Genomic DNA, 144,179 nt, shown 5'->3' on the forward strand with positions numbered 1-144,179 from the left:
GCCATAAAGAAGAGAATACATTCGGAGTTTAATGAAGTTTACCTTGGGCCTCAGTGCATCTTGCACGTGCTTGTTGCACGAGCAATAAAAGAACTCCGTACTTGTAAAAGGTCAAGACGGATGATGCTAGGACTGCTAAGGCCTCCGAAGCAGTAATCAGGGAAACAGAACTCAAGAAAAGGCTTGTGGTACAGAAAGCATTTTCAGTAACAACACAGACCTCAGAGTTTCACGATGGTCTAAGTGTACCATCTTAAAATCAGTGTATACAATCATAACCAGGAACTAGTTTTACTTCTCTCTTGCTTCCTCCCTTCCCCCAAGATTAAAGTTGGCTGCAAATCTTTGTCTTAAAAGATAAAGATCTGATTTAAACTGTAACAGATCTAAACATTACACTGAAAAAGTAAACTGTTTATTTGCACCACCCAACTTCAAATATCAGTCAAAAACTTCCTTTGGTGTGACTTTTTTTCTTCCCAGGTTAAACCCCTCAAATAACCACACTGTGCTTATCACACGATGTGAAGACAGGAAGCAGACCACGCAGCATGTAAAAACACAAGTGAGACTCACAGAACCACAGAATGGTTAAGGTTGGAAATGACCTCTAGAGATCGCCTGGTCTACCCCCCCGCTCGAGCAGGGCCACCCCGAGCAGGTTGCCCAGGACCATGTCAAGTCAGCTCTTGAAGACCTCCAAAGAGGGAGACTCCACAGCCTCTCTGGGCAACCCGTGCCAGGGCTCCATCACCCGCACAGTGCAAAAGCATTTCCTGATGCTCAGACAGAGCCTCACGTTTCAGTTTGTGCCTGTTGCCTCTTGACCTGGCACTGGGCACCGCTGAAAACACAATGGCTCTCTATGCTCTTTGCACCATCCATTCAGGTATTTATATACACCAATAAGATCCCCCCCTGCACCTCCTCTCCTCCATGCTAAACAGGCCCAGCAGTCCCTGCCTCTCCTCAGAGGAGAGGTGCTCCCAGTCCCTTGATCTTCTTGGTGGCCCTTCGCTGGACTCTCTAGTACCTTGCTGTCATTCACAGCAAGCAGCAAGAAGCAAGCTACTCTCTCCTTTAAAAGCCTAGTATTTTGGTTCCTCTTTTTACCATAATGCAGTAAGATTGTAAAAAACAAAAATAGCCGACCAAAGAGGGTTCCCAGCTTTGCACCACAAGGTTTCAAGGTTTCCCGTAAGTGAGGTACTTGTACTGCCCTTTTTCCGTTGCACAAATGGACTGTCAGAACAGAGCCAGCAAACCCGCGTTTTCATTTTCTTCAAATTCCTTTTGATTTATCGATAAAAGTCACTTTCATTTAAATACATTCCTACCAAACCTGATTTGACTTTCCTTTTCGATTCAGCTCTAGCTAATCAGAGTTGTCAGCAGTTTTTATTTGCTATTTCCAAGAACTCTTGGGGGCAAATAACTCTCTCCAAGAACTATATGAATCGTTCAAAACAGAAAGCATGTTACTGCTTATCTTGGGACTGCATTTAGTCCTGCATGCCTCTGTGTAACAGAAGAACAAAGGATCAGCAAAGTTGATTTTAGATATTTTCAAAGACTGCAGGTTTATACAACATATCCATAGCATGAATGTAGGCATGCTTGGAAAAGAAGATCCACAGATAAATATTAGCCAGGTTTATCTACTGTAGCTTTTGCTACCATAAACACAAGTTTTCAAAGTTATGCTGTCATTGGCTTTTTTGCATCAAGTTATTTTAACGTAATGTAGTCAGAGGCAGACAATGGCACTTAAATGGAATTTTTTGAAAGACCTAACAACAGAGGAAACCCCAACTACCAACAACTAGCCCAAACTGTCATTCTTGTTCTTTCTGACAAGTATTACCTGTGGTAAAAACTGTCATTAAAGAATTTAAACAGAAATCAATCTCAGACGTCTATTTTTGTAGACCAAGAGGGCAGAAGAGCAACTGTTACCACATTTTCAGCTCCCTGCTCAAAGCTCCTTTGGCAGTGCTGCTTTTTTTATTTCCATCACTATTTCCCACTACACTACTTTTCTCATACCTGATAAGGTTCCGTCTTTGGCTGCCTTGATCTTACAGCTGCACCACCGGCATAGGCCGTCTTTCCGGGGTAAAATGGAGAAAACCCAAGCTGGTTTTGCTTAAAAACAGACGTGCTTCCACGTACCTACGGAAACACAGTATGAGAAGTGGATAGAAAAGCAGGTACACATTCAAACTGATTAAAAGAAATACTGTGCAGTACTTACAGGACACAGTCCTCCAAAAACAAATAAACTGAATGCAGGTTTCTTAGAGCTAGCTGCAGAATGCTGCGAGAGGGAATGAGTTCTTTCAGCTTCTGTGGGCCAGAGCAGTGACGATGAAGTATTTTTTAAAACTGCAACATCTGCCAAAATGACGTATGCTAGATGTAAATGCCTCTCGTACGTACAGAACTTTAACAATAAAGATCACACTAATTCAAGTTCTTCAATACAGAAAAATAAGCATGACTTCAGCTTCTTTAAATAGATCAACTTCACGTACAGACTGAAAACCAAGTATCACCTACAAACTTGAAAACTGTTCACAGAGCTGCAAGTAGTTTTCAGCAATCTTACCAAGTTAATACTGTGCTTCCAATGCAGATATTTTTTTCCTTCAGGCTAAGATAAAAGAGGACCGCATAAACATCAGTGCATTTGTACGGACAAAGCTTTTTTCTGTGTTGGTAAAAGGCTGGAGGCCAGCACAGATCATAATCGCACAGGTTTTAAACCTGGAAGATTCCCCAAAGGCTGCTCTAAGAGTTAACGATCTTCTGCCCATGTATGTTTTACGAAGACACACCAGAAAGTTCTAGTGCACTCAGGTTATATTGCTAAAGCCCAGCAACTCTACTCTCAGCTGTACAAAAGTTCTCTGGAAAACCTGCTGAGCACACGTCAGTCCCTGTCTATATGGGGGACTAGAAAAAGCTGCAAACCTGCTGTTCGCCCTTTCAGCGAGAAGACCTACGTACCAACCTACATCGACACGATGCTTATTTTTTATTTTAAAATGGTGTGCTTTCCTCAATGAATTTGGCAAAAGACATGAAAGTATTGACAGCTGAAGCCTTCTACCAAGAAAGGTCAAAAAACAGCCTATAGCTTATGACAGAGTAGTTTCTTTATCTTCTCTTGCTGAAACACAGGAAAACATCTCGTGTTCCTATTTGTCACCTGCACTTATTCACATTTAACCAGCTGTCTGTTAGATATTCTGAGTCACTCTTCCTTCTAGACAATCAGCCTAGTTGTCAAGCTACGGCAAGTCAGCCTGATTTCCTACCGTCCCAGTTCAAAATTTACATATAACCTAGCTGAATGTGTATATTTCAGCATTGACTCTTTCTAACATCAGGGTATCATAAACGTATTCCAAAGCACGCTTCTATTAAAAAGGTGATAGGATTATATACTTCTAAAACACTAAAAATTCAATTTAATTCTCGCATCCAAAGTTGACATTCACCTATTTTATTTACTAAGGTGATGTGGAATATTAAAGAACGCAAGGTACTTCACATTAAAAAAAAAGTCAATTAAACAGAGAACACAAAAATCACCTTCATCAGATGCTCTAGAGGAGGAATCACTGGTTGTTGAGATGTTATCATCGTCTTGTTGAGAGGTAGAATCTTCTATTTCTTTTATCAAGGACAGCCTAGGACTGCCAATGCCAAATATAGAAGATGTCGAGGGCTGACAAGGTGGGACAGGAGAATCCAGCATGGTATAATTCAGACGGCTCCGATGAAGAGAGGGCCTTGTTAACACAACTGGGAAGTTCAGTGCTGATCTACTTGTGGATGGTTCTAGACAAGAACAGGGAGATAATTAGCTTTGCTATAGACAAGCTCACAGAAGCCAAAACCTGTTTCCTATCGACAGCCATGCTATTGCCAAGTTCTAAGCGCAAAAAGAGAGAAGCCAAATTTAACTTCTTCCTCACCCAGATACGGTTGCATCTAACTGTCTGGCTACAACAACAACACTGCTTGCGATACACAGTATTAATGTTGCATCCAGAAGTAGTTAACTATGAGGATTTACAACACCACATTCTGACCCCGTGCTCAAATGCTCTAACGCTGACTTGGCCGTTCACTAAATCAAACATATATACTCCTTCTCCCATGTACAGCTTGCAATAAGCTTTACAAAATTTGAGATTACACGGTAAATTACAGATAACACTGCAGCTTCCATAATATTGGAACAAAGGTTACATTAATCTGAATACACAACATGAAAATGAACGTTTGCAGTACTTTTTTCCCAAGTTCTTCCATATCAGCTCACGTTAGAGGCAAAACATCATCTCCTACCCATTAACTATTGGGATTTTGACCCAAGGGACAAGGATGTTGACCCAAGTAACCAGACGAGCATTTTTCCCTCTTGAAGCAAAGGGTCTGCAAACAATGCTAGTGGCCTGGAATAGGTAGCCTTGAAGTCTATCTTGCTAAATGAATGGAACTATTCATGGGTATTTTGCCTGATGAAAGCCTACTGTCTCTCCCAGGAATCTGGGCAATTCAAATGACTTTGAGCCACTATCCTCTTGATACTTGAACTGAAGCTTAAACTAGTTAGTTCAATCTTCATAACCACTGCAGTACCACTAATTAGCTCTCCAAACCATGAGCAGATTTTTAGGACAGCACCGTTTGAGATACAGAAAGTTCTTCAGGCGGAAGGCCACCCAATATAGGCTCCAGCACACTGATACCTCAGAACTGAAGAAACACATTGGTTTCAAAATGTAGTAATAATTAAAAAAAAAAATCTTATTCTTAAGCATAGTAAGCGACACCCACGGACAGCAACATAAGCTGCAAAAGGTTCCAGGGTGTCCACCTGCTCCTGATCTCCTGGAGTTAGCAAGCTTGCAGTGCAGCTGTTCTTACTGAAAGCTCCTTTCACGCAGTTACATAGGAAAGCCAACATGTGTTCCTCAGTCACGAAGACCTTCTCTATTCTTTTCTCCAAACTCATTCCCAAGCTACAGCTACACAGAAAGCCATCAATCTCCTTGTTTACAATTAGATGAGATTGGAGGCAAAGATATTTCCTCCTTATTTTTTGATTCTGCCAACAACAGAAGCAACTGACTTTCCACATTATCTATGGTTACCTACGCACGCTCAGACAAAACTTCTTCACTTATTAAAAGCTGACTTCCCCAAAACAGCTAATTTAAGAGAAACTCAAATAAGAATAGATGCAAATTTATACAACAGGACTACAGGAACAGTGAGAGGCACTGGATATAAGACAAATTAATCTTTCATGAGGTAAAGGAGTTGCAAACCTCGTTGCCAACGGTCCAAATACCTTCTCAAAGACACCCCCTCCCCCCGCGTAGACCTTAAAGTTATTGAATATTTTAAGGATAATAATCTCATAAACCACATCCGTGCACAAGTTCCCCAGTTCACCATCAAGTTAACGAGGAACTTTACTAAATTGATCAAAGCCCAAAACAAAAAAAAAACAAAACAAAACAAACAAAGTCGGGACACGAGACGGAATTTTCCTCTGCCATTCTAGCATCTAGTCTTTTGTTTCGAAGACTGCAAAACAAATTAATTTTTTTAATTGCCTTAGGCAATTAGACAGATTTTCATTCCATATCTTTTAAAAGATGGAAAATGCAACCCAGCACACTTGCAAATGACTTATTTTCAGCATTTAGCACCTGGCTAATAGAGTACCTAAAGTTAACTGATGCCTTCCAAGAGCATAAGATGTATGCTTCGTAACTGTGTATACAGTTTAAAGCTAAGACGGTTTCACAAACAGTTGTTTTGACTTTTTTTGGGTTTTTTTCATTCTGTCAAAACCCTCATTCCAATTTCCTTTTGAAATTCAGATTCAAAACTAGAAATCTGTGAATAAATACAGATGGCCAGAATTCCAAATGATTTTTCACATACCTCGTCTACTAATTCCTGCTGGTTCAGGCGTGAATCTCTCATCGATTATGGTATCTTCATCTGAATAATCGTGATGATAGTTTACCGGAGTCTCCTCCTGGTTTGCAGATTCATTTCTGTCTACACACTCCTCCTCACGCTTATTGAAATACTTCTGCAGCCAGGCCGGTACAATATTTTTCACCGTTTCTGTCATTCTGCTAATTATTCCCTGCTTGAAAGAAAAAACACTTGTTTAATTACAGAAACACAGTCAACAGCATATGCTGCGATACCACCTTCCACGGACCTTGAAGACAGATATTATACAGCAAATATTCAGAAGACGACGACGAGGTTGATCCCTGGCATAGGATCGCTACACTTCTGGTAAACCTAAAATTCACCTAAGATTGATTTACAACTACCTATCACTTTCTGCACTTCCAAGTGACCTTGGCAAGGTTCAAAGTTTTGAAACCTCTGCCAAAATTCACCAGCAGGTCGTCAATCTGCAAGGCTATCAGGAAACTCTACGCCTGAACAGCTCCTGACCTACAGACTTGTTCCAGGACTCTTCCTCTTCGCACCCTCCCGTGAAAACCAACTAAACCAGAAGTTCAGCAATTATCTACTGCGACAGTCAGGACCATACTACCCATTAAAATCAGTGAATCTAAATATTTTCAATTTTAGTAATGCTGAATTGCAGTGACTATACGCACAAAAAACAGTTCTGCTCTCAACAGTCAGGCTAACCCAGAAGATGTCCTGCAAGAAACACAGCTATAGCTATAGCACCAGCACCTCCTCTTGCAAGAGCCTTCTAAAGCTGTTGCTGTATTTTGTAGAAGACTGACTCTGCGGCATACATCGGGTACGATCGGAGAATTCCCACCTGACCGAAAGCCCCAGGAACTACGGTTAAATAAAAGATACATTAATATAAATGAATATAATTAATAATAAAAATTAATAATAAAAATTAATATCCAGAAAGCTGACAATCATGAGCTAGGCATCCTGCTAATCATCCCTCCTGCAGGCAGGGGGAAAAAAAAAAGGTAAATTAGATCCAGGACTAGTTCCCAGGAACTTTGAAGCTGCTAACTATACTGCCTACAGTGCCCAGGCACCTTCAGAGCTTAATGGTAAGAGACAGAGGTTTTCGTGGGCTGTAATTACGATCACAAGCACACAAAACACATCTATTTAAGTATTTCTAAGAATCGACTTATCGACTAAAGTTGTAGGGGGAAGGATGAGAAAAACAGCGGGGTAGGGATCAGAACCAGAGGTATAACCTCACAAAATCGCATCGGTCGCTTTCGTGCCTCCCCAACTGCATCACTGAGAGACAATTAACATTAAGCCACAGAACCTTCTGCAGAGTGGACATGATATTGAAGATAAACTGAAATTAATTGACAAATGCTCTAAGCAAGCTATCTGCTCAAAGCTCGTCCTTTTACGTTATGAACATTTGCACGATTCGTCTGGTTACAAAGCTAACTGCTATAATAAATGCACACATGTAACATCTATCAGTTTGTCTATTTATCAAATCATTAAAATTCTTCCCCGATAAGTTACTGTTAATTTGATCTGCGCTGGATGTGCAGCAGCCATTCTCTGTGCAGAATCCCCCAGATATCCCCACGCACGTGTTTGCTCTGGCACACTCTTTAAATAAACCTACTGGAAAACACGCAGAGATAACAGACAATGGAAAAGTTAGAAAACCATCTCCACTGATTATTTTTAATCCACGTGTAAGGTTTATCAGTTAGCTACACAGTGTCGGCACACGCAAGCTATGGCACTTTCAACATTAATGCACTGTTCAAGCCAGAGGTTTCAATGGTTGCTCTGTAAGCGTGGGGAATGTTTGCATTGCCCTTCCAGGCCAGCTTTAGATGGACAAGATTGATTGTCAATATATGGTATAAGGGACTTGGCATTTCTGCAAGTGATAAAAACCTAAATGAGCAGCTATCCATGCGTAGCGCTCCCTTGGTTTTGCATATGATAATCAGTCCCCTCAGCTACGTTGCTCATTTAATAGCGGAGAGGTTTTGGCTGAACAAACATGTGCAGAGGGCATCTCCAGAGCATCTCTCTGGGCGTCCTGACATTTCTTAGCAAAGAGCTGCTGGGAGGGATCTCGGCGCGTCCCCCCTCCAGCACGGGGATTTTCACACCCCGAATTGACGGACCGCTTTCACCGTCAACCTGCTGTACCCTACAGCACAAACGAGAAGCAAAGCCTGGCAGGTAACGTTCAGAGAATTGATGATGGGCTGAGGAGGGGTGCAGGGAGCGGGGAAAGCCCTGGGGGTGGCACTGGGGGTCCTGAGGGCAGCGGGCTGGGGGTGAAGGGGAGGGGGAGGAGGGGGGTAATGGGCTGGGTAGAGGGGTAAGGGGGTAAGTAAGGGGCTGAGGGGGTAACTGAGGGGGTTAGGAAGGGGCTGAGGGGGTAACTGAGGGGGTTAGGAAGGGGCTGAGGGGGTAACTAAGGGGGTAACTAAGCCGTTGAGGGGGTAACTAAGGGGGTAACTAAGCGGTCGAGGGGGTAACTAAGGGGGTAAGGAGGTGGGTAGGGGGTAACTAAGGGGATAAAGGGGCGGGTAAGGTAAGGGGGTAAGTAAGGGGGTAACTGGCGGGCTGAGGGGGAAGGGCCCGCTGTGGGGGGGCCGCTCCTCACCCGCTTGCTCCTGGCACAGGGGGGCTTCGCGGCGCCCAAACGGTGGCGCCGCCTCTTCACCTTGCCGCCGGCCGCTCCTCCTCCTCCTCCTCCTCCTCCTGCTCCTCCTCCTCCTGATCGGGCTCCTGGGCTGCCGCCCGGCGCCCCGCCGCCACCGGCCCTGCCACCGCCGGCCATGCCGCTGCCGGTCGCGCCGCTACCGGTCGCGCCGCCCGAGGCCATACCGCCCCCCCCCCGCGTTCGGTGCCGTCACGGGGCCCCCCCGCCCCCCGCCGCCACGCGCCGCGGGGCCTGCCCTGCCCCTCGTGGGAATAAAAATGTTGTTTTTGCAGAGTTACGTTGTTTAAAGGTAAGGAATGGGGTATCGAGGTGTGCTTGCAGCGATAAGAACGCTTAGCAGGCGACCTTGTAAAATGCAGACAACCAGACTCCGTAGAACAATTCGGGGAAAATCACGGTGTTGAGTCAAGTCAGGTAAGTGAAGAACCATTACCGCTTCAACCAGTAAAAAAGTCGAAAGAAATTCGAAATTTAACAGGCCGGCAACTGAAGGCCATGCATTGTCTGGGAAGCATCAGACAGATTGTGAGCCTGGATCACCCCCTCAGTGGGGAAACAGGGGAGGGTCCCGTCATCAAAAAGTATATAAACTGGGTTTTGGAACCAGCAGGGGCGCTCCTGCTCGTGGGACGCCCGCCACTGCGATCGCGAATAAATTCCTGCTTCGCTGAGCTCCTCGCCTGAGCCCAAGTTATTGGCTACGGAGTGTTTCTCACAATTTGGGGGCTCGTCCGGGAGCCAGTCGCCTACTGGGGAGCCCCACCGCCGCAGCAGCAGGAAGGCATGCCCCGCTGATTTCAGCGGTCCTGTGCATCGACGGCGGCGGTTCTGCGGAGAGCTGACAGAGGGCCCGAGACTGATGAAAGAGGCAGGATCCGTGAAGGAGTGGGGAAGGGAAGAAGGCAGGCACTCCGGCTTTGAGAATTGATCCGGTAACTCTGTGCACAGACCAAGGTAAGAAATAGGAAGTATTGCCTTGGGGGTCGGGTGAGACTCTGTGTGCCGTGTGATTGAGACGTACTTTTGTACGGAGCGAGTGTGGAGTCCTGATCCGCGGTTCCGCAGCTCCGCGAGGGGCGCGGCCGGAGACGGACGAAGCGTGAGATAAGGGAGAGAAAGGAAGAGTCTCGGGAAATGTGGTGTATGGTAAGCCCTTGCACGGGGAAGTGCTTGGCAATACACCAGGGAAATTTGGTGTGCGGTAGTCCTCGCACGGACGGGACGCCCGCCACTGCGATCGCGAATAAATTCCTGCTTCGCCGAGCTCCTCGCCTGAGCCCAAGTTATTGGCTACGGAGTGTTTCTCACACCCTCCCCCTCCCTCCCTCGCGCGCCCCCTCCCCTCACGGGAACGCGCGCCCCCCCCTCCCGCTGCCGCTCCCGTTCCTCGCCCCGCCCCGGTCCCGTCCCGGTCCCGCCGCCCTCCCGCTCCCGCCCTCAGGACCCGGCCGCCATAATGAACCCCGGCCCGGCCACCGTAAGCACGGGGCTAGGAGTCACCTCCAGAGCCTCCCCGCGCCGTGGCGCCGACCGCTGGTGTGCCGCAGCACCGCGCCGGGCGTGGGACGGCGCCCCGAGCCCACAGTGCTCGTCAGAAAAGCCCCGCACCGACAACCGATACCCCCGCACCGACAACCAACAGCCCCCACGCCGACAACCAACGCACAAGCAGTGTTTTAGGCCGGATTCGTGGCCCCGTTGGTCCGGGAAGCAGTCGTCACGCTAAATTCTACCCCACGGCAGGGGAACGATGGGCATCGTGACAGATCGCCGCCCCAGAAAATAAACACATAAATAAAGAATAAAAACGATAACGGGACATGAATCGTGCCCTTAATAACAGACATTGGGCAGTGAAATCACCGACTTCTGCAACAATACGTGCTCAGGGAACTGACTAAAACCCCTCCTGCATCGGCCATGTAATAGCTAGGCAAACATCACATAATACTTCCCTCCCTCATGTACACCAAACCTATTAAGGCAACCATAGTAGTGTGATAACGTGATTTTTCTCCTCCAGATCAGCGTCAAAGGCAGCTACGCTAGGTTTGCTCATAAGTTCAAACGCTGCTTTATTTATTTATTTGAATTCCATTTTTCTTATTTAGAAGGATTTCCATAGGGTGACAGGCCTTTAATGACACTCACGACTCAGAAACATTTGCCGATGCAGTCAAACGGTGTCTATTAACGCGAGGCACTGAAGTTAATTGGTATTAAAAATGAGCCAAAACAAAAGGCAAGTATCTGCGTGTCCAGCAGAATGACAGCGATCATCACCATTTGATCAACCTTCCCTGTGAGGTCTATCTGCAAGTTACTTTGAGGTAGCGCTAGAAAGAAGCGGTTGGTCCAGAGCATCCCTGCAAAAAGAAACATCCACGGCTTAAGTACCGTTTACTCTTTTGGTATCCTTTTAAGTACTTTTTACCCGTTTCGGACTCCTGCCTTTTCCCGCCTCACTGATGACAGCATTAGTAGCCCCTCAAGCTACTGTCCTACAGCCTTTCCCATCAGTGAAGAGATAGGAAAAACCCCACTACTTCTTGGAAGAGAAAACCAGCAGGTTTTTGAATAAAAGCACTCTCTGTTGCAGCTAGGTACAACGAAAAGAGTTTATGAAATCATTACGGGACATTCTTGTAGAAAACTTCCTCAAGCTTGGAAGAAAAAAAAACATTTCAGCTAAGTAAAACAGAAAATAACTGGAAGAAGTGAAGTATGGCGGTGTTGGAAAAGTTGCTTCAAAGACTTGTTTAATTAAAAAGAAGGAAGAAAGCAAGTCCCTACTGCAATCCCATCTTTGTCAAACTGATGGCGGGCACCAGTACGATGTGTTCAGCTAACACAGGCTGGAAGTTGTAACTGCAGCTGTGAAGTTTACCCAGTAAAAAGACTCCGCAAAGCATTGTAGCAGTTCCGATGCAATCACTGCTTCCTGAATTTGTGACTCAGGGTTAACACGGCAGTACAGGAAGAAGTCTGGCATTCACTGTGCTCTTACGGTAAAGAATCTGCCCTGCGCACACCATCCCAAGCCAGGTATGCGCTCCTAACAGGAAAGGACGATAGGCTGATAAGTCTCAGCAGAGGGAAAAAGACATCAGAGAACTACTTTATAACAGCAGCACGCGGGCTGCAACCAACGTTCTCTTCCTCTCATCATTTTCATTTCTGTGGACTCCAAGAGAATACACTCCCAACATTTTTCAGCTCTGGAGAACAAACAGCCCAACCAATCTCATTCACTGAACTACAAAACTGGTATTTTCGCTATCTAGTCCGGAAAAGGAGGCGCACGTCTCTAACGTACAGTGTAGAGACCTTGTTAATAGGCAAAGTCTGCATAAAATAGGTGGCCACAGCCTGATTTTCTGACGTTCAGGGCCTTGGGTCACACACCACCACAGTATCAGACTTAATGAAGTCACCAATCTATGTGGGCCTCTCGTTACACAGGTCACATGTTATGGACCAACCTCTCAAAGGCCAAAAACCAGCACTGATACTGCCGGGCCAACACATATCTGTAGCATCCCATTTCTGGGTGACAACACAATGAATGTTTCCACAAAGTACTCGATGCAACCTAACTACTGTGTTTGGTGATGCAAAGCAAGCCGTGTCAAAGCAGCGTAGCACCCAGGCACATTCCTGGAAGATGTTTTGCTGCTCACGTTGAAGAAAATAGATAAAAAAATCCTGTGCAGTTTGCACTTCTGAGCTCAAGTACCACAGCTATGCACTGCAATTGAAGTGGCATCAAACCTTGTAAGGTTTTGAAGCTTCAGCACTGCCATCCAAATTCAAGGAGGCTGCATCTATTATCTTGAATTTGCCCCAGCTCAGTCCCCTGAAACAATTCCATAGACACGTACAGGCAACCCTTTTCCCACCCAGATTCTTTGCTTCATCTATTCCACCTCTACCTTGTGTCATATTCTTATTAATCTGCCCCTCAAAAGACTCCCTGGCTCACACAAAGAAGCAACCCAACAAATCCCTGTTCCCAGCCACGTTGCTTTCATGCTTTGGGAAGAGTTAACTGCAACAGCTCTAACTGTGATGCCACCTCACCCCCTCCACCTATGTGAGGTTCTTTGCCTTCTGTCTCCTCCTACGTGTACACCTGCACTAGAACCAGGAAGAATGTGCTTCCTACAATACTCCAAGAGCCTCTTCTGTTTCAGGATGTCATCATTTCAATTCAGGACTGAAAGTATTCCTAGCAAAAACCCAACAGCTAATAGCTAACAGAAGCAGTTGCTGGTGATCAGCTACAAGTAACCTGGAAGTACTGAGGAGTCACAAAAGAGAATTTGCATTACATTTAAGAACAGCATGCAGCTTAGGACCACTGCTTTCACTGACTACACTAAGCCATAAAAAAGAATTGGATTCTTACCTGCCATCACAGCAATTATGGTTTATGTTGCCCCCAACATGTCGCTTACCTAAGGAACCAGGAAAACAAGGGGAAGCTAGATTTTGCTTGTGTCCTAATGCCCATATAAAAATAAAGACAGATGAAATACCCTTACTACCTTGTTAAATTCCATAAGCCGGAAGAGAACGTGCTGCACACAGGTACAAGTAAAATCCCTTGCTGGCAGGTTTGCAGAAACAAATCTTTTATTTACACAGGCAAGTCTATCTTTAGACCCCATTTACCTCTTTACATTTCTTGAATATTTACATGACTTCATGATGCTCCAAGAAGGGAGTGATGAACAAAAAGATTACAGAAACTGTCAAAAGCATAGCAAAAAAAACCCAACCTATCATTGTGCTTTAAAACTTATGAGCTAGAATAATGTAGAAGAAATGTAGTTTTAGCACTTTGGCCATAACGGTCATGCTCTAGAAGACACTTAAATAGCAGAGGGGATTTCAGAAGTGACCGTATCCAGAGGTTGCCAGTGACAATTCATGAGTGAATCGTAGAGTTCTTCGCTTGTCTCCGTGAATTGTCTGTTCATTTCATCAACATCCAAGTAGAGCTGTGGATCTGAAAATAAAAGCCTGGTAAGTCCAAGTATCAAATCTGAGGCATGCGCACAAAAAAACTTCACGTGAAATGGCTAATAAAATGTATTTTAAGCTAAGTGTAATAAGCTATTAGATCTACTAATTTTAGTGAGGTATTTAGTCCTCTAAAATTTTGAGCCTCACAACTCCAACTTTTGGGAATTTGTATATTAGAAGGCTGGGACTAGAACTGTCTTTCAAGATAAAGACAAAGACAATGTTTAAGATAGTAAAGATAACGTTTACGGATAATCAGCCATGAAACCCTCCCAAGAGTCATTTAATTCACTTCTACGGCAATACACGTTACATAGGATAGTTTCTAAACACTAACACAAAATGCCTCCACGTGAGGAACTTTGCAAACCTTCCAGGACACAAATATGTTTTGTACCGTATTTGTAAGTGCAAGCTGAATCCTCCTTTTGGAATCTGCAACATAAGCTTTTACCTCAGGGTGGAGAACAAAGCTTTTGCATATTACTGAGTTTCTAATATAAAATCTGTTTAGCGGAACCAATACAAAGAACAAAATTCTGTATTAGACCATTTTCAAATGGGAATGAAGGCACAGGTACAAGAAACCTGCTGCGAAGCATTGACAGTGTCCCGTTTTACTTGATGCGGTCAGTGTATGCTGTATCAGCTTTAAAACCCCAGCTGATTGCAGATCAACCCCACAGAGGTTTGACCTCAGCTGAATTTTCAAGATGTTCTTCATCCAGTAGAGGTTGGCTTGTATTGTTAAAAGGCACAAGGATGGCTAAACTCAAGTGACAATGATAGAACCCTTATTACCGTCAGTAATTAGGTCATCACCGATTGCAGTCATAACTGAAGATTCCTGAAAGACAGAAAAGGCTAAGTTTAATCATAACTCATTTCAGAAAGCATCACAGATTCAAAGTGCTGCAGTCTCAACCCATTCCTTCTTCCTACAACTACAAGGATAGATGGCATTTTATCTACTTATTTTTAGAAGAAAGCCAATATTACAGTACAGGTTGGAAGGGACCTCCGGAGGTCACAACTAATACATTGACCACGATAAGACCACTTACAACAACTGTTTAATTTGCTTTAAGCAAAGCAAATCAGAAGAACAGGAACAGAAGAAGCGTACGCAATTATGCTGTCAAAACCATTCTTTGGTATGTGTGAACAAATAATGGTGTATAAATCACTAATTCTATGGATTTACTATTTAAGCACTTAAATACAAACACCTCTGAATGGAATCTGCTCTTTTAACTTCACACTAAGCAGAAAGCATGTTTTCAACTTCGGATTCTTTTTGCTGATTCACACAAATCTGTACAACGTATTATCTGTGAAATATTTTCTTTACAGCAAGCGTGCACTATCTTTACCTCAAAAACAGCTGGAGCCATTAAAGAATCTCCTAAAGAGCAGTCTCCAACAGCTTGCATGCTGTCATAGGGAGCATAGGAGCTGTAGTTGTAGTCAGCGTAAGCATCTTAACTCCTCTGCGAGTGGTAGTTCTGGTAATCTTGGCAATAATCATTATAGTTGTATGACTGGTACCGCTGCAATTCTGCTTTCAGTCTGAAACATGAGAAGTTGCATACAGTCAGAGAACAAGAGACTGTAAACCCAGTTCTGAACTTAAACAATTTGTCAGCTTACGTACTTCAAAGCTTAAAAGGAAGCTTTCCTAAACAGTCACCTAAGTGACAGCTTAAGTCACAGCTCAAAACCTCATTTCTATAGAAGCAAGCATCCTCACCTTTGCCAATACCAGAAGGAATTGTTGTCATGGATTAACTCCAGAGCCTTGACATGGTTACCTGTACACATCAAGTATTTTTAGCGTTGGCATAAGCAAGCTGCTGCTAAGTCTCTGTGCTTTGCTAAAGATTGATTTAAGACCAGAGACATTTATCAAGCACAGCTGCTTTAAAGATGCAGTCTTAACCCTTCTATCTTTTGTTTGGTTAATTACTAGATCTTATTTCCAGAAAGAAGTGAATGGAGTCAGATTATCCATTTCAAAGAAGCATCTGACGCCGCCTGTCAGTTTGCCATGTCTACCTCCACCTGCTCAGTTTTTTTGTTTGTTTAAAGTCCATTAAACATTCAACAGCTGCCAACTATACCGCTCAGGTGAAGTCAGTCTTGCTTAACAACACAATCGCGATTCTCCAGCGTGACGCCTTATTATTAGTGGGAGAATTACAAAATACACTGGTTCTTAAGAAGAAAGGGCCAGCTGATTAGCTTTCACTACTTTCCCTTTCAAGATTTTCTCAGGGGCAGCTTCAGACTAATGACAAGAACCAAGACAAGTGCTATCTGTACTAAAACTGAGGTACACTGCATAAAGAACATTCAGATAACCCAGCTGCATATTCAAAAAAATCCGCTGTTTAGACTTGTCTTCACTGATTCTGTACAGGCAGACCTCCTGTGGTTGCAGTGCCCAGTTTCTCTGACTTGAATTGGGGATGCAGAGAAGTGAGTTCTATGCTTTTGGGGAAGAATACAAGCTGAAGGCATTCTGAAATAGCTTCCAAACTCAGCAAACATGAGGGACAAACTAATCCAATGGCTGGGTATTTCAATGCTAAGAGAGCACGGTACTCAGCCATTCAGAAACGTATTACTGATGTGTATTTTAATACCTACATTTGTTTCAATACTGCAAAGCTACACAAGTTCTAATAAAGAGGTAATCCATTGTCTTGTTACTGTAGTAAACAAACAGAAGATACATCATCTTAGGTCTTCTGCTTCCAACTGCACTCTTCCTACATACAGTTGTGTAGGGAAGGAAAATCTGAAAATACTGTTGACGTTCTTCTGGATAGCCGAAGCAAGAAAACATGTTTGTGGCTTATTCTTGTTTTCAAAATAAAACAATATTAATTTAATCAAAAAATTTTGGCAAAGAATTTTGGACAGTGCTCTCTTGGAGAAGAGCATTTCCATTCTAAAGCAGAAGGAGGCAACATTTGCAGAATTATGCTAGGTAAACAGAAACAGAAGTGTCATTTTTTACTATTTAACAGAACACACAAGCTAACCTCATGAACATACTGAAATTGTTTATATGAAGTCCTGTTTTGTCAGTATCCTGGATCAGAGTTCATCAAATTTGGTATCAATTCTTTAACCGTTCAGAGACCTGAATTGCCTTAAATAAGTGATAGAACTGAGCCGGTAGAGTAAGAAACCCTCTCAGGAAGTGCTAAGCTTTAAACTCCCCATTGCCCTAAGCTCATGAAAAGCAAAGAATAGCATTCTAAACCTGTTCTAGTAATAACGCCTTTGGCTATCTCCCTGCGTTCCCATTTTTCCCCCCCACTTCTTTCCTGTCAACCCACTATAAAACTAGTTATGTGCTTCTCTCAAACTAGAGGGAAAGCTCTAAGAACAAGAACTCCCTAGCATATAAAACCACTTCTTGTCCCTTCTACCTTATGCAGGCCCAAACCTGAAAATATTTACCAATGCATTCAGCTTTGCTACTGTTGAGAAACAAGGCTGGTTACAATGGCAGCTAAGCCCAAGTTGCGCTGTCTGGCTAGACTTAACAGTTGGATTCCCCCAGCCATCCTGAAGCAGGTTGATGAATCCAGGGAGTCAAAACATAGGACTTCTGCATTTCTGGTTTTGTAGACTGCATCCTGTGTACAGCCACTACAGCAAGGGCCACAGACTTTCCAAAGGCAGAGCTACAAGAATCTGATTATTTAGAATAACTGTATCAATGCACAACTCCTTGGTTACCTTTTAGAAATTCCTATGCTCAGCCGGATTCCTTTTCCCCCCAGACCTGGTGCGTTCTGGCAGTCTTGCAGTGCCCTCATCTGATCACCTTGCTCACCAAATCTGACATAGGCATACCCTCTACTATTTTCAAAAGGGAGAAAACCAATTCTGGTATGCATAACAGTTACAAAGCTAACGAATTCAGTTTCTGTCTTCTACAAAAAACAGAAGATAGCAGCTACTATAGCTTCTATTACTTAAGCAACCTCTCTGGCATGTGCACGTGCACAGAAAAGGCTTTCACCAAATTAAAAAACTTGGGCCAGAAGCAAAAAGCTTATTCCTTGGTAGCATTAAGATGCAACTCACTGAGAGCCAGCAAAACAATACATTTTAAGTGCTCTCTGCGTAAGTAATCAGATTCCATATTTCTGCATATACAGCAGTTAATCAGTTAGCACTAACCCACTCCTTTTGGAGCCACAAACTTTATTGGTCACAAACACCAAGAGCTGGCTGTAATTATCTGAACCAGTATTAACCGGTACCTCTGAACTCTTCAAACAAAAATATCTTTCAGGTGCTCTTAGAAGAACAACATCAATTGCCTGCAACAATTTGATGGCTTTGCTAAACGGAGCACTGAAAAGCACAGTGGTACAGTTTCTTTTGTAGCCTGTTCAGAAATTATAGCCCCGTGCCTACAGCTTCAAATCAGGCCAAGCTTACCAGCCCAACTCTTACAGCTTAAGTTCACTGCACTCGAATGCCTTCAAGACGTGCTTTTAGGAGCCATGGAGAAGAACCCTCTGGTAAGACCACCATTATAAAGTACTGAGTGTTGTTTTACACTTAAAATAGAACTATCTGTTACAGTCATTCATCAGCTTTCCCTAGGCTGCTGCTCTCTCACTACTGAATGTGATCCTGCTTTCAGTTTCCCACTAAATTTTTCCCCAGGCTGCTGCTCTCTCACTACTGAATGTGATCCTGCTTTCAGTTTCCCACTAACTTTTTCCCCCAGCGTTTATGGCCTCTTTTCATCTACGACACTTTTAAGGGACTACACCGTGTTGAAAAATGCTGGTTAACATTTCCTTTTACACAAGGTGCCTCATCGAATTTTCCTGACTAAACCAAACCCCAGAACCTTAACTAGAAGAGGAAGCACACAAACACACACGCCTCCCTGGCCACCATATCTCCCCAAAACATATCTGTTCAGTAACAGACCAACTGTAAGAATACTGCGATTAAAATCAGTATAGCTCTATACACTGCTTTTGTTCGGGATTACTAGCTAATGTCCTTTCCCTTACCCCTTCTGGAATTAATACTGAATTCTGTACTCCAAAACGCGGTTCTTAAGTCATACTAATGACATTTAACAATCAGAATTTTTCCACACAGTGATCCTCAATAAAAACTTCAATCCTCTACTGCAGTCTTTCAACAAATTAAAGGAATACAAAACTGGCTAATAACTGTTCAGTGATTTTTGGACCTTTGTAGCACTAGAGTAACAGCAGTACACTCTGCAGCATAGTTGCAAGTACGTGGGAATAATCTCTTTTTTTCTCTGAAAGGTGTGAGGCCTCTATTTCACCCTACTAAAGATTTTACCACCAACTGTACTGCTAGCATTGAGACACTGCAACTTCTGTGCTTGTATGAGATGCAGGACAGGTTCCTTAAGGTGTCGCAATTTTTTGTCTAAACCTAGTGTTGAGATCAAAAAAGGGATTGCTACTAATTTCGTACGTATCAATAACCAGGACAGAAGACATGCTGCATATAGGAATTAAACTTTTTCTAAAGCTCTAGTACATGAACATATCAAATCCCGCAGATTTTTTCTAGTATGGTTTCAGAGGTCTTACTTGATGGACATAAGCGCACAAGTGAAGACAAAAGATACTCTGTTTACCTGAAGTACTGGTTTGCAAGTACTGCTTCTCTTCTGTCCTTCCCAAAATAAACTGTGAGGCAGCTGCAGACTCTGCACCTGAACACTCTGAGTGAACACCGAATGTAAATGATGGCAAGGCAGCATTTTGTGGACGCAGCCGCAGCACCAAAACCTGCAGAAATAAGTGAATGTCAAGTCCGTAACCCACGGTGTATCTGCAGTACGTGAAGGTTTGAACTACATTCTAGTCCTGATCTTTCCAGTCAAAACTGTTTAACAAACAACCCACCAAACAGTAAAACAAACAAGAAAACCCCATGCTTCCTCTCTACATAAAACTTTTCACAACTGTGTTTTCTGCCCACCACCTGGCTTTAAAAAGTATACGAACTTCTTTGACAGATCATGTTTTTAGTCTGAACTCCAAATGAACAACGTGTAGGGCATGTAAAGAACAAGCACGTCATTAATGAAAGCTTTTCTCTAAAAAGGATAAACTTATTCTTGGGGAAAAGTGTGGAAACAGATGTTATCTAGGCAATATTCCTACAGGAAAAACGAATAATTTTGCCACACCTCAAAGGAAAAAATAATTGTGCTTAACAGGTAAGAAAATAAAAAAAATCAGAGCAAACCAAAAAATAAATCACAGAATATGCATCCTCATTTTAATCATTAAGTATTACCTCTGAGCTCTGCTTTGGTGCTTGGCTTTGCACTTTCACAGGCTACACACTTCGTGGCCTCTGCTTTGTTTTGAACCAAGCAGGTCTCCCAATCCCAGCTTCCTTCGGGCTTCTTGAATTTGTCTAAATCCAGAAATTCTCCAGAAGGAGCAGAAAATGCAGATGCACTGCTACTGGTCACAGGTGTTGGACCCTCTGTGAGACAAACAAGACAGTTAACCATCCTGTTTGAACATGAACTATAAAATGAACATTAACTTTTAAATTTGATTTGTCAAATCCCACAGAAATGTTCAAAATTACTCCACAACTCCCCCCCCCCCGCCCCTGAAAAAAATAAAAGCCACCAAAAACCCACAAAGAAACAAACAAACAAACAAAAAAACCAGAGTGGAACTCAAAGCTTCCAAACAACACACAACTCTGTTCAGCACACAAGCTTCTGCTGCTGTTGACGACAGTGTAACCTCCATAAAGAGGCCTGACAGGTGCCTTTTAAAAAAAAGGTGCCTTTTAAGAGAGAAGCAGAAGATAACGCTTCAAATTCAAAACCGGAAAGACAAGAATGGCTCTTCCCTTCCACAGCACACGCAGAAAACTTTTATCCTAGTATTACTTGCATCGCTCTTCCTCCTGACAAGTGCAACGTAACCGTGCAATTCACTGCACCATGGTCACAGTAAACCCCTCATTTCCAAAATTCCTCCTTGCAATGGCAAGAGCCTCAGACAAAGATGCCGACTGACCGCTCAGAGGTTGGAAGTCCAAGAGAATCAACTCTGTCTGAAATCCATTATCTTACCTCATGAAATTTCAGTCTTACCGCACAGGATGATTACAAAAGCCCGGTCTAGTCCATCTTAATTTGTTTCTTCCAGGATATATTTGCACAGGTGTTTTTCGATGTAATGGCATGTTAAATGACATTTAGAGTCAAAGTTAGAATTAGAATCGTATTTTAAAAACAATACAACCACGCTCAAAATCAATTACGGTCACACACAATGGGAAACAACCCAGTACTGCCCTGAAGAAGTTACCCAGCGGGTCACTCGCTTTCTTGAAGCCTACCACTGACCTTCATAGGCATCTCTCTGCTTTAGCTTAAGACTAGTTAAGACTACACTGTCTTGAAATCTGGCTTCACATCTCCCCTCAATTACATACAAACGGTGAGTAGAGGCATTTTGGACACATTCTGTAATTTTTTTTACTTATTTTTTGAAAGAGAAAAACGCAGTCATTTTTAACTCTTTCTATGGAGTTCTCATTTTCGCCAGTGAAAAATCACTATGTTGTTTTTAAATTAAGTCACCCACTTCAGCCATCTTCCCTCACCAGCTGCAAAGCCGGGGGTATCTGCATTGATCCAGCTCCGTACTAATACATTTCACAATCAGTTCAATTTATGCGACAGGCTGGAACCTGGGCTGAGACCTCTGAAGTGCCTGTAAACCAATCCTGCAGACAGCCGCTAACCCATCAACCGTACCTGGGAATCGTGTTGCTTAAAATATTCCATATATGCAACGTACTTTTATTCTGTACAAGATTCACAGAGGCTAGGATGGAAACAACAGGAAAAAAAGGACCATACCTGGTTTCTCAGACTGACAGGCTACACATTTGTTATCTTCCGTCTTATTTGGTACAAGGCATATTCCACAGTCCCAAGAGCCTTTCGCCTTCTTAAATTTGTCTCCAAAGCCCAGAGTGGCTGTTGTGTCAGTGCTGCTCGAGGAGGATGTCACTGTCACCGAGCTGTCTGTGACCACTGGTCATGTCAGAGCAGGCATTACTCCCGTTCCAGGTTTTGGTGTCTCACATGCTATACATTTTGTAGCTTCCGGTTTGTTTTGGACAAGACATGTATCACAATCCCACGTTCCAGGTACTGTTTTGAATTTGTCTCCAAAGCCCAGCATCCCTGCTGGGGGCGCTGCTGGCTTTGAGGTGTCGCATTGACTTGAACTTACTGTCTGTTTCATACTCTCAACTGTTGACGCTTTAGTAGCTTGACAAGTTACACATTTGTCCTTTATGTCTTTGTTTTGCAGAAAAGGGTCACATGTATCAGATTGCCAGTGCGATGCTTGTTTAGAAGTCTCTTTACCTGCAGAAAAAGTTGTTATTGCAGGCCTAGTATAAACCACTGTGCTTGTTGTAGGTTGTGCAGACGTAGAAGAGCGTGTTTTCAACAATCCAAAGTCTAGGAAGCAAGAAAAAAAAGTCTTCCTGTTAGCGCAGCACCTCACTACATGTAACTAAGTGACTTTACTAGAGGGCAAAAATTTCAACTCAGGTGCCAATGGTTACAACTAGACATTCAGACCGAGCGCAACAGGAAGTCCCCAGAAATCTTATCTAAACGGATGAAATTTCATCTGCTGCACTGGGTCACAACAGAACATTTCGTTAAAGCTTCATTTAACTCTTTGTTTCCAAGCAAGCTTTAAATCAACATTTTCACTGGTCGATACAAGTACAAACAGACAGTAGCTGACTGAAATCTGACAGTCCAACGTGGAATGGAAATAATACAATTTGATTAAGACGCGATGCCCAATCGAATCAAATTTCTAAAGCTCCTCCTTCCGTAGCAGATGACTCAAATCTACTCCAGTAACTGTACAGAAGTTTGTACTCGGAGCAGCAATCCGTACGGTATTTTCCCACAGATGCTGAATATTAATTAAATAATAAAAACTCAAGACAATTGAACAACTGTCTAATTTTCTATAATCTTTTTCAAAATGCATCGGACACAGGACAACTCCTTATTTAAAAGGTGGCAATTTTAACAGAAAAGACAAGCTACTAATACAGAAAGACTAAAGGAAATGCATCTTAAACAGCAGCTCAAGTTGCTTGTAAATCTACCTTGAACATAGTTGTTTTGTGGTTTGTTTGTTGGTTTTTTTTTAGTCAAAAATGAAGTCTTTGAACAATGTGGATTTCGATTCTGCTTCTTTTAAACCGATAAAGAAAGTGAATGTCACTTCACTCAGAGGTCTTTCCTTAAACAAAATGCACAATGTATTTTCTCTCACTTAGCTCTTTCCAGTAGAGAAATGTGCTGCCTTCTTCACAAGTATGTAAGTTAGAAGAAGACTTTTGGGAAAAGATCAAATTCAATAAAGCCCTTTTTCTTAAAAGATATCTTTTCCACAGACACACTTTATGAAACTGTTGAAAACAATTGCAATTGCTTAAAAACAAAATTCAGAAAAGGGTTTTTAACGTAAAACACTCCACTTCTGTTTGCAGTTTAAATTTTAATCCACAGGAGCCATTGTAAGCTAAGGCCCAAAGATTCGCAGCTTTCGCCATGTATTTGGAACTGAAGCTCTTTCCTATTCTTTCTTCACCTGGGCTGAAGGTGGGACAGGAGTGTTGAGCTTTACAAACATTTCCTTTTCAATTCCACAAATTGTATTTACTTAAAATGAAACACCGATTATCTGGCTAATTCTCTTAGTACCTCATTTACAATTACATCCTAACACGTAAAGGAGATGCAACCCATCTGCTTTTCATCTTGCAGTTTTACTTCCAGCAACAAACACCACTTAGAATAGAAGGGGGCAGATGCACCCTAACAAACGCAGCGCTTAATGTAATGCTCTCCTACATTCATATTTATAGCAGATACTCTATTAACCATAAGTCGTGTGTTGGTTTTTTTTTTTAATAAAAAATGCTAGCGTATTTTTTGCAGCATCTTTTTAAAAGGAGTTCATTATCTCTCCAGGATTTTTTAGAACGTCTAAGACGCTTCCTTCCTTTAATACGTGGGCAGTGGTGAAGGGACCACCAGCAAAATCTTTGACCTCCTCTTTCTGTGTGTTGATGTTGGTTGAGGTGGTGGTGTCTTTTGAAACAAAAGAAAACAAAACCAGCTTTCACAATGTGACCTAGTTAGAGCAGATTATACTCACTTTTGTTAGAAACAAGAATTTCCAGCTTTCATGCTTCTCACATAAGAATCTTCACAAATTCTACTTACTTTGCAATGCTTTATGATTACAAGCAAAACAAAAAGCAACAAAACAAAAAAAAAATATAAAAGCAGATCTGTCACTGGAAAAATACTGCAGAAGTCCAACACTGCCTGGAATTGCTAGCATGCGCAGACAGGACAGATTGAAGATTTAATAAAGAAAAAAAGGAAAATCAGCACTTCAGATCTGAAGTGCTAAAGTTTCAGTTACCTAGGGTAAGAAAGGGCGTCACTGGAGTACCACTGGGTCCAGAAAGTTCTGCCGATTTTACAACGGGAACACTAAATGTAAACCCAATCTGCTATGAACAAGAGAGGTTTTTCAGATTCTCAAGCCACAGGAACTTCAATCGAATGCACACACAAAACCAAATCTGAAAGCTGCTCTTCACATTTGTAGCACGCATGCTGAATGACAAATTATAAGCCAGAAGCCTACATACTTTTCTCCATCAAGGCAGATTCTGCTTTAGTGTTCTGCAACAGCCTACTAAATGCCTAAGAAAAAAAGTCAAGCTCCTTTATTATTTTACTTACAGAAGACGTAGGTAGCACTTCTGCCTCAGTAGATTTCACAACTGGAGATGAAAATGCGAACTCAGGACTGCTAACAGTACTTGTTGGTTGTATCTGTATTTTCAAAAGAATTAAAGGTTTATATTGAAGAACAACAACTACCTGAATTCACTACCCAACAGAAGTCCCGCAGTGACGTCGAAAAACCTGATGTTTGAGTTATTTTGCAGATAAAAGTAATAATAAAACACAGGGAAGTTTCCAAGTGGGTATAGGACAATATCTTCAAAACCAAATTCCAAAAACTGAGAGGAAAAGCTGGAGATGCTACTTAGGTCTAAATGCACGGAAAAGCAAGCCAGGAAGCTGAAGAACGGCAAACTCAGCCCAATGATACTCCAAGAACTTCAGCAAACACCTCAACATGTTAAAGCAGCTGTCTACTTCAAACCGTACAAAAAATATTTCAAGTACTCTGGAACAGATTAATGTTTATTTTATTGCAATAATATGCCAATTATTGCACCCTAGGCTCATTCTATGTGAGGCTTATATGACCACGTTACCTCTAATTTAATAACTTAAATAAAGTTGTGGTTTAACCATTGCAGGCAACTAAGCACCACACAGCCACTCGCTCACTCCCTCCAAGTGGAACAGGGAAAAGAACTGGAAATAAAGAAGTAAAGTTGTTAAATTTGAGGTAGCATTAATGACTCATCGCATGTAATGGCTACCTGGAAAGACAAATGCCATAACCCTGTACATACTCCCCACTCCTTCCCCTTCTTTCCCCCAGCATTTATTGCTGAGCACGATGCTAAATGGTGTGGAATATCCCTTCGGTCCTCTGGGCTCCGCTGTCCTGGCTGAGTGCCCTCCCAGCCTCTTGTGCATCCCCGACCTCCTCGCTGGCAGGGCAGCGTGAGACACAGAAAAGGACTTGTCACTGTGTAAGCACTGCTCAGCAACAGCTAAAACACCAGTGCCTTACCAACACTGTTTTGCTCACAAATCTGCAACACAGCATCATCTACTACGAAGAAAATTAACTCTACCCCTGCCCAAACCACTATAAATAACTTGGCATAAAGTCCACACCCCCCTTCCCCCGCAGACTTCCACAGCATTTGAAGCAGTTATACAATCACGTTAAATGGGAGTTGGCAGGCTCTAAGACTGAGAGAAGCAGAATCAAAACATTTATGCCTTTTTCCCCAAACTGGCATACAACCCCAATTCATTCAGCTGCGTAGAAACTAATATTTGTTAGTTTCATGAGCACCACAGAAAAAGTCAACTCGCAATACAGCAGTATACTCATTGTAAACATTATTTATAGCATAAAGATTTACCTTGCCCGCCGCCGTCGCTGCTGCATCTGCCATGCCTGCCGCCTCCGTTGAATTTGCCACGCTTGTCGTTGCCGCTGTTGACTTTGCCTTGTCCTTTGTCATCAGCAGATATGGCATGCCCGCCGCCATTATTGGATATGTCAAGCCTGAGGGCACTGTTGAACACGTTATGCCCGACGTCGCCGTTGTATATATCATGTCCTCCACCTCCTCCTCTGATAGATCTGTCAAGTCCTCCACCTCCGATGGATCTGTCATGCCCTCCACCTCTGATGGATCTGTCATGCCCTCCACCTCTGATGGATTTGCCATGCCCGTCGCAGCTGCTGGAGTTGCCGTGCTCATTGCTGCTGTTGAAACAGCGCTCGGTGACGCTGAGACAGCGCTACTACCAACGAAACTAGAATTGAACTGAGGCAGCGATGCAGCACTGATGGGTAGGGGTATGTTCGGTAGCACTGGTTCCTCCACTTCCTAAAGTTGCAAATTTTAATTTTTCTTATACAAGACATACTACTTTCTCACCCCATCCCACCCAATTTATTAACAAAATTAAATAGAACAAAAATCCATACAAATTAAGAGAAAGCAAGTTTCCAGAAGAAATCCCGATCTCCCCACCTCTGTCTACCACGTCATTTTAATTTATGGCAGGCCTGCTTCCACATTATACTCTATTCAACAACTGTACAGCAAGAACACTGAAAGTTAACTCAAAACCTGTGCAGAACAGAGACGCACAGATCACATTTTTTTTCTTTCTTTTCTATACTTTAGTCATCAAAGCTCTGGAGAAGCATCATCCTTTCTAACTACCCTCGCATGGCTTCAATTAAGAGTACACTCTCAAGACAAGTGAGAAAGTGTTCCTCTTGCAAAATTAGGCGGGATAGCTGCCAAAGTTTCTAAAGTCATTACAGCAGGGAACGTGGAAAAAGGTAATGTTTAAAGAAGCAGGTAGGTTCAACAACCAAACTAAACACAAAAAGCACCAAAGAAAGTCAGACTAACAGCACTGAAGATTGTGTTCTGGCAAATACAGTCTATACCATGTATCAGGATGCAAATATAAAAATCAGAAGAGAGCCTCTTAACAACTTCAATTTTCATCCCTGCCACTTACTTTATTTGATTACTAAGATTGGATGAGTTATGTTTTAAATGGCATAGAAAATCTGACCAAAATTTGTACAGTACTATCATGATCTACTTAGAAATGACTAGGCAGGGATGTAAGTTGGTGCTACTGATATTCAGTGCATCCTGTAGCTTACATCTGTTTCACAGTTTTGATTTGAAAAGTTTATGGAACTTTTGATATTTGGACCATTATTTTATTTGCGTTACAGGAATAAACAACAGTGTTTACGATTTCTTTATATTGCATCATCCAGAAGTCCCATTTAATGATTTGAAACTTAAATTAACTTAAATACTTAATATTAACTTAATATTAATTAAATACTTAATGTTAACGTAAATACTTAAATTAACTTACAGGCAGCTTATATAACATCCAATAAAAGAAAAAATAATCTGAATATTCATGGTCATAGTTTTATGGAATAGATTTTTCCTATTAAAATGAGAAAAAAACTCTCTCACAATGAGTTTGGTGAGTATCAAAAACTGAGTCATCGTTAGCAGACATGCAGAATGCTGTCTTCTACTACTCTTTTTCACACTCTTGGCCTGTATCTTTCTGTACGACTTAAATATGAAACCAAAAATTAAGCTTTTTTTTTTCTTTTTATACTTGGCACTCGTTTCAAGTATCATTCCTGTAGAAAAACTATACAAACCTTCACCAAAACATTACTTCTCTTCTTAGGACTCATTCATTCAATTGCTAACGAGAAATGTTATAGTTTGAAGAATCTCCAAGGTAACAGAATTAAAAATTTCAAAATTACATAAGCAAAGGTATTCAAGGTATTCAAACACAGGAAATCAATTGGAGCCTGCTCTGAAACCCACAAGAAAACAAAAACAATGCAAAAATAAAGCGGTATTGTTATAATTTACTATGATGCAATAAAACTGACACACTTAGCTAGTTACTTCAGTAAGCTCAGTGACAGCAATTAATTTAAGAGTCACTTACCTTTTCTTGTACAGCTCTTGATAAATAGTGTATTCCTCTTTCCCTTCTCATTTTGCCACCTCCGCTACTCACTCCTGAAGACAGACCATTGGACGCAGCAGTACTGAATTTGTAGCTGGTCACATTGCTAGCACACGACAGTACAGAAGTTGGGGGAAACAAGAGAAAAAAAAATTACCAGCCAAATTTTTTTTTCAAGATATTAGAGCTGTTATTAGTCCTAGAATTGAAACCTGCTGATCAGAAAAAAACTAAAGCTGTCTCACAAGTTGCTAAACGCTGGTAAATACTTGATGTTCTAAATAGGAAAAACTTTATTAACAGCAGCAATGAAAAGGACATACATAAGTGCACCGTTCACACGGGAACAATGACTAAGCCAGAAGACCTGAAATAGAAGAGCTGATTTAGATTGTTATTTTCCAGTGCTTCCTTTAAATAGGACTGGTTCTCTGATTCTGCGATGCACGTGTATCTTTTGCAGGGATATAAAAGAACAGCTCACAAAAATACAGAAAGAGTGCACATATGCACACATACACATGGGAAACACTGCCAACAGCTCTGATAGAATAGGGACGCCTTAGACTTGTGTGGCAAGGTAATATGGCCTAAGCTTCAGAAGCAGCTCTGGCTTTCATGTGGCCATCAGCAGGAACAGCAGAGGTGTTTGGGTATGCCAACATTCCAGAAGTCTTTTCAGACATGAATACAGATCCCTTTTATAAGGCATACAAAGGCGTTTTTCTGGTACTTAAAAAAGCCTAGCTCAAAACCAGAAAGATATCCTAATCCAAGAGCAAATGGGGAAAAAATAACCCAAACCAGAAGTGGAATAGGGAATAACTCTAACAAAAGTACTATGGCAAGAAAATGAAGTATGCCTGGAAAAACCGTGACATCAAAGCTTATCTTGCAGCCAATCAGTCAGTCAGTACAGAAGTGCATTAGATCGCACTGGAAGACACCAGGTCAAACTCCCACAATACTGAGGAGGAGAACTGGTCTAAACTTGTCAAATACTTGACAACAGCCTGCTTAGCACTGTAACTGCATAGAGGAAGACAGATCCCTAAGGCATATGCTCAGACTTTTCTCTAATCCGAACTGTCAATCCATTAGAATTCTGAAAAAAGTCTTACATCAAAATAGATCTTCATTCAGACAACTATCGCTTGCCCATAACAGCCCATATTCCTCTTTCTGTTAACACCTGTGAGCTTCAAGGGGGCAAAGACAATTGTCAGCCTTCAAGCAAGTCTAATCTACAATTGGACTCAGGTTTAAAATATATACACACACACACACACACATAGATATATAGCATTGGTGGGCCAGAGATTTACTGAGTATTCCAACTCAACTGTCCAAAGGGACTCTTGCCAGCAGATCAGTGTGGTGCTCCTGCTCCAGAACATGGCACCCAACAGAGACCAGCATCACAAAAAACACTACCACCACTACCTACTCTACAAACAAAAGGTAGGGCACTGCAATAAACTTTGTGAACGAAATCAAAAGCAGTATGAGTTTGCTGTATCTCCTTCCTAAATGGAGAAGTAGAAAGGAGTTCTAACAGAGACAATTTAGAACAGTTTGAAAAAAACATAATTAAAACCCAGCACCTGATTGCACCTGTACCAGAACCTTAAAGCCAGTCGCTTCCACCCCTAAAAAGGTGGTTGTTGTGAAGTCCAACTTTTAGATGCCAAAACAAAGTGTTGAGTTCTTTCTGCAAGCCAAAGAATGCCCATGGTCACCTAAGAATTGCTTGGCAGATGAGCATAGAGTCAACAAAATTCCCTGCTACTGTTCTTTGAAAAGAGCGACCCCCTAAAAACCGAGTGCAAAGTCTCTTAACTCAAGCATTATTACCCAAAACACCATTTGCCCAGAAGGAAAAGCCATCAATATTATCTGGAGGATAACTCATTTGACCTAATCCAAGAAAGCAGTGTAACACAAAGCAGTCTCCTCAAGAAGAAATTCAATTAATTCTGCTGGATTTTTTTTATTTTAGAGATGAGTTAGCATTTGGCCTCAAATGATTCTAAAGAACACATGGTCTTCATGTGAACTCAAAGCAGACAATTAACTTCATCATGAAAGGAGTATTAAAAAAAAGAATAATAAATCATAAATCTTCCTCCATGTTTTTGCTTAAAAAATAAAGAAAAAAACACATCAATAAACATCCTCCTGAACTGTAACTCACTTCCCCTACTTCACCTTCTAAAGAATGCTTCAGAAAGAATCATCCCATTAGGACAGAGCTTTCAAACTGCAAGCAATTAAATAGCTAAAACTAATAGCTTTTCCCCTAGGGAACATTAGGAGGGACAAATTATTTTGTTATAAGTAAACTGAGTTATAAACCATGAAATATCTGTCAAAGCAAAATTTGTAACGCTACAGATTTAGTCAAACTACAAAATGAGCCATATTTCCTGTAGAAGGAAAAAATTAGGCCTCCAATAGCAAAGATCCTTTCTGTGGATACAGCATTATAACGTGCCTCGTTTCCCATCTTCGTATCCTACTCAGAAGATAAACTTGGGATAAAAAGTGGTGTATCAGTACTTTTATTCTTGCTCATCTTCCTTCCTTTCATAAAAACAACAATTTTCTCAAAGTTATATTGATCTTCAAACACAATCCAGACTTTGCAGCTGCCTCAAAATACAAAATTTTCATTGGATTTCCCATTCCTTTTACTGAGAACTGTCACCACCTTTCAGGTGCAGACCGTACTGAAAAAGGAGATTTCTTTCTTCCTTCAAGTAAGTTTTAAATTAATAGATGTCATACCTTTCAGATGGTTCTGCTCGCTGTTCTGCAGGCAAAGTCTTCTCTCTCATCCCCTGCAAGTTAAGTTTAGTTCAAGACTTAGCTGAATATGTACAGAATACACAAAGTACCAACAACCACTTCATGTGGTTTTTTGTGGTTTTTATTTTATTTATTTATTTTTAATTTTATAGCACTGAATACACCTCACCTACTTAACGTTGTTCCCTAATTCAGCATTGTGGGTACAGTTCAGTTAAATTTTGGGGCTAAAGTAAGCATCACTGCTTCACTCAGCATTGAGGACAAACTGATAGAACACTAAATCAAATTTGTCAAATCCTCTAACAAAGAAAGTAATTACTTTAAACAAAATGACAAAAATCGTGTGTGGGGGGGAGAGTTTTCATCAAAACTTGTGTTTGCCAACCCCGTAAAAGGGACATACTTTTCTGTTTTCTATCATTTATCAACAAACAAGAAAAAAAAAACCTCTACCCCCCTAAAAACTAAGCAGTTGCTGCTACATTCATTTTAGAACTTTACCAAATGGAGATTGTGCTGGCTAAACAATACAGAGATTGAAAGAGTTAAAAGCAATAAGCAACCAGTATTACTGACCACTTTGATTTCCAGCCTAAAAAGCCCATACACTTAACAAGTGGTCATTTGTACACTCAGACTGATACTGGAAACACAGATGTTTTCGCAGAAAGAGATGCCCATTTAATTTTATGGAAAATTTATCAGACTCCATCTACTCCAAAGCAATCAAAACCGATAACTCAGCACATTGTCAGAACTCTCACTTGGAGCACATAGCTCACCTGGAATAGTTTACACAGAACACGAGCATGTTTCATCAGTGACAGCTTTGTGTACATGAGAATATAAAAGGAAAACATTTCTGTCTTTTAATATTCTTTCACTGACAACAGGATGACTCAATAGCACATCATGACATCGTGAAAACAACCACAAGACACTGAGTGTTCCAAAAACAGAATTAAATCCATAAAAGCTCAATCTATTTCACAATGGTTCCCACTGCCTTAAAGCTCGCCTCAAACATACTATCAGTACTTTTTGCAAAGATAGGATAACAATTGGTTTGAGAAACATTCCAAGACTGGAAAAAAAAAACAGGCACATAAGGACTCAAAAATGTACTCACTTGGAACTTTGTGTCTCCTCTCTGGCAAATTTTGCTGGACTGAGTAGTTGAAGTCGGTGATGGTTCAGAATACCGCGTATAACGCATCGGCTGACGGTTTACTGTTGGTGTCACAAGTCTCTTAACAGGTGGAGGCTGGAATGCATTCTGGGATTCCAGCTTTGAAAGGGAAACAGCAATCAATTTATCCTTATGTCCACCCAAATTAATTCCAATATTTATTGATGAAAACAAATTACAGAACTATAAACCTCCCCCCATCGGTCTTGGCACTCAGTGAATACAATTTGAAAATTCTGAAGACCGTTCAACTTGTAGAGGGAAATCACCAGAAAACCAGTAACGAAATCCATAAAGCTATATATAAGTAGCCAAAGTCTGACTGAATTCCGTTTCAAAATTTGGCAGTTAGCTTCATAGACAAAATAATTCATGCTACCATAATTAAAATAATCCATGTTCCTAGAATATGCTCCTATCTTTTCCTCTGCCCACACTGTGATTTTTTTTTTTTAGTAGCTTAATTCATTAATTTAACATTTGAAGTGTTAAGCAACTAATTATACAGGCTTCTGGGCTTCACATCCCCTACATTTTCCCCCTTCAAAGTTACACAAACAATAGAACACACTCAAAAAAAACAACTTGTCAGTCTTACAATAATCTCATTCATTAAAATATGATCCAATGCTTTACATGTGCATTAGATGCACTTCAAGTAGTGGGTTTGACTTCCCTTTTCAAAGCATTTTCACAGACCAGAGTTAATTTTTAACACAGACCACTGCGTGTTCTGCAAAACTGACTTAACTGAACTGTCAGACAGAAAACAAACCCTAAAGGCTACAAGATTTACCGATGGCTCCGCCTGCGGTCTTAAGGATCAGAAAATACAGTCTTAGGAAGCATGCTATTGTTCAAATCAATACCAACAGGAAATCGTTTACACCGCAGCTTTAATTTCACAGTATCTCCCAGCTCTTAGTAATAGGATTCACACTCTCTCTAAAGTATACAAAAATACATCTTTCTAAAAAATATTACATTCAGTTTGAAACCTTGAATAAGACATGTTTTATGTAAGTTCACAAATCTACTTCGAGTGAACGACGGTTCATTGCTGGTTTTAAAGGTAAAAAAGAAAAATATTAATTCCCCCAGTTAGGCATTCAATACACCAAGAGCTATTCTGCCTGGTACAGTTCCTTGAAATAAGAAAAATACCACATCACTGCTACCCACTGCAGAAGTTTAGCCTGAGTGCACAAGTGTTCCGTCAACCGCATGTTCACTTTAGCAGGAAAACACACGATCGTCTCCTCAGCAAATAATTGCTTCTCATCACGGGCTACCCTTCTCCCGCCACCATTATGAATTCTAGTATTATGAATAGACAATCTATCTCCTTTCACCCACTGACAGCTGCGTGCAACATTCATTTAGTGGCTGACAATTTCAGGCTCTCTGTTGCAAATCTGGCAGATCTTTCTTAATGCCTTATCACAGGTATATTGCTATAATATAACTGAGAATTCACACCAGATTTGGTTTTAGTTATTTGGATAATATTTATGATATACTTCACTTCTCCATGCCCTTGTAATTTGGCAGATGGTGAAAAGATGGTCCAGGAAATCTGAGATGTTTGTAAACTCTGAAGTGATTGTAAACTTAATTATACATCCATCCAGTCAAGGAATTAGCACAGAAACTTCTTGAGACACTGTCCCTTTTCTCATTAGAACAGAAGATGAAAAGTTTGCACATCTTGTTATTTCCTTCAGTCACCTGATCTTCAAGTGGTCATTTAAGGGTTTTGCAATTTAATAAGCCCAAGAATACCCCTAACTAAAGTCATCAAAAAAAGATGACTAGTTTTCATTTTTTAAAGAAAATGAAAGGAAATCATGCTTTACCACAGCATTATCACCAGTTCTGTGCTACCTCCAAATAGGAATTTAGGAGCGTTAAGATTTATAGCGTCAGAAAAGAAAAAGAAAAAAAAAAACCTCTACCCCCCTAAAAACTAAGCAGTTGCTGCTACATTCATTTTAGAACTTTACCAAATGGAGATTGTGCTGGCTAAACAATACAGAGATTGAAAGAGTTAAAAGCAATAAGCAACCAGTATTACTGTCCACTTTGATTTCCAGCCTAAGAAGCCCATACACTTAACAAGTGGTCATTTGTACACTCAGACTGATACTGGAAACACAGATGTTTTCGCAGAAAGAGATGCCCATTTAATTTTATGGAAAATTTATCAGACTCCAACGATGGTTCATCGCTGGTTTTAAAGGTAAAAATGAAAAATATTAATTCCCCCAGTTAGGCATTTAATACACCAAGAGCTATTGTGCCTGGTACAGTTTTGCAATTTAATGATACCCCTAACTAAAGTCATCAAAAAAAGATGACTAGTTTTCATTTTTTAAACAAAATGAAAGGAAATCATGCTTTACCACAGCATTATCACCAGTTCTGTGCTACCTCCAAATAGGAATTTAGGAGCGTAAGATTTATAGCGTCGGAAATTAACAATTTTCCTCCTCTTTACTTTGAATGGTGATAAAAAGCAGAAAAATTAGTTTTCTGTGCCCGAATGAACACGGAAGTCTGTACAAAGTCTATATGACCACTCAAGCAGTATTTTTCTATTTGTGATCATTTCTTCAAGAGAAAACTTGCCTCAAGAGGAATTTTAATATGCAGCTTCACCCCAAGTTGGGGGACAAGATAAAACGACTTGGTGTGTTCTAGAGCTGTTGCTCTCAACTTACAAAGATAACATAATTCTTAACCTGAGTAATCTTCACAGCCCATCATCTATTGTGGATACATGCCAATATTAACTTGATTTGATGTCTATGTTGTCACTGAGGTTTGAGAAAATTTTTCTAATAGTGATAAAGCATTGAAAAAGTTATCTACCTCAGCTTAAGACATTATTGGTTCTTACCTTTCTTCGTTTGGACTGGAAGTCAGTAATATCCGGTTTATCTATGTCCGGAGGCTGAGGGAAAAAACAAAGCATAAATATTAGAGGGCAATTTTTTTCTCCTGAGAGAGAGGGTTCCCTGCAACAAAAATGTGGGGGTTCATGGTCAACTTACACAACACAGCGGCAAAAGAGATGTCATTCTTTTAGCATCCTGTTGAAAAAACAGCGCAATAAATTAAACCGGCCACAACGTAAGGAAGAATAGTTTTATCTTTATCCTTTGATGGCACATTTACTAAGTTTTATAAACACATGAAGCAAAAACAGATTAAAAGAAGTGCTATTTACCAACAAAGGGCTTGACAGCTTCTCCATTGCCTCCAAGATGCGCCGTGCTGAGGTACTTAACGTAGCGCGGGACCGCACAGTTTCTTGTCTAGCTTTCGCTCTCTTTTGTGCCTGAAAAATTAGCATTTTAAGTGTTACAATGGTCAATTCTCAGCTAAGGAGGCATGTTTTTTACGTCCCAAGGCTACACTGATGATACAATCAATATATTCTGATGACAGAGAAACATGCAGTCCCTGGGAGTTCAAGCCATAAAGAAGAGAATACGTTCGGAGTTTAATGAAGTTTACCTTGGGCCTCAGTGCATCTTGCACGTGCTTGTTGCACGAGCAATAAAAGAACTCCGTACTTGTAAAAGGTCAAGACGGATGATGCTAGGACTGCTAAGGCCTCCGAAGCAGTAATCAGGGAAACAGAACTCAAGAAAAGGCTTGTGGTACAGAAAGCATTTTCAGTAACAACACAGACCTCAGAGTTTCACGATGGTCTAAGTGTACCATCTTAAAATCAGTGTATACAATCATAACCAGGAACTAGTTTTACTTCTCTCTTGCTTCCTCCCTTCCCCCAAGATTAAAGTTGGCTGCAAATCTTTGTCTTAAAAGATAAAGATCTGATTTAAACTGTAACAGATCTAAACATTACACTGAAAAAGTAAACTGTTTATTTGCACCACCCAACTTCAAATATCAGTCAAAAACTTCCTTTGGTGTGACTTTTTTTCTTCCCAGGTTAAACCCCTCAAATAACCACACTGTGCTTATCACACGATGTGAAGACAGGAAGCAGACCACGCAGCATGTAAAAACACAAGTGAGACTCACAGAACCACAGAATGGTTAAGGTTGGAAGTGACCTCTAGAGATCGCCTGGTCTACCCCCCCGCTCAAGCAGGGCCACCCCGAGCAGGTTGCCCAGGACCATGTCAAGTCAGCTCTTGAAGACCTCCAAAGAGGGAGACTCCACAGCCTCTCCGGGCAACCTGTGCCAGGGCTCCATCACCCGCACAGTGCAAAAGCATTTCCTGATGCTCAGACAGAGCCTCACGTTTCAGTTTGTGCCTGTTGCCTCTTGACCTGGCACTGGGCACCGCTGAAAACACAATGGCTCTCTATGCTCTTTGCACCATCCATTCAGGTATTTATATACACCAATAAGATCCCCCCAAACCTCCTCTCCTCCATGCTAAACAGGCCCAGCAGTCCCTGCCTCTCCTCAGAGGAGAGGTGCTCCCAGTCCCTTGATCTTCTTGGTGGCCCTTCGCTGGACTCTCTAGTACCTTGCTGTCATTCACAGCAAGCAGCAAGAAGCAAGCTACTCTCTCCTTTAAAAGCCTAGTATTTTGGTTCCTCTTTTTACCATAATGCAGTAAGATTGTAAAAAACAAAAATAGCCGACCAAAGAGGGTTCCCAGCTTTGCACCACAAGGTTTCAAGGTTTCCCGTAAGTGAGGTACTTGTACTGCCCTTTTTCCGTTGCACAAATGGACTGTCAGAACAGAGCCAGCAAACCCGCGTTTTCATTTTCTTCAAATTCCTTTTGATTTATCGATAAAAGTCACTTTCATTTAAATACATTCCTACCAAACCTGATTTGACTTTCCTTTTCGATTCAGCTCTAGCTAATCAGAGTTGTCAGCAGTTTTTATTTGCTATTTCCAAGAACTCTTGGGGGCAAATAACTCTCTCCAAGAACTATATGAATCGTTCAAAACAGAAAGCATGTTACTGCTTATCTTGGGACTGCATTTAGTCCTGCATGCCTCTGTGTACCAGAAGAACAAAGGATCAGCAAAGTTGATTTTAGATATTTTCAAAGACTGCAGGTTTATACAACATATCCATAGCATGAATGTAGGCATGCTTGGAAAAGAAGATCCACAGATAAATATTAGCCAGGTTTGACTACTGTAGCTTTTGCTACCATAAACACAAGTTTTCAAAGTTATGCTGTCATTGGCTTTTTTGCATCAAGTTATTTTAACGTAATGTAGTCAGAGGCAGACAATGGCACTTAAATGGAATTTTTTGAAAGACCTAACAACAGAGGAAACCCCAACTACCAACAACTAGCCCAAACTGTCATTCTTGTTCTTTCTGACAAGTATTACCTGTGGTAAAAACTGTCATTAAAGAATTTAAACAGAAATCAATCTCGTCTATTTTTGTAGACCAAGAGGGCAGAAGAGCAACTGTTTGGCAAAACTTTTCCCCTTCGGCAGTGCTCCTTTTATTATTTCCATCACTATTTCCCACTACACTACTTTTCTCATACCTGATAAGGTTCCGTCTTTGGCTGCCTTGATCTTACAGCTGCACCACCGGCATAAGCCGTCTTTCCGGGGTATAATGGAGAAAACCCAAGCTGGTTTTGCTTAAAAACAGACGTACTTCCACGTACCTACGGAAACACAGTATGAGAAGTGGATAGAAAAACAGGTACACATTCAAACTGATTAAAAGAAATACTGTGCAGTACTTACAGGACACAGTCCTCCAAAAACAAATAAACTGAATGCAGGTTTCTTAGAGCTAGCTGCAGAATGCTGCGAGAGGGAATGAGTTCTTTCAGCTTCTGTGGGCCAGAGCAGTGACGATGAAGTATTTTTTAAAACTGCAACATCTGCCAAAATGACGTATGCTAGATGTAAATGCCTCTCGTACGTACAGAACTTTAACAATAAAGATCACACTAATTCAAGTTCTTCAATACAGAAAAATAAGCATGACTTCAGCTTCTTTAAATAGATCAACTTCACGTACAGACTGAAAACCAAGTATCACCTACAAACTTGAAAACTGTTCACAGAGCTGCAAGTAGTTTTCACCAATCTTACCAAGTTAATACTGTGCTTCCAATGCAGGTATTTTTTTCCTTCATGCTAAGATAAAAGAGGACCGCATAAACATCAGTGCATTTGTACGGACAAAGCTTTTTTCTGTGTTGGTAAAAGGCTGGAGGCCAGCACAGATCATAATCGCACAGGTTTTAAACCTGAAGATTCCCCAAAGGCTGCTCTAAGAGTTAACGATCTTCTGCCCATGTATGTTTTACGAAGACACACCAGAAAGTTCTAGTGCACTCAGGTTATATTGCTAAAGCCCAGCAACTCTACTCTCAGCTGTACAAAAGTTCTCTGCAAAACCTGCTGAGCACACGTCAGTCCCTGTCTATATGGGGGACTAGAAAAAGCTGCAAACCTGCTGTTCGCCCTTTCAGCGAGAAGACCTACGTACCAACCTACATCGACACGATGCTTATTTTTTATTTTAAAATGGTGTGCTTTCCTCAATGAATTTGGCAAAAGACATGAAAGTATTGACAGCTGAAGCCTTCTACCAAGAAAGGTCAAAAAACAGCCTATAGCTTATGTCAGAGTAGTTTCTTTATCTTCTCTTGCTGAAACACAGGAAAACATCTCGTGTTCCTATTTGTCACCTGCACTTATTCACATTTAACCAGCTGTCTGTTAGATATTCTGAGTCACTCTTCCTTCTAGACAATCAGCCTAGTTGTCAAGTTACGGCAAGTCAGCCTGATTTCCTACCGTCCCAGTTCAAAATTTACATATAACCTAGCTGAATGCGTATATTTCAGCATTGACTCTTTCTAACATCAGGGTATCATAAACGTATTCCAAAGCACGCTTCTATTAAAAAGGTGATAGGATTATATACTTCTAAAACACTAAAAATTCAATTTAATTCTCGCATCCAAAGTTGACATTCACCTATTTTATTTACTAAGGTGATGTGGAATATTAAAGAACGCAAGGTACTTCACATTAAAAAAAAAGTCAATTAAACAGAGAACACAAAAATCACCTTCATCAGATGCTCTAGAGGAGGAATCACTGGTTGTTGAGATGTTATCATCGTCTTGTTGAGAGGTAGAATCTTCTATTTCTTTTATGAAGGACAGCCTAGGACTGCCAATGCCAAATACAGAAGATGTCGAGGGCTGACAAGGTGGGACAGGAGAATCCAGCATGGTATAATTCAGACGGCTCCGATGAAGAGAGGGCCTTGTTAGCACAACTGGGAAGTTCAGTGCTGATCTACTTGTGGATGGTTCTAGACAAGAACAGGGAGATAATTAGCTTTGCTATAGACAAGCTCACAGAAGCCAAAACCTGTTTCCTATCGACAGCCATGCTATTGCCAAGTTCTAAGCGCAAAAAGAGAGAAGCCAAATTTAACTTCTTCCTCACCCAGATACGGTTGCATCTAACTGTCTGGCTACAACAACAACACTGCTTGCGATACACAGTATTAATGTTGCATCCAGAAGTAGTTAACTATGAGGTTTTACAACACCACATTCTGACCCCGTGCTCAAATGCTCTAACGCTGACTTGGCCGTTCACTAAATCAAACATATATACTCCTTCTCCCATGTACAGCTTGCAATAAGCTTTACAAAATTTGAGATTACACGGTAAATTACAGATAACACTGCAGCTTCCATAATATTGGAACAAAGGTTACATTAATCTGAATACACAACATGAAAATGAACGTTTGCAGTACTTTTTTCCCAAGTTCTTCCATATCAGCTCACGTTAGAGGCAAAACATCATCTCCTACCCATTAACTATTGGGATTTTGACCCAAGGGACAAGGATGTTGACCCAAGTAACCAGACGAGCATTTTTCCCTCTTGAAGCAAAGGGTCTGCAAACAATGCCAGTGGCCTGGAATAGGTGGCCTTGAAGTCTATCTTGCTAAATGAATGGAACTATTCATGGGTATTTTGCCTGATGAAAGCCTACTGTCTCTCCCAGGAATCTGGGCAATTCAAATGACTTTGAGCCACTATCCTCTTGATACTTGAACTGAAGCTTAAACTAGTTAGTTCAATCTTCATAACCACTGCAGTACCACTAATTAGCTCTCCAAACCATGAGCAGATTTTTAGGACAGCACCATTTGAGATACAGAAAGTTCTTCAGGCGGAAGGCCACCCAATATAGGCTCCAGCACACTGATACCTCAGAACTGAAGAAACACATTGGTTTCAAAATGTAGTAATAATTAAAAAAAAAAATCTTATTCTTAAGCATAGTAAGCAACACCCACGGACAGCAACATAAGCTGCAAAAGGTTCCAGGGTGTCCACCTGCTCCTGATCTCCTGGAGTTAGCAAGCTTGCAGTGCAGCTGTTCTTACTGAAAGCTCCTTTCACACAGTTACATAGGAAAGCCAACATGTGTTCCTCAGTCACGAAGACCTTCTCTATTCTTTTCTCCAAACTCATTCCCAAGCTACAGCTACACAGAAAGCCATCAATCTCCTTGTTTACAATTAGATGAGATTGGAGGCAAAGATATTTCCTCCTTATTTTTTGATTCTGCCAACAACAGAAGCAACTGACTTTCCACATTATCTATGGTTACCTACGCACGCTCAGACAAAACTTCTTCACTTATTAAAAGCTGACTTCCCCAAAACAGCTAATTTAAGAGAAACTCAAATAAGAATAGATGCAAATTTATACAACAGGACTACAGGAACAGTGAGAGGCACTGGATATAAGACAAATTAATCTTTCATGAGGTAAAGGAGTTGCAAACCTCGTTGCCAACGGTCAAATACCTTTTCAAAGACACCCCCTCCCCCCGCGTAGACCTTAAAGTTATTGAATATTTTAAGGATAATAATCTCATAAACCACATCCGTGCACAAGTTCCCCAGTTCACCATCAAGTTAACGAGGAACTTTACTAAATTGATCAAAGCCCAAAACAAAAAAAAAACAAAACAAAACAAACAAAGTCGGGACACGAGACGGAATTTTCCTCTGCCATTCTAGCATCTAGTCTTTTGTTTCGAAGACTGCAAAACAAATTAATTTTTTTAATTGCCTTAGGCAATTAGACAGATTTTCATTCCATATCTTTTAAAAGATGGAAAATGCAACCCAGCACACTTGCAAATGACTTATTTTCAGCATTTAGCACCTGGCTAATAGAGTACCTAAAGTTAACTGATGCCTTCCAAGAGCATAAGATGTATGCTTCGTAACTGTGTATACAGTTTAAAGCTAAGACGGTTTCACAAACAGTTGTTTCGACTTTTTTGATTGTTTGTTTTTTTTTTTCATTCTGTCAAAACCCTCATTCCAATTTCCTTTTGAAATTCAGATTCAAAACTAGAAATCTGTGAATAAATACAGATGGCCAGAATTCCAAATGATTTTTCACATACCTCGTCTACTAATTCCTGCTGGTTCAGGCGTGAATCTCTCATCGATTATGGTATCTTCATCTGAATAATCGTGGTGATAGTTTACCGGAGTCTCCTCCTGGTTTGCAGATTCATTTCTGTCTACACACTCCTCCTCACGCTTATTGAAATACTTCTGCAGCCAGGCCGGTACAATATTTTTCACAGTTTCTGTCATTCTGCTAATTAATCCCTGCTTGAAAGAAAAAACACTTGTTTAATTACAGAAACGCAGTCAACAGCATATGCTGGGATACCACCTTCCACGGACCTTGAAGACAGATATTATACAGCAAATATTCAGAAGACGACGACGAGGTTGATCCCTGGCATAGGATCGCTACACTTCTGGTAAACCTAAATTCACCTAAGATTGATTTACAACTACCTATCACTGTCTGCACTTCCAAGTGACCTTGGCAAGGTTCAAAGTTTTGAAACCTCTGCCAAAATTCACCAGCAGGTCGTCAATCTGCAAGGCTATCAGGAAACTCTACGCCTGAACAGCTCCTGACCTACAGACTTGTTCCAGGACTCTTCCTCTTCGCACCCTCCCGTGAAAACCAACTAAACCAGAAGTTCAGCAATTATCTACTGCGACAGTCAGGACCATACTACCCATTAAAATCAGTGAATCTAAATATTTTCAATTTTAGTAATGCTGAATTGCAGTGACTATACGCACAAAAAACAGTTCTGCTCTCAACAGTCAGGCTAACCCAGAAGATGTCCTGCAAGAAACACAGCTATAGCTATAGCACCAGCACCTCCTCTTGCAAGAGCCTTCTAAAGCTGTTGCTGTATTTTGTAGAAGACTGACTCTGCGGCATACATCGGGTACGATCGGAGAATTCCCACCTGACCGAAAGCCCCAGGAACTACGGTTAAATAAAAGATAAATTAATATAAATGAATATAATTAATAATAAAAATTAATAATAAAAATTAATATCCAGAAAGCTGACAATCATGAGCTAGGCATCCTGCTAATCATCCCTCCTGCAGGCAGGGGGAAAAAAAAAAGGTAAATTAGATCCAGGACTAGTTCCCAGGAACTTTGAAGCTGCTAACTATACTGCCTACAGTGCCCAGGCACCTTCAGAGCTTAATGGTAAGAGACAGAGGGTTTGGTGGGCTGTAATTATGATCACAAGCACACAAAACACATCTATTTAAGTATTTCTAAGAATCGACTTATCGACTAAAGTTGTAGGGGGAAGGATGAGAAAAACAGCGGGGTAGGGATCAGAACCAGAGGTATAACCTCACAAAATCGCATCGGTCGCTTTCGTGCCTCCCCAACTGCATCACTGAGAGACAATTAACATTAAGCCACAGAACCTTCTGCAGAGTGGACATGATATTGAAAATAAACTGAAATTAATTGACAAATGCTCTAAGCAAGCTATCTGCTCAAAGCTCGTCCTTTTACGTTATGAACATTTGCACGATTCGTCTGGTTACAAAGCTAACTGCTATAATAAATGCACACATGTAACACCTATCAGTTTGTCTATTTATCAAATCATTAAAACTCTTCCCCGATAAGTTACTGTTAATTTGATCTGCGCTGGATGTGCAGCAGCCATTCTCTGTGCAGAATCCCCCAGATATCCCCACGCACGTGTTTGCTCTGGCACACTCTTTAAATAAACCTACTGGAAAACACGCAGAGATAACAGACAATGGAAAAGTTAGAAAACCATCTCCACTGATTATTTTCAATCCACGTGTAAGGTTTATCAGTTAGCTACACAGTGTCGGCACACGCAAGCTATGGCACTTTCAACATTAATGCACTGTTCAAGCCAGAGGTTTCAACGGTTGCTCTGTAAGCGTGGGGAATGTTTGCATTGCCCTTCCAGGCCAGCTTTAGATGGACAAGATTGATTGTCAATATGTGGTATAAGGGACTTGGCATTTCTGCAAGTGATAAAAACCTAATTGAGCAGCTATCCATGCGTAGCGCTCCCTTGGTTTTGCATATGATAATCAATCCCCTCAGCTACGTTGCTCATTTAATAGCGGAGAGGTTTTGGCTGAACAAACATGTGCAGAGGGCATCTCCAGAGCATCTCTCTGGGCGTCCTGACATTTCTTAGCAAAGAGCTGCTGGGAGGGATCTCGGCGCGTCCCCCCTCCAGCACGGGGATTTTCACACCCCGAATTGACGGACCGCTTTCACCGTCAACCTGCTGTACCCTACAGCACAAACGAGAAGCAAAGCCTGGCAGGTAACGTTCAGAGAATTGATGATGGGCTGAGGAGGGGTGCAGGGAGCGGGGAAAGCCCTGGGGGTGGCACTGGGGGTCCTGAGGGCAGCGGGCTGGGGGTGAAGGGGAGGGGGAGGAGGGGGGTAATGGGCTGGGTAGAGGGGTAAGGGGGTAAGTAAGGGGCTGAGGGGGTAACTGAGGGGGTTAGGAAGGGGCTGAGGGGGTAACTAAGGGGGTAACTAAGCCGTTGAGGGGGTAACTAAGGGGGTAACTAAGCGGTCGAGGGGGTAACTAAGGGGGTAAGGAGGTGGGTAGGGGGTAACTAAGGGGATAAAGGGGCGGGTAAGGTAAGGGGGTAAGTAAGGGGGTAACTGGCGGGCTGAGGGGGAAGGGCCCGCTGTGGGGGGGCCGCTCCTCACCCGCTTGCTCCTGGCACAGGGGGGCTTCGCGGCGCCCAAACGGTGGCGCCGCCTCTTCACCTTGCCGCCGGCCGCTCCTCCTCCTCCTCCTCCTCCTCCTGCTCCTCCTCCTCCTGATCGGGCTCCTGGGCTGCCGCCCGGCGCCCCGCCGCCACCGGCCCTGCCACCGCCGGCCATGCCGCTGCCGGTCGCGCCGCTACCGGTCGCGCCGCCCGAGGCCATACCGCCCCCCCCCCGCGTTCGGTGCCGTCACGGGGCCCCCCCGCCCCCCGCCGCCACGCGCCGCGGGGCCTGCCCTGCCCCTCGTGGGAATAAAAATGTTGTTTTTGCAGAGTTACGTTGTTTAAAGGTAAGGAATGGGGTATCGAGGTGTGCTTGCAGCGATAAGAACGCTTAGCAGGCGACCTTGTAAAATGCAGACAACCAGACTCCGTAGAACAATTCGGGGAAAATCACGGTGTTGAGTCAAGTCAGGTAAGTGAAGAACCATTACCGCTTCAACCAGTAAAAAAGTCGAAAGAAATTCGAAATTTAACAGGCCGGCAACTGAAGGCCATGCATTGTCTGGGAAGCATCAGACAGATTGTGAGCCTGGATCACCCCCTCAGTGGGGAAACAGGGGAGGGTCCCGTCATCAAAAAGTATATAAACTGGGTTTTGGAACCAGCAGGGGCGCTCCTGCTCGTGGGACGCCCGCCACTGCGATCGCGAATAAATTCCTGCTTCGCTGAGCTCCTCGCCTGAGCCCAAGTTATTGGCTACGGAGTGTTTCTCACAATTTGGGGGCTCGTCCGGGAGCCAGTCGCCTACTGGGGAGCCCCACCGCCGCAGCAGCAGGAAGGCATGCCCCGCTGATTTCAGCGGTCCTGTGCATCGACGGCGGCGGTTCTGCGGAGAGCTGACAGAGGGCCCGAGACTGATGAAAGAGGCAGGATCCGTGAAGGAGTGGGGAAGGGAAGAAGGCAGGCACTCCGGCTTTGAGAATTGATCCGGTAACTCTGTGCACAGACCAAGGTAAGAAATAGGAAGTATTGCCTTGGGGGTCGGGTGAGACTCTGTGTGCCGTGTGATTGAGACGTACTTTTGTACGGAGCGAGTGTGGAGTCCTGATCCGCGGTTCCGCAGCTCCGCGAGGGGCGCGGCCGGAGACGGACGAAGCGTGAGATAAGGGAGAGAAAGGAAGAGTCTCGGGAAATGTGGTGTATGGTAAGCCCTTGCACGGGGAAGTGCTTGGCAATACACCAGGGAAATTTGGTGTGCGGTAGTCCTCGCACGGACGGGACGCCCGCCACTGCGATCGCGAATAAATTCCTGCTTCGCCGAGCTCCTCGCCTGAGCCCAAGTTATTGGCTACGGAGTGTTTCTCACACCCTCCCCCTCCCTCCCTCGCGCGCCCCCTCCCCTCACGGGAACGCGCGCCCCCCCCTCCCGCTGCCGCTCCCGTTCCTCGCCCCGCCCCGGTCCCGTCCCGGTCCCGCCGCCCTCCCGCTCCCGCCCTCAGGACCCGGCCGCCATAATGAACCCCGGCCCGGCCACCGTAAGCACGGGGCTAGGAGTCACCTCCAGAGCCTCCCCGCGCCGTGGCGCCGACCGCTGGTGTGCCGCAGCACCGCGCCGGGCGTGGGACGGCGCCCCGAGCCCACAGTGCTCGTCAGAAAAGCCCCGCACCGACAACCGATACCCCCGCACCGACAACCAACAGCCCCCACGCCGACAACCAACGCACAAGCAGTGTTTTAGGCCGGATTCGTGGCCCCGTTGGTCCGGGAAGCAGTCGTCACGCTAAATTCTACCCCACGGCAGGGGAACGATGGGCATCGTGACAGATCGCCGCCCCAGAAAATAAACACATAAATAAAGAATAAAAACGATAACGGGACATGAATCGTGCCCTTAATAACAGACATTGGGCAGTGAAATCACCGACTTCTGCAACAATACGTGCTCAGGGAACTGACTAAAACCCCTCCTGCATCGGCCATGTAATAGCTAGGCAAACATCACATAATACTTCCCTCCCTCATGTACACCAAACCTATTAAGGCAACCATAGTAGTGTGATAACGTGATTTTTCTCCTCCAGATCAGCGTCAAAGGCAGCTACGCTAGGTTTGCTCATAAGTTCAAACGCTGCTTTATTTATTTATTTGAATTCCATTTTTCTTATTTAGAAGGATTTCCATAGGGTGACAGGCCTTTAATGACACTCACGACTCAGAAACATTTGCCGATGCAGTCAAACGGTGTCTATTAACGCGAGGCACTGAAGTTAATTGGTATTAAAAATGAGCCAAAACAAAAGGCAAGTATCTGCGTGTCCAGCAGAATGACAGCGATCATCACCATTTGATCAATCTTCCCCCCACTCTCTGTTGCAGCTAGGTACAACGAAAAGAGTTTATGAAATCATTACGGGACATTCTTGTAGAAAACTTCCTCAAGCTTGGAAGAAAAAAAAACATTTCAGCTAAGTAAAACAGAAAATAACTGGAAGAAGTGAAGTATGGCGGTGTTGGAAAAGTTGCTTCAAAGACTTGTTTAATTAAAAAGAAGGAAGAAAGCAAGTTCCTAGTGCAATCCCATCTTTGTCAAACTGATGGCGGGCACCAGTACGATGTGTTCAGCTAACACAGGCTGGAAGTTGTAACTGCAGCTGTGAAGTTTACCCAGTAAAAAGACTCCGCAAAGCATTCTAGCAGTTCCGATGCAATCACTGCTTCCTGAATTTGTGACTCACGGTTAACACGGCAGTACAGGAAGAAGTCTGGCATTCACTGTGCTCTTACGGTAAAGAATCTGCCCTGCGCACACCATCCCAAGCCAGGTATGCGCTCCTAACAGGAAAGGACGATAGGCTGATAAGTCTCAGCAGAGGGAAAAAGACATCAGAGAACTACTTTATAACAGCAGCACGCGGGCTGCAACCAACGTTCTCTTCCTCTCATCATTTTCATTTCTGTGGACTCCAAGAGAATACACTCCCAACATTTTTCAGCTCTGGAGAACAAACAGCCCAACCAATCTCATTCACTGAACTACAAAACTGGTATTTTCGCTATCTAGTCCGGAAAAGGAGGCGCACGTCTCTAACGTACAGTGTAGAGACCTTGTTAATAGGCAAAGTCTGCATAAAATAGGTGGCCACAGCCTGATTTTCTGACGTTCAGGGCCTTGGGTCACACACCACCACAGCATCAGACTTAATGAAGTCACCAATCTATGTGGGCCTCTCGTTACACAGGTCACATGTTATGGACCAACCTCTCAAAGGCCAAAAACCAGCACTGATACTGCCGGGCCAACACACATCTGTAGCATCCCATTTCTGGGTGACAACACAATGAATGTTTCCACAAAGTACTCGATGCAACCTAACTACTGTGTTTGGTGATGCAAAGCAAGCCGTGTCAAAGCAGCGTAGCACCCAGGCACATTCCTGGAAGATGTTTTGCTGCTCACGTTGAAGAAAATAGATAAAAAAATCCTGTGCAGTTTGCACTTCTGAGCTCAAGTACCACAGCTATGCACTACAATTGAAGTGGCATCAAACCTTGTAAGGTTTTGAAGCTTCAGCACTGCCATCCAAATTCAAGGAGGCTGCATCTATTATCTTGAATTTGCCCCAGCTCAGTCCCCTGAAACAATTCCATAGACACGTACAAGCAACCCTTTTCACACCCAGATTCTTTGCTTCATCTATTCTACCTCTACCTTGTGTCATATTCTTATTAATCTGCCCCTCAAAAGACTCCCTGGCTCACACAAAGAAGCAACCCAACAAATCCCTGTTCCCAGCCACGTTGCTTTCATGCTTTGGGAAGAGTTAACTGCAACAGCTCTAACTGTGATGCCATCTCACCCCCTCCACCTATGTGAGGTTCTTTGCCTTCTGTCTCCTCCTACGTGTACACCTGCACTAGAACCAGGAAGAATGTGCTTCCTACAATACTCCAAGAGCCTCTTCTGTTTCAGGATGTCATCATTTCAATTCAGGACTGAAAGTATTCCTAGCAAAAACCCAACAGCTAATAGCTAACAGAAGCAGTTGCTGGTGATCAGCTACAAGTAACCTGGAAGTACTGAGGAGTCACAAAAGAGAATTTGCATTACATTTAAGAACAGCATGCAGCTTAGGACCACTGCTTTCACTGACTACACTAAGCCATAAAAAAGAATTGGATTCTTACCTGCCATCACAGCAATTATGGTTTATGTTGCCCCCAAAACACACACGGCAGTACCAGAACTGTGTCAACTAGCTTTAACAGCTTCCCCAGCTATTAAGTACAGTAATTTCTGCTTCCTTTTTTTTCTTGGAGGAATATTCTTTTGTTTCCAGCCTCACTTACTTATTATACACACTGTTAATTAGCAACTATTTCTCCATACTCATAGGGTTATGGAGTCCCTATGACTGGAAAAGACTCTGTACCCTTCAAGATAAGAACAGCATAAAGGCAGCAACTCGCAAGACTGCTCTAGCTTAAAGCAAAGCTTTCCTCATTGCTCTCATCTCCTTTGACTTGAGTACTGTCATCCTTCTACCAGAGCTTTAAAAACTTCATTACCACGAATGAAGGAAGACCAGAGCAATCAGAGAGGGTAGCAGAGGGTATAACTTAAGGAGCTGTTACTAGGATTTTTTTGTTGTTCCTGGTGGACTATTTTTCTCCTTGCCAGCAAGGAGGGAAAACCAGCAAGTTGTTTTCTCCAAGATTTTTTTTTTTTAGGTTTAAGAACACGGATTATGTTGTAGCAATTTCTTCGCTGTAAAGCGTCAGCTGAGAAGTCTAACAGTAAGAAGGGCAAGGGAAAACTGAATGCTGATGCAGAGAGTGCCAGCAGACATCATCCTCATTCCACGGGATGTTTGTAGCTATGGCAGTTGAAGTCTACACTTCCATATGCTTAACATACCCTATTTATAAGCCGATTTTAGCTGACCTAGCATGTATCAGTAGTACAGTTAGAGCCAGCAGCCTGCAGGAAAAAGTGGGCACAGGTGTTTCCATAGCAAGGCCTGTGAGTGTCTCCCATACATACTTCCAGTCTAAGCAAGCACATGAAAGGCTTGGCTTGTCGCTTACCTAAGGAACCAGGAAAACAAGGGGAAGCTAGATTTTGCTTGTGTCCTAATGCCCATATAAAAATAAAGACAGATGAAATACCCTTACTACCTTGTTAAATTCCATAAGCCGGAAGAGAACGTGCTGCACACAGGTACAAGTAAAATCCCTTGCTGGCAGGTTTGCAGAAACAAATTTTTTATTTACACAGGCAAGTCTATCTTTAGACCCCATTTACCTCTTTACATTTCTCGAATATTTACATGACTTCATGATGCTCCAAGAAGGGAGTGATGAACAAAAAGATTACAGAAACTGTCAAAAGCATAGCAAAAAAAACCCAACCTATCATTGTGCTTTAAAACTTATGAGCTAGAATAATGTAGAAGAAATGTAGTTTTAGCACTTTGGTCCTAACGGTCATGCTCTAGAAGACGCTTAAATAGCAGAGGGGATTTCAGAAGTGACCGTATCCAGAGGTTGCCAGTGACAATTCATGAGTGAATCGTAGAGTTCTTCGCTTGTCTCCGTGAATTGTCTGTTCATTTCATCAACATCCAAGTAGAGCTGTGGATCTGAAAATAAAAGCCTGGTAAGTCCAAGTATCAAATCTGAGGCATGCGCACAAAAAAACTTCACGTGAAATGGCTAATAAAATGTATTTTAAGCTAAGTGTAATAAGCTATTAGATCTACTAATTTTAGTGAGGTATTTAGTCCTCTAAAATTTTGAGCCTCACAGCTCCAACTTTTGGGAATTTGTATATTAGAAGGCTGGGACTAGAACTGTCTTTCAAGATAAAGACAAAGACAATGTTTAAGATAGTAAAGATAACGTTTACGGATAATCAGCCATGAAACCCTCCCAAGAGTCATTTAATTCACTTCTACGGCAATACACGTTACATAGGATAGTTTCTAAACACTAACACAAAATGCCTCCACGTGAGGAACTTTGCAAACCTTCCAGGACACAAATATGTTTTGTACCGTATTTGTAAGTGCAAGCTGAATCCTCCTTTTGGAATCTGCAACATAAGCTTTTACCTCAGGGTGGAGAACAAAGCTTTTGCATATTACTGAGTTTCTAATATAAAATCTGTTTAGCGGAACCAATACAAAGAACAAAATTCTGTCTTAGACCATTTTCAAATGGGAATGAAGGCACAGGTACAAGAAACCTGCTGCGAAGCATTGACAGTGTCCCGTTTTACTTGATGCGGTCAGTGTATGCTGTATCAGCTTTAAAACCCCAGCTGATTGCAGATCAACCCCACAGAGGTTTGACCTCAGCTGAATTTTCAAGATGTTCTTCATCCAGTAGAGGTTGGCTTGTATTGTTAAAAGGCACAAGGATGGCTAAACTCAAGTGACAATGATAGAACCCTTATTACCGTCAGTAATTAGGTCATCACCGATTGCAGTCATAACTGAAGATTCCTGAAAGACAGAAAAGGCTAAGTTTAATCATAACTCATTTCAGAAAGCATCACAGATTCAAAGTGCTGCAGTCTCAACCCATTCCTTCTTCCTACAACTACAAGGATAGATGGCATTTTATCTACTTATTTTTAGAAGAAAGCCAATATTACAGTACAGGTTGGAAGGGACCTCCGGAGGTCACAACTAATAAATTGACCACGATAAGACCACTTACAACAACTGTTTAATTTGCTTTAAGCAAAGCAAATCAGAAGAACAGGAACAGAAGAAGCGTACGCAATTATGCTGTCAAAACCATTCTTTGGTATGCGTGAACAAATAATGGTGTATAAATCACTAATTCTATGGATTTACTATTTAAGCACTTAAATACAAACACCTCTGAATGGAATCTGCTCTTTTAACTTCACACTAAGCAGAAAGCATGTTTTCAACTTCGGATTCTTTTTGCTGATTCACACAAATCTGTACAACGTATTATCTGTGAAATATTTTCTTTACAGCAAGCGTGCACTATCTTTACCTCAAAAACAGCTGGAGCCATTAAAGAATCTCCTAAAGAGCAGTCTCCAACAGCTTGCATGCTGTCATAGGGAGCATAGGAGCTGTAGTTGTAGTCAGCGTAAGCATCGTAACTCCTCTGCGAGTGGTAGTTCTGGTAATCTTGGCAATAAGCATTATAGTTGTATGACTGGTACCGCTGCAATTCTGCTTTCAGTCTGAAACATGAGAAGTTGCATACAGTCAGAGAACAGAAACTGTAAACCCAGTTCTGAACTTAAACAATTTGTCAGCTTACATACTTCAAAACTTAAAAGGAAGCTTTCCTAAACAGTCACCTAAGTGACAGCTTAAGTCACAGCTCAAAACCTCATTTCTATAGAAGCAAGCATCCTCACCTTTGCCAATACCAGAAGGAATTGTTCTCATGGATTAACTCCAGAGCCTTGACATGGTTACCTGTACACATCAAGTATTTTTAGCGTTGGCATAAGCAAGCTGCTGCTATGTCTCTGTGCTTTGCTAAAGATTGATTTAAGACCAGAGACATTTATCAAGCACAGCTGCTTTAAAGATGCAGTCTTAACCCTTCTATCTTTTGTTTGGTTAATTACTAGATCTTATTTCCAGAAAGAAGTGAATGGAGTCAGATTATCCATTTCAAAGAAGCATCTGACGCTGCCTGTCAGTTTGCCATGTCTACCTCCACCTGCTCAGTTTTTTTGTTTGTTTAAAGTCCATTAAACATTCAACAGCTGCCAACTATACCGCTCAGGTGAAGTCAGTCTTGCTAAACAACACAATTGCGATTCTCCAGCGTGACGCCTTATTATTAGTGGGAGAATTACAAAATACACTGGTTCTTAAGAAGAAAGGGCCAGCTGATTAGCTTTCACTACTTTCCCTTTCAAGATTTTCTCAGGGGCAGCTTCAGACTAATGACAAGAACCAAGACAAGTGCTATCTGTACTAAAACTGAGGTACACTGCATAAAGAACATTCAGATAACCCAGCTGCATATTCAAAAAAATCCGCTGTTTAGACTTGTCTTCACTGATTCTGTACAGGCAGACCTCCTGTGGTTGCAGTGCCCAGTTTCTCTGACTTGAATTGGGGATGCAGAGAAGTGAGTTCTATGCTTTTGGGGAAGAATACAAGCTGAAGGCATTCTGAAATAGCTTCCAAACTCAGCAAACATGAGGGACAAACTAATCCAATGGCTGGGTATTTCAATGCTAAGAGAGCACGGTACTCAGCCATTCAGAAACGTATTACTGATGTGTATTTTAATACCTACATTTGTTTCAATACTGCAAAGCTACACAAGTTCTAATAAAGAGGTAATCCATTGTCTTGTTACTGTAGTAAACAAACAGAAGATACATCATCTTAGGTCTTCTGCTTCCAACTGCACTCTTCCTACATACAGTTGTGTAGGGAAGGAAAATCTGAAAATACTGTTGACGTTCTTCTGGATAGCCGAAGCAAGAAAACATGTTTGTGGCTTATTCTTGTTTTCAAAATAAAACAATATTAATTTAATCAAAAAATTTTGGCAAAGAAGTTTGGACAGTGCTCTCTTGGAGAAGAGCATTTCCATTCTAAAGCAGAAGGAGGCAACATTTGCAGAATTATGCTAGGTAAACAGAAACAGAAGTGTCATTTTTTACTATTTAACAGAACGCACAAGCTAACCTCATGAACATACTGAAATTGTTTATATGAAGTCCTGTTTTGTCAGTATCCTGAATCAAAGTTCATCAAATTTGGTATCAATTCTTTAACCGTTCAGAGACCTGAATTGCCTTAAATAAGTGATAGAACTGAGCCGGTAGAGTAAGAAACCCTCTCAGGAAGTGCTAAGCTTTAAACTCCCCATTGCCCTAAGCTCATGAAAAGCAAAGAATAGCATTCTAAACCTGTTCTAGTAATAACGCCTTTGGCTTTCTCCCTGCGTTCCCATTTTTCCCCCCCACTTCTTTCCTGTCAACCCACTGTAAAACTAGTTATGTGCTTCTCTCAAACTAGAGGGAAAGCTCTAAGAACAAGAACTCCCTAGCATATAAAACCACTTGTTGTCCCTTCTACCTTATGCAGGCCCAAACCTGAAAATATTTACCAATGCATTCAGCTTTGCTACTGTTGAGAAACAAGGCTGGTTACAATGGCAGCTAAGCCCAAGTTGCGCTGTCTGGCTAGACTTAACAGTTGGATTCCCCCAGCCATCCTGAAGCAGGTTGATGAATCCAGGGAGTCAAAACATAGGACTTCTGCATTTCTGGTTTTGTAGACTGCATCCTGTGTGCAGCCACTACAGCAAGGGCCACAGACTTTCCAAAGGCAGAGCTACAAGAATCTGATTATTTAGAATAACTGTATCAATGCACAACTCCTTGGTTACCTTTTAGAAATTCCTATGCTCAGCCGGATTCCTTTTCCCCCCAGACCTGGTGCGTTCTGGCAGTCTTGCAGTGCCCTCATCTGATCACCTTGCTCACCAAATCTGACATAGGCATACCCTCTACTATTTTCAAAAGGGAGAAAACCAATTCTGGTATGCATAACAGTTACAAAGCTAACGAATTCAGTTTCTGTCTTCTACAAAAAACAGAAGATAGCAGCTACTATAGCTTCTATTACTTAAGCAACCTCTCTGGCATGTGCACGTGCACAGAAAAGGCTTTCACCAAATTAAAAAACTTGGGCCAGAAGCAAAAAGCTTATTCCTTGGTAGCATTAAGATGCAACTCACTGAGAGCCAGCAAAACAATACATTTTAAGTGCTCTCTGCGTAAGTAATCAGATTCCATATTTCTGCATATACAGCAGTTAATCAGTTAGCACTAACCCACTCCTTTTGGAGCCACAAACTTTATTGGTCACAAACACCAAGAGCTGGCTGTAATTATCTGAACCAGTATTAACCGGTACCTCTGAACTCTTCAAACAAAAATATCTTTCAGGTGCTCTTAGAAGAACAACATCAATTGCCTGCAACAATTTGATGGCTTTGCTAAACGGAGCACTGAAAAGCACAGTGGTACAGTTTCTTTTGTAGCCTGTTCAGAAATTATAGCCCCGTGCCTACAGCTTCAAATCAGGCCAAGCTTACCAGCCCAACTCTTACAGCTTAAGTTCACTGCACTCGAATGCCTTCAAGACGTGCTTTTAGGAGCCATGGAGAAGAACCCTCTGGTAAGACCACCATTATAAAGTACTGAGTGTTGTTTTACACTTAAAATAGAACTATCTGTTACAGTCATTCATCAGCTTTCCCTAGGCTGCTGCTCTCTCACTACTGAATGTGATCCTGCTCTCAGTTTCCCACTAACTTTTTCCCCCAGCGTTTATGGCCTCTTTTCATCTATGACACTTTTAAGGGACTACACCGTGTTGAAAAATGCTGGTTAACATTTCCTTTTACACAAGGTGCCTCATCGAATTTTCCTGACTAAACCAAACCCCAGAACCTTAACTAGAAGAGGAAGCACACAAACACACACGCCTCCCTGGCCACCATATCTCCCCAAAACATATCTGTTCAGTAACAGACCAACTGTAAGAATACTGCGATTAAAATCAGTATAGCTCTATACACTGCTTTTGTTCGGGATTACTAGCTAATGTCCTTCCCCTTACCCCTTCTGGAATTAATACTGAATTCTGTACTCCAAAACGCGGTTCTTAAGTCATACAAATGACATTTAACAATCAGAATTTTTCCACACAGTGATCCTCAATAAAAACTTCAATCCTCTACTGCAGTCTTTCAACAAATTAAAGGAATACAAAACTGGCTAATAACTGTTCAGTGATTTTTGGACCTTTGTAGCACTAGAGTAACAGCAGTACACTCTGCAGCATAGTTGCAAGTACGTGGGAATAAGATACTCTCTCTCATCTCTTTTTTTCTCTGAAAAGTGTGAGGCCTCTATTTCACCCTACTAAAGATTTTACCACCAACTGTACTGCTAGCATTGAGACACTGCAACTTCTGTGCTTGTATGAGATGCAGGACAGGTTCCTTAAGGTGTCGCAATTTTTTGTCTAAACCTAGTGTTGAGATCAAAAAAGGGATTGCTACTAATTGCGTACGTATCAATAACCAGGACAGAAGACATGCTGCATATAGGAATTAAACTTTTTCTAAAGCTCTAGTACATGAACATATCAAATCCCGCAGATTTTTTCTAGTATGGTTTCAGAGGTCTTACTTGATGGACATAAGCGCACAAGTGAAGACAAAAGATATTCTGTTTACCTGAAGTACTGGTTTGGACCCCAAATGAAAAAGCTGGCTTTGCTTGCTCAGGTTCCTTCTCTGATGGTTTAACGAAACTGAAGTTGAACATAGGTTTTGCTGTGCTCTCTTCTTTTGTACGCTCGGACTTCCCAACTGAAAAGATAGGCTGTGTCTTTGACTCTTCAGTGTCAGCTTTCTTTCCAAACACTAACGGAGCAGCAGTAGTGACAGAATCCTGCTTCTCTTCTGTCCTTCCCAAAATAAACTGTGAGGCAGCTGCAGACTCTGCACCTGAACACTCTGAGTGAACACCGAATGTAAATGATGGCAAGGCAGCATTTTGTGGACGCAGTCGCAGTACCAAAACCTGCAGAAATAAGTGAATGTCAAGTCCGTAACCCACGGTGTATCTGCAGTACATGAAGGTTTGAACTACATTCTAGTCCTGATCTTTCCAGTCAAAACTGTTTAACAAACAACCAACCAAACAGTAAAACAAACAAGAAAACCCCATGCTTCCTCTCTACATAAAACTTTTCACAATTGTGTTTTCTGCCCACCACCTGGCTTTAAAAAGTATACGAACTTCTTTGAAAGATCATGTTTTTAGTCTGAACTCCAAATGAACAACGTGTAGGGCATGTAAAGAACAAGCACGTCATTAATGAAAGCTTTTCTCTAAAAAGGATAAACTTATTCTTGGGGAAAAGTGTGGAAACAGAAGTTATCTAGGCAATATTCCTACAGGAAAAACGAATAATTTTGCCACACCTCAAAGGAAAAAATAATTGTGCTTAACAGGTAAGAAAATAAAAAAAATCAGAGCAAACCAAAAAATAAATCACAGAATATGCATCCTCGTTTTAATCATTAAGTATTACCTTTGAGCTCTGCTTTGGTGCTTGGCTTTGCACTTTCACAGGCTACACACTTCGTGGCCTCTGCTTTGTTTTGAACCAAGCAGGTCTCCCAATCCCAGCTTCCTTCAGGCTTCTTGAATTTGTCTAAATCCAGAAATTCTCCAGAAGGAGCAGAAAATGCAGATGCACTGCTACTGGTCACAGGTGTTGGACCCTCTGTGAGACAAACAAGACAGTTAACCATCCTGTTTGAACATGAACTATAAAATGAACATTAACTTTTAAATTTGATTTGTCAAATCCCACAGAAATGTTCAAAACTACTCCGCAGCTCCCCCCCCCCCCGCCCCTGAAGAAAATAAAAGCCACCAAAAAACCCACAAAGAAACAAAGAAACAAACAAAAAAACCAGAGTGGAACTCAAAGCTTCCAAACAACACACAACTCTGTTCAGCACACAAGCTTCTGCTGCTGTTGACCACAGTGTAACCTCCATAAAGAGGCCTGACAGGTGCCTTTTAAAAAAAAAGGTGCCTTTTAAGAGAGAAGCAGAAGATAACGCTTCAAATTCAAAACCGGAAAGACAAGAATGGCTCTTCCCTTCCACGGCACACGCAGAAAACTTTTATCCTAGTATTACTTGCATCGCTCTTCCTCCTGACAAGTGCAACGTAACCGTGCAATTCACTGCACCATGGTCACAGTAAACCCCTCATTTCCAAAATTCCTCCTTGCAATGGCAAGAGCCTCAGACAAAGATGCCGACTGACCGCTCAGAGGTTGGAAGTCCAAGAGAATCAACTCTGTCTGAAATCCATTATCTTACCTCATGAAATTTCAGTCTTACCGCACAGGATGATTACAAAAGCCTGGTCTAGTCCATCTTAATTTGTTTCTTCCACGATATATTCGCACAGGTGTTTTTCGATGTAATGGCATGTTAAATGACATTTAGAGTCAAAGTTAAAATTAGAATCGTATTTTAAAAACAATACAACCACGCTCAAAATCAATTACGGTCACACACAATGGGAAACAACCCAGTACTGCCCTGAAGAAGTTACCCAGCGGGTCACTCGCTTTCTTGAAGCCTACCACTGACCTTCATAGGCATCTCTCTGCTTTAGCTTAAGACTAGTTAAGACTACACTGTCTTGAAATCTGGCTTCACATCTCCCCTCAATTACATACAAACGGTGAGTAGAGGCATTTTGGACACATTCTGTAATTTTTTTTACTTATTTTTTGAAAGCGAAAAACACTAATTTTTAACTCTTTCTATGGAGTTCTCATTTTCGCCAGTGAAAAATCACTATGTTGTTTTTAAATTAAGTCACTCACTTCAGCCATCTTCCCTCACCAGCTGCAAAGCCGGGGGTATCTGCATTGATCCAGCTCCGTACTAATACATTTCACAATCAGTTCAATTTATGCGACAGGCTGGAACCTGGGCTGAGACCTCTGAAGTGCCTGTAAACCAATCCTGCAGACAGCCGCTAATCCATCAACCGTACCTGGGAATCGTGTTGCTTAAAATATTCCATATATGCAACGTACTTTTATTCTGTACAAGATTCACAGAGGCTAGGATGGAAACAACAGGAAAAAAAGGACCATACCTGGTTTCTCAGACTGACAGGCTACACATTTGTTATCTTCCGTCTTATTTGGTACAAGGCATATTCCACAGTCCCAAGAGCCTTTCGCCTTCTTAAATTTGTCTCCAAAGCCCAGAGTGGCTGTTGTGTCAGTGCTGCTCGAGGAGGATGTCACTGTCACCGAGCTGTCTGTGACCACTGGTCATGTCAGAGCAGGCATTACTCCCGTTCCAGGTTTTGGTGTCTCACATGCTATACATTTTGTAGCTTCCGGTTTGTTTTGGACAAGACATGTATCACAATCCCACGTTCCAGGTACTGTTTTGAATTTGTCTCCAAAGCCCAGCATCCCTGCTGGGGGCGCTGCTGGCTTTGAGGTGTCGCATTGACTTGAACTTACTGTCTGTTTCATACTCTCAACTGTTGACGCTTTAGTAGCTTGACAAGTTACACATTTGTCCTTTATGTCTTTGTTTTGCAGAAAAGGGTCACATGTATCAGATTGCCAGTGCGATGCTTGTTTAGAAGTCTCTTTACCTGCAGAAAAAGTTGTTATTGCAGGCCTAGTATAAACCACTGTGCTTGTTGTAGGTTGTGCAGACGTAGAAGAGCGTGTTTTCAACAATCCAAAGTCTAGGAAGCAAGAAAAAAAAGTCTTCCTGTTAGCGCAGCACCTCACTACATGTAACTAAGTGACTTTACTAGAGGGCAAAAATTTCAACTCAGGTGCCAATGGTTACAACTAGACATTCAGACCGAGCGCAACAGGAAGTCCCCAGAAATCTTATCTAAACGGATGAAATTTCATCTGCTGCACTGGGTCACAACAGAACATTTCGTTAAAGCTTCATTTAACTCTTTGTTTCCAAGCAAGCTTTAAATCAACATTTTCACTGGTCGATACAAGTACAAACAGACAGTAGCTGACTGAAATCTGACAGTCCAACGTGGAATGGAAATAATACAATTTGATTAAGACGCGATGCCCAATCGAATCAAATTTCTAAAGCTCCTCCTTCCGTAGCAGATGACTCAAATCTACTCCAGTAACTGTACAGAAGTTTGTACTCGGAGCAGCAATCCGTACGGTATTTTCCCACAGATGCTGAATATTAATTAAATAATAAAAACTCAAGACAATTGAACAACTGTCTAATTTTCTATAATCTTTTTCAAAATGCATCGGACACAGGACAACTCCTTATTTAAAAGGTGGCAATTTTAACAGAAAAGACAAGCTACTAATACAGAAAGACTAAAGGAAATGCATCTTAAACAGCAGCTCAAGTTGCTTGTAAATCTACCTTGAACATAGTTGTTTTGTGGTTTGTTGGGTTTTTTTTAGTCAAAAATGAAGTCTTTGAACAATGTGGATTTAGATTCTGCTTCTTTTAAACCGATAAAGAAAGTGAATGTCACTTCACTCAGAGGTCTTTCCTTAAACAAAATGCACAATGTATTTTCTCTCACTTAGCTCTTTCCAGTAGAGAAATGTGCTGCCTTCTTAACAAGTATGTAAGTTAGAAGAAGACTTTTGGGAAAAGATCAAACTCAATAAAGCCCTTTTTCTTAAAAGATATCTTTTCCACAGACACACTTTATGAAACTGTTGAAAACAATTGCAATTGCTTAAAAACAAAATTCAGAAAAGGGTTTTTAACGTAAAACACTCCACTTCTGTTTGCAGTTTAAATTTTAATCCACAGGAGCCATTGTAAGCTAAGGCCCAAAGATTCGCAGCTTTCGCCATGTATTTGGAACTGAAGCTCTTTCCTATTCTTTCTTCACCTGGGCTGAAGGTGGGACAGGAGTGTTGAGTTTTACAAACATTTCCTTTTCAATTCCACAAATTGTATTTACTTAAAATGAAACACCGATTATCTGGCTAATTCTCTTAGTACCTCATTTACAATTACATCCTAACACGTAAAGGAGATGCAACCCATCTGCTTTTCATCTTGCAGTTTTACTTCCAGCAACAAACACCACTTAGAATAGAAGGGGGCAGATGCACCCTAACAAACGCAGCGCTTAATGTAATGCTCTCCTACATTCATATTTATAGCAGATACTCTATTAACCATAAGTCGTGTGTTGGTTTTTTTTTAATAAAAAATGCTAGCGTATTTTTTGCAGCATCTTTTTAAAAGGAGTTCATTATCTCACCAGGATTTTTTAGAACGTCTAAGACGCTTCCTTCCTTTAAGACGTGGGCAGTGGTGAAGGGACCACCAGCAAAATCTTTGACCTCCTCTTTCTGTGTGTTGATGTTGGTTGAGGTGGTGGTGTCTTTTGAAACAAAAGAAAACAAAACCAGCTTTCACAATGTGACCTAGTTAGAGCAGATTATACTCACTTTTGTTAGAAACAAGAATTTCCAGCTTTCATGCTTCTCACATAAGAATCTTCACAAATTCTACTTACTTTGCAATGCTTTATGATTACAAGCAAAACAAAAAGCAACAAAACAAAACAAAAATTATAAAAGCAGATCTGTCACTGGAAAAATACTGCAGAAGTCCAACACTGCCTGGAATTGCTAGCATGCGCAGACAGGACAGATTGAAGATTTAATAAAGAAAAAAAGGAAAATCAGCACTTCAGATCTGAAGTGCTAAAGTTTCAGTTACCTAGGGTAAGAAAGGGCGTCACTGGAGTACCACTGGGTCCAGAAAGTTCTGCCGATTTTACAACGGGAACACTAAATGTAAACCCAATCTGCTATGAACAAGAGAGGTTTTTCAGATTCTCAAGCCACAGGAACTTCAATCGAATGCACACACAAAACCAAATCTGAAAGCTGCTCTTCACATTTGTAGCACGCATGCTGAATGACAAATTATAAGCCAGAAGCCTACATACTTTTCTCCATCAAGGCAGATTCTGCTTTAGTGTTCTGCAACAGCCTACTAAATGCCTAAGAAAAAAAGTCAAGCTCCTTTATTATTTTACTTACAGAAGACGTAGGTAGCACTTCTGCCTCAGTAGATTTCACAACTGGAGATGAAAACGCAAACTCAGGACTGCTAACAGTACTTGTTGGTTGTATCTGTATTTTCAAAAGAATTAAAGGTTTATATTTAAGAGCAACAACTACTTGAATTCACTACCCAACAGAAGTCCCGCAGTGACGTCGAAAAACCTGATGTTTGAGTTATTTTGCAGATAAAAGTAATAATAAAACACAGGGAAGTTTCCAAGTGGGTATAGGACAATATCTTCAAAACCAAATTCCAGAAACTGAGAGGAAAAGCTGGAGATGCTACTTAGGTCTAAATGCACGGAAAAGCAAGCCAGGAAGCTGAAGAACGGCAAACTCAGCCCAATGATACTCCAAGAACTTCAGCAAACACCTCAACATGTTAAAGCAGCTGTCTACTTCAAACCGTACAAAAAATATTTCAAGTACTCTGGAACAGATTAATGTTTATTTTATTGCAATAATATGCCAATTATTGCACCCTAGGCTCATTCTATGTGAGGCTTATATGACCACGTTACCTCTAATTTAATAACTTAAATAAAGTTGTGGTTTAACCATTGCAGGCAACTAAGCACCACACAGCCACTCGCTCACTCCCTCCAAGTGGAACAGGGAAAAGAACTGGAAATAAAGAAGTAAAGTTGTTAAATTTGAGGTAGCATTAATGACTCATCGCATGTAATGGCTACCTGGAAAGACAAATGCCATAACCCTGTACATACTCCCCACTCCTTCCCCTTCTTTCCCCCAGCATTTATTGCTGAGCACGATGCTAAATGGTGTGGAATATCCCTTCGGTCCTCTGGGCTCCGCTGTCCTGGCTGAGTGCCCTCCCAGCCTCTTGTGCATCCCCGACCTCCTCGCTGGCAGGGCAGCGTGAGACACAGAAAAGGACTTGTCACTGTGTAAGCACTGCTCAGCAACAGCTAAATCACCAGTGCCTTACCAACACTGTTTTGCTCACAAATCTGCAACACAGCATCATCTAGCATCATCTACTACGAAGAAAATTAACTCTACCCCTGCCAAAACCACTATAAATAACGTGGCATAAAGTCCACACCCCCCTTCCCCCGCAGACTTCCACAGCATTTGAAGCAGTTATACAATCACGTTAAATGGGAGTTGGCAGGCTCTAAGACTGAGAGAAGCAGAATCAAAACATTTATGCCTTTTTCCCCAAACTGGCATACAACCCCAATTCATTCAGCTGCGTAGAAACTAATATTTGTTAGTTTCATGAGCACCACAGAAAAAGTCAACTCGCAATAAAGCAGTATACTCATTGTAAACATTATTTATAGCATAAAGATTTACCTTGCCCGCCGCCGTCGCTGCTGCATCTGCCATGCCTGCCGCCTCCGTTGAATTTGCCACGCTTGTCGTTGCCGCTGTTGACTTTGCCTTGTCCTTTGTCATCAGCAGATATGGCATGCCCGCCGCCATTATTGGATATGTCAAGCCTGAGGGCACTGTTGAACACGTTATGCCCGACGTCGCCGTTGTATATATCATGTCCTCCACCTCCTCCTCTGATAGATCTGTCAAGTCCTCCACCTCCGATGGATCTATCATGCCCTCCACCTCTGATGGATCTGTCATGCCCTCCACCTCTGATAGATTTGCCATGCCCGTCGCAGCTGCTGGAGTTGCCGTGCTCATTGCTGCTGTTGAAACAGCGCTCGGTGACGCTGAGACAGCGCTACTACCAACGAAACTAGAATTGAACTGAGGCAGCGATGCAGCACTGATGGGTAGGGGTATGTTCGGTAGCACTGGTTCCTCCACTTCCTAAAGTTGCAAATTTTAATTTTTCTTATACAAGACATACTACTTTCTCACCCCATCGCACCCAATTTATTAACAAAATTAAATAGAACAAAAATCCATACAAATTAAGAGAAAGCAAGTTTCCAGAAGAAATCCCGATCTCCCCACCTCTGTCTACCACGTCATTTTAATTTATGGCAGGCCTGCTTCCACATTATACTCTATTCAACAACTGTACAGCAAGAACACTGAAAGTTAACTCAAAACCTGTGCAGAACAGAGACGCACAGATCACATTTTTTTTCTTTCTTTTCTATACTTTAGTCATCAAAGCTCTGGAGAAGCATCATCCTTTCTAACTACCCTCGCATGGCTTCAATTAAGAGTACACTCTCAAGACAAGTGAGAAAGTGTTCCTCTTGCAAAATTAGGCAGGATAGCTGCCAAAGTTTCTAAAGTCATTACAGCAGGGAACGTGGAAAAAGGTAATGTTTAAAGAAGCAGGTAGGTTCAACAACCAAACTAAACACAAAAAGCACCAAAGAAAGTCAGACTAACAGCACTGAAGATTGTGTTCTGGTAAATACAGTCTATACCATGTATCAGGATGCAAATATAAAAATCAGAAGAGAGCCTCTTAACAACTTCAATTTTCATCCCTGCCACTTACTTTATTTGATTACTAAGATTGGATGAGTTATGTTTTAAATGGCATAGAAAATCTGACCAAAATTTGTACAGTACTATCATGATCTACTTAGAAATGACTAGGCAGGGATGTAAGTTGGTGCTACTGATATTCAGTGCATCCTGTAGCTTACATCTGTTTCACAGTTTTGATTTGAAAAGTTTATGGAACTTTTGATATTTGGACCATTATTTTATTTGCGTTACAGGAATAAACAACAGTGTTTACGATTTCTTTATATTGCATCATCCAGAAGTCCCATTTAATGATTTGAAACTTAAATTAACTTAAATACTTAATATTAACTTAATATTAATTAAATACTTAATGTTAACATAAATACTTAAATTAACTTACAGGCAGCTTATATAACATCCAATAAAAGAAAAAATAATCTGAATATTCATGGTCATAGTTTTATGGAATAGATTTTTCCTATTAAAATGAGAAAAAAACTCTCTCACAATGAGTTGGGTGAGTATCAAAAACTGAGTCATCGTTAGCAGACATGCAGAATGCTCTCTTCTACTACTCTTTTTCACACTCTTGGCCTGTATCTTTCTGTACGACTTAAATATGAAACCAAAAATTAAGCTTTTTTTTTTCTTTTTATACTTGGCACTCGTTTCAAGTATCATTCCTGTAGAAAAACTATACAAACCTTCACCAAAACATTACTTCTCTTCTTAGGACTCATTCATTCAATTGCTAACGAGAAATGTTATAGTTTGAAGAATCTCCAAGGTAAGAGAATTAAAAATTTCAAAATTACATAAGCAAAGTTCAGGTATTCAAACACAGGAAATCAATTGGAGCCTGCTCTGAAACCCACAAGAAAACAAAAACAATGCAAAAATAAAGCGGTATTGTTATAATTTACTATGATGCAATAAAACTGACACACTTAGCTAGTTACTTCAGTAAGCTCAGTGACAGCAATTAATTTAAGAGTCACTTACCTGTTCTTGTACAGCTCTTGATAAATAGTGTATTCCTCTTTCCCTTCTCATTTTGCCACCTCCGCTACTCACTCCTGAAGACAGACCATTGGACGCAGCAGTACTGAATTTGTAGCTGGTCACATTGCTAGCACACGACAGTACAGAAGTTGGGGGAAACAAGAGAAAAAAAAATTACCAGCCAAATTTTTTTTTCAAGATATTAGAGCTGTTATTAGTCCTAGAATTGAAACCTGCTGATCAGAAAAAAACTAAAGCTGTCTCACAAGTTGCTAAACGCTGGTAAATACTTGATGTTCTAAATAGGAAAAACTTTATTAACAGCAGCAATGAAAAGGACATACATAAGTGCACCGTTCACACGGGAACAATGACTAAGCCAGAAGACCTGAAATAGAAGAGCTGATTTAGATTGTTATTTTCCAGTGCTTCCTTTAAATAGGACTGGTTCTCTGATTCTGCGATGCACGTGTATCTTTTGCAGGGATATAAAAGAACAGCTCACAAAAATACAGAAAGAGTGCACATATGCACACATACACATGGGAAACACTGCCAACAGCTCTGATAGAATAGGGACGCCTTAGACTTGTGTGGCAAGGTAATATGGCCTAAGCTTCAGAAGCAGCTCTGGCTTTCATGTGGCCATCAGCAGGAACAGCAGAGGTGTTTGGGTATGCCAACATTCCAGAAGTCTTTTCAGACATGAATACAGATCCCTTTTGTAAGGCATACAAAGGCGTTTTTCTGGTACTTAAAAAAGCCTAGCTCAAAACCAGAAAGATATCCTAATCCAAGAGCAAATGGGGAAAAAATAACCCAAACCAGAAGTGGAATAGGGAATAACTCTAACAAAAGTACTATGGCAAGAAAATGAAGTATGCCTGGAAAAACTGTGACCTCAAAGCTTATCTTGCAGCCAATCAGTCAGTCAGTACAAAAGTGCATTAGATCGCACTGGAAGACACCAGGTCAAACTCCCACAATACTGAGGAGGAGAACTGGTCTAAACTTGTCAAATACTTGACAACAGCCTGCTTAGCACTGTAACTGCATAGAGGAAGACAGATCCCTAAGGCAGATGCTCAGACTTTTCTCTAATCCAAACTGTCAATCCATTAGAATTCTGAAAAAAGTCTTACATCAAAATAGATCTTCATTCAGACAACTATCGCTTGCCCATAACAGCCCATATTCCTCTTTCTGTTAACACCTGTGAGCTTCAAGGGGGCAAAGACAGTTGTCAGCCTTCAAGCAAGTCTAATCTACAATTGGACTCAGGATATAAAATATATATATATATACACACACACGCATAAATATATAGCATTGGTGGGCCAGAGATTTACTGAGTATTCCAACTCAACTGTCCAAAGGGACTCTTGCCAGCAGATCAGTGTGGTGCTCCTGCTCCAGAACATGGCACCCAACAGAGACCAGCATCACAAAAAACACTACCACCACTACCTACTCTACAAACAAAAGGTAGGGCACTGCAATAAACTTTGTGAACGAAATCAAAAGCAGTGTGAGTTTTCTGTATCTCCTTCCTAAATGGAGAAGTAGAAAGGAGTTCTAACAAAGACAATTTAGAACAGTTTGAAAAAAACATAATTAAAACCCAGCACCTGATTGCACCTGTACCAGAACCTTAAAGCCAGTCGCTTCCACCCCTAAAAAGGTGGTTGTTGTGAAGTCCAACTTTTAGATGCCAAAACAAAGTGTTGAGTTCTTTCTGCAAGCCAAAGAATGCCCATGGTCACCTAAGAATTGCTTGGCAGATGAGCATAGAGTCAACAAAATTCCCTGCTACTGTTCTTTGAAAAGAGCGACTCCCTAAAAACCGAGTGCAAAGTCCCTTAACTCAAGCATTATTACCCAAAACACCATTTGCCCAGAAGGAAAAGCCATCAATATTATCTGGAGGATAACTCATTTGACCTAAACCAAGAAAGCAGTGTAACACAAAGCAGTCTCCTCAAGAAGAAATTCAATTAATTCTGCTGGATTTTTTTTATTTTAGAGATGAGTTAGCATTTGGCCTCAAATGATTCTAAAGAACACATGGTCTTCATGTGAACTCAAAGCAGACAATTAACTTCATCATGAAAGGAGTATTAAAAAAAAGAATAATAAATCATAAATCTTCCTCCATGTTTTTGCTTAAAAAATAAAGAAAAAAACACATCAATAAACATCCTCCTGAACTGTAACTCACTTCCCCTACTTCACCTTCTAAAGAATGCTTCAGAAAGAATCATCCCATTAGGACAGAGCTTTCAAACTGCAAGCAATTAAATAGCTAAAACTAATAGCTTTTCCCCTAGGGAACATTAAGAGGGACAAATTATTTTGTTATAAGTAAACTGAGTTATAAACCATGAAATATCTGTCAAAGCAAAATTTGTAACGCTACAGATTTAGTTAAACTACAAAATGAGCCATATTTCCTGTAGAAGGAAAAAATAAGGCCTCCAATAGCAAAGATCCTTTCTGTGGATACAGCATTATAACGTGCCTCGTTTCCCATCTTCGTATCCTTCTCAGAAGATAAACTTGGGATAAAAAGTGGTGTATCAGTACTTTTATTCTTGCTCGTCTTCCTTCCTTTCACAAAAACAACAATTTTCTCAAAGTTATATTGATCTTCAAACACAATCCAGACTTTGCAGCTGCCTCAAAATACAAAATTTTCATTGGATTTCCCATTCCTTTTACTGAGAACTGTCACCACCTTTCAGGTGCAGACCGTACTGAAAAAGGAGATTTCTTTCTTTCTTCAAGTAAGTTTTAAATTAATAGATGTCATACCTTTCAGATGGTTCTGCTCGCTGTTCTGCAGGCAAAGTCTTCTCTCTCATCCCCTGCAAGTTAAGTTTAGTTCAAGACTTAGCTGAATATGTACAGAATACACAAAGTACCAACAACCACTTCATGTGTTTTTTTGTGGTTTTTATTTTATTTATTTATTTTTAATTTTATAGCCCTGAATACACCTCACCTACTTAACGTTGTTCCCTAATTCAGCATTGTGGGTACAGTTCAGTTAAATTTTGGGGCTAAAGTAAGCATCACTGCTTCACTCAGCATTGAGGACAAACTGATAGAACACTAAATCAAATTTGTCAAATCCTCTAACAAAGAAAGTAATTATTTTAAACAAAATGACAAAAATTGTGTGTGTGGGGGGGAGAGTTTTCATCAAAACTTGTGTTTGCCAACCCCGTAAAAGGGACATACTTTTCTGTTTTCTATCATTTATCAACAAACAAGAAAAAAAAAAACTCTACCCCCCTAAAAACTAAGCAGTTGCTGCTACATTCATTTTAGAACTTTACCAAATGGAGATTGTGCTGGCTAAACAATACAGAGATTGAAAGAGTTAAAAGCAATAAGCAACCAGTATTACTGTCCACTTTGATTTCCAGCCTAAGAAGCCCATACACTTAACAAGTGGTCATTTGTACACTCAGACTGATACTGGAAACACAGACGTTTTCGCAGAAAGAGATGCCCATTTAATTTTATGGAAAATTTATCAGACTCCATCTACTCCAAAGCAATCAAAACCGATAACTCAGCACATTGTCAGAACTCTCACTTGGAGCACATAGCTCACCTGGAATAGTTTACACAGAACACGAGCATGTTTCATCAGTGACAGCTTTGTGTACATGAGAATATAAAAGGAAAACATTTCTGTCTTTTAGCACATCATGACATCGTGAAAACAACCACAAGACACTGAGTGTTCCAAAAACAGAATTAAATCCATAAAAGCTCAATCTATTTCACAATGGTTCCCACTGCCTTAAAGCTCGCCTCAAACATACTATCAGTACTTTTTGCAAAGATAGGATAACAATTGGTTTGAGAAACATTCCAAGACTGGAAAAAAAAAACAGGCACATAAGGACTCAAAAATGTACTCACTTGGAACTTTGTGTCTCCTCTCTGGCAAATTTTGCTGGACTGAGTAGTTGAAGTCGGTGATGGTTCAGAATACCGCGTATAACGCATCGGCTGACGGTTTACTGTTGGTGTCACAAGTCTCTTAACAGGTGGAGGCTGGAATGCATTCTGGGATTCCAGCTTTGAAAGGGAAACAGCAATCAATTTATCCTTATGTCCACCCAAATTAATTCCAATATTTATTGATGAAAACAAATTACAGAACTATAAACCTCCCCCCATCGGTCTTGGCACTCAGTGAATACAATTTGAAAATTCTGAAGACAGTTCAACTTGTAGAGGGAAATCACCAGAAAACCAGTAACGAAATCCATAATGCTATATATCAGTAGCCAAAGTCTGACTGAATTCCGTTTCAAAATTTGGCAGTTAGCTTCATAGACAAAATAATTCATGCTACCATAATTAAAATAATCCATGTTCCTAGAATATGCTCCTATCTTTTCCTCTGCCCACACTGTGATTTTTTTTTTTTAGTAGCTTAATTCATTAATTTAACATTTGAAGTGTTAAGCAACTAATTATACAGGCTTCTGGGCTTCACATCCCCTACATTTTCCCCCTTCAAAGTTACACAAACAATAGAACACACTCAAAAAAAACAACTTGTCAGTCTTACAATAATCTCATTCATTAAAATATGATCCAATGCTTTACATGTGCATTAGATGCACTTCAAGTAGTGGGTTTGACTTCCCTTTTCAAAGCATTTTCACAGACCAGAGTTAATTTTTAACACAGACCACTGCGTGTTCTGCAAAACTGACTTAACTGAACTGTCAGACAGAAAACAAACCCTAAAGGCTACAAGATTTACCGATGGCTCCGCCTGCGGTCTTAAGGATCAGAAAATACAGTCTTAGGAAGCATGCTATTGTTCAAATCAATACCAACAGGAAATCGTTTACACCGCAGCTTTAATTTCACAGTATCTCCCAGCTCTTAGTAATAGGATTCACACTCTCTCTAAAGTATACAAAAATACATCTTTCTAAAAAATATTACATTCAGTTTGAAACCTTGAATAAGACATGTTTTATGTAAGTTCACAAATCTACTTCGAGTGAACGACGGTTCATTGCTGGTTTTAAAGGTAAAAAAGAAAAATATTAATTCCCCCAGTTAGGCATTCAATACACCAAGAGCTATTCTGCCTGGTACAGTTCCTTGAAATAAGAAAAATACCACATCACTGCTACCCACTGCAGAAGTTTAGCCCGAGTGCACAAGTGTTCCGTCAACCGCATGTTCACTTTAGCAGGAAAACACACGATCGTCTCCTCAGCAAATAATTGCTTCTCATCACGGGCTACCCTTCTCCCGCCACCATTATGAATTCTAGTATTATGAATAGACAATCTATCTCCTTTCACCCACTGACAGCTGCGTGCAACATTCATTTAGTGGCTGACAATTTCAGGCTCTCTGTTGCAAATCTGGCAGATCTTTCTTAATGCCTTATCACAGGTGTATTGCTATAATATAACTGAGAATTCACACCAGATTTGGTTTTAGTTATTTGGATAATATTTATGATATACTTCACTTCTCCATGCCCTTGTAATTTGGCAGATGGTGAAAAGATGGTCCAGGAAATCTGAGATGTTTGTAAACTCTGAAGTGATTGTAAACTTAATTATACATCCATCCAGTCAAGGAATTAGCACAGAAACTTCTTGAGACACTGTCCCTTTTCTCATTAGAACAGAAGATGAAAAGTTTGCACATCTTGTTATTTCCTTCAGTCACCTGATCTTCAAGTGGTCATTTAAGGGTTTTGCAATTTAATAAGCCCAAGAATACCCCTAACTAAAGTCATCAAAAAAAGATGACTAGTTTTCATTTTTTAAAGAAAATGAAAGGAAATCATGCTTTACCACAGCATTATCACCAGTTCTGTGCTACCTCCAAATAGGAATTTAGGAGCGTTAAGATTTATAGCGTCAGAAAAGAAAAAGAAAAAAAAAAACCTCTACCCCCCTAAAAACTAAGCAGTTGCTGCTACATTCATTTTAGAACTTTACCAAATGGAGATTGTGCTGGCTAAACAATACAGAGATTGAAAGAGTTAAAAGCAATAAGCAACCAGTATTACTGTCCACTTTGATTTCCAGCCTAAGAAGCCCATACACTTAACAAGTGGTCATTTGTACACTCAGACTGATACTGGAAACACAGATGTTTTCGCAGAAAGAGATGCCCATTTAATTTTATGGAAAATTTATCAGACTCCAACGATGGTTCATCGCTGGTTTTAAAGGTAAAAATGAAAAATATTAATTCCCCCAGTTAGGCATTTAATACACCAAGAGCTATTGTGCCTGGTACAGTTTTGCAATTTAATGATACCCCTAACTAAAGTCATCAAAAAAAGATGACTAGTTTTCATTTTTTAAACAAAATGAAAGGAAATCATGCTTTACCACAGCATTCTCACCAGTTCTGTGCTACCTCCAAATAGGAATTTAGGAGCGTAAGATTTATAGCGTCGGAAATTAACAATTTTCCTCCTCTTTACTTTGAATGGTGATAAAAAGCAGAAAAATTAGTTTTCTGTGCCCGAATGAACACGGAAGTCTGTACAAAGTCTATATGACCACTCAAGCAGTATTTTTCTATTTGTGATCATTTCTTCAAGAGAAAACTTGCCTCAAGAGGAATTTTAATATGCAGCTTCACCCCAAGTTGGGGGACAAGATAAAACGACTTGGTGTGTTCTAGAGCTGTTGCTCTCAACTTACAAAGATAACATAATTCTTAACCTGAGTAATCTTCACAGCCCATCATCTACTGTGGATACATGCCAATATTAACTTGATTTGATGTCTATGTCGTCACTGAGGTTTGAGAAAATTTTTCTAATAGTGATAAAGCATTGAAAAAGTTATCTACCTCAGCTTAAGACATTATTGGTTCTTACCTTTCTTCGTTTGGACTGGAAGTCAGTAATATCCGGTTTATCTATGTCCGGAGGCTGAGGGAAAAAACAAAGCATAAATATTAGAGGGCAATTTTTTTCTCCTGAGAGAGAGGGTTCCCTGCAACAAAAATGTGGGGGTTCATGGTCAACTTACACAACACAGCGGCAAAAGAGATGTCATTCTTTTAGCATCCTGTTGAAAAAACAGCGCAATAAATTAAACCGGCCACAACGTAAGGAAGAATAGTTTTATCTTTATCCTTTGATGGCACATTTACTAAGTTTTATAAACACATGAAGCAAAAACAGATTAAAAGAAGTGCTATTTACCAACAAAGGGCTTGACAGCTTCTCCATTGCCTCCAAGATGCGCCGTGCTGAGGTACTTAAGGTAGCGTGGGACCACACAGTTTCTTGTCCAGCTTTCGCTCTCTTTTGTGCCTGAAAAATTAGCATTTTAAGTGTTACAATGGTCAATTCTGAGCTAAAGAGGCATGTATTTTACGTCCCAAGGCTACACTGATGATACAATCAATATATTCTGATGACAGAGAAAAATGCAGTCACTGGGAGCTTAAGCCATAAAGAAGAGAATACATTCGGAGTTTAATGAAGTTTACCTTGGGCCTCAGTGCATCTTGCACGTGCTTGTTGCACGAGCAATAAAAGAACTCCGTACTTGTAAAAGGTCAAGACGGATGATGCTAGGACTGCTAAGGCCTCCGAAGCAGTAATCAGGGAAACAGAACTCAAGAAAAGGCTTGTGGTACAGAAAGCATTTTCAGTAACAACACAGACCTCAGAGTTTCACGATGGTCTAAGTGTACCATCTTAAAATCAGTGTATACAATCATAACCAGGAACTAGTTTTACTTCTCTCTTGCTTCCTCCCTTCCCCCAAGATTAAAGTTGGCTGCAAATCTTTGTCTTAAAAGATAAAGATCTGATTTAAACTGTAACAGATCTAAACATTACACTGAAAAAGTAAACTGTTTATTTGCACCACCCAACTTCAAATATCAGTCAAAAACTTCCTTTGGTGTGACTTTTTTTCTTCCCAGGTTAAACCCCTCAAATAACCACACTGTGCTTATCACACGATGTGAAGACAGGAAGCAGACCACGCAGCGTGTAAAAACACAAGTGAGACTCACAGAACCACAGAATGGTTAAGGTTGGAAGTGACCTCTAGAGATCGCCTGGTCTACCCCCCCGCTCAAGCAGGGCCACCCCGAGCAGGCTGCCCAGGACCATGTCAAGTCAGCTCTTGAAGACCTCCAAAGAGGGAGACTCCACAGCCTCTCCGGGCAACCTGTGCCAGGGCTCCATCACCCGCACAGTGCAAAAGCATTTCCTGATGCTCAGACAGAGCCTCACGTTTCAGTTTGTGCCTGTTGCCTCTTGACCTGGCACTGGGCACCGCTGAAAACACAATGGCTCTCTATGCTCTTTGCACCATCCATTCAGGTATTTATATACACCAATAAGATCCCCCCAAACCTCCTCTCCTCCATGCTAAACAGGCCCAGCAGTCCCTGCCTCTCCTCAGAGGAGAGGTGCTCCCAGTCCCTTGATCTTCTTGGTGGCCCTTCGCTGGACTCTCTAGTACCTTGCTGTCATTCACAGCAAGCAGCAAGAAGCAAGCTACTCTCTCCTTTAAAAGCCTAGTATTTTGGTTCCTCTTTTTACCATAATGCAGTAAGATTGTAAAAAACAAAAATAGCCGACCAAAGAGGGTTCCCAGCTTTGCACCACAAGGTTTCAAGGTTTCCCGTAAGTGAGGTACTTGTACTGCCCTTTTTCCGTTGCACAAATGGACTGTCAGAACAGAGCCAGCAAACCCGCGTTTTCATTTTCTTCAAATTCCTTTTGATTTATCGATAAAAGTCACTTTCATTTAAATACATTCCTACCAAACCTGATTTGACTTTCCTTTTCGATTCAGCTCTAGCTAATCAGAGTTGTCAGCAGTTTTTATTTGCTATTTCCAAGAACTCTTGGGGGCAAATAACTCTCTCCAAGAACTATATGAATCGTTCAAAACAGAAAGCATGTTACTGCTTATCTTGGGACTGCATTTAGTCCTGCATGCCTCTGTGTACCAGAAGAACAAAGGATCAGCAAAGTTGATTTTAGATATTTTCAAAGACTGCAGGTTTATACAACATATCCATAGCATGAATGTAGGCATGCTTGGAAAAGAAGATCCACAGATAAATATTAGCCAGGTTTGACTACTGTAGCTTTTGCTACCATAAACACAAGTTTTCAAAGTTATGCTGTCATTGGCTTTTTTGCATCAAGTTATTTTAACGTAATGTAGTCAGAGGCAGACAATGGCACTTAAATGGAATTTTTTGAAAGACCTAAAAACAGAGGAAACCCCAACTACCAACAACTAGCCCAAACTGTCATTCTTGTTCTTTCTGACAAGTATTACCTGTGGTAAAAACTGTCATTAAAGAATTTAAACAGAAATCAATCTCAGACGTCTATTTTTGTAGACCAAGAGGGCAGAAGAGCAACTGTTACCACATATTCAGCTCCCTGCTCAAAGCTCCTTTGGCAGTGCTGCTTTTTTTATTTCCATCACTATTTCCCACTACACTACTTTTCTCATACCTGATAAGGTTCCGTCTTTGGCTGCCTTGATCTTACAGCTGCACCACCGGCATAGGCCGTCTTTCCGGGGTAAAATGGAGAAAACCCAAGCTGGTTTTGCTTAAAAACAGACGTGCTTCCACGTACCTACGGAAACACAGTATGAGAAGTGGATAGAAAAACAGGTACACATTCAAACTGATTAAAAGAAATACTGTGCAGTACTTACAGGACACAGTCCTCCAAAAACAAATAAACTGAAGGCAGGTTTCTTAGAGCTAGCTGCAGAATGCTGCGAGAGGGAATGAGTTCTTTCAGCTTCTGTGGGCCAGAGCAGTGACGATGAAGTATTTTTTAAAACTGCAACATCTGCCAAAATGACGTATGCTAGATGTAAATGCCTCTCGTACGTACAGAACTTTAACAATAAAGATCACACTAATTCAAGTTCTTCAATACAGAAAAATAAGCATGACTTCAGCTTCTTTAAATAGATCAACTTCACGTACAGACTGAAAACCAAGTATCACCTACAAACTTGAAAACTGTTCACAGAGCTGCAAGTAGTTTTCACCAATCTTACCAAGTTAATACTGTGCTTCCAATGCAGATATTTTTTTCCTTCAGGCTAAGATAAAAGAGGACCGCATAAACATCAGTGCATTTGTACGGACAAAGCTTTTTTCTGTGTTGGTAAAAGGCTGGAGGCCAGCACAGATCATAATCGCACAGGTTTTAAACCTGGAAGATTCCCCAAAGGCTGCTCTAAGAGTTAACGATCTTCTGCCCATGTATGTTTTACGAAGACACACCAGAAAGTTCTAGTGCACTCAGGTTATATTGCTAAAGCCCAGCAACTCTACTCTCAGCTGTACAAAAGTTCTCTGGAAAACCTGCTGAGCACACGTCAGTCCCTGTCTATATGGGGGACTAGAAAAAGCTGCAAACCTGCTGTTCGCCCTTTCAGCGAGAAGACCTACGTACCAACCTACATCGACACGATGCTTATTTTTTATTTTAAAATGGTGTGCTTTCCTCAATGAATTTGGCAAAAGACATGAAAGTATTGACAGCTGAAGCCTTCTACCAAGAAAGGTCAAAAAACAGCCTATAGCTTATGTCAGAGTAGTTTCTTTATCTTCTCTTGCTGAAACACAGGAAAACATCTCGTGTTCCTATTTGTCACCTGCACTTATTCACATTTAACCAGCTGTCTGTTAGATATTCTGAGTCACTCTTCCTTCTAGACAATCAGCCTAGTTGTCAAGTTACGGCAAGTCAGCCTGATTTCCTACCGTCCCAGTTCAAAATTTACATATAACCTAGCTGAATGCGTATATTTCAGCATTGACTCTTTCTAACATCAGGGTATCATAAACGTATTCCAAAGCACGCTTCTATTAAAAAGGTGATAGGATTATATACTTCTAAAACACTAAAAATTCAATTTAATTCTCGCATCCAAAGTTGACATTCACCTATTTTATTTACTAAGGTGATGTGGAATATTAAAGAATGCAAGGTACTTCACATTAAAAAAAAAGTCAATTAAACAGAGAACACAAAAATCACCTTCATCAGATGCTCTAGAGGAGGAATCACTGGTTGTTGAGATGTTATCATCGTCTTGTTGAGAGGTAGAATCTTCTATTTCTTTTATGAAGGACAGCCTAGGACTGCCAATGCCAAATATAGAAGATGTCGAGGGCTGACAAGGTGGGACAGGAGAATCCAGCATGGTATAATTCAGACGGCTCCGATGAAGAGAGGGCCTTGTTAACACAACTGGGAAGTTCAGTGCTGATCTACTTGTGGATGGTTCTAGACAAGAACAGGGAGATAATTAGCTTTGCTATAGACAAGCTCACAGAAGCCAAAACCTGTTTCCTATCGACAGCCATGCTATTGCCAAGTTCTAAGCGCAAAAAGAGAGAAGCCAAATTTAACTTCTTCCTCACCCAGATACGGTTGCATCTAACTGTCTGGCTACAACAACAACACTGCTTGCGATACACAGTATTAATGTTGCATCCAGAAGTAGTTAACTATGAGGTTTTACAACACCACATTCTGACCCCGTGCTCAAATGCTCTAACGCTGACTTGGCCGTTCACTAAATCAAACATATATACTCCTTCTCCCATGTACAGCTTGCAATAAGCTTTACAAAATTTGAGATTACACGGTAAATTACAGATAACACTGCAGCTTCCATAATATTGGAACAAAGGTTATATTAATCTGAATACACAACATGAAAATGAACGTTTGCAGTACTTTTTTCCCAAGTTCTTCCATATCAGCTCACGTTAGAGGCAAAACATCATCTCCTACCCATTAACTATTGGGATTTTGACCCAAGGGACAAGGATGTTGACCCAAGTAACCAGATGAGCATTTTTCCCTCTTGAAGCAAAGGGTCTGCAAACAATGCCAGTGGCCTGGAATAGGTGGCCTTGAAGTCTATCTTGCTAAAAAAAATCTTATTCTTAAGCATAGTAAGCGACACCCACGGACAGCAACATAAGCTGCAAAAGGTTCCAGGGTGTCCACCTGCTCCTGATCTCCTGGAGTTAGCAAGCTTGCAGTGCAGCTGTTCTTACTGAAAGCTCCTTTCACGCAGTTACATAGGAAAGCCAACATGTGTTCCTCAGTCACGAAGACCTTCTCTATTCTTTTCTCCAAACTCATTCCCAAGCTACAGCTACACAGAAAGCCATCAATCTCCTTGTTTACAATTAGATGAGATTGGAGGCAAAGATATTTCCTCCTTATTTTTTGATTCTGCCAACAACAGAAGCAACTGACTTTCCACATTATCTATGGTTACCTACGCACGCTCAGACAAAACTTCTTCACTTATTAAAAGCTGACTTCCCCAAAACAGCTAATTTAAGAGAAACTCAAATAAGAATAGATGCAAATTTATACAACAGGACTACAGGAACAGTGAGAGGCACTGGATATAAGACAAATTAATCTTTCATGAGGTAAAGGAGTTGCAAACCTCGTTGCCAACGGTCCAAATACCTTTTCAAAGACACCCCCTCCCCCCGCGTAGACCTTAAAGTTATTGAATATTTTAAGGATAATAATCTCATAAACCACATCCGTGCACAAGTTCCCCAGTTCACCATCAAGTTAACGAGGAACTTTACTAAATTGATCAAAGCCCAAAACAAAAAAAAAACAAAACAAAACAAACAAAGTCGGGACACGAGACGGAATTTTCCTCTGCCATTCTAGCATCTAGTCTTTTGTTTCGAAGACTGCAAAACAAATTAATTTTTTTAATTGCCTTAGGCAATTAGACAGATTTTCATTCCATATCTTTTAAAAGATGGAAAATGCAACCCAGCACACTTGCAAATGACTTATTTTCAGCATTTAGCACCTGGCTAATAGAGTACCTAAAGTTAACTGATGCCTTCCAAGAGCATAAGATGTATGCTTCGTAACTGTGTATACAGTTTAAAGCTAAGACGGTTTCACAAACAGTTGTTTTGACTTTTTTTGGGTTTTTTTCATTCTGTCAAAACCCTCATTCCAATTTCCTTTTGAAATTCAGATTCAAAACTAGAAATCTGTGAATAAATACAGATGGCCAGAATTCCAAATGATTTTTCACATACCTCGTCTACTAATTCCTGCTGGTTCAGGCGTGAATCTCTCATCGATTATGGTATCTTCATCTGAATAATCGTGGTGATAGTTTACCGGAGTCTCCTCCTGGTTTGCAGATTCATTTCTGTCTACACACTCCTCCTCACGCTTATTGAAATACTTCTGCAGCCAGGCCGGTACAATATTTTTCACCGTTTCTGTCATTCTGCTAATTATTCCCTGCTTGAAAGAAAAAACACTTGTTTAATTACAGAAACGCAGTCAACAGCATATGCTGCGATACCACCTTCCACGGACCTTGAAGACAGATATTATACAGCAAATATTCAGAAGACGACGACGAGGTTGATCCCTGGCATAGGATCGCTACACTTCTGGTAAACCTAAAATTCACCTAAGATTGATTTACAACTACCTATCACTTTCTGCACTTCCAAGTGACCTTGGCAAGGTTCAAAGTTTTGAAACCTCTGCCAAAATTCACCAGCAGGTCGTCAATCTGCAAGGCTATCAGGAAACTCTACGCCTGAACAGCTCCTGACCTACAGACTTGTTCCAGGACTCTTCCTCTTCGCACCCTCCCGTGAAAACCAACTAAACCAGAAGTTCAGCAATTATCTACTGCGACAGTCAGGACCATACTACCCATTAAAATCAGTGAATCTAAATATTTTCAATTTTAGTAATGCTGAATTGCAGTGACTATACGCACAAAAAACAGTTCTGCTCTCAACAGTCAGGCTAACCCAGAAGATGTCCTGCAAGAAACACAGCTATAGCTATAGCACCAGCACCTCCTCTTGCAAGAGCCTTCTAAAGCTGTTGCTGTATTTTGTAGAAGACTGACTCTGCGGCATACATCGGGTACGATCGGAGAATTCCCACCTGACCGAAAGCCCCAGGAACTACGGTTAAATAAAAGATAAATTAATATAAATGAATATAATTAATAATAAAAATTAATAATAAAAATTAATATCCAGAAAGCTGACAATCATGAGCTAGGCATCCTGCTAATCATCCCTCCTGCAGGCAGGGGGAAAAAAAAAAGGTAAATTAGATCCAGGACTAGTTCCCAGGAACTTTGAAGCTGCTAACTATACTGTCTACAGTGCCCAGGCACCTTCAGAGCTTAATGGTAAGAGACAGAGGGTTTGGTGGGCTGTAATTAGGATCACAAGCACACAAAACACATCTATTTAAGTATTTCTAAGAATCGACTTATCGACTAAAGTTGTAGGGGGAAGGATGAGAAAAACAGCGGGGTAGGGATCAGAACCAGAGGTATAACCTCACAAAATCGCATCGGTCGCTTTCGTGCCTCCCCAACTGCATCACTGAGAGACAATTAACATTAAGCCACAGAACCTTCTGCAGAGTGGACATGATATTGAAGATAAACTGAAATTAATTGACAAATGCTCTAAGCAAGCTATCTGCTCAAAGCTCGTCCTTTTACGTTATGAACATTTGCACGATTCGTCTGGTTACAAAGCTAACTGCTATAATAAATGCACACATGTAACACCTATCAGTTTGTCTATTTATCAAATCATTAAAATTCTTCCCCGATAAGTTACTGTTAATTTGATCTGCGCTGGATGTGCAGCAGCCATTCTCTGTGCAGAATCCCCCAGATATCCCCACGCACGTGTTTGCTCTGGCACACTCTTTAAATAAACCTACTGGAAAACACGCAGAGATAACAGACAATGGAAAAGTTAGAAAACCATCTCCACTGATTATTTTCAATCCACGTGTAAGGTTTATCAGTTAGCTACACAGTGTCGGCACACGCAAGCTATGGCACTTTCAACATTAATGCACTGTTCAAGCCAGAGGTTTCAACGGTTGCTCTGTAAGCGTGGGGAATGTTTGCATTGCCCTTCCAGGCCAGCTTTAGATGGACAAGATTGATTGTCAATATGTGGTATAAGGGACTTGGCATTTCTGCAAGTGATAAAAACCTAATTGAGCAGCTATCCATGCGTAGCGCTCCCTTGGTTTTGCATATGATAATCAATCCCCTCAGCTACGTTGCTCATTTAATAGCGGAGAGGTTTTGGCTGAACAAACATGTGCAGAGGGCATCTCCAGAGCATCTCTCTGGGCGTCCTGACATTTCTTAGCAAAGAGCTGCTGGGAGGGATCTCGGCGCGTCCCCCCTCCAGCACGGGGATTTTCACACCCCGAATTGACGGACCGCTTTCACCGTCAACCTGCTGTACCCTACAGCACAAACGAGAAGCAAAGCCTGGCAGGTAACGTTCAGAGAATTGATGATGGGCTGAGGAGGGGTGCAGGGAGCGGGGAAAGCCCTGGGGGTGGCACTGGGGGTCCTGAGGGCAGCGGGCTGGGGGTGAAGGGGAGGGGGAGGAGGGGGGTAATGGGCTGGGTAGAGGGGTAAGGGGGTAAGTAAGGGGCTGAGGGGGTAACTGAGGGGGTTAGGAAGGGGCTGAGGGGGTAACTAAGGGGGTAACTAAGCCGTTGAGGGGGTAACTAAGGGGGTAACTAAGCGGTCGAGGGGGTAACTAAGGGGGTAAGGAGGTGGGTAGGGGGTAACTAAGGGGATAAAGGGGCGGGTAAGGTAAGGGGGTAAGTAAGGGGGTAACTGGTGGGCTGAGGGGGAAGGGCCCGCTGTGGGGGGGCCGCTCCTCACCCGCTTGCTCCTGGCACAGGGGGGCTTCGCGGCGCCCAAACGGTGGCGCCGCCTCTTCACCTTGCCGCCGGCCGCTCCTCCTCCTCCTCCTCCTCCTCCTCCTCCTCCTCCTGCTCCTCCTCCTCCTGATCGGGCTCCTGGGCTGCCGCCCGGCGCCCCGCCGCCACCGGCCCTGCCACCGCCGGCCATGCCGCTGCCGGTCGCGCCGCTACCGGTCGCGCCGCCCGAGGCCATACCGCCCCCCCCCCGCGTTCGGTGCCGTCACGGGGCCCCCCCGCCCCCCGCCGCCACGCGCCGCGGGGCCTGCCCTGCCCCTCGTGGGAATAAAAATGTTGTTTTTGCAGAGTTACGTTGTTTAAAGGTAAGGAATGGGGTATCGAGGTGTGCTTGCAGCGATAAGAACGCTTAGCAGGCGACCTTGTAAAATGCAGACAACCAGACTCCGTAGAACAATTCGGGGAAAATCACGGTGTTGAGTCAAGTCAGGTAAGTGAAGAACCATTACCGCTTCAACCAGTAAAAAAGTCGAAAGAAATTCGAAATTTAACAGGCCGGCAACTGAAGGCCATGCATTGTCTGGGAAGCATCAGACAGATTGTGAGCCTGGATCACCCCCTCAGTGGGGAAACAGGGGAGGGTCCCGTCATCAAAAAGTATATAAACTGGGTTTTGGAACCAGCAGGGGCGCTCCTGCTCGTGGGACGCCCGCCACTGCGATCGCGAATAAATTCCTGCTTCGCTGAGCTCCTCGCCTGAGCCCAAGTTATTGGCTACGGAGTGTTTCTCACAATTTGGGGGCTCGTCCGGGAGCCAGTCGCCTACCGGGGAGCCCCACCGCCGCAGCAGCAGGAAGGCATGCCCCGCTGATTTCAGCGGTCCTGTGCATCGACGGCGGCGGTTCTGCGGAGAGCTGACAGAGGGCCCGAGACTGATGAAAGAGGCAGGATCCGTGAAGGAGTGGGGAAGGGAAGAAGGCAGGCACTCCGGCTTTGAGAATTGATCCGGTAACTCTGTGCACAGACCAAGGTAAGAAATAGGAAGTATTGCCTTGGGGGTCGGGTGAGACTCTGTGTGCCGTGTGATTGAGACGTACTTTTGTACGGAGCGAGTGTGGAGTCCTGATCCGCGGTTCCGCAGCTCCGCGAGGGGCGCGGCCGGAGACGGACGAAGCGTGAGATAAGGGAGAGAAAGGAAGAGTCTCGGGAAATGTGGTGTATGGTAAGCCCTTGCACGGGGAAGTGCTTGGCAATACACCAGGGAAATTTGGTGTGCGGTAGTCCTCGCACGGACGGGACGCCCGCCACTGCGATCGCGAATAAATTCCTGCTTCGCCGAGCTCCTCGCCTGAGCCCAAGTTATTGGCTACGGAGTGTTTCTCACACCCTCCCCCTCCCTCCCTCGCGCGCCCCCTCCCCTCACGGGAACGCGCGCCCCCCCCTCCCGCTGCCGCTCCCGTTCCTCGCCCCGCCCCGGTCCCGTCCCGGTCCCGCCGCCCTCCCGCTCCCGCCCTCAGGACCCGGCCGCCATAATGAACCCCGGCCCGGCCACCGTAAGCACGGGGCTAGGAGTCACCTCCAGAGCCTCCCCGCGCCGTGGCGCCGACCGCTGGTGTGCCGCAGCACCGCGCCGGGCGTGGGACGGCGCCCCGAGCCCACAGTGCTCGTCAGAAAAGCCCCGCACCGACAACCGATACCCCCGCACCGACAACCAACAGCCCCCACGCCGACAACCAACGCACAAGCAGTGTTTTAGGCCGGATTCGTGGCCCCGTTGGTCCGGGAAGCAGTCGTCACGCTAAATTCTACCCCACGGCAGGGGAACGATGGGCATCGTGACAGATCGCCGCCCCAGAAAATAAACACATAAATAAAGAATAAAAACGATAACGGGACATGAATCGTGCCCTTAATAACAGACATTGGGCAGTGAAATCACCGACTTCTGCAACAATACGTGCTCAGGGAACTGACTAAAACCCCTCCTGCATCGGCCATGTAATAGCTAGGCAAACATCACATAATACTTCCCTCCCTCATGTACACCAAACCTATTAAGGCAACCATAGTAGTGTGATAACGTGATTTTTCTCCTCCAGATCAGCGTCAAAGGCAGCTACGCTAGGTTTGCTCATAAGTTCAAACGCTGCTTTATTTATTTATTTGAATGCCATTTTTCTTATTTAGAAGGATTTCCATAGGGTGACAGGCCTTTAATGACACTCACGACTCAGAAACATTTGCCGATGCAGTCAAACGGTGTCTATTAACGCGAGGCACTGAAGTTAATTGGTATTAAAAATGAGCCAAAACGAAAGGCAAGTATCTGCGTGTCCAGCAGAATGACAGCGATCATCACCATTTGATCAACCTTCCCTGTGAGGTCTATCTGCAAGTTACTTTGAGGTAGTGCTAGAAAGAAGCGGTTAGTCCAGAGCATCCCTGCAAAAAGAAACATCCACGGCTTAAGTACCGTTTACTCTTTTGGTATCCTTTTAAGTACTTTTTACCCGTTTCGGACTCCTGCCTCTTCCCGGCTCACTGATGACAGCATTAGCAGCCCCTCAAGCTACTGTCCTACAGCCTTTCCCATCAGTGAAGAGATAGGAAAAACCCCACTACTTCTTGGAAGAGAAAACCAGCAGGTTTTTGAATAAAAGCACTCTCTGTTGCAGCTAGGTACAACGAAAAGAGTTTATGAAATCATTACGGGACATTCTTGTAGAAAACTTCCTCAAGCTTGGAAGAAAAAAAAACATTTCAGCTAAGTAAAACAGAAAATAACTGGAAGAAGTGAAGTATGGCGGTGTTGGAAAAGTTGCTTCAAAGACTTGTTTAATTAAAAAGAAGGAAAAAAGCAAGTTCCTACTGCAATCCCATCTTTGTCAAACTGATGGCGGGCACCAGTACGATGTGTTCAGCTAACACAGGCTGGAAGTTGTAACTGCAGCTGTGAAGTTTACCCAGTAAAAAGACTCCGCAAAGCATTCTAGCAGTTCCGATGCAATCACTGCTTCCTGAATTTGTGACTCACGGTTAACACGGCAGTACAGGAAGAAGTCTGGCATTCACTGTGCTCTTACGGTAAAGAATCTGCCCTGCGCACACCATCCCAAGCCAGGTATGCGCTCCTAACAGGAAAGGACGATAGGCTGATAAGTCTCAGCAGAGGGAAAAAGACATCAGAGAACTACTTTATAACAGCAGCACGCGGGCTGCAACCAACGTTCTCTTCCTCTCATCATTTTCATTTCTGTGGACTCCAAGAGAATACACTCCCAACATTTTTCAGCTCTGGAGGACAAACAGCCCAACCAATCTCATTCACTGAACTACAAAACTGGTATTTTCGCTATCTAGTCCGGAAAAGGAGGCACACGTCTCTAACGTACAGTGTAGAGACCTTGTTAATAGGCAAAGTCTGCATAAAATAGGTGGCCACAGCCTGATTTTCTGACGTTCAGGGCCTTGGGTCACACACCACCACAGCATCAGACTTAATGAAGTCACCAATCTATGTGGGCCTCTCGTTACACAGGTCACATGTTATGGACCAACCTCTCAAAGGCCAAAAACCAGCACTGATACTGCCGGGCCAACACACATCTGTAGCATCCCATTTCTGGGTGACAACACAATGAATGTTTCCACAAAGTACTCGATGCAACCTAACTACTGTGTTTGGTGATGCAAAGCAAGCCGTGTCAAAGCAGCGTAGCACCCAGGCACATTCCTGGAAGATGTTTTGCTGCTCACGTTGAAGAAAATAGATAAAAAAATCCTGTGCAGTTTGCACTTCTGAGCTCAAGTACCACAGCTATGCACTACAATTGAAGTGGCATCAAAGCTTGTAAGGTTTTGAAGCTTCAGCACTGCCATCCAAATTCAAGGAGGCTGCATCTATTATCTTGAATTTGCCCCAGCTCAGTCCCCTGAAACAATTCCATAGACACGTACGAGCAACCCTTTTCCCACCCAGATTCTTTGCTTCATCTATTGCACCTCTACCTTGTGTCATATTCTTATTAATCTGCCCCTCAAAAGACTCCCTGGCTCACACAAAGAAGCAACCCAACAAATCCCTGTTCCCAGCCACGTTGCTTTCATGCTTTGGGAAGAGTTAACTGCAACAGCTCTAACTGTGATGCCACCTCACCCCCTCCACCTATGTGAGGTTCTTTGCCTTCTGTCTCCTCCTACGTGTACACCTGCACTAGAACCAGGAAGAATGTGCTTCCTACAATACTCCAAGAGCCTCTTCTGTTTCAGGATGTCATCATTTCAATTCAGGACTGAAAGTATTCCTAGCAAAAACCCAACAGCTAATAGCTAACAGAAGCAGTTGCTGGTGATCAGCTACAAGCAACCTGGAAGTACTGAGGAGTCACAAAAGAGAATTTGCATTACATTTAAGAACAGCATGCAGCTTAGGACCACTGCTTTCACTGACTACACTAAGCCATAAAAAAGAATTGGATTCTTACCTGCCATCACAGCAATTATGGTTTATGTTGCCCCCAAAACACACACGGCAGTACCAGAACTGTGTCAACTAGCTTTAACAGCTTCCCCAGCTATTAAGTACAGTAATTTCTGCTTCCTTTTTTTTCTTGGAGGAATATTCTTTTGTTTCCAGCCTCACTTACTTATTATACACACTGTTAATTAGCAACTATTTCTCCATACTCATAGGGTTATGGAGTCCCTATGACTGGAAAAGACTCTGTACCCTTCAAGATAAGAACAGCATAAAGGCAGCAACTCGCAAGACTGCTCTAGCTTAAAGCAAAGCTTTCCTCATGGCTCTCATCTCCTTTGACTTGAGTACTGTCATCCTTCTACCAGAGCTTTAAAAACTTCATTACCACGAATGAAGGAAGACCAGAGCAATCAGAGAGGGTAGCAGAGGGTATAACTTAAGGAGCTGTTACTAGGATTTTTTTGTTGTTCCTGGTGGACTATTTTTCTCCTTGCCAGCAAGGAGGGAAAACCAGCAAGTTGTTTTCTCCAAGATTTTTTTTTTTTTAGGTTTAAGAACACGGATTATGTTGTAGCAATTTCTTCGCTGTAAAGCGTCAGCTGAGAAGTCTAACAGTAAGAAGGGCAAGGGAAAACTGAATGCTGATGCAGAGAGTGCCAGCAGACATCATCCTCATTCCACGGGATGTTTGTAGCTATGGCAGTTGAAGTCTACACTTCCATATGCTTAACATACCCTATTTATAAGCCAATTTTAGCTGACCTAGCATATATCAGTAGTACAGTTAGAGCCAGCAGCCTGCAGGAAAAAGTGGGCACAGGTGTTTCCATAGCAAGGCCTGTGAGTGTCTCCCATACATACTTCCAGTCTAAGCAAGCACATGAAAGGCTTGGCTTGTCGCTTACCTAAGGAACCAGGAAAACAAGGGAAAGCTAGATTTTGCTTGTGTCCTAATGCCCATATAAAAATAATGACAGATGAAATACCCTTACTACCTTGTTAAATTCCATAAGCCGGAAGAGAACGTGCTGCACACAGGTACAAGTAAAATCCCTTGCTGGCAGGTTTGCAGATACAAATTTTTTATTTACACAGGCAAGTCTTATCTTTAAGATAAGACCCCATTTACCTCTTTACATTTCTCGAATATTTACATGACTTCATGATGCTCCAAGAAGAGAGTGATGAACAAAAAGATTACAGAAACTGTCAAAAGCATAGCAAAAAAAACCCAACCTATCACTGTGCTTTAAAACTTATGAGCTAGAATAATGTAGAAGAAATGTAGTTTTAGCACTTTGGTCCTAACGGTCATGCTCTAGAAGACGCTTAAATAGCAGAGGGGATTTCAGAAGTGACCGTATCCAGAGGTTGCCAGTGACAATTCATGAGTGAATCGTAGAGTTCTTCGCTTGTCTCCGTGAATTGTCTGTTCATTTCATCAACATCCAAGTAGAGCTGTGGATCTGAAAATAAAAGCCTGGTAAGTCCAAGTATCAAATCTGAGGCATGCGCACAAAAAAACTTCACGTGAAATGGCTAATAAAATGTATTTTAAGCTAAGTGTAATAAGCTATTAGATCTACTAATTTTAGTGAGGTATTTAGTCCTCTAAAATTTTGAGCCTCACAGCTCCAACTTTTGGGAATTTTTATATTAGAAGGCTGGGACTAGAACTGTCTTTCAAGATAAAGACAAAGACAATGTTTAAGATAGTAAAGATAACGTTTAAGGATAATCAGCCATGAAACCCTCCCAAGAGTCATTTAATTCACTTCTACGGCAATACACGTTACATAGGATAGTTTCTAAACACTAACACAAAATGCCTCCACGTGAGGAACTTTGCAAACCTTCCAGGACACAAATATGTTTTGTACCGTATTTGTAAGTGCAAGCTGAATCCTCCTTTTGGAATCTGCAACATAAGCTTTTACCTCAGGGTGGAGAACAAAGCTTTTGCATATTACTGAGTTTCTAATATAAAATCTGTTTAGCGGAACCAATACAAAGAACAAAATTCTGTATTAGACCATTTTCAAATGGGAATGAAGGCACAGGTACAAGAAACCTGCTGCGAAGCATTGACAGTGTCCCGTTTTACTTGATGCGGTCAGTGTATGCTGTATCAGCTTTAAAACCCCAGCTGATTGCAGATCAACCCCACAGAGGTTTGACCTCAGCTGAATTTTCAAGATGTTCTTCATCCAGTAGAGGTTGGCTTGTATTGTTAAAAGGCACAAGGATGGCTAAACTCAAGTGACAATGATAGAACCCTTATTACCGTCAGTAATTAGGTCATCACCGATTGCAGTCATAACTGAAGATTCCTGAAAGACAGAAAAGGCTAAGTTTAATCATAACTCATTTCAGAAAGCATCACAGATTCAAAGTGCTGCAGTCTCAACCCATTCCTTCTTCCTACAACTACAAGGATAGATGGCATTTTATCTACTTATTTTTAGAAGAAAGCCAATATTACAGTACAGGTTGGAAGGGACCTCCGGAGGTCACAACTAATACATTGACCACGATAAGACCACTTACAACAACTGTTTAATTTGCTTTAAGCAAAGCAAATCAGAAGAACAGGAACAGAAGAAGCGTACGCAATTATGCTGTCAAAACCATTCTTTGGTATGCGTGAACAAATAATGGTGTATAAATCACTAATTCTATGGATTTACTATTTAAGCACTTAAATACAAACACCTCTGAATGGAATCTGCTCTTTTAACTTCACACTAAGCAGAAAGCATGTTTTCAACTTCGGATTCTTTTTGCTGATTCACACAAATCTGTACAACATATTATCTGTGAAATATTTTCTTTACAGCAAGCGTGCAGTATCTTTACCTCAAAAACAGCTGGAGCCATTAAAGAATCTCCTAAAGAGCAGTCTCCAACAGCTTGCATGCTGTCATAGGGAGCATAGGAGCTGTAGTTGTAGTCAGCGTGAGCATCTTAACTCCTCTGCAAGTGGTAGTTCTGGTAATCTTGGCAATAATCATTATAGTTGTATGACTGGTACCGCTGCAATTCTGCTTTCAGTCTGAAACATGAGAAGTTGCATACAGTCAGAGAACAGAAACTGTAAACCCAGTTCTGAACTTAAACAATTTGTCAGCTTACATACTTCAAAACTTAAAAGGAAGCTTTCCTAAACAGTCACCTAAGTGACAGCTTAAGTCACAGCTCAAAACCTCATTTCTATAGAAGCAAGCATCCTCACCTTTGCCAATACCAGAAGGAATTGTTCTCATGGATTAACTCCAGAGCCTTGACATGGTTACCTGTACACATCAAGTATTTTTAGCGTTGGCATAAGCAAGCTGCTGCTAAGTCTCTGTGCTTTGCTAAAGATTGATTTAAGACCAGAGACATTTATCAAGCACAGCTGCTTTAAAGATGCAGTCTTAACCCTTCTATCTTTTGTTTGGTTAATTACTAGATCTTATTTCCAGAAAGAAGTGAATGGAGTCAGATTATCCATTTCAAAGAAGCATCTGACGCCGCCTGTCAGTTTGCCATGTCTACCTCCACCTGCTCAGTTTTTTTGTTTGTTTAAAGTCCATTAAACATTCAACAGCTGCCAACTATACCGCTCAGGTGAAGTCAGTCTTGCTTAACAACACAATCGCGATTCTCCAGCGTGACGCCTTATTATTAGTGGGAGAATTACAAAATACACTGGTTCTTAAGAAGAAAGGGCCAGCTGATTAGCTTTCACTACTTTCCCTTTCAAGATTTTCTCAGGGGCAGCTTCAGACTAATGACAAGAACCAAGACAAGTGCTATCTGTACTAAAACTGAGGTACACTGCATAAAGAACATTCAGATAACCCAGCTGCATATTCAAAAAAATCCGCTGTTTAGACTTGTCTTCACTGATTCTGTACAGGCAGACCTCCTGTGGTTGCAGTGCCCAGTTTCTCTCACTTGAATTGGGGATGCAGAGAAGTGAGTTCTATGCTTTTGGGGAAGAATACAAGCTGAAGGCATTCTGAAATAGCTTCCAAACTAAGCAAACATGAGGGACAAACTAATCCAATGGCTGGGTATTTCAATGCTAAGAGAGCACGGTACTCAGCCATTCAGAAACGTATTACTGATGTGTATTTTAATACCTACATTTGTTTCAATACTGCAAAGCTACACAAGTTCTAATAAAGAGGTAATCCATTGTCTTGTTACTGTAGTAAACAAACAGAAGATACATCATCTTAGGTCTTCTGCTTCCAACTGCACTCTTCCTACATACAGTTGTGTAGGGAAGGAAAATCTGAAAATACTGTTGACGTTCTTCTGGATAGCCGAAGCAAGAAAACATGTTTGTGGCTTATTCTTGTTTTCAAAATAAAACAATATTAATTTAATCAAAAAATTTTGGCAAAGAAGTTTGGACAGTGCTCTCTTGGAGAAGAGCATTTCCATTCTAAAGCAGAAGGAGGCAACATTTGCAGAATTATGCTAGGTAAACAGAAACAGAAGTGTCATTTTTTACTATTTAACAGAACACACAAGCTAACCTCATGAACATACTGAAATTGTTTATATGAAGTCCTGTTTTGTCAGTATCCTGGATCAGAGTTCATCAAATTTGGTATCAATTCTTTAACCGTTCAGAGACCTGAATTGCCTTAAATAAGTGATAGAACTGAGCCGGTAGAGTAAGAAACCCTCTCAGGAAGTGCTAAGCTTTAAACTCCCCATTGCCCTAAGCTCATGAAAAGCAAAGAATAGCATTCTAAACCTGTTCTAGTAATAACGCCTTTGGCTTTCTCCCTGCGTTCCCATTTTTCCCCCCCACTTCTTTCCTGTCAACCCACTGTAAAACTAGTTATGTGCTTCTCTCAAACTAGAGGGAAAGCTCTAAGAACAAGAACTCCCTAGCATATAAAACCACTTCTTGTCCCTTCTACCTTATGCAGGCCCAAACCTGAAAATATTTACCAATGCATTCAGCTTTGCTACTGTTGAGAAACAAGGCTGGTTACAATGGCAGCTAAGCCCAAGTTGCGCTGTCTGGCTAGACTTAACAGTTGGATTCCCCCAGCCATCCTGAAGCAGGTTGATGAATCCAGGGAGTCAAAACATAGGACTTCTGCATTTCTGGTTTTGTAGACTGCATCGTGTGTACAGCCACTACAGCAAGGGCCACAGACTTTCCAAAGGCAGAGCTACAAGAATCTGATTATTTAGAATAACTGTATCAATGCACAACTCCTTGGTTACCTTTTAGAAATTCCTATGCTCAGCCGGATTCCTTTTCCCCCCAGACCTGGTGCGTTCTGGCAGTCTTGCAGTGCCCTCATCTGATCACCTTGCTCACCAAATCTGACATAGGCATACCCTCTACTATTTTCAAAAGGGCGAAAACCAATTCTGGTATGCATAACAGTTACAAAGCTAACGAATTCAGTTTCTGTCTTCTACAAAAAACAGAAGATAGCAGCTACTATAGCTTCTATTACTTAAGCAACCTCTCTGGCATGTGCACGTGCACAGAAAAGGCTTTCACCAAATTAAAAAACTTGGGCCAGAAGCAAAAAGCTTATTCCTTGGTAGCATTAAGATGCAACTCACTGAGAGCCAGCAAAACAATACATTTTAAGTGCTCTCTGCGTAAGTAATCAGATTCCATATTTCTGCATATACAGCAGTTAATCAGTTAGCACTAACCCACTCCTTTTGGAGCCACAAACTTTATTGGTCACAAACACCAAGAGCTGGCTGTAATTATCTGAACCAGTATTAACCGGTACCTCTGAACTCTTCAAACAAAAATATCTTTCAGGTGCTCTTAGAAGAACAACATCAATTGCCTGCAACAATTTGATGGCTTTGCTAAACGGAGCACTGAAAAGCACAGTGGTACAGTTTCTTTTGTAGCCTGTTCAGAAATTATAGCCCCGTGCCTACAGCTTCAAATCAGGCCAAGCTTACCAGCCCAACTCTTACAGCTTAAGTTCACTGCACTCGAATGCCTTCAAGACGTGCTTTTAGGAGCCATGGAGAAGAACCCTCTGGTAAGACCACCATTATAAAGTACTGAGTGTTGTTTTACACTTAAAATAGAACTATCTGTTACAGTCATTCATCAGCTTTCCCTAGGCTGCTGCTCTCTCACTACTGAATGTGATCCTGCTCTCAGTTTCCCACTAACTTTTTCCCCCAGCGGTTATGGCCTCTTTTCATCTATGACACTTTTAAGGGACTACACCGTGTTGAAAAATGCTGGTTAACATTTCCTTTTACACAAGGTGCCTCATCGAATTTTCCTGACAAAACCAAACCCCAGAACCTTAACTAGAAGAGGAAGCACACAAACACACACGCCTCCCTGGCCACCATATCTCCCCAAAACATATCTGTTCAGTAACAGACCAACTGTAAGAATACTGCGATTAAAATCAGTATAGCTCTATACACTGCTTTTGTTCGGGATTACTAGCTAATGTCCTTCCCCTTACCCCTTCTGGAATTAATACTGAATTCTGTACTCCAAAACGCGGTTCTTAAGTCATACAAATGACATTTAACAATCAGAATTTTTCCACACAGTGATCCTCAATAAAAACTTCAATCCTCTACTGCAGTCTTTCAACAAATTAAAGGAATACAAAACTGGCTAATAACTGTTCAGTGATTTTTGGACCTTTGTAGCACTAGAGTAACAGCAGTACACTCTGCAGCATAGTTGCAAGTACGTGGGAATAAGATACTCTCTCTCATCTCTTTTTTTCTCTGAAAAGTGTGAGGCCTCTATTTCACCCTACTAAAGATTTTACCACCAACTGTACTGCTAGCATTGAGACACTGCAACTTCTGTGCTTGTATGAGATGCAGGACAGGTTCCTTAAGGTGTCGCAATTTTTTGTCTAAACCTAGTGTTGAGATCAAAAAAGGGATTGCTACTAATTGCGTACGTATCAATAACCAGGACAGAAGACATGCTGCATATAGGAATTAAACTTTTTCTAAAGCTCTAGTACATGAACATATCAAATCCCGCAGATTTTTTCTAGTATGGTTTCAGAGGTCTTACTTGATGGACATAAGCGCACAAGTGAAGACAAAAGATATTCTGTTTACCTGAAGTACATGAAGGTTTGAACTACATTCTAGTCCTGATCTTTCCAGTCAAAACTGTTTAAAAAACAACCAACCAAACAGTAAAACAAACAAGAAAACCCCATGCTTCCTCTCTACATAAAACTTTTCACAATTGTGTTTTCTGCCCACCACCTGGCTTTAAAAAGTATACGAACTTCTTTGAAAGATCATGTTTTTAGTCTGAACTCCAAATGAACAACGTGTAGGGCATGTAAAGAACAAGCACGTCATTAATGAAAGCTTTTCTCTAAAAAGGATAAACTTATTCTTGGGGAAAAGTGTGGAAACAGATGTTATCTAGGCAATATTCCTACAGGAAAAACGAATAATTTTGCCACACCTCAAAGGAAAAAATAATTGTGCTTAACAGGTAAGAAAATAAAAAAAATCAGAGCAAACCAAAAAATAAATCACAGAATATGCATCCTCGTTTTAATCATTAAGGATTACCTTTGAGCTCTGCTTTGGTGCTTGGCTTTGCACTTTCACAGGCTACACACTTCGTGGCCTCTGCTTTGTTTTGAACCAAGCAGGTCTCCCAATCCCAGCTTCCTTCAGGCTTCTTGAATTTGTCTAAATCCAGAAATTCTCCAGAAGGAGCAGAAAATGCAGATGCACTGCTACTGGTCACAGGTGTTGGACCCTCTGTGAGACAAACAAGACAGTTAACCATCCTGTTTGAACATGAACTATAAAATGAACATTAACTTTTAAATTTGATTTGTCAAATCCCACAGAAATGTTCAAAACTACTCCGCAACTCCCCCCCCCCCCCGCCCCTGAAAAAAATAAAAGCCACCAAAAACCCACAAAGAAACAAACAAACAAACAAAAAAAACAGAGTGGAACTCAAAGCTTCCAAACAACACACAACTCTGTTCAGCACACAAGCTTCTGCTGCTGTTGACCACAGTGTAACCTCCATAAAGAGGCCTGACAGGTGCCTTTTAAAAAAAAGGTGCCTTTTAAGAGAGAAGCAGAAGATAACGCTTCAAATTCAAAACCGGAAAGACAAGAATGGCTCTTCCCTTCCACGGCACACGCAGAAAACTTTTATCCTAGTATTACTTGCATCGCTCTTCCTCTTGACAAGTGCAACGTAACCGTGCAATTCACTGCACCATGGTCACAGTAAACCCCTCATTTCCAAAATTCCTCCTTGCAATGGCAAGAGCCTCAGACAAAGATGCCGACTGACCGCTCAGAGGTTGGAAGTCCAAGAGAATCAACTCTGTCTGAAATCCATTATCTTACCTCAGGAAATTTCAGTCTTACCGCACAGGATGAATACAAAAGCCCGGTCTAGTCCATCTTAATTTGTTTCTTCCACGATATATTTGCACAGGTGTTTTTCGATGTAATGGCATGTTAAATGACATTTAGAGTCAAAGTTAGAATTAGAATCGTATTTTAAAAACAATACAACCACGCTCAAAATCAATTACGGTCACACACAATGGGAAACAACCCAGTACTGCCCTGAAGAAGTTACCCAGCGGGTCACTCGCTTTCTTGAAGCCTACCACTGACCTTCATAGGCATCTCTCTGCTTTAGCTTAAGACTAGTTAAGACTACACTGTCTTGAAATCTGGCTTCACATCTCCCCTCAATTACATACAAACGGTGAGTAGAGGCATTTTGGACACATTCTGTAATTTTTTTTACTTACTTTTTGAAAGAGAAAAACACTAATTTTTAACTCTTTCTATGGAGTTCTCATTTTTCGCCAGTGAAAAATCACTATGTTGTTTTTAAATTAAGTCACCCACTTCAGCCATCTTCCCTCACCAGCTGCAAAGCTGGGGGTATCTGCATTGATCCAGCTCCGTACTAATACATTTCACAATCAGTTCAATTTATGCGACAGGCTGGAACCTGGGCTGAGACCTCTGAAGTGCCTGTAAACCAATCCTGCAGACAGCCGCTAACCCATCAACCGTACCTGGGAATCGTGTTGCTTAAAATATTCCATATATGCAACGTACTTTTATTCTGTACAAGATTCACAGAGGCTAGGATGGAAACAACAGGAAAAAAAGGACCATACCTGGTTTCTCAGACTGACAGGCTACACATTTGTTATCTTCCGTCTTATTTGGTACAAGGCATATTCCACAGTCCCAAGAGCCTTTGTCCTTCTTAAATTTGTCTCCAAAGCCCAGAGTGGCTGTTGTGTCAGTGCTGCTCGAGGAGGATGTCACTGTCACCGAGCTGTCTGTGACCACTGGTCATGTCAGAGCAGGCATTACTCCCGTTCCAGGTTTTGGTGTCTCACATGCTATACATTTTGTAGCTTCCGGTTTGTTTTGGACAAGACATGTATCACAATCCCACGTTCCAGGTACTGTTTTGAATTTGTCTCCAAAGCCCAGCATCCCTGCTGGGGGCGCTGCTGGCTTTGAGGTGTCGCATTGACTTGAACTTACTGTCTGTTTCATACTCTCAACTGTTGACGCTTTAGTAGCTTGACAAGTTACACATTTGTCCTTTATGTCTTTGTTTTGCAGAAAAGGGTCACATGTATCAGATTGCCAGTACGATGCTTGTTTAGAAGTCTCTTTACCTGCAGAAAAAGTTGTTATTGCAGGCCTAGTATAAACCACTGTGCTTGTTGTAGGTTGCGCAGACGTAGAAGAGCGTGTTTTCAACAATCCAAAGTCTAGGAAGCAAGAAAAAAAAGTCTTCCTGTTAGCGCAGCACCTCACTACATGTAACTAAGTGACTTTACTAGAGGGCAAAAATTTCAACCCAGGTGCCAATGGTTACAACTAGACATTCAGACCGAGCGCAACAGGAAGTCCCCAGAAATCTTATCTAAACGGATGAAATTTCATCTGCTGCACTGGGTCACAACAGAACATTTCGTTAAAGCTTCATTTAACTCTTTGTTTCCAAGCAAGCTTTAAATCAACATTTTCACTGGTCGATACAAGTACAAACAGACAGTAGCTGACTGAAATCTGACAGTCCAACGTGGAATGGAAATAATACAATTTGATTAAGACGCGATGCCCAATCGAATCAGATTTCTAAAGCTCCTCCTTCCGTAGCAGATGACTCAAATCTACTCCAGTAACTGTACAGAAGTTTGTACTCGGAGCAGCAATCCATACGGTATTTTCCCACAGATGCTGAATATTAATTAAATAATAAAAACTCAAGACAATTGAACAACTGTCTAATTTTCTATAATTAGGACAACTCCTTATTTAAAAGGTGGCAATTTTAACAGAAAAGACAAGCTACTAATACAGAAAGACTAAAGGAAATGCATCTTAAACAGCAGCTCAAGTTGCTTGTAAATCTACCTTGAACATAGTTGTTTTGTGGTTTGTTTGTTGTTTTTTTTTAATCAAAAATGAAGTCTTTGAACAATGTGGATTTAGATTCTGCTTCTTTTAAACCGATAAAGAAAGTGAATGTCACTTCACTCAGAGGTCTTTCCTTAAACAAAATGCACAATGTATTTTCTCTCACTTAGCTCTTTCCAACAGAGAAATGTGCTGCCTTCTTAACAAGTATGTAAGTTAGAAGAAGACTTTTGGGAAAAGATCAAATTCAATAAAGCCCTTTTTCTTAAAAGATATCTTTTCCACAGACACACTTTATGAAACTGTTGAAAACAATTGCAATTGCTTAAAAACAAAATTCAGAAAAGGGTTTTTAACGTAAAACACTCCACTTCTGTTTGCAGTTTAAATTTTAATCCACAGGAGCCATTGTAAGCTAAGGCCCAAAGATTCGCAGCTTTCGCCATGTATTTGGAACTGAAGCTCTTTCCTATTCTTTCTTCACCTGGGCTGAAGGTGGGACAGGAGTGTTGAGCTTTACAAACATTTCCTTTTCAATTCCACAAATTGTATTTACTTAAAATGAAACACCGATTATCTGGCTAATTCTCTTAGTACCTCATTTACAATTACATCCTAACACGTAAAGGAGATGCAACCCATCTGCTTTTCATCTTGCAGTTTTACTTCCAGCAACAAACACCACTTAGAATAGAAGGGGGCAGATGCACCCTAACAAACGCAGCGCTTAATGTAATGCTCTCCTACATTCATATTTATAGCAGATACTCTATTAACCATAAGTCGTGTGTTGGTTTTTTTTAATAAAAAATGCTAGCGTATTTTTTGCAGCATCTTTTTAAAAGGAGTTCATTATCTCACCAGGATTTTTTAGAACGTCTAAGACGCTTCCTTCCTTTAAGACGTGGGCAGTGGTGAAGGGACCACCAGCAAAATCTTTGACCTCCTCTTTCTGTGTGTTGATGTTGGTTGAGGTGGTGGTGTCTTTTGAAACAAAAGAAAACAAAAACAGCTTTCACAATGTGACCTAGTTAGAGCAGATTATACTCACTTTTGTTAGAAACAAGAATTTCCAGCTTCATGCTTCTCACATAAGAATCTTCACAAATTCTACTTACTTTGCAATGCTTTATGATTACAAGCAAAACAAAAAGCAACAAAACAAAACAAAAATTATAAAAGCAGATCTGTCACTGGAAAAATACTGCAGAAGTCCAACACTGCCTGGAATTGCTAGCATGCGCAGACAGGACAGATTGAAGATTTAATAAAGAAAAAAAGGAAAATCAGCACTTCAGATCTGAAGTGCTAAAGTTTCAGTTACCTAGGGTAAGAAAGGGCGTCACTGGAGTACCACTGGGTCCAGAAAGTTCTGCCGATTTTACAACGGGAACACTAAATGTAAACCCAATCTGCTATGAACAAGAGAGGTTTTTCAGATTCTCAAGCCACAGGAACTCCAATCGAATGCACACACAAAACCAAATCTGAAAGCTGCTCTTCACATTTGTAGCACGCATGCTGAATGACAAATTATAAGCCAGAAGCCTACATACTTTTCTCCATCAAGGCAGATTCTGCTTTAGTGTTCTGCAACAGCCTACTAAATGCCTAAGAAAAAAAGTCAAGCTCCTTTATTATTTTACTTACAGAAGACGTAGGTAGCACTTCTGCCTCAGTAGATTTCACAACTGGAGATGAAAACGCGAACTCAGGACTGCTAACAGTACTTGCTGGTTGTATCTGTATTTTCAAAAGAATTAAAGGTTTATATTTAAGAGCAACAACTACCTGAATTCACTATCCAACAGAAGTCCCGCAGTGACGTCGAAAAACCTGATGTTTGAGTTATTTTGCAGATAAAAGTAATAATAAAACACAGGGAAGTTTCCAAGTGGGTATAGGACAATATCTTCAAAACCAAATTCCAGAAACTGAGAGGAAAAGCTGGAGATGCTACTTAGGTCTAAATGCACGGAAAAGCAAGCCAGGAAGCTGAAGAACGGCAAACTCAGCCCAATGATACTCCAAGAACTTCAGCAAACACCTCAACATGTTAAAGCAGCTGTCTACTTCAAACCGTACAAAAAATATTTCAAGTACTCTGGAACAGATTAATGTTTATTTTATTGCAATAATATGCCAATTATTGCACCCTAGGCTCATTCTATGTGAGGCTCATATGACCACGTTACCTCTAATTTAATAACTTAAATAAAGTTGTGGTTTAACCATTGCAGGCAACTAAGCACCACACAGCCACTCGCTCACTCCCTCCAAGTGGAACAGGGAAAAGAACCGGAAGTAAAGAAGTAAAGTTGTTAAATTTGAGGTAGCATTAATGACTCATCGCATGTAATGGCTACCTGGAAAGACAAATGCCATAACCCTGTACATACTCCCCACTCCTTCCCCTTCTTTCCCCCAGCATTTATTGCTGAGCATGATGCTAAATGGTGTGGAATATCCCTTCGGTCCTCTGGGCTCCGCTGTCCTGGCTGAGTGCCCTCCCAGCCTCTTGTGCATCCCCGACCTCCTCGCTGGCAGGGCAGCGTGAGAAACAGAAAAGGACTTGTCACTGTGTAAGCACTGCTCAGCAACAGCTAAAACACCAGTGCCTTACCAACACTGTTTTGCTCACAAATCTGCAACACAGCATCATCTACTACGAAGAAAATTAACTCTACCCCTGCCAAAACCACTATAAATAACTTGGCATAAAGTCCACACCCCCCTTCCCCCGCAGACTTCCACAGCATTTGAAGCAGTTATACAATCACGTTAAATGGGAGTTGGCAGGCTCTAAGACTGAGAGAAGCAGAATCAAAACATTTATGCCTTTTTCCCCAAACTGGCATACAACCCCAATTCATTCAGCTGCGTAGAAACTAATATTTGTTAGTTTCATGAGCACCACAGAAAAAGTCAACTCGCAATAAAGCAGTATACTCATTGTAAACATTATTTATAGCATAAAGATTTACCTTGCCCGCCGCCGTCGCTGCTGCATCTGCCATGCCTGCCGCCTCCGTTGAATTTGCCACGCTTGTCGTTGCCGCTGTTGACCTTGATATGTCCTTTGTCATCAGCAGGTATGGCATGCCCGCCGCCATTATTGGATATGTCAAGCCTGAGGGCACTGTTGAACACGTTATGCCTGACGTCGCCGTTGTATATATCATGTCCTCCACCTCCTCCTCTGATAGATCTGTCAAGTCCTCCACCTCCGATGGATCTGTCATGCCCTCCACCTCTGATGGATTTGCCATGCCCGTCGCAGCTGCTGGAGTTGCCGTGCTCATTGCTGCTGTTGAAACAGCGCTCGGTGACGCTGAGACAGCGCTACTACCAACGAAACTGGAATTGAACTGAGGCAGCGATGCAGCACTGATGGGTAGGGGTATTTTCGGTAGCACTGGTTCCTCCACTTCCTAAAGTTGCAAATTTTAATTTTTCTTATACAAGACATACTACTTTCTCACCCCATCCCACCCAATTTATTAACAAAATTAAATAGAACAAAAATCCATACAAATTAAGAGAAAGCAAGTTTCCAGAAGAAATCCCGATCTCCCCACCTCTGTCTACCACGTCATTTTAATTTATGGCAGGCCTGCTTCCACATTATACTCTATTCAACAACTGTACAGCAAGAACACTGAAAGTTAACTCAAAACCTGTGCGGAACAGAGATGCACAGATCACATTTTTTTTCTTTCTTCTCTGTACTTTAGTCATCAAAGCTCTAGAGAAGCATCATCCTTTCTAACTACCCTCGCATGGCTTCAATTAAGAGTACACTCTCAAGACAAGTGAGAAAGTGTTCCTCTTGCAAAATTAGGCAGGATAGCTGCCAAAGTTTCTAAAGTCACTACAGCAGTGAACGTGGAAAAAGGTAATGTTTAAAGAAGCAGGTAGGTTCAACAACCAAACTAAACACAAAAAGCACCAAAGAAAGTCAGACTAGCAGCACTGAAGATTGTGTTCTGGTAAATACAGTCTATACCATGTATCAGGATGCAAATATAAAAATCAGAAAACAGCCTCTTAACAACTTCAATTTTCATCCCTGCCACTTACTTTATTTGATTACTAAGATTGGATGAGTTATGTTTTAAATGGCATAGGAAATCTGACCAAAATTTGTACAGTACTATCATGATCTACTTAGAAATGACTAGGCAGGGATGTAAGTTGGTGCTACTGATATTCAGTGCATCCTGTAGCTTACATCTGTTTCACAGTTTTGATTTGAAAAGTTTATGGAACTTTTGATATTTGGACCATTATTTTATTTGCGTTACAGGAATAAACAACAGTGTTTACGATTTCTTTATATTGCATCATCCAGAAGTCCCATTTAATGATTTGAAACTTAAATTAACTTAAATACTTAATATTAACTTAATATTAATTAAATACTTAATGTTAACGTAAATACTTAAATTAACTTACAGGCAGCTTATATAACATCCAATAAAAGAAAAATTAATCTGAATATTCATGGTCATAGTTTTATGGAATAGATTTTTCCTATTAAAATGAGAAAAAAACTCTCTCACAATGAGTTTGGTGAGTATCAAAAACTGAGTCATCGTTAGCAGACATGCAGAATGCTCTCTTCTACTACTCTTTTTCACACTCTTGGCCTGTATCTTTCTGTACGACTTAAATATGAAACCAAAAATTAAGCTTTTTTTTTCTTTTTATACTTGGCACTCGTTTCAAGTATCATTCCTGTAGAAAAACTATACACACCTTCACCAAAACTTCTCTTCTTAGGACTCATTCATTCAATTGCTAACGAGAAATGTTATAGTTTGAAGAATCTCCAAGGTAAGAGAATTAAAAATTTCAAAATTACATAAGCAAAGTTCAGGTATTCAAAGACAGGAAATCAATTGGAGCCTGCTCTGAAACCCACAAGAAAACAAAAACAATGCAAAAATAAAGCGGTATTGTTATAATTTACTATGATGCAATAAAACTGACACACTTAGCTAGTTACTTCAGTAAGCTCAGTGACAGCAATTAATTTAAGAGTCACTTACCTGTTCTTGTACAGCTCTTGATAAATAGTGTATTCCTCTTTCCCTTCTCATTTTGCCGCCTCCGCTACTCACTCCTGAAGACAGACCATTGGACGCAGCAGTACTGAATTTGTAGCTGGTCACATTGCTAGCACACGACAGTACAGAAGTTGGGGGAAACAAGAGAAAAAAAAATTACCAGCCAAATTTTTTTTTCAAGATATTAGAGCTGTTATTAGTCCTAGAATTGAAACCTGCTGATCAGAAAAAAACTAAAGCTGTCTCACAAGTTGCTAAACGCTGGTAAATACTTGATGTTCTAAATAGGAAAAACTTTATTAACAGCAGCAATGAAAAGGACATACATAAGTGCACCGTTCACATGGGAACAATGACTAAGCCAGAAGACCTGAAATAGAAGAGCTGATTTAGATTGTTATTTTCCAGTGCTTCCTTTAAATAGGACTGGTTCTCTGATTCTGCGATGCACGTGTATCTTTTGCAGGGATATAAAAGAACAGCTCACAAAAATACAGAAAGAGTGCACATATGCACACATACACATGGGAAACACTGCCAACAGCTCTGATAGAATAGGGACGCCTTAGACTTGTGTGGCAAGGTAATATGGCCTAAGCTTCAGAAGCAGCTCTGGCTTTCGTGTGGCCATCAGCAGGAACAGCAGAGGTGTTTGGGTATGCCAACATTCCAGAAGTCTTTTCAGACATGAATACAGATCCCTTTTGTAAGGCATACAAAGGCGTTTTTCTGGTACTTAAAAAAGCCTAGCTCAAAACCAGAAAGATATCCTAATCCAAGAGCAAATGGGGAAAAAATAACCCAAACCAGAAGTGAAATAGGGAATAACTCTAACAAAAGTACTATGGCAAGAAAATGAAGTATGCCTGGAAAAACCGTGACATCAAAGCTTATCTTGCAGCCAATCAGTCAGTCAGTACAAAAGTGCATTAGATCGCACTGGAAGACACCAGGTCAAACTCCCACAATACTGAGGAGGAGAACTGGTCTAAACTTGTCAAATACTTGACAACAGCCTGCTTAGCACTGTAACTGCATAGAGGAAGACAGATCCCTAAGGCAGATGCTCAGACTTTTCTCTAATCCAAACTGTCAATCCATTAGAATTCTGAAAAAAGTCTTACATCAAAATAGATCTTCATTCAGACAACTATCGCTTGCCCATAACAGCCCATATTCCTCTTTCTGTTAACACCTGTGAGCTTCAAGGGGGCAAAGACAGTTGTCAGCCTTCAAGCAAGTCTAATCTACAATTGGACTCAGGATATAAAATATATATATATATACACACACACGCATAGATATATAGCATTGGTGGGCCAGAGATTTACTGAGTATTCCAACTCAACTGTCCAAAGGGACTCTTGCCAGCAGATCAGTGTGGTGCTCCTGCTCCAGAACATGGCACCCAACAGAGACCAGCATCACAAAAAACACTACCACCACTACCTACTCTACAAACAAAAGGTAGGGCACTGCAATAAACTTTGTGAACGAAATCAAAAGCAGTATGAGTTTGCTGTATCTCCTTCCTAAATGGAGAAGTAGAAAGGAGTTCTAGCAAAGACAATTTAGAACAGTTTGAAAAAAACATAATTAAAACCCAGCACCTGATTGCACCTGTACCAGAACCTTAAAGCCAGTCGCTTCCACCCCTAAAAAGGTGGTTGTTGTGAAGTCCAACTTTTAGATGCCAAAACAAAGTGTTGAGTTCTTTCTGCAAGCCAAAGAATGCCCATGGTCACATAAGAATTGCTTGGCAGATGAGCATAGAGTCGACAAAATTCCCTGCTACTGTTCTTTGAAAAGAGCGACCCCCTAAAAACCGAGTGCAAAGTCCCTTAACTCAAGCATTATTACCCAAAACACCATTTGCCCAGAAGGAAAAGCCATCAATATTATCTGGAGGATAACTCATTTGACCTAAACCAAGAAAGCAGTATAACACAAAGCAGTCTCCTCAAGAAGAAATTCAATTAATTCTGCTGGATTTTTTTTATTTTAGAGATGAGTTAGCATTTGGCCTCAAATGATTCTAAAGAACACATGGTCTTCATGTGAACTCAAAGCAGACAATTAACTTCATCATGAAAGGAGTATTAAAAAAAAGAATAATAAATCATAAATCTTCCTCCATGTTTTTGCTTAAAAAATAAAGAAAAAAACACATCAATAAACATCCTCCTGAACTGTAACTCACTTCCCCTACTTCACCTTCTAAAGAATGCTTCAGAAAGAATCATCCCATTAGGACAGAGCTTTCAAACTGCAAGCAATTAAATAGCTAAAACTAATAGCTTTTCCCCTAGGGAACATTAAGAGGGACAAATTATTTTGTTATAAGTAAACTGAGTTATAAACCATGAAATATCTGTCAAAGCAAAATTTGTAACGCTACAGATTTAGTTAAACTACAAAATGAGCCATATTTCCTGTAGAAGGAAAAAATAAGGCCTCCAATAGCAAAGATCCTTTCTGTGGATACAGCATTATAACGTGCTTCGTTTCCCATCTTCGTATCCTTCTCAGCAGATAAACTTGGGATAAAAAGTGGTGTATCAGTACTTTTATTCTTGCTCATCTTCCTTCCTTTCATAAAAACAACAATTTTCTCAAAGTTATATTGATCTTCAAACACAATCCAGACTTTGCAGCTGCCTCAAAATACAAAATTTTCATTGGATTTCCCATTCCTTTTACTGAGAACTGTCACCACCTTTCAGGTGCAGACCGTACTGAAAAAGGAGATTTCTTTCTTTCTTCAAGTAAGTTTTAAATTAATAGATGTCATACCTTTCAGATGGTTCTGCTCGCTGTTCTGCAGGCAAAGTCTTCTCTCTCATCCCCTGCAAGTTAAGTTTAGTTCAAGACTTAGCTGAATATGTACAGAATACACAAAGTACCAACAACCACTTCATGTGTTTTTTTGTGGTTTTTATTTTATTTATTTATTTTTAATTTTATAGCCCTGAATACACCTCACCTACTTAACGTTGTTCCCTAATTCAGCATTGTGGGTACAGTTCAGTTAAATTTTGGGGCTAAAGTAAGCATCACTGCTTCACTCAGCATTGAGGACAAACTGATAGAACACTAAATCAAATTTGTCAAATCCTCTAACAAAGAAAGTAATTATTTTAAACAAAATGACAAAAATTGTGTGTGTGGGGGGGAGAGTTTTCATCAAAACTTGTGTTTGCCAACCCCGTAAAAGGGACATACTTTTCTGTTTTCTATCATTTATCAACAAACAAGAAAAAAAAAAACTCTACCCCCCTAAAAACTAAGCAGTTGCTGCTACATTCATTTTAGAACTTTACCAAATGGAGATTGTGCTGGCTAAACAATACAGAGATTGAAAGAGTTAAAAGCAATAAGCAACCAGTATTACTGTCCACTTTGATTTCCAGCCTAAAAAGCCCATACACTTAACACGTGGTCATTTGTACACTCAGACTGATACTGGAAACACAGATGTTTTCGCAGAAAGAGATGCCCATTTAATTTTATGGAAAATTTATCAGACTCCATCTACTCCAAAGCAATCAAAACCGATAACTCAGCACATTGTCAGAACTCTCACTTGGAGCACATAGCTCACCTGGAATAGTTTACACAGAACACGAGCATGTTTCATCAGTGACAGCTTTGTGTACATGAGAATATAAAAGGAAAACATTTCTGTCTTTTAATATTCTTTCACTGACAACAGGATGACTCAATAGCACATCATGACATCGTGAAAACAACCACAAGACACTGAGTGTTCCAAAAACAGAATTAAATCCATAAAAGCTCAATCTATTTCACAATGGTTCCCACTGCCTTAAAGCTCGCCTCAAACATACTATCAGTACTTTTTGCAAAGATAGGATAACAATTGGTTTGAGAAACATTCCAAGACTGGAAAAAAAAAACAGGCACATAAGGACTCAAAAATGTACTCACTTGGTACTTTGTGTCTACTCTCTGGCAAATTTTGCTGGACTGAGTAGTTGAAGTCGGTGATGGTTCAGAATACCGCGTATAACGCATCGGTTGACGGTTTACCATTGGTGTCACAAGTCTCTTAACAGGTGGAGGCTGGAATGCATTCTGGGATTCCAGCTTTGAAAGGGAAACAGCAATCAATTTATCCTTACGTCCACCCAAATTAATTCCAATATTTATTGATGAAAACAAATTACAGAACTATAAACCTCCCCCCATCGGTCTTGGCACTCAATGAATACGATTTGAAAATTCTGAAGACCGTTCAACTTGTAGAGGGAAATCACCAGAAAACCAGTAACGAAATCCATAAAGCTATATATAAGTAGCCAAAGTCTGACTGAATTCCATTTCAAAATTTGGCAGTTAGCTTCATAGACAAAATAATTCATGCTACCATAATTAAAATAACCCATGTTCCTAGAATATGCTCCTATCTTTTCCTCTGCCCACACTGTGATTTTTTTTTTTCAGTAGCTTAATTCATTAATTTAACATTCGAAGTGTTAAGCAACTAATTATACAGGCTTCTGGGCTTCACATTCCCTACATTTTCCCTCTTCAAAGTTACACAAACAATAGAACACACTCAAAAAAAACAACTTGTCAGTCTTACAATAATCTCATTCATTAAAATATGATCCAATGCTTTACATGTGCATTAGATGCACTTCAAGTAGTGGGTTTGACTTCCCTTTTCAAAGCATTTTCACAGACCAGAGTTAATTTTTAACACAGACCACTGCGTGTTCTGCAAAACTGACTTAACTGAACTGTCAGACAGAAAACAAACCCTAAAGGCTACAAGATTTACCGATGGCTCCGCCTGCAGTCTTAAGGATCAGAAAATACAGTCTTAGGAAGCATGCTATTGTTCAAATCAATACCAACAGGAAATTTTTGTTTACGCTGCAGCTTTAATTTCACAGTATCTCCCAGCTCTTAGTAATAGGATTCACACTCTCTCTAAAGTATATAAAAATACATCTTTCTAAAAAATATTACATTCAGTTTGAAACCTTGAATAAGACATGTTTTATGTAAGTTCACAAATCTACTTCGAGTGAACGACGGTTCATTGCTGGTTTTAAAGGTAAAAAAGAAAAATATTAATTCCCCCAGTTAGGCATTTAATACACCAAGAGCTATTCTGCCTGGTACAGTTCCTTGAAATAAGAAAAATACCACATCACTGCTACCCACTGCAGAAGTTTAGCCCGAGTGCACAAGTGTTCCGTCAACCGCATGTTCACTTTAGCAGGAAAACACACGATCGTCTCCTCAGCAAATAATTGCTTCTCATCACGGGCTACCCTTCTCCCGCCACCATTATGAATTCTAGTATTATGAATAGACAATCTATCTCCTTTCACCCACTGACAGCTGCGTGCAACATTCATTTAGTGGCTGACAATTTCAGGCTCTCTGTTGCAAATCTGGCAGATCTTTCTTAATGCCTTATCACAGGTGTATTGCTATAATATAACTGAGAATTCACACCAGATTTGGTTTTAGTTATTTGGATAATATTTATGATATACTTCACTTCTCCATGCCCTTGTAATTTGGCAGATGGTGAAAAGATGGTCCAGGAAATCTGAGATGTTTGTAAACTCTGAAGTGATTGTAAACTTAATTATACATCCATCCAATCAAGGAATTGGCACAGAAACTTCTTGAGACACTGTCCCTTTTCTCATTAGAACAGAAGATGAAAAGTTTGCACATCTTGTTATTTCCTTCAGTCACCTGATCTTCAAGTGGTCATTTAAGGGTTTTGCAATTTAATAAGCCCAAGGATACCCCTAACTAAAGTCGTCAAAAAAAGATGACTAGTTTTCATTTTTTAAAGAAAATGAAAGGAAATCATGCTTTACCACAGCATTATCACCAGTTCTGTGCTACCTCCAAATAGGAATTTAGGAGTGTTAAGATTTATAGCGTCAGAAAAGAAAAAGAAAAAAAAAAACCTCTACCCCCCTAAAAACTAAGCAGTTGCTGCTACATTCATTTTAGAACTTTACCAAATGGAGATTGTGCTGGCTAAACAATACAGAGATTGAAAGAGTTAAAAGCAATAAGCAACCAGTATTACTGTCCACTTTGATTTCCAGCCTAAGAAGCCCATACACTTAACAAGTGGTCATTTGTACACTCAGACTGATACTGGAAACACAGATGTTTTCGCAGAAAGAGATGCCCATTTAATTTTATGGAAAATTTATCAGACTCCAACGATGGTTCATCGCTGGTTTTAAAGGTAAAAATGAAAAATATTAATTCCCCCAGTTAGGCATTTAATACACCAAGAGCTATTCTGCCTGGTACAGTTTTGCAATTTAATGATACCCCTAACTAAAGTCATCAAAAAAAGATGACTAGTTTTCATTTTTTAAACAAAATGAAAGGAAATCATGCTTTACCACAGCATTCTCACCAGTTCTGTGCTACCTCCAAATAGGAATTTAGGAGCGTAAGATTTATAGCGTCGGAAATTAACAATTTTCCTCCTCTTTACTTTGAATGGTGATAAAAAGCACAAAAACTAGTTTTCTGTGCCCGAATGAACACGGAAGTCTGTACAAAGTCTATATGACCACTCAATCAGTATTTTTCTATTTGTGATCATTTCTTCAAGAGAAAACTTGCCTCAACGGGAATTTTAATATGCAGCTTCACCCCAAGTTGGGGGACAAGATAAAACGACTTGGTGTGTTCTAGAGTTGTTGCTCTCAACTTACAAAGATAACATAATTCTTAACCTGAGTAATCTTCACAGCCCATCATCTACTGTGGATACATGCCAATATTAACTTGATTTGATGTCTATGTCGTCACTGAGGTTTGAGAAAATTTTTCTAATAGTGATAAAGCATTGAAAAAGTTATCTACCTCAGCTTAAGACATTATTGGTTCTTACCTTTCTTCGTTTGGACTGGAAGTCAGTAATATCCGGTTTATCTATGTCCGGAGGCTAAGGGAAAAAACAAAGCATAACTATTAGAGGGCAATTTTTTTTTCCTGAGAGAGAGGGTTCCCTGCAACAAAAATGTGGGGGTTCATGGTCAACTTACACAACACAGCGGCAAAAGAGATGTCATTCTTTTAGCATCCTGTTGAAAAAATAGCGCAATAAATTAAACCGGCCACAGCGTAAGGAAGAATAGTTTTATCTTTATCCTTTGATGGCACATTTACTAAGTTTTATAAACACATGAAGCAAAAACAGATTAAAAGAAGTGCTATTTACCAACAAAGCGGTTGACAGCTTCTCCACTGCCTCCAAGATGCACCACGCTGAGGTACTCAAGGTAGCGTGGGACCACACAGTTTCTTGTCTAGCTTTCGCTCTCTTTTGTGCCTGAAAAATTAGCATTTTAAGTGTTACAATGGTCAATTCTCAGCTAAGGAGGCATGTATTTTATGTCCCAAGGCTACACTGATGATACAATCAATATATTCTGATGACAGAGAAACATGCAGTCACTGGGAGTTCAAGCCATAAAGAAGAGAATACATTCGGAGTTTAATGAAGTTTACCTTGGGCCTCAGTGCATCTTGCACGTGCTTGTTGCACGAGCAATAAAAGAACTCCGTACTTGTAAAAGGTCAAGACGGATGATGCCAGGACTGCTAAGGCCTCCGAAGCAGTAATCAGGGAAACAGAACTCAAGAAAAGGCTTGTGGTACAGAAAGCATTTTCAGTAACAACACAGACCTCAGAGTTTCACGATGGTCTAAGTGTACCATCTTAAAATCAGTGTATACAATCATAACCAGGAACTAGTTTTACTTCTCTCTTGCTTCCTCCCTTCCCCCAAGATTAAAGTTGGCTGCAAATCTTTGTCTTAAAAGATAAAGATCTGATTTAAACTGTAACAGATCTAAACATTACACTGAAAAAGTAAACTGTTTATTTGCACCACCCAACTTCAAATATCAGTCAAAAACTTCCTTTGGTGTGACTTTTTTTCTTCCCAGGTTAAACCCCTCAAATAACCACACTGTGCTTATCACACGATGTGAAGACAGGAAGCAGACCACGCAGCATGTAAAAACACAAGTGAGACTCACAGAACCACAGAATGGTTAAGGTTGGAAGTGACCTCTAGAGATCGCCTGGTCTACCCCCCTGCTCAAGCAGGGCCACCCCGAGCAGGTTGCCCAGGACCATGTCAAGTCAGCTCTTGAAGACCTCCAAAGAGGGAGACTCCACAGCCTCTCCGGGCAACCCGTGCCAGGGCTCCATCAGCCGCACAGTGCAAAAGCATTTCCTGATGCTCAGACAGAGCCTCACGTTTCAGTTTGTGCCTGTTGCCTCTTGACCTGGCACTGGGCACCGCTGAAAACACAATGGCTCTCTATGCTCTTTGCACCATCCATTCAGGTATTTATATACACCAATAAGATCCCCCCTGAACCTCATCTCCTCCATGCTAAACAGGCCCAGCAGTCCCTGCCTCTCCTCAGAGGAGAGGTGCTCCCAGTCCCTTGATCTTCTTGGTGGCCCTTCGCTGGACTCTCTAGTACCTTGCTGTCATTCACAGCAAGCAGCAAGAAGCAAGCTACTCTCTCCTTTAAAAGCCTAGTATTTTGGTTCCTCTTTTTACCATAATGCAGTAATATTGTAAAAAACAAAAATAGCCGACCAAAGAGGGTTCCCAGCTTTGCACCACAAGGTTTCAAGGTTTCCCGTAAGTGAGGTACTTGTACTGCCCTTTTTCCGTTGCACAAATGGACTGTCAGAACAGAGCCAGCAAACCCGCGTTTTCATTTTCTTCAAATTCCTTTTGATTTATCGATAAAAGTCACTTTAATTTAAATACATTCCTACCAAACCTGATTTGACTTTCCTTTTCGATTCAGCTCTAGCTAATCAGAGTTGTCAGCAGTTTTTATTTGCTATTTCCAAGAACTCTTGGGGGCAAATAACTCTCTCCAAGAACTATATGAATCATTCAAAACAGAAAGCATGTTACTGCTTATCTTGGGACTGCATTTAGTCCTGCATGCCTCTGTGTACCAGAAGAACAAAGGATCAGCAAAGTTGATTTTAGATATTTTCAAAGACTGCAGGTTTATACAACATATCCATAGCATGAATGTAGGCATGCTTGGAAAAGAAGATCCACAGATAAATATTAGCCAGGTTTGACTACTGTAGCTTTTGCTACCATAAACACAAGTTTTCAAAGTTATGCTGTCATTGGTTTTTTTGCATCAAGTTATTTTAACGTAATGTAGTCAGAGGCAGACAATGGCACTTGAATGGAATTTTTTGAAAGACCTAACAACAGAGGAAACCCCAACTACCAACAACTAGCCCAAACTGTCATTCTTGTTCTTTCTGACAAGTATTACCTGTGGTAAAAACTGTCATTAAAGAATTTAAACAGAAATCAATCTCGTCTATTTTTGTAGACCAAGAGGGCAGAAGAGCAACTGTTACCACATATTCAGCTCCCTGCTCAAAGCTCCTTTGGCAGTGCTGCTTTTTTTATTTCCATCACTATTTCCCACTACACTACTTTTCTCATACCTGATAAGGTTCCGTCTTTGGCTGCCTTGATCTTACAGCTGCACCACCGGCATAGGCCGTCTTTCCGGGGTAAAATGGAGAAAACCCAAGCTGGTTTTGCTTAAAAACAGACGTGCTTCCACGTACCTACGGAAACACAGTATGAGAAGTGGATAGAAAAACAGGTACACATTCAAACTGATTAAAAGAAATACTGTGCAGTACTTACAGGACACAGTCCTCCAAAAACAAATAAACTGAATGCAGGTTTCTTAGAGCTAGCTGCAGAATGCTGCGAGAGGGAATGAGTTCTTTCAGCTTCTGTGGGCCAGAGCAGTGACGATGAAGTATTTTTTAAAACTGCAACATCTGCCAAAATGACGTATGCTAGATGTAAATGCCTCTCGTACGTACAGAACTTTAACAATAAAGATCACACTAATTCAAGTTCTTCAATACAGAAAAATAAGCATGACTTCAGCTTCTTTAAATAGATCAACTTCACGTACAGACTGAAAACCAAGTATCACCTACAAACTTGAAAACTGTTCACAGAGCTGCAGGTAGTTTTCAGCAATCTTACCAAGTTAATACTGTGCTTCCAATGCAGATATTTTTTTCCTTCAGGCTAAGATAAAAGAGGACCGCATAAACATCAGTGCATTTGTACGGACAAAGCTTTTTTCTGTGTTGGTAAAAGGCTGGAGGCCAGCACAGATCATAATCGCATAGGTTTTAAACCTGGAAGATTCCCCAAAGGCTGCTCTAAGAGTTAACGATCTTCTGCCCACGTATGTTTTACGAAGACACACCAGAAAGTTCTAGTGCACTCAGGTTATATTGCTAAAGCCCAGCAACTCTACTCTCAGCTGTACAAAAGTTCTCTGCAAAACCTGCTGAGCACATGTCAGTCCCTGTCTATATGGGGGACTAGAAAAAGCTGCAAACCTGCTGTTCGCCCTTTCAGCGAGAAGACCTACGTACCAACCTACATCGACACGATGCTTATTTTTTATTTTAAAATGGTGTGCTTTCCTCAATGAATTTGGCAAAAGACATGAAAGTATTGACAGCTGAAGCCTTCTACCAAGAAAGGTCAAAAAACAGCCTATAGCTTATGACAGAGTAGTTTCTTTATCTTCTCTTGCTGAAACACAGGAAAACATCTCGTGTTCCTATTTGTCACCTGCACTTATTCACATTTAACCAGCTGTCTGTTAGATATTCTGAGTCACTCTTCCTTCTAGACAATCAGCCTAGTTGTCAAGCTACGGCAAGTCAGCCTGATTTCCTACCGTCCCAGTTCAAAATTTACATATAACCTAGCTGAACGTGTATATTTCAGCATTGACTCTTTCTAACATCAGGGTATCATAAACGTATTCCAAAGCACGCTTCTATTAAAAAGGTGATAGGATTATATACTTCTAAAACACTAAAAATTCAATTTAATTCTCGCATCCAAAGTTGACATTCACCTATTTTATTTACTAAGGTGATGTGGAATATTAAAGAACGCAAGGTACTTCACATTAAAAAAAAAGTCAATTAAACAGAGAACACAAAAATCACCTTCATCAGATGCTCTAGAGGAGGAATCACTGGTTGTTGAGATGTTATCATCGTCTTGTTGAGAGGTAGAATCTTCTATTTCTTTTATGAAGGACAGCCTAGGACTGCCAATGCCAAATACAGAAGATGTCGAGGGCTGACAAGGTGGGACAGGAGAATCCAGCATGGTATAATTCAGACGGCTCCGATGAAGAGAGGGCCTTGTTAACACAACTGGGAAGTTCAGTGCTGATCTACTTGTGGATGGTTCTAGACAAGAACAGGGAGATAATTAGCTTTGCTATAGACAAGCTCACAGAAGCCAAAACCTGTTTCCTATCGACAGCCATGCTATTGCCAAGTTCTAAGCGCAAAAAGAGAGAAGCCAAATTTAACTTCTTCCTCACCCAGATACGGTTGCATCTAACTGTCTGGCTACAACAACACTGCTTGCGATACACAGTATTAATGTTGCATCCAGAAGTAGTTAACTATGAGGTTTTACAACACCACATTCTGACCCCGTGCTCAAATGCTCTAACGCTGACTTGGCCATTCACTAAATCAAACATATATACTCCTTCTCCCATGTACAGCTTGCAATAAGCTTTACAAAATTTGAGATTACACGGTAAATTACAGATAACACTGCAGCTTCCATAATATTGGAACAAAGGTTACATTAATCTGAATACACAACATGAAAATGAACGTTTGCAGTACTTTTTTCCCAAGTTCTTCCATATCAGCTCACGTTAGAGGCAAAACATCATCTCCTACCCATTAACTATTGGGATTTTGACCCAAGGGACAAGGATGTTGACCCAAGTAACCAGATGAGCATTTTTCCCTCCTGAAGCAAAGGGTCTGCAAACAATGCCAGTGGCCTGGAATAGGTGGCCTTGAAGTCTATCTTGCTAAATGAATGGAACTATTCATGGGTATTTTGCCTGATGAAAGCCTACTGTCTCTCCCAGGAATCTGGGCAATTCAAATGACTTTGAGCCACTATCCTCTTGATACTTGAACTGAAGCTTAAACTAGTTAGTTCAATCTTCATAACCACTGCAGTACCACTAATTAGCTCTCCAAACCATGAGCAGATTTTTAGGACAGCACCATTTGAGATACAGAAAGTTCTTCAGGCGGAAGGCCACCCAATATAGGCTCCAGCACACTGATACCTCAGAACTGAAGAAACACATTGGTTTCAAAATGTAGTAATAATTAAAAAAAATAATCTTATTCTTAAGCATAGTAAGCGACACCCACGGACAGCAACATAAGCTGCAAAAGGTTCCAGGGTGTCCACCTGCTCCTGATCTCCTGGAGTTAGCAAGCTTGCAGTGCAGCTGTTCTTACTGAAAGCTCCTTTCACGCAGTTACATAGGAAAGCCAACATGTGTTCCTCAGTCACGAAGACCTTCTCTATTCTTTTCTCCAAACTCATTCCCAAGCTACAGCTACACAGAAAGCCATCAATCTCCTTGTTTACAATTAGATGAGATTGGAGGCAAAGATATTTCCTCCTTATTTTTTGATTCTGCCAACAACAGAAGCAACTGACTTTCCACATTATCTATGGTTACCTACGCACGCTCAGACAAAACTTCTTTACTTATTAAAAGCTGACTTCCCCAAAACAGCTAATTTAAGAGAAACTCAAATAAGAATAGATGCAAATTTATACAACAGGACTACAGGAACAGTGAGAGGCACTGGATATAAGACAAATTAATCTTTCATGAGGTAAAGGAGTTGCAAACCTCGTTGCCAACGGTCCAAATACCTTTTCAAAGACACCCCCTCCCCCCGCGTAGACCTTAAAGTTATTGAATATTTTAAGGATAATAATCTCATAAACCACATCCGTGCACAAGTTCCCCAGTTCACCATCAAGTTAACGAGGAACTTTACTAAATTGATCAAAGCCCAAAACAAAAAAAAAAACAAAACAAAACAAACAAAGTCGGGACACGAGACGGAATTTTCCTCTGCCATTCTAGCATCTAGTCTTTTGTTTCGAAGACTGCAAAACAAATTAATTTTTTTAATTGCCTTAGGCAATTAGACAGATTTTCATTCCATATCTTTTAAAAGATGGAAAATGCAACCCAGCACACTTGCAAATGACTTATTTTCAGCATTTAGCACCTGGCTAATAGAGTACCTAAAGTTAACTGATGCCTTCCAAGAGCATAAGATGTATGCTTCGTAACTGTGTATACAGTTTAAAGCTAAGACGGTTTCACAAACAGTTGTTTTGACTTTTTTTGGTTTTTTTTCATTCTGTCAAAACCCTCATTCCAATTTCCTTTTGAAATTCAGATTCAAAACTAGAAATCTGTGAATAAATACAGATGGCCAGAATTCCAAATGATTTTTCACATACCTCGTCTACTAATTCCTGCTGGTTCAGGCGTGAATCTCTCATCGATTATGGTATCTTCATCTGAATAATCGTGGTGATAGTTTACCGGAGTCTCCTCCTGGTTTGCAGATTCATTTCTGTCTACACACTCCTCCTCACGCTTATTGAAATACTTCTGCAGCCAGGCCGGTACAATATTTTTCACCGTTTCTGTCATTCTGCTAATTATTCCCTGCTTGAAAGAAAAAACACTTGTTTAATTACAGAAACGCAGTCAACAGCATATGCTGCGATACCACCTTCCACGGACCTTGAAGACAGATATTATACAGCAAATATTCAGAAGACGACGACGAGGTTGATCCCTGGCATAGGATCGCTACACTTCTGGTAAACCTAAAATTCACCTAAGATTGATTTACAACTACCTATCACTTTCTGCACTTCCAAGTGACCTTGGCAAGGTTCAAAGTTTTGAAACCTCTGCCAAAATTCACCAGCAGGTCGTCAATCTGCAAGGCTATCAGGAAACTCTACGCCTGAACAGCTCCTGACCTACAGACTTGTTCCAGGACTCTTCCTCTTCGCACCCTCCCGTGAAAACCAACTAAACCAGAAGTTCAGCAATTATCTACTGCGACAGTCAGGACCATACTACCCATTAAAATCAGTGAATCTAAATATTTTCAATTTTAGTAATGCTGAATTGCAGTGACTATACGCACAAAAAACAGTTCTGCTCTCAACAGTCAGGCTAACCCAGAAGATGTCCTGCAAGAAACACAGCTATAGCTATAGCACCAGCACCTCCTCTTGCAAGAGCCTTCTAAAGCTGTTGCTGTATTTTGTAGAAGACTGACTCTGCGGCATACATCGGGTACGATCGGAGAATTCCCACCTGACCGAAAGCCCCAGGAACTACGGTTAAATAAAAGATAAATTAATATAAATGAATATAATTAATAATAAAAATTAATAATAAAAATTAATATCCAGAAAGCTGACAATCATGAGCTAGGCATCCTGCTAATCATCCCTCCTGCAGGCAGGGGGAAAAAAAAAAGGTAAATTAGATCCAGGACTAGTTCCCAGGAACTTTGAAGCTGCTAACTATACTGTCTACAGTGCCCAGGCACCTTCAGAGCTTAATGGTAAGAGACAGAGGGTTTCGTGGGCTGTAATTACGATCACAAGCACACAAAACACATCTATTTAAGTATTTCTAAGAATCGACTTATCGACTAAAGTTGTAGGGGGAAGGATGAGAAAAACAGCGGGGTAGGGATCAGAACCAGAGGTATAACCTCACAAAATCGCATCGGTCGCTTTCGTGCCTCCCCAACTGCATCACTGAGAGACAATTAACATTAAGCCACAGAACCTTCTGCAGAGTGGACATGATATTGAAAATAAACTGAAATTAATTGACAAATGCTCTAAGCAAGCTATCTGCTCAAAGCTCGTCCTTTTACGTTATGAACATTTGCACGATTCGTCTGGTTACAAAGCTAACTGCTATAATAAATGCACACATGTAACACCTATCAGTTTGTCTATTTATCAAATCATTAAAATTCTTCCCCGATAAGTTACTGTTAATTTGATCTGCGCTGGATGTGCAGCAGCCATTCTCTGTGCAGAATCCCCCAGATATCCCCACGCACGTGTTTGCTCTGGCACACTCTTTAAATAAACCTACTGGAAAACACGCAGAGATAACAGACAATGGAAAAGTTAGAAAACCATCTCCACTGATTATTTTTAATCCACGTGTAAGGTTTATCAGTTAGCTACACAGTGTCGGCACACGCAAGCTATGGCACTTTCAACATTAATGCACTGTTCAAGCCAGAGGTTTCAACGGTTGCTCTGTAAGCGTGGGGAATGTTTGCATTGCCCTTCCAGGCCAGCTTTAGATGGACAAGATTGATTGTCAATATGTGGTATAAGGGACTTGGCATTTCTGCAAGTGATAAAAACCTAATTGAGCAGCTATCCATGCGTAGCGCTCCCTTGGTTTTGCATATGATAATCAATCCCCTCAGCTACGTTGCTCATTTAATAGCGGAGAGGTTTTGGCTGAACAAACGTGCAGAGGGCATCTCCAGAGCATCTCTCTGGGCGTCCTGACATTTCTTAGCAAAGAGCTGCTGGGAGGGATCTCGGCGCGTCCCCCCTCCAGCACGGGGATTTTCACACCCCGAATTGACGGACCGCTTTCACCGTCAACCTGCTGTACCCTACAGCACAAACGAGAAGCAAAGCCTGGCAGGTAACGTTCAGAGAATTGATGATGGGCTGAGGAGGGGTGCAGGGAGCGGGGAAAGCCCTGGGGGTGGCACTGGGGGTCCTGAGGGCAGCGGGCTGGGGGTGAAGGGGAGGGGGAGGAGGGGGGTAATGGGCTGGGTAGAGGGGTAAGGGGGTAAGTAAGGGGCTGAGGGGGTAACTGAGGGGGTTAGGAAGGGGCTGAGGGGGTAACTGAGGGGGTTAGGAAGGGGCTGAGGGGGTAACTAAGGGGGTAACTAAGCCGTTGAGGGGGTAACTAAGGGGGTAACTAAGCGGTCGAGGGGGTAACTAAGGGGGTAAGGAGGTGGGTAGGGGGTAACTAAGGGGATAAAGGGGCGGGTAAGGTAAGGGGGTAAGTAAGGGGGTAACTGGTGGGCTGAGGGGGAAGGGCCCGCTGTGGGGGGGCCGCTCCTCACCCGCTTGCTCCTGGCACAGGGGGGCTTCGCGGCGCCCAAACGGTGGCGCCGCCTCTTCACCTTGCCGCCGGCCGCTCCTCCTCCTCCTCCTCCTCCTCCTCCTCCTCCTCCTGCTCCTCCTCCTCCTGATCGGGCTCCTGGGCTGCCGCCCGGCGCCCCGCCGCCACCGGCCCTGCCACCGCCGGCCATGCCGCTGCCGGTCGCGCCGCTACCGGTCGCGCCGCCCGAGGCCATACCGCCCCCCCCCCGCGTTCGGTGCCGTCACGGGGCCCCCCCGCCCCCCGCCGCCACGCGCCGCGGGGCCTGCCCTGCCCCTCGTGGGAATAAAAATGTTGTTTTTGCAGAGTTACGTTGTTTAAAGGTAAGGAATGGGGTATCGAGGTGTGCTTGCAGCGATAAGAACGCTTAGCAGGCGACCTTGTAAAATGCAGACAACCAGACTCCGTAGAACAATTCGGGGAAAATCACGGTGTTGAGTCAAGTCAGGTAAGTGAAGAACCATTACCGCTTCAACCAGTAAAAAAGTCGAAAGAAATTCGAAATTTAACAGGCCGGCAACTGAAGGCCATGCATTGTCTGGGAAGCATCAGACAGATTGTGAGCCTGGATCACCCCCTCAGTGGGGAAACAGGGGAGGGTCCCGTCATCAAAAAGTATATAAACTGGGTTTTGGAACCAGCAGGGGCGCTCCTGCTCGTGGGACGCCCGCCACTGCGATCGCGAATAAATTCCTGCTTCGCTGAGCTCCTCGCCTGAGCCCAAGTTATTGGCTACGGAGTGTTTCTCACAATTTGGGGGCTCGTCCGGGAGCCAGTCGCCTACCGGGGAGCCCCACCGCCGCAGCAGCAGGAAGGCATGCCCCGCTGATTTCAGCGGTCCTGTGCATCGACGGCGGCGGTTCTGCGGAGAGCTGACAGAGGGCCCGAGACTGATGAAAGAGGCAGGATCCGTGAAGGAGTGGGGAAGGGAAGAAGGCAGGCACTCCGGCTTTGAGAATTGATCCGGTAACTCTGTGCACAGACCAAGGTAAGAAATAGGAAGTATTGCCTTGGGGGTCGGGTGAGACTCTGTGTGCCGTGTGATTGAGACGTACTTTTGTACGGAGCGAGTGTGGAGTCCTGATCCGCGGTTCCGCAGCTCCGCGAGGGGCGCGGCCGGAGACGGACGAAGCGTGAGATAAGGGAGAGAAAGGAAGAGTCTCGGGAAATGTGGTGTATGGTAAGCCCTTGCACGGGGAAGTGCTTGGCAATACACCAGGGAAATTTGGTGTGCGGTAGTCCTCGCACGGACGGGACGCCCGCCACTGCGATCGCGAATAAATTCCTGCTTCGCCGAGCTCCTCGCCTGAGCCCAAGTTATTGGCTACGGAGTGTTTCTCACACCCTCCCCCTCCCTCCCTCGCGCGCCCCCTCCCCTCACGGGAACGCGCGCCCCCCCCTCCCGCTGCCGCTCCCGTTCCTCGCCCCGCCCCGGTCCCGTCCCGGTCCCGCCGCCCTCCCGCTCCCGCCCTCAGGACCCGGCCGCCATAATGAACCCCGGCCCGGCCACCGTAAGCACGGGGCTAGGAGTCACCTCCAGAGCCTCCCCGCGCCGTGGCGCCGACCGCTGGTGTGCCGCAGCACCGCGCCGGGCGTGGGACGGCGCCCCGAGCCCACAGTGCTCGTCAGAAAAGCCCCGCACCGACAACCGATACCCCCGCACCGACAACCAACAGCCCCCACGCCGACAACCAACGCACAAGCAGTGTTTTAGGCCGGATTCGTGGCCCCGTTGGTCCGGGAAGCAGTCGTCACGCTAAATTCTACCCCACGGCAGGGGAACGATGGGCATCGTGACAGATCGCCGCCCCAGAAAATAAACACATAAATAAAGAATAAAAACGATAACGGGACATGAATCGTGCCCTTAATAACAGACATTGGGCAGTGAAATCACCGACTTCTGCAACAATACGTGCTCAGGGAACTGACTAAAACCCCTCCTGCATCGGCCATGTAATAGCTAGGCAAACATCACATAATACTTCCCTCCCTCATGTACACCAAACCTATTAAGGCAACCATAGTAGTGTGATAACGTGATTTTTCTCCTCCAGATCAGCGTCAAAGGCAGCTACGCTAGGTTTGCTCATAAGTTCAAACGCTGCTTTATTTATTTATTTGAATTCCATTTTTCTTATTTAGAAGGATTTCCATAGGGTGACAGGCCTTTAATGACACTCACGACTCAGAAACATTTGCCGATGCAGTCAAACGGTGTCTATTAACGCGAGGCACTGAAGTTAATTGGTATTAGAAATGAGCCAAAACGAAAGGCAAGTATCTGCGTGTCCAGCAGAATGACAGCGATCATCACCATTTGATCAATCTTCCCCCCACTCTCTGTTGCAGCTAGGTACAACGAAAAGAGTTTATGAAATCATTACGGGACATTCTTGTAGAAAACTTCCTCAAGCTTGGAAGAAAAAAAAACATTTCAGCTAAGTAAAACAGAAAATAACTGGAAGAAGTGAAGTATGGCGGTGTTGGAAAAGTTGCTTCAAAGACTTGTTTAATTAAAAAGAAGGAAAAAAGCAAGTTCCTACTGCAATCCCATCTTTGTCAAACTGATGGCGGGCACCAGTACGATGTGTTCAGCTAACACAGGCTGGAAGTTGTAACTGCAGCTGTGAAGTTTACCCAGTAAAAAGACTCCGCAAAGCATTCTAGCAGTTCCGATGCAATCACTGCTTCCTGAATTTGTGACTCAGGGTTAACACGGCAGTACAGGAAGAAGTCTGGCATTCACTGTGCTCTTACGGTAAAGAATCTGCCCTGCGCACACCATCCCAAGCCAGGTATGCGCTCCTAACAGGAAAGGACGATAGGCTGATAAGTCTCAGCAGAGGGAAAAAGACATCAGAGAACTACTTTATAACAGCAGCACGCGGGCTGCAACCAACGTTCTCTTCCTCTCATCATTTTCATTTCTGTGGACTCCAAGAGAATACACTCCCAACATTTTTCAGCTCTGGAGAACAAACAGCCCAACCAATCTCATTCACTGAACTACAAAACTGGTATTTTCGCTATCTAGTCCGGAAAAGGAGGCGCACGTCTCTAACGTACAGTGTAGAGACCTTGTTAATAGGCAAAGTCTGCATAAAATAGGTGGCCACAGCCTGATTTTCTGACGTTCAGGGCCTTGGGTCACACACCACCACAGCATCAGACTTAATGAAGTCACCAATCTATGTGGGCCTCTCGTTACACAGGTCACATGTTATGGACCAACCTCTCAAAGGCCAAAAACCAGCACTGATACTGCCGGGCCAACACATATCTGTAGCATCCCATTTCTGGGTGACAACACAATGAATGTTTCCACAAAGTACTCGATGCAACCTAACTACTGTGTTTGGTGATGCAAAGCAAGCCGTGTCAAAGCAGCGTAGCACCCAGGCACATTCCTGGAAGATGTTTTGCTGCTCACGTTGAAGAAAATAGATAAAAAAATCCTGTGCAGTTTGCACTTCTGAGCTCAAGTACCACAGCTATGCACTACAATTGAAGTGGCATCAAACCTTGTAAGGTTTTGAAGCTTCAGCACTGCCATCCAAATTCAAGGAGGCTGCATCTATTATCTTGAATTTGCCCCAGCTCAGTCCCCTGAAACAATTCCATAGACACGTACAAGCAACCCTTTTCCCACCCAAATTCTTTGCTTCATCTATTCCACCTCTACCTTGTGTCATATTCTTATTAATCTGCCCCTCAAAAGACTCCCTGGCTCACACAAAGAAGCAACCCAACAAATCCCTGTTCCCAGCCACGTTGCTTTCATGCTTTGGGAAGAGTTAACTGCAACAGCTCTAACTGTGATGCCACCTCACCCCCTCCACCTATGTGAGGTTCTTTGCCTTCTGTCTCCTCCTACGTGTACACCTGCACTAGAACCAGGAAGAATGTGCTTCCTACAATACTCCAAGAGCCTCTTCTGTTTCAGGATGTCATCATTTCAATTCAGGACTGAAAGTATTCCTAGCAAAAACCCAACAGCTAATAGCTAACAGAAGCAGTTGCTGGTGATCAGCTACAAGTAACCTGGAAGTACTGAGGAGTCACAAAAGAGAATTTGCATTACATTTAAGAACAGCATGCAGCTTAGGACCACTGCTTTCACTGACTACACTAAGCCATAAAAAAGAATTGGATTCTTACCTGCCATCACAGCAATTATGGTTTATGTTGCCCCCAAAACACACACGGCAGTACCAGAACTGTGTCAACTAGCTTTAACAGCTTCCCCAGCTATTAAGTACAGTAATTTCTGCTTCCTTTTTTTTCTTGGAGGAATATTCTTTTGTTTCCAGCCTCACTTACTTATTATACACACTGTTAATTAGCAACTATTTCTCCATACTCATAGGGTTATGGAGTCCCTATGACTGGAAAAGACTCTGTACCCTTCAAGATAAGAACAGCATAAAGGCAGCAACTCGCAAGACTGCTCTAGCTTAAAGCAAAGCTTTCCTCATTGCTCTCATCTCCTTTGACTTGAGTACTGTCATCCTTCTACCAGAGCTTTAAAACTTCATTACCGTGAATGAAGGAAGACCAGAGCAATTAGAGAGGGTAGCAGAGGGTATAACTTAAGGAGCTGTTACTAGGATTTTTTTGTTGTTCCTGGTGGACTATTTTTCTCCTTGCCAGCAAGGAGGGAAAACCAGCAAGTTGTTTTCTCCAAGATTTTTTTTTTTTTAGGTTTAAGAACACGGATTATGTTGTAGCAATTTCTTCGCTGTAAAGCGTCAGCTGAGAAGTCTAACAGTAAGAAGGGCAAGGGAAAACTGAATGCTGATGCAGAGAGTGCCAGCAGACATCATCCTCATTCCACGGGATGTTTGTAGCTATGGCAGTTGAAGTCTACACTTCCATATGCTTAACATACCCTATTTATAAGCCGATTTTAGCTGACCTAGCATGTATCAGTAGTACAGTTAGAGCCAGCAGCCTGCAGGAAAAAGTGGGCACAGGTGTTTCCATAGCAAGGCCTGTGAGTGTCTCCCATACATACTTCCAGTCTAAGCAAGCACATGAAAGGCTTGGCTTGTCGCTTACCTAAGGAACCAGGAAAACAAGGGGAAGCTAGATTTTGCTTGTGTCCTAATGCCCATATAAAAATAAAGACAGATGAAATACCCTTACTACCTTGTTAAATTCCATAAGCCGGAAGAGAACGTGCTGCACACAGGTACAAGTAAAATCCCTTGCTGGCAGGTTTGCAGATACAAATTTTTTATTTACACAGGCAAGTCTTATCTTTAAGATAAGACCCCATTTACCTCTTTACATTTCTCGAATATTTACATGACTTCATGATGCTCCAAGAAGAGAGTGATGAACAAAAAGATTACAGAAACTGTCAAAAGCATAGCAAAAAAAACCCAACCTATCACTGTGCTTTAAAACTTATGAGCTAGAATAATGTAGAAGAAATGTAGTTTTAGCACTTTGGTCCTAACGGTCATGCTCTAGAAGACGCTTAAATAGCAGAGGGGATTTCAGAAGTGACCGTATCCAGAGGTTGCCAGTGACAATTCATGAGTGAATCGTAGAGTTCTTCGCTTGTCTCCGTGAATTGTCTGTTCATTTCATCAACATCCAAGTAGAGCTGTGGATCTGAAAATAAAAGCCTGGTAAGTCCAAGTATCAAATCTGAGGCATGCGCACAAAAAAACTTCACGTGAAATGGCTAATAAAATGTATTTTAAGCTAAGTGTAATAAGCTATTAGATCTACTAATTTTAGTGAGGTATTTAGTCCTCTAAAATTTTGAGCCTCACAGCTCCAACTTTTGGGAATTTTTATATTAGAAGGCTGGGACTAGAACTGTCTTTCAAGATAAAGACAAAGACAATGTTTAAGATAGTAAAGATAACGTTTAAGGATAATCAGCCATGAAACCCTCCCAAGAGTCATTTAATTCACTTCTACGGCAATACACGTTACATAGGATAGTTTCTAAACACTAACACAAAATGCCTCCACGTGAGGACCTTTGCAAACCTTCCAGGACACAAATATGTTTTGTACCGTATTTGTAAGTGCAAGCTGAATCCTCCTTTTGGAATCTGCAACATAAGCTTTTACCTCAGGGTGGAGAACAAAGCTTTTGCATATTACTGAGTTTCTAATATAAAATCTGTTTAGCGGAACCAATACAAAGAACAAAATTCTGTCTTAGACCATTTTCAAATGGGAATGAAGGCACAGGTACAAGAAACCTGCTGCGAAGCATTGACAGTGTCCCGTTTTACTTGATGCGGTCAGTGTATGCTGTATCAGCTTTAAAACCCCAGCTGATTGCAGATCAACCCCACAGAGGTTTGACCTCAGCTGAATTTTCAAGATGTTCTTCATCCAGTAGAGGTTGGCTTGTATTGTTAAAAGGCACAAGGATGGCTAAACTCAAGTGACAATGATAGAACCCTTATTACCGTCAGTAATTAGGTCATCACCGATTGCAGTCATAACTGAAGATTCCTGAAAGACAGAAAAGGCTAAGTTTAATCATAACTCATTTCAGAAAGCATCACAGATTCAAAGTGCTGCAGTCTCAACCCATTCCTTCTTCCTACAACTACAAGGATAGATGGCATTTTATCTACTTATTTTTAGAAGAAAGCCAATATTACAGTACAGGTTGGAAGGGACCTCCGGAGGCCACAACTAATACATTGACCACGATAAGACCACTTACAACAACTGTTTAATTTGCTTTAAGCAAAGCAAATCAGAAGAACAGGAACAGAAGAAGCGTACGCAATTATGCTGTCAAAACCATTCTTTGGTATGCGTGAACAAATAATGGTGTATAAATCACTAATTCTATGGATTTACTATTTAAGCACTTAAATACAAACACCTCTGAATGGAATCTGCTCTTTTAACTTCACACTAAGCAGAAAGCATGTTTTCAACTTCGGATTCTTTTTGCTGATTCACACAAATCTGTACAACATATTATCTGTGAAATATTTTCTTTACAGCAAGCGTGCAGTATCTTTACCTCAAAAACAGCTGGAGCCATTAAAGAATCTCCTAAAGAGCAGTCTCCAACAGCTTGCATGCTGTCATAGGGAGCATAGGAGCTGTAGTTGTAGTCAGCGTGAGCATCTTAACTCCTCTGCGAGTGGTAGTTCTGGTAATCTTGGCAATAATCATTATAGTTGTATGACTGGTACCGCTGCAATTCTGCTTTCAGTCTGAAACATGAGAAGTTGCATACAGTCAGAGAACAGAAACTGTAAACCCAGTTCTGAACTTAAACAATTTGTCAGCTTACATACTTCAAAACTTAAAAGGAAGCTTTCCTAAACAGTCACCTAAGTGACAGCTTAAGTCACAGCTCAAAACCTCATTTCTATAGAAGCAAGCATCCTCACCTTTGCCAATACCAGAAGGAATTGTTCTCATGGATTAACTCCAGAGCCTTGACATGGTTACCTGTACACATCAAGTATTTTTAGCGTTGGCATAAGCAAGCTGCTGCTAAGTCTCTGTGCTTTGCTAAAGATTGATTTAAGACCAGAGACATTTATCAAGCACAGCTGCTTTAAAGATGCAGTCTTAACCCTTCTATCTTTTGTTTGGTTAATTACTAGATCTTATTTCCAGAAAGAAGTGAATGGAGTCAGATTATCCATTTCAAAGAAGCATCTGACGCTGCCTGTCAGTTTGCCATGTCTACCTCCACCTGCTCAGTTTTTTTGTTTGTTTAAAGTCCATTAAACATTCAACAGCTGCCAACTATACCGCTCAGGTGAAGTCAGTCTTGCTTAACAACACAATCGCGATTCTCCAGCGTGACGCCTTATTATTAGTGGGAGAATTACAAAATACACTGGTTCTTAAGAAGAAAGGGCCAGCTGATTAGCTTTCACTACTTTCCCTTTCAAGATTTTCTCGGGGGCAGCTTCAGACTAATGACAAGAACCAAGACAAGTGCTATCTGTACTAAAACTGAGGTACACTGCATAAAGAACATTCAGATAACCCAGCTGCATATTCAAAAAAATCCGCTGTTTAGACTTGTCTTCACTGATTCTGTACAGGCAGACCTCCTGTGGTTGCAGTGCCCAGTTTCTCTGACTTGAATTGGGGATGCAGAGAAGTGAGTTCTATGCTTTTGGGGAAGAATACAAGCTGAAGGCATTCTGAAATAGCTTCCAAACTAAGCAAACATGAGGGACAAACTAATCCAATGGCTGGGTATTTCAATGCTAAGAGAGCACGGTACTCAGCCATTCAGAAACGTATTACTGATGTGTATTTTAATACCTACATTTGTTTCAATACTGCAAAGCTACACAAGTTCTAATAAAGAGGTAATCCATTGTCTTGTTACTGTAGTAAACAAACAGAAGATACATCATCTTAGGTCTTCTGCTTCCAACTGCACTCTTCCTACATACAGTTGTGTAGGGAAGGAAAATCTGAAAATACTGTTGACGTTCTTCTGGATAGCCGAAGCAAGAAAACATGTTTGTGGCTTATTCTTGTTTTCAAAATAAAACAATATTAATTTAATCAAAAAATTTTGGCAAAGAAGTTTGGACAGTGCTCTCTTGGAGAAGAGCATTTCCATTCTAAAGCAGAAGGAGGCAACATTTGCAGAATTATGCTAGGTAAACAGAAACAGAAGTGTCATTTTTTACTATTTAACAGAACACACAAGCTAACCTCATGAACATACTGAAATTGTTTATATGAAGTCCTGTTTTGTCAGTATCCTGGATCAGAGTTCATCAAATTTGGTATCAATTCTTTAACCGTTCAGAGACCTGAATTGCCTTAAATAAGTGATAGAACTGAGCCGGTAGAGTAAGAAACCCTCTCAGGAAGTGCTAAGCTTTAAACTCCCCATTGCCCTAAGCTCATGAAAAGCAAAGAATAGCATTCTAAACCTGTTCTAGTAATAACGCCTTTGGCTATCTCCCTGCGTTCCCATTTTTCCCCCCCACTTCTTTCCTGTCAACCCACTGTAAAACTAGTTATGTGCTTCTCTCAAACTAGAGGGAAAGCTCTAAGAACAAGAACTCCCTAGCATATAAAACCACTTCTTGTCCCTTCTACCTTATGCAGGCCCAAACCTGAAAATATTTACCAATGCATTCAGCTTTGCTACTGTTGAGAAACAAGGCTGGTTACAATGGCAGCTAAGCCCAAGTTGCGCTGTCTGGCTAGACTTAACAGTTGGATTCCCCCAGCCATCCTGAAGCAGGTTGATGAATCCAGGGAGTCAAAACATAGGACTTCTGCATTTCTGGTTTTGTAGACTGCATCGTGTGTACAGCCACTACAGCAAGGGCCACAGACTTTCCAAAGGCAGAGCTACAAGAATCTGATTATTTAGAATAACTGTATCAATGCACAACTCCTTGGTTACCTTTTAGAAATTCCTATGCTCAGCCGGATTCCTTTTCCCCCCAGACCTGGTGCGTTCTGGCAGTCTTGCAGTGCCCTCATCTGATCACCTTGCTCACCAAATCTGACATAGGCATACCCTCTACTATTTTCAAAAGGGCGAAAACCAATTCTGGTATGCATAACAGTTACAAAGCTAACGAATTCAGTTTCTGTCTTCTACAAAAAACAGAAGATAGCAGCTACTATAGCTTCTATTACTTAAGCAACCTCTCTGGCATGTGCACGTGCACAGAAAAGGCTTTCACCAAATTAAAAAACTTGGGCCAGAAGCAAAAAGCTTATTCCTTGGTAGCATTAAGATGCAACTCACTGAGAGCCAGCAAAACAATACATTTTAAGTGCTCTCTGCGTAAGTAATCAGATTCCATATTTCTGCATATACAGCAGTTAATCAGTTAGCACTAACCCACTCCTTTTGGAGCCACAAACTTTATTGGTCACAAACACCAAGAGCTGGCTGTAATTATCTGAACCAGTATTAACCGGTACCTCTGAACTCTTCAAACAAAAATATCTTTCAGGTGCTCTTAGAAGAACAACATCAATTGCCTGCAACAATTTGATGGCTTTGCTAAACGGAGCACTGAAAAGCACAGTGGTACAGTTTCTTTTGTAGCCTGTTCAGAAATTATAGCCCCGTGCCTACAGCTTCAAATCAGGCCAAGCTTACCAGCCCAACTCTTACAGCTTAAGTTCACTGCACTCGAATGCCTTCAAGACGTGCTTTTAGGAGCCATGGAGAAGAACCCTCTGGTAAGACCACCATTATAAAGTACTGAGTGTTGTTTTACACTTAAAATAGAACTATCTGTTACAGTCATTCATCAGCTTTCCCTAGGCTGCTGCTCTCTCACTACTGAATGTGATCCTGCTCTCAGTTTCCCACTAACTTTTTCCCCCAGCGGTTATGGCCTCTTTTCATCTATGACACTTTTAAGGGACTACACCGTGTTGAAAAATGCTGGTTAACATTTCCTTTTACACAAGGTGCCTCATCGAATTTTCCTGACAAAACCAAACCCCAGAACCTTAACTAGAAGAGGAAGCACACAAACACACACGCCTCCCTGGCCACCATATCTCCCCAAAACATATCTGTTCAGTAACAGACCAACTGTAAGAATACTGCGATTAAAATCAGTATAGCTCTATACACTGCTTTTGTTCGGGATTACTAGCTAATGTCCTTCCCCTTACCCCTTCTGGAATTAATACTGAATTCTGTACTCCAAAACGCGGTTCTTAAGTCATACAAATGACATTTAACAATCAGAATTTTTCCACACAGTGATCCTCAATAAAAACTTCAATCCTCTACTGCAGTCTTTCAACAAATTAAAGGAATACAAAACTGGCTAATAACTGTTCAGTGATTTTTGGACCTTTGTAGCACTAGAGTAACAGCAGTACACTCTGCAGCATAGTTGCAAGTACGTGGGAATAAGATACTCTCTCTCATCTCTTTTTTTCTCTGAAAAGTGTGAGGCCTCTATTTCACCCTACTAAAGATTTTACCACCAACTGTACTGCTAGCATTGAGACACTGCAACTTCTGTGCTTGTATGAGATGCAGGACAGGTTCCTTAAGGTGTCGCAATTTTTTGTCTAAACCTAGTGTTGAGATCAAAAAAGGGATTGCTACTAATTGCGTACGTATCAATAACCAGGACAGAAGACATGCTGCATATAGGAATTAAACTTTTTCTAAAGCTCTAGTACATGAACATATCAAATCCCGCAGATTTTTTCTAGTATGGTTTCAGAGGTCTTACTTGATGGACATAAGCGCACAAGTGAAGACAAAAGATATTCTGTTTACCTGAAGTACATGAAGGTTTGAACTACATTCTAGTCCTGATCTTTCCAGTCAAAACTGTTTAAAAAACAACCCACCAAACAGTAAAACAAACAAGAAAACCCCATGCTTCCTCTCTACATAAAACTTTTCACAATTGTGTTTTCTGCCCACCACCTGGCTTTAAAAAGTATACGAACTTCTTTGAAAGATCATGTTTTTAGTCTGAACTCCAAATGAACAACGTGTAGGGCATGTAAAGAACAAGCACGTCATTAATGAAAGCTTTTCTCTAAAAAGGATAAACTTATTCTTGGGGAAAAGTGTGGAAACAGATGTTATCTAGGCAATATTCCTACAGGAAAAACGAATAATTTTGCCACACCTCAAAGGAAAAAATAATTGTGCTTAACAGGTAAGAAAATAAAAAAAATCAGAGCAAACCAAAAAATAAATCACAGAATATGCATCCTCGTTTTAATCATTAAGGATTACCTTTGAGCTCTGCTTTGGTGCTTGGCTTTGCACTTTCACAGGCTACACACTTCGTGGCCTCTGCTTTGTTTTGAACCAAGCAGGTCTCCCAATCCCAGCTTCCTTCAGGCTTCTTGAATTTGTCTAAATCCAGAAATTCTCCAGAAGGAGCAGAAAATGCAGATGCACTGCTACTGGTCACAGGTGTTGGACCCTCTGTGAGACAAACAAGACAGTTAACCATCCTGTTTGAACATGAACTATAAAATGAACATTAACTTTTAAATTTGATTTGTCAAATCCCACAGAAATGTTCAAAACTACTCCGCAACTCCCCCCCCCCCCCGCCCCTGAAAAAAATAAAAGCCACCAAAATCCCACAAAGAAACAAACAAACAAACAAAAAAAACAGAGTGGAACTCAAAGCTTCCAAACAACACACAACTCTGTTCAGCACACAAGCTTCTGCTGCTGTTGACCACAGTGTAACCTCCATAAAGAGGCCTGACAGGTGCCTTTTAAAAAAAAGGTGCCTTTTAAGAGAGAAGCAGAAGATAACGCTTCAAATTCAAAACCGGAAAGACAAGAATGGCTCTTCCCTTCCACAGCACACGCAGAAAACTTTTATCCTAGTATTACTTGCATCGCTCTTCCTCTTGACAAGTGCAACGTAACCGTGCAATTCACTGCACCATGGTCACAGTAAACCCCTCATTTCCAAAATTCCTCCTTGCAATGGCAAGAGCCTCAGACAAAGATGCCGACTGACCGCTCAGAGGTTGGAAGTCCAAGAGAATCAACTCTGTCTGAAATCCATTATCTTACCTCAGGAAATTTCAGTCTTACCGCACAGGATGAATACAAAAGCCCGGTCTAGTCCATCTTAATTTGTTTCTTCCACGATATATTTGCACAGGTGTTTTTCGATGTAATGGCATGTTAAATGACATTTAGAGTCAAAGTTAGAATTAGAATCGTATTTTAAAAACAATACAACCACGCTCAAAATCAATTACGGTCACACACAATGGGAAACAACCCAGTACTGCCCTGAAGAAGTTACCCAGCGGGTCACTCGCTTTCTTGAAGCCTACCACTGACCTTCATAGGCATCTCTCTGCTTTAGCTTAAGACTAGTTAAGACTACACTGTCTTGAAATCTGGCTTCACATCTCCCCTCAATTACATACAAACGGTGAGTAGAGGCATTTTGGACACATTCTGTAATTTTTTTTACTTATTTTTTGAAAGAGAAAAACGCAGTCATTTTTAACTCTTTCTATGGAGTTCTCTTTTTCGCCAGTGAAAAATCACTATGTTGTTTTTAAATTAAGTCACCCACTTCAGCCATCTTCCCTCACCAGCTGCAAAGCCGGGGGTATCTGCATTGATCCAGCTCCGTACTAATACATTTCACAATCAGTTCAATTTATGCGACAGGCTGGAACCTGGGCTGAGACCTCTGAAGTGCCTGTAAACCAATCCTGCAGACAGCCGCTAATCCATCAACCGTACCTGGGAATCGTGTTGCTTAAAATATTCCATATATGCAACGTACTTTTATTCTGTACAAGATTCACAGAGGCTAGGATGGAAACAACAGGAAAAAAAGGACCATACCTGGTTTCTCAGACTGACAGGCTACACATTTGTTATCTTCCGTCTTATTTGGTACAAGGCATATTCCACAGTCCCAAGAGCCTTTCGCCTTCTTAAATTTGTCTTCAAAGCCCAGAGTGGCTGTTGTGTCAGTGCTGCTCGAGGAGGATGTCACTGTCACCGAGCTGTCTGTGACCACTGGTCATGTCAGAGCAGGCATTACTCCCGTTCCAGGTTTTGGTGTCTCACATGCTATACATTTTGTAGCTTCCGGTTTGTTTTGGACAAGACATGTATCACAATCCCACGTTCCAGGTACTGTTTTGAATTTGTCTCCAAAGCCCAGCATCCCTGCTGGGGGCGCTGCTGGCTTTGAGGTGTCGCATTGACTTGAACTTACTGTCTGTTTCATACTCTCAACTGTTGACGCTTTAGTAGCTTGACAAGTTACACATTTGTCCTTCATGTCTTTGTTTTGCAGAAAAGGGTCACATGTATCAGATTGCCAGTACGATGCTTGTTTAGAAGTCTCTTTACCTGCAGAAAAAGTTGTTATTGCAGGCCTAGTATAAACCACTGTGCTTGTTGTAGGTTGCGCAGACGTAGAAGAGCGTGTTTTCAACAATCCAAAGTCTAGGAAGCAAGAAAAAAAAGTCTTCCTGTTAGCGCAGCACCTCACTACATGTAACTAAGTGACTTTACTAGAGGGCAAAAATTTCAACCCAGGTGCCAATGGTTACAACTAGACATTCAGACCGAGCGCAACAGGAAGTCCCCAGAAATCTTATCTAAACGGATGAAATTTCATCTGCTGCACTGGGTCACAACAGAACATTTCGTTAAAGCTTCATTTAACTCTTTGTTTCCAAGCAAGCTTTAAATCAACATTTTCACTGGTCGATACAAGTACAAACAGACAGTAGCTGACTGAAATCTGACAGTCCAACGTGGAATGGAAATAATACAATTTGATTAAGACGCGATGCCCAATCGAATCAGATTTCTAAAGCTCCTCCTTCCGTAGCAGATGACTCAAATCTACTCCAGTAACTGTACAGAAGTTTGTACTCGGAGCAGCAATCCATACGGTATTTTCCCACAGATGCTGAATATTAATTAAATAATAAAAACTCAAGACAATTGAACAACTGTCTAATTTTCTATAATTAGGACAACTCCTTATTTAAAAGGTGGCAATTTTAACAGAAAAGACAAGCTACTAATACAGAAAGACTAAAGGAAATGCATCTTAAACAGCAGCTCAAGTTGCTTGTAAATCTACCTTGAACATAGTTGTTTTGTGGTTTGTTTGTTGGTTTTTTTTAATCAAAAATGAAGTCTTTGAACAATGTGGATTTAGATTCTGCTTCTTTTAAACCGATAAAGAAAGTGAATGTCACTTCACTCAGAGGTCTTTCCTTAAACAAAATGCACAATGTATTTTCTCTCACTTAGCTCTTTCCAACAGAGAAATGTGCTGCCTTCTTAACAAGTATGTAAGTTAGAAGAAGACTTTTGGGAAAAGATCAAATTCAATAAAGCCCTTTTTCTTAAAAGATATCTTTTCCACAGACACACTTTATGAAACTGTTGAAAACAATTGCAATTGCTTAAAAACAAAATTCAGAAAAGGGTTTTTAACGTAAAACACTCCACTTCCGTTTGCAGTTTAAATTTTAATCCACAGGAGCCATTGTAAGCTAAGGCCCAAAGATTCGCAGCTTTCGCCATGTATTTGGAACTGAAGCTCTTTCCTATTCTTTCTTCACCTGGGCTGAAGGTGGGACAGGAGTGTTGAGCTTTACAAACATTTCCTTTTCAATTCCACAAATTGTATTTACTTAAAATGAAACACCGATTATCTGGCTAATTCTCTTAGTACCTCATTTACAATTACATCCTAACACGTAAAGGAGATGCAACCCATCTGCTTTTCATCTTGCAGTTTTACTTCCAGCAACAAACACCACTTAGAATAGAAGGGGGCAGATGCACCCTAACAAACGCAGCGCTTAATGTAATGCTCTCCTACATTCATATTTATAGCAGATACTCTATTAACCATAAGTCGTGTGTTGGTTTTTTTTTAATAAAAAATGCTAGCGTATTTTTTGCAGCATCTTTTTAAAAGGAGTTCATTATCTCTCCAGGATTTTTTAGAACGTCTAAGACGCTTCCTTCCTTTAAGACGTGGGCAGTGGTGAAGGGACCACCAGCAAAATCTTTGACCTCCTCTTTCTGTGTGTTGATGTTGGTTGAGGTGGTGGTGTCTTTTGAAACAAAAGAAAACAAAAACAGCTTTCACAATGTGACCTAGTTAGAGCAGATTATACTCACTTTTGTTAGAAACAAGAATTTCCAGCTTCATGCTTCTCACATAAGAATCTTCACAAATTCTACTTACTTTGCAATGCTTTATGATTACAAGCAAAACAAAAAGCAACAAAACAAAACAAAAATTATAAAAGCAGATCTGTCACTGGAAAAATACTGCAGAAGTCCAACACTGCCTGGAATTGCTAGCATGCGCAGACAGGACAGATTGAAGATTTAATAAAGAAAAAAAGGAAAATCAGCACTTCAGATCTGAAGTGCTAAAGTTTCAGTTACCTAGGGTAAGAAAGGGCGTCACTGGAGTACCACTGGGTCCAGAAAGTTCTGCCGATTTTACAACGGGAACACTAAATGTAAACCCAATCTGCTATGAACAAGAGAGGTTTTTCAGATTCTCAAGCCACAGGAACTCCAATCGAATGCACACACAAAACCAAATCTGAAAGCTGCTCTTCACATTTGTAGCACGCATGCTGAATGACAAATTATAAGCCAGAAGCCTACATACTTTTCTCCATCAAGGCAGATTCTGCTTTAGTGTTCTGCAACAGCCTACTAAATGCCTAAGAAAAAAAGTCAAGCTCCTTTATTATTTTACTTACAGAAGACGTAGGTAGCACTTCTGCCTCAGTAGATTTCACAACTGGAGATGAAAACGCAAACTCAGGACTGCTAACAGTACTTGTTGGTTGTATCTGTATTTTCAAAAGAATTAAAGGTTTATATTTAAGAGCAACAACTACCTGAATTCACTATCCAACAGAAGTCCCGCAGTGACGTCGAAAAACCTGATGTTTGAGTTATTTTGCAGATAAAAGTAATAATAAAACACAGGGAAGTTTCCAAGTGGGTATAGGACAATATCTTCAAAACCAAATTCCAGAAACTGAGAGGAAAAGCTGGAGATGCTACTTAGGTCTAAATGCACGGAAAAGCAAGCCAGGAAGCTGAAGAACGGCAAACTCAGCCCAATGATACTCCAAGAACTTCAGCAAACACCTCAACATGTTAAAGCAGCTGTCTACTTCAAACCGTACAAAAAATATTTCAAGTACTCTGGAACAGATTAATGTTTATTTTATTGCAATAATATGCCAATTATTGCACCCTAGGCTCATTCTATGTGAGGCTCATATGACCACGTTACCTCTAATTTAATAACTTAAATAAAGTTGTGGTTTAACCATTGCAGGCAACTAAGCACCACACAGCCACTCGCTCACTCCCTCCAAGTGGAACAGGGAAAAGAACCGGAAGTAAAGAAGTAAAGTTGTTAAATTTGAGGTAGCATTAATGACTCATTGCATGTAATGGCTACCTGGAAAGACAAATGCCATAACCCTGTACATACTCCCCACTCCTTCCCCTTCTTTCCCCCAGCATTTATTGCTGAGCACGATGCTAAATGGTGTGGAATATCCCTTCGGTCCTCTGGGCTCCGCTGTCCTGGCTGAGTGCCCTCCCAGCCTCTTGTGCATCCCCGACCTCCTCGCTGGCAGGGCAGCGTGAGAAACAGAAAAGGACTTGTCACTGTGTAAGCACTGCTCAGCAACAGCTAAAACACCAGTGCCTTACCAACACTGTTTTGCTCACAAATCTGCAACACAGCATCATCTACTACGAAGAAAATTAACTCTACCCCTGCCAAAACCACTATAAATAACTTGGCATAAAGTCCACACCCCCCTTCCCCCGCAGACTTCCACAGCATTTGAAGCAGTTATACAATCACGTTAAATGGGAGTTGGCAGGCTCTAAGACTGAGAGAAGCAGAATCAAAACATTTATGCCTTTTTCCCCAAACTGGCATACAACCCCAATTCATTCAGCTGCGTAGAAACTAATATTTGTTAGTTTCATGAGCACCACAGAAAAAGTCAACTCGCAATAAAGCAGTATACTCATTGTAAACATTATTTATAGCATAAAGATTTACCTTGCCCGCCGCCGTCGCTGCTGCATCTGCCATGCCTGCCGCCTCCGTTGAATTTGCCACGCTTGTCGTTGCCGCTGTTGACCTTGATATGTCCTTTGTCATCAGCAGGTATGGCATGCCCGCCGCCATTATTGGATATGTCAAGCCTGAGGGCACTGTTGAACACGTTATGCCTGACGTCGCCGTTGTATATATCATGTCCTCCACCTCCTCCTCTGATAGATCTGTCAAGTCCTCCACCTCCGATGGATCTGTCATGCCCTCCACCTCTGATGGATTTGCCATGCCCGTCGCAGCTGCTGGAGTTGCCGTGCTCATTGCTGCTGTTGAAACAGCGCTCGGTGACGCTGAGACAGCGCTACTACCAACGAAACTGGAATTGAACTGAGGCAGCGATGCAGCACTGATGGGTAGGGGTATTTTCGGTAGCACTGGTTCCTCCACTTCCTAAAGTTGCAAATTTTAATTTTTCTTATACAAGACATACTACTTTCTCACCCCATCCCACCCAATTTATTAACAAAATTAAATAGAACAAAAATCCATACAAATTAAGAGAAAGCAAGTTTCCAGAAGAAATCCCGATCTCCCCACCTCTGTCTACCACGTCATTTTAATTTATGGCAGGCCTGCTTCCACATTATACTCTATTCAACAACTGTACAGCAAGAACACTGAAAGTTAACTCAAAACCTGTGCGGAACAGAGATGCACAGATCACATTTTTTTTCTTTCTTCTCTGTACTTTAGTCATCAAAGCTCTAGAGAAGCATCATCCTTTCTAACTACCCTCGCATGGCTTCAATTAAGAGTACACTCTCAAGACAAGTGAGAAAGTGTTCCTCTTGCAAAATTAGGCAGGATAGCTGCCAAAGTTTCTAAAGTCACTACAGCAGTGAACGTGGAAAAAGGTAATGTTTAAAGAAGCAGGTAGGTTCAAAAACCAAACTAAACACAAAAAGCACCAAAGAAAGTGAGACTAGCAGCACTGAAGATTGTGTTCTGGTAAATACAGTCTATACCATGTATCAGGATGCAAATATAAAAATCAGAAAACAGCCTCTTAACAACTTCAATTTTCATCCCTGCCACTTACTTTATTTGATTACTAAGATTGGATGAGTTATGTTTTAAATGGCATAGGAAATCTGACCAAAATTTGTACAGTACTATCATGATCTACTTAGAAATGACTAGGCAGGGATGTAAGTTGGTACTACTGATATTCAGTGCATCCTGTAGCTTACATCTGTTTCACAGTTTTGATTTGAAAAGTTTATGGAACTTTTGATATTTGGACCATTATTTTATTTGTGTTACAGGAATAAACAACAGTGTTTACGATTTCTTTATATTGCATCATCCTGAAGTCCCATTTAATGATTTGAAACTTAAATTAACTTAAATACTTAATATTAACTTAATATTAATTAAATACTTAATATTAACGTAAATACTTAAATTAACTTACAGGCAGCTTATATAACATCCAATAAAAGAAAAATTAATCTGAATATTCATGGTCATAGTTTTATGGAATAGATTTTTCCTATTAAAATGAGAAAAAAACTCTCTCACAATGAGTTTGGTGAGTATCAAAAACTGAGTCATCGTTAGCAGACATGCAGAATGCTGTCTTCTACTACTCTTTCAAACTCTTGGCCTGTATCTTTCTGTATGACTTAAATATGAAACCAAAAATTAAGCTTTTTTTTTTCTTTTTATACTTGGCACTCGTTTCAAGTATCATTCCTGTAGAAAAACTATACAAACCTTCACCAAAACATTACTTCTCTTCTTAGGACTCATTCATTCAATTGCTAACGAGAAATGTTATAGTTTGAAGAATCTCCAAGGTAAGAGAATTAAAAATTTCAAAATTACATAAGCAAAGTTCAGGTATTCAAAGACAGGAAATCAATTGGAGCCTGCTCTGAAACCCACAAGAAAACAAAAACAATGCAAAAATAAAGCGGTATTGTTATAATTTACTATGATGCAATAAAACTGACACACTTAGCTAGTTACTTCAGTAAGCTCAGTGACAGCAATTAATTTAAGAGTCACTTACCTGTTCTTGTACAGCTCTTGATAAATAGTGTATTCCTCTTTCCCTTCTCATTTTGCCGCCTCCGCTACTCACTCCTGAAGACAGACCATTGGACGCAGCAGTACTGAATTTGTAGCTGGTCACATTGCTAGCACACGACAGTACAGAAGTTGGGGGAAACAAGAGAAAAAAAAATCACCAGCCAAATTTTTTTTCAAGATATTAGAGCTGTTATTAGTCCTAGAATTGAAACCTGCTGATCAGAAAAAAACTAAAGCTGTCTCACAAGTTGCTAAACGCTGGTAAATACTTGATGTTCTAAATAGGAAAAACTTTATTAACAGCAGCAATGAAAAGGACATACATAAGTGCACCGTTCACATGGGAACAATGACTAAGCCAGAAGACCTGAAATAGAAGAGCTGATTTAGATTGTTATTTTCCAGTGCTTCCTTTAAATAGGACTGGTTCTCTGATTCTGCGATGCACGTGTATCTTTTGCAGGGATATAAAAGAACAGCTCACAAAAATACAGAAAGAGTGCACATATGCACACATACACATGGGAAACACTGCCAACAGCTCTGATAGAATAGGGACGCCTTAGACTTGTGTGGCAAGGTAATATGGCCTAAGCTTCAGAAGCAGCTCTGGCTTTCATGTGGCCATCAGCAGGAACAGCAGAGGTGTTTGGGTATGCCAACATTCCAGAAGTCTTTTCAGACATGAATACAGATCCCTTTTGTAAGGCATACAAAGGCGTTTTTCTGGTACTTAAAAAAGCCTAGCTCAAAACCAGAAAGATATCCTAATCCAAGAGCAAATGGGGAAAAAATAACCCAAACCAGAAGTGGAATAGGGAATAACTCTAACAAAAGTACTATGGCAAGAAAATGAAGTATGCCTGGAAAAACTGTGACCTCAAAGCTTATCTTGCAGCCAATCAGTCAGTCAGTACAAAAGTGCATTAGATCGCACTGGAAGACACCAGGTCAAACTCCCACAATACTGAGGAGGAGAACTGGTCTAAACTTGTCAAATACTTGACAACAGCCTGCTTAGCACTGTAACTGCATAGAGGAAGACAGATCCCTAAGGCAGATGCTCAGACTTTTCTCTAATCCAAACTGTCAATCCATTAGAATTCTGAAAAAAGTCTTACATCAAAATAGATCTTCATTCAGACAACTATCGCTTGCCCATAACAGCCCATATTCCTCTTTCTGTTAACACCTGTGAGCTTCAAGGGGGCAAAGACAGTTGTCAGCCTTCAAGCAAGTCTAATCTACAATTGGACTCAGGATATAAAATATATATATATATACACACACACGCATAGATATATAGCATTGGTGGGCCAGAGATTTACTGAGTATTCCAACTCAACTGTCCAAAGGGACTCTTGCCAGCAGATCAGTGTGGTGCTCCTGCTCCAGAACATGGCACCCAACAGAGACCAGCATCACAAAAAACACTACCACCACTACCTACTCTACAAACAAAAGGTAGGGCACTGCAATAAACTTTGTGAACGAAATCAAAAGCAGTGTGAGTTTTCTGTATCTCCTTCCTAAATGGAGAAGTAGAAAGGAGTTCTAACAAAGACAATTTAGAACAGTTTGAAAAAAACATAATTAAAACCCAGCACCTGATTGCACCTGTACCAGAACCTTAAAGCCAGTCGCTTCCACCCCTAAAAAGGTGGTTGTTGTGAAGTCCAACTTTTAGATGCCAAAACAAAGTGTTGAGTTCTTTCTGCAAGCCAAAGAATGCCCATGGTCACCTAAGAATTGCTTGGCAGATGAGCATAGAGTCAACAAAATTCCCTGCTACTGTTCTTTGAAAAGAGCGACTCCCTAAAAACCGAGTGCAAAGTCCCTTAACTCAAGCATTATTACCCAAAACACCATTTGCCCAGAAGGAAAAGCCATCAATATTATCTGGAGGATAACTCATTTGACCTAAACCAAGAAAGCAGTATAACACAAAGCAGTCTCCTCAAGAAGAAATTCAATTAATTCTGCTGGATTTTTTTTATTTTAGAGATGAGTTAGCATTTGGCCTCAAATGATTCTAAAGAACACATGGTCTTCATGTGAACTCAAAGCAGACAATTAACTTCATCATGAAAGGAGTATTAAAAAAAAGAATAATAAATCATAAATCTTCCTCCATGTTTTTGCTTAAAAAATAAAGAAAAAAACACATCAATAAACATCCTCCTGAACTGTAACTCACTTCGCCTACTTCACCTTCTAAAGAATGCTTCAGAAAGAATCATCCCATTAGGACAGAGCTTTCAAACTGCAAGCAATTAAATAGCTAAAACTAATAGCTTTTCCCCTAGGGAACATTAAGAGGGACAAATTATTTTGTTATAAGTAAACTGAGTTATAAACCATGAAATATCTGTCAAAGCAAAATTTGTAACGCTACAGATTTAGTTAAACTACAAAATGAGCCATATTTCCTGTAGAAGGAAAAAATAAGGCCTCCAATAGCAAAGATCCTTTCTGTGGATACAGCATTATAACGTGCTTCGTTTCCCATCTTCGTATCCTTCTCAGAAGATAAACTTGGGATAAAAAGCGGTGTATCAGTACTTTTATTCTTGCTCATCTTCCTTCCTTTCATAAAAACAACAATTTTCTCAAAGTTATATTGATCTTCAAACACAATCCAGACTTTGCAGCTGCCTCAAAATACAAAATTTTCATTGGATTTCCCATTCCTTTTACTGAGAACTGTCACCACCTTTCAGGTGCAGACCGTACTGAAAAAGGAGATTTCTTTCTTTCTTCAAGTAAGTTTTAAATTAATAGATGTCATACCTTTCAGATGGTTCTGCTCGCTGTTCTGCAGGCAAAGTCTTCTCTCTCATCCCCTGCAAGTTAAGTTTAGTTCAAGACTTAGCTGAATATGTACAGAATACACAAAGTACCAACAACCACTTCATGTGTTTTTTTGTGGTTTTTATTTTATTTATTTATTTTTAATTTTATAGCCCTGAATACACCTCACCTACTTAACGTTGTTCCCTAATTCAGCATTGTGGGTACAGTTCAGTTAAATTTTGGGGCTAAAGTAAGCATCACTGCTTCACTCAGCATTGAGGACAAACTGATAGAACACTAAATCAAATTTGTCAAATCCTCTAACAAAGAAAGTAATTATTTTAAACAAAATGACAAAAATTGTGTGTGTGGGGGGGAGAGTTTTCATCAAAACTTGTGTTTGCCAACCCCGTAAAAGGGACATACTTTTCTGTTTTCTATCATTTATCAACAAACAAGAAAAAAAAAAACTCTACCCCCCTAAAAACTAAGCAGTTGCTGCTACATTCATTTTAGAACTTTACCAAATGGAGATTGTGCTGGCTAAACAATACAGAGATTGAAAGAGTTAAAAGCAATAAGCAACCAGTATTACTGTCCACTTTGATTTCCAGCCTAAAAAGCCCATACACTTAACACGTGGTCATTTGTACACTCAGACTGATACTGGAAACACAGATGTTTTCGCAGAAAGAGATGCCCATTTAATTTTATGGAAAATTTATCAGACTCCATCTACTCCAAAGCAATCAAAACCGATAACTCAGCACATTGTCAGAACTCTCACTTGGAGCACATAGCTCACCTGGAATAGTTTACACAGAACACGAGCATGTTTCATCAGTGACAGCTTTGTGTACATGAGAATATAAAAGGAAAACATTTCTGTCTTTTAATATTCTTTCACTGAGAACAGGATGACTCAATAGCACATCATGACATCGTGAAAACAACCACAAGACACTGAGTGTTCCAAAAACAGAATTAAATCCATAAAAGCTCAATCTATTTCACAATGGTTCCCACTGCCTTAAAGCTCGCCTCAAACATACTATCAGTACTTTTTGCAAAGATAGGATAACAATTGGTTTGAGAAACATTCCAAGACTGGAAAAAAAAAACAGGCACATAAGGACTCAAAAATGTACTCACTTGGTACTTTGTGTCTACTCTCTGGCAAATTTTGCTGGACTGAGTAGTTGAAGTCGGTGATGGTTCAGAATACCGCGTATAACGCATCGGTTGACGGTTTACCATTGGTGTCACAAGTCTCTTAACAGGTGGAGGCTGGAATGCATTCTGGGATTCCAGCTTTGAAAGGGAAACAGCAATCAATTTATCCTTACGTCCACCCAAATTAATTCCAATATTTATTGATGAAAACAAATTACAGAACTATAAACCTCCCCCCATCGGTCTTGGCACTCAATGAATACGATTTGAAAATTCTGAAGACCGTTCAACTTGTAGAGGGAAATCACCAGAAAACCAGTAACGAAATCCATAAAGCTATATATAAGTAGCCAAAGTCTGACTGAATTCCATTTCAAAATTTGGCAGTTAGCTTCATAGACAAAATAATTCATGCTACCATAATTAAAATAACCCATGTTCCTAGAATATGCTCCTATCTTTTCCTCTGCCCACACTGTGATTTTTTTTTTTCAGTAGCTTAATTCATTAATTTAACATTCGAAGTGTTAAGCAACTAATTATACAGGCTTCTGGGCTTCACATTCCCTACATTTTCCCTCTTCAAAGTTACACAAACAATAGAACACACTCAAAAAAACCAACTTGTCAGTCTTACAATAATCTCATTCATTAAAATATGATCCAATGCTTTACATGTGCATTAGATGCACTTCAAGTAGTGGGTTTGACTTCCCTTTTCAAAGCATTTTCACAGACCAGAGTTAATTTTTAACACAGACCACTGCGTGTTCTGCAAAACTGACTTAACTGAACTGTCAGACAGAAAACAAACCCTAAAGGCTACAAGATTTACCGATGGCTCCGCCTGCAGTCTTAAGGATCAGAAAATACAGTCTTAGGAAGCATGCTATTGTTCAAATCAATACCAACAGGAAATTTTTGTTTACGCTGCAGCTTTAATTTCACAGTATCTCCCAGCTCTTAGTAATAGGATTCACACTCTCTCTAAAGTATATAAAAATACATCTTTCTAAAAAATATTACATTCAGTTTGAAACCTTGAATAAGACATGTTTTATGTAAGTTCACAAATCTACTTCGAGTGAACGACGGTTCATTGCTGGTTTTAAAGGTAAAAAAGAAAAATATTAATTCCCCCAGTTAGGCATTTAATACACCAAGAGCTATTCTGCCTGGTACAGTTCCTTGAAATAAGAAAAATACCACATCACTGCTACCCACTGCAGAAGTTTAGCCCGAGTGCACAAGTGTTCCGTCAACCGCATGTTCACTTTAGCAGGAAAACACACGATCGTCTCCTCAGCAAATAATTGCTTCTCATCACGGGCTACCCTTCTCCCGCCACCATTATGAATTCTAGTATTATGAATAGACAATCTATCTCCTTTCACCCACTGACAGCTGCGTGCAACATTCATTTAGTGGCTGACAATTTCAGGCTCTCTGTTGCAAATCTGGCAGATCTTTCTTAATGCCTTATCACAGGTGTATTGCTATAATATAACTGAGAATTCACACCAGATTTGGTTTTAGTTATTTGGATAATATTTATGATATACTTCACTTCTCCATGCCCTTGTAATTTGGCAGATGGTGAAAAGATGGTCCAGGAAATCTGAGATGTTTGTAAACTCTGAAGTGATTGTAAACTTAATTATACATCCATCCAATCAAGGAATTGGCACAGAAACTTCTTGAGACACTGTCCCTTTTCTCATTAGAACAGAAGATGAAAAGTTTGCACATCTTGTTATTTCCTTCAGTCACCTGATCTTCAAGTGGTCATTTAAGGGTTTTGCAATTTAATAAGCCCAAGGATACCCCTACCTAAAGTCGTCAAAAAAAGATGACTAGTTTTCATTTTTTAAAGAAAATGAAAGGAAATCATGCTTTACCACAGCATTATCACCAGTTCTGTGCTACCTCCAAATAGGAATTTAGGAGCGTTAAGATTTATAGCGTCAGAAAAGAAAAAGAAAAAAAAAAACCTCTACCCCCCTAAAAACTAAGCAGTTGCTGCTACATTCATTTTAGAACTTTACCAAATGGAGATTGTGCTGGCTAAACAATACAGAGATTGAAAGAGTTAAAAGCAATAAGCAACCAGTATTACTGTCCACTTTGATTTCCAGCCTAAGAAGCCCATACACTTAACAAGTGGTCATTTGTACACTCAGACTGATACTGGAAACACAGATGTTTTCGCAGAAAGAGATGCCCATTTAATTTTATGGAAAATTTATCAGACTCCATCTACTCCAAAGCAATCAAAACCGATAACTCAGCACATTGTCAGAACTCTCACTTGGAGCACATAGCTCACCTGGAATAGTTTACACAGAACACGAGCATGTTTCATCAGTGACAGCTTTGTGTACATGAGAATATAAAAGGAAAACATTTCTGTCTTTTAATATTCTTTCACTGAGAACAGGATGACTCAATAGCACATCATGACATCGTGAAAACAACCACAAGACACTGAGTGTTCCAAAAACAGAATTAAATCCATAAAAGCTCAATCTATTTCACAATGGTTCCCACTGCCTTAAAGCTCGCCTCAAACATACTATCAGTACTTTTTGCAAAGATAGGATAACAATTGGTTTGAGAAACATTCCAAGACTGGAAAAAAAAAACAGGCACATAAGGACTCAAAAATGTACTCACTTGGTACTTTGTGTCTACTCTCTGGCAAATTTTGCTGGACTGAGTAGTTGAAGTCGGTGATGGTTCAGAATACCGCGTATAACGCATCGGTTGACGGTTTACCATTGGTGTCACAAGTCTCTTAACAGGTGGAGGCTGGAATGCATTCTGGGATTCCAGCTTTGAAAGGGAAACAGCAATCAATTTATCCTTACGTCCACCCAAATTAATTCCAATATTTATTGATGAAAACAAATTACAGAACTATAAACCTCCCCCCATCGGTCTTGGCACTCAATGAATACGATTTGAAAATTCTGAAGACCGTTCAACTTGTAGAGGGAAATCACCAGAAAACCAGTAACGAAATCCATAAAGCTATATATAAGTAGCCAAAGTCTGACTGAATTCCATTTCAAAATTTGGCAGTTAGCTTCATAGACAAAATAATTCATGCTACCATAATTAAAATAACCCATGTTCCTAGAATATGCTCCTATCTTTTCCTCTGCCCACACTGTGATTTTTTTTTTTCAGTAGCTTAATTCATTAATTTAACATTCGAAGTGTTAAGCAACTAATTATACAGGCTTCTGGGCTTCACATTCCCTACATTTTCCCTCTTCAAAGTTACACAAACAATAGAACACACTCAAAAAAACCAACTTGTCAGTCTTACAATAATCTCATTCATTAAAATATGATCCAATGCTTTACATGTGCATTAGATGCACTTCAAGTAGTGGGTTTGACTTCCCTTTTCAAAGCATTTTCACAGACCAGAGTTAATTTTTAACACAGACCACTGCGTGTTCTGCAAAACTGACTTAACTGAACTGTCAGACAGAAAACAAACCCTAAAGGCTACAAGATTTACCGATGGCTCCGCCTGCAGTCTTAAGGATCAGAAAATACAGTCTTAGGAAGCATGCTATTGTTCAAATCAATACCAACAGGAAATTTTTGTTTACGCTGCAGCTTTAATTTCACAGTATCTCCCAGCTCTTAGTAATAGGATTCACACTCTCTCTAAAGTATATAAAAATACATCTTTCTAAAAAATATTACATTCAGTTTGAAACCTTGAATAAGACATGTTTTATGTAAGTTCACAAATCTACTTCGAGTGAACGACGGTTCATTGCTGGTTTTAAAGGTAAAAAAGAAAAATATTAATTCCCCCAGTTAGGCATTTAATACACCAAGAGCTATTCTGCCTGGTACAGTTCCTTGAAATAAGAAAAATACCACATCACTGCTACCCACTGCAGAAGTTTAGCCCGAGTGCACAAGTGTTCCGTCAACCGCATGTTCACTTTAGCAGGAAAACACACGATCGTCTCCTCAGCAAATAATTGCTTCTCATCACGGGCTACCCTTCTCCCGCCACCATTATGAATTCTAGTATTATGAATAGACAATCTATCTCCTTTCACCCACTGACAGCTGCGTGCAACATTCATTTAGTGGCTGACAATTTCAGGCTCTCTGTTGCAAATCTGGCAGATCTTTCTTAATGCCTTATCACAGGTGTATTGCTATAATATAACTGAGAATTCACACCAGATTTGGTTTTAGTTATTTGGATAATATTTATGATATACTTCACTTCTCCATGCCCTTGTAATTTGGCAGATGGTGAAAAGATGGTCCAGGAAATCTGAGATGTTTGTAAACTCTGAAGTGATTGTAAACTTAATTATACATCCATCCAATCAAG

The 144,179-nt window shown here is 41.3% G+C and overlaps 4 protein-coding genes, 4 long non-coding RNA genes and 1 pseudogene across 10 annotated transcripts in view; all 9 read right to left on the reverse strand.

Annotated features, from left to right (window-relative positions):
* Positions 1 to 3,634, reverse strand: part of LOC310891111 (nuclear pore complex protein Nup153-like) — a gene marked incomplete at its 3' end in the record, with an annotated part of 13,092 nt that extends 9,458 nt beyond the window's left edge. The window contains exons 1-3 of the mRNA XM_083853416.1: positions 3,598 to 3,634; positions 2,255 to 2,394; positions 2,047 to 2,172 (exon numbers count right to left, since the gene is read on the reverse strand). The remainder of the gene's footprint in view (positions 1 to 2,046; positions 2,173 to 2,254; positions 2,395 to 3,597) is intronic.
* Positions 3,635 to 14,760: 11,126 nt separating this feature from the next.
* LOC310891117 lies at positions 14,761 to 20,194 on the reverse strand. Its single transcript, XR_014577433.1, has 3 exons — positions 20,072 to 20,194; positions 19,404 to 19,557; positions 14,761 to 15,310 (listed from the first exon to the last, which is right to left on the reverse strand). It is a non-coding gene; the product is annotated as an uncharacterized lncRNA (long non-coding RNA).
* A 5,888-nt stretch (positions 20,195 to 26,082) lies between these two features.
* Positions 26,083 to 30,904, reverse strand: LOC310891118 (nuclear pore complex protein Nup153-like; the record flags this gene model as incomplete). The annotated part of the gene is made up of 4 exons (XM_083853419.1): positions 26,083 to 26,088; positions 26,126 to 26,416; positions 28,047 to 28,173; positions 30,855 to 30,904. The coding sequence occupies 4 exons, from the start codon at positions 30,902 to 30,904 to the stop codon at positions 26,083 to 26,085; spliced, it is 474 nt and encodes a 157-aa protein (XP_083709545.1).
* Positions 30,905 to 34,974: 4,070 nt separating this feature from the next.
* On the reverse strand, positions 34,975 to 35,414 carry LOC310891128. The gene is made up of 3 exons (XR_014577438.1): positions 35,297 to 35,414; positions 35,121 to 35,159; positions 34,975 to 35,020 (listed from the first exon to the last, which is right to left on the reverse strand). It is a non-coding gene; the product is annotated as an uncharacterized lncRNA (long non-coding RNA).
* Positions 35,415 to 49,682: 14,268 nt separating this feature from the next.
* On the reverse strand, positions 49,683 to 80,181 carry LOC310891119 (nuclear pore complex protein Nup153-like; annotated as a pseudogene). Its single transcript has 11 exons — positions 80,038 to 80,181; positions 77,387 to 77,597; positions 75,327 to 75,575; positions 73,984 to 74,123; positions 73,776 to 73,901; positions 71,538 to 71,594; positions 57,883 to 58,489; positions 56,285 to 56,479; positions 51,183 to 51,378; positions 50,611 to 50,656; positions 49,683 to 49,792 (listed from the first exon to the last, which is right to left on the reverse strand). The product of its transcript is annotated as a nuclear pore complex protein Nup153-like (transcript).
* LOC310891115 lies at positions 71,162 to 71,536 on the reverse strand. Its single transcript, XR_014577431.1, has 3 exons — positions 71,484 to 71,536; positions 71,308 to 71,346; positions 71,162 to 71,207 (listed from the first exon to the last, which is right to left on the reverse strand). It is a non-coding gene; the product is annotated as an uncharacterized lncRNA (long non-coding RNA).
* Positions 80,182 to 85,306: 5,125 nt separating the features above from the next.
* LOC310891127 (uncharacterized protein C6orf52) lies at positions 85,307 to 92,391 on the reverse strand. 2 transcript variants are annotated; one of them, XM_083853423.1, is made up of 4 exons: positions 92,080 to 92,391; positions 87,370 to 87,565; positions 86,798 to 86,843; positions 85,307 to 85,979 (listed from the first exon to the last, which is right to left on the reverse strand). In XM_083853423.1, the coding sequence occupies exons 2-4, from the start codon at positions 87,427 to 87,429 to the stop codon at positions 85,843 to 85,845; spliced, it is 243 nt and encodes an 80-aa protein (XP_083709549.1). In that variant the 5' UTR covers positions 87,430 to 87,565; positions 92,080 to 92,391; the 3' UTR covers positions 85,307 to 85,842. The 2 variants fall into 2 exon arrangements, with proteins under 2 accessions (XP_083709549.1, XP_083709550.1); XM_083853424.1 differs by lacking the exon at positions 92,080 to 92,391 and adding an exon at positions 87,746 to 87,840.
* Positions 92,392 to 106,441: 14,050 nt separating this feature from the next.
* Positions 106,442 to 107,433, reverse strand: LOC310891126. Its single transcript, XR_014577437.1, has 3 exons — positions 107,251 to 107,433; positions 107,075 to 107,113; positions 106,442 to 106,974 (listed from the first exon to the last, which is right to left on the reverse strand). It is a non-coding gene; the product is annotated as an uncharacterized lncRNA (long non-coding RNA).
* Positions 107,434 to 123,300: 15,867 nt separating this feature from the next.
* Positions 123,301 to 144,179, reverse strand: part of LOC310891120 (uncharacterized protein) — a gene marked incomplete at its 3' end in the record, with an annotated part of 25,077 nt that continues 4,198 nt past the window's right edge. The window contains exons 3-5 of the mRNA XM_083853420.1: positions 142,481 to 142,639; positions 139,787 to 139,945; positions 123,301 to 123,324 (exon numbers count right to left, since the gene is read on the reverse strand). Of these exons, the coding sequence (XP_083709546.1) occupies positions 123,301 to 123,324; positions 139,787 to 139,945; positions 142,481 to 142,639 (342 nt within the window). The remainder of the gene's footprint in view (positions 123,325 to 139,786; positions 139,946 to 142,480; positions 142,640 to 144,179) is intronic.

Source organism: Anser anser, assembly GCF_964211835.1.
Source record: "Anser anser genome assembly, contig: HAP1_SCAFFOLD_97, whole genome shotgun sequence".
In the NCBI taxonomy this organism is placed as follows: domain Eukaryota; kingdom Metazoa; phylum Chordata; class Aves; order Anseriformes; family Anatidae; genus Anser; species Anser anser.

Excerpts from the sequence above, each read along its gene's own strand:
- LOC310891127 (XM_083853423.1), bottom strand. The coding sequence starts at position 87,429 with ATGCAAGCTGTTGGAGACTGCTCTTTAGGAGATTCTTTAATGGCTCCA. Across the intron at positions 86,844-87,369 it reads TGGCTCCAGCTGTTTTTGAG|GAATCTTCAGTTATGACTGC; the intron begins GTAAAGATACTG and ends TCTGTCTTTCAG. Across the intron at positions 85,980-86,797 it reads TGATGACCTAATTACTGACG|ATCCACAGCTCTACTTGGAT; the intron begins GTAATAAGGGTT and ends TTTTATTTTCAG.